The 144,179-nt window shown below is 37.6% G+C and overlaps 5 protein-coding genes and 1 long non-coding RNA gene across 8 annotated transcripts; 4 read left to right on the top strand and 2 right to left on the bottom strand.

The window, feature by feature from the left end:
* Nucleotides 1-45,764: 45,764 nt before the first annotated feature.
* On the bottom strand, nt 45,765-47,584 carry LOC110778471 (uncharacterized). The gene is made up of 3 exons (XM_021983022.2): nt 47,311-47,584; nt 46,295-47,029; nt 45,765-46,059 (listed from the first exon to the last, which is right to left on the bottom strand). Exons 2-3 carry the CDS (start codon nt 46,866-46,868, stop codon nt 46,025-46,027), a joined length of 609 nt encoding a protein of 202 aa, XP_021838714.1. The 5' UTR covers nt 46,869-47,029; nt 47,311-47,584; the 3' UTR covers nt 45,765-46,024.
* A 5,376-nt stretch (nt 47,585-52,960) lies between these two features.
* Nucleotides 52,961-64,586, top strand: LOC130463250 (uncharacterized). The gene is made up of 2 exons (XM_056832327.1): nt 52,961-53,160; nt 63,563-64,586. Exons 1-2 carry the CDS (start codon nt 53,104-53,106, stop codon nt 64,151-64,153), a joined length of 648 nt encoding a protein of 215 aa, XP_056688305.1. The 5' UTR covers nt 52,961-53,103; the 3' UTR covers nt 64,154-64,586.
* A 3,762-nt stretch (nt 64,587-68,348) lies between these two features.
* LOC130462795 (uncharacterized) lies at nt 68,349-70,103 on the bottom strand. Its single transcript, XR_008923591.1, has 2 exons — nt 69,244-70,103; nt 68,349-68,912 (listed from the first exon to the last, which is right to left on the bottom strand). It is a non-coding gene; the product is annotated as an uncharacterized lncRNA (long non-coding RNA).
* Nucleotides 70,104-79,269: 9,166 nt separating this feature from the next.
* Nucleotides 79,270-121,541, top strand: LOC130464089 (uncharacterized). 3 transcript variants are annotated; one of them, XM_056833490.1, is made up of 9 exons: nt 79,270-79,601; nt 101,139-101,715; nt 102,428-102,602; nt 119,526-119,826; nt 119,966-120,172; nt 120,262-120,390; nt 120,495-120,570; nt 120,734-120,829; nt 121,344-121,541. In XM_056833490.1, coding segments are annotated over exons 1-4 (771 nt in total). In that variant the 5' UTR covers nt 79,270-79,583; the 3' UTR covers nt 119,527-119,826; nt 119,966-120,172; nt 120,262-120,390; nt 120,495-120,570; nt 120,734-120,829; nt 121,344-121,541. The 3 variants fall into 3 exon arrangements, with proteins under 3 accessions (XP_056689468.1, XP_056689469.1, XP_056689467.1); XM_056833491.1 differs by lacking the exons at nt 119,526-119,826; nt 119,966-120,172; nt 120,262-120,390; ... (1 more) ...; nt 120,734-120,829; nt 121,344-121,541 and adding exons at nt 108,153-108,217; nt 109,624-109,682; nt 110,290-110,578; XM_056833489.1 differs by lacking the exons at nt 119,526-119,826; nt 119,966-120,172; nt 120,262-120,390; ... (1 more) ...; nt 120,734-120,829; nt 121,344-121,541 and adding exons at nt 109,624-109,682; nt 110,290-110,578.
* On the top strand, nt 119,568-132,727 carry LOC110791217 (uncharacterized). The gene is made up of 11 exons (XM_056832150.1): nt 119,568-119,674; nt 120,262-120,390; nt 120,495-120,570; nt 120,734-120,829; nt 121,344-121,394; nt 121,645-121,730; nt 124,268-124,449; nt 124,536-124,851; nt 125,148-125,317; nt 131,466-131,640; nt 132,536-132,727. Exons 1-10 carry the CDS (start codon nt 119,568-119,570, stop codon nt 131,615-131,617), a joined length of 1,365 nt encoding a protein of 454 aa, XP_056688128.1. The 3' UTR covers nt 131,618-131,640; nt 132,536-132,727.
* Nucleotides 132,728-135,841: 3,114 nt separating this feature from the next.
* LOC110791218 (uncharacterized) lies at nt 135,842-136,900 on the top strand. The gene has a single exon (XM_021995965.2). The coding sequence runs from the start codon at nt 135,842-135,844 to the stop codon at nt 136,898-136,900; it is 1,059 nt and encodes a 352-aa protein (XP_021851657.2).
* The last annotated feature ends 7,279 nt before the right edge of the window (nt 136,901-144,179 follow it).

The raw sequence follows: 144,179 nt of genomic DNA, 5'->3' as shown, positions 1-144,179 counted from the left end.
AACATACATTGAAGCATGCAAAGTCTAAACATTTATCATGAATAATAACTTGAAATTAAAGCAACCATGCAATTCAAACAAGTTATTAGCATTTTATTCGATTTTATTGTTCCGGCAGGTGTGAATAAAATGATTCCAAGACCCTAAAATCATTGAAGAACTAAGCACAGTTTGTCGACTTAATCCTAGAACATCTTAGGTAAGCAAAAGCCTTTTGCTAATAGTCTAGAAACTATTCTTGGTTGATAGGTACGTCTAAGAACTTATTAGGTAAACCTATCGATTTTGCCACGACATAAAAGGACTCCTTACTTATATCGTTGAGTTTCACCAAAACTAACATGTACTCACAATTATTTGTGTACCTTGCCCCTTTAGGACCAATAAGTAACACCTCGCTGAGCGAAAACTATTACTAGATTGATGTAAAGGATATCCAAGCAAGTGTATATTTTGGCATGGCACCTTTTAACTCAATTTTTAAGTTTGGAACTTAAGGCTCTTACTATGTTGGTTAGATTTTAAGTGAACTAAAATCCTTAATCATGCAACATAATCAAGCCACAATCTTATGCATAATTAAGACATATTTAAAGCAATAAATAACTTAAAACATGCATAAGATAAATGTGATCTAGTATGGCCCGACTTCATCTTGAAGCTTTAACTTCAAAGTCCGTCTTGAAAATCTCCGTGGGAGGCACCATTTTCTTCAAATAGGATAAGCTATAATTAAAACTAATTACAACTATTTGATGGTACGCATACCATATTTGAATTGAAAAACAACTTTGGTACTTTAGACCAATTACATTCAAATTAATGGTACGCAGACCATATTTTCTATCCTATTTGGGCCATACTAGTCACTTCATAACCTGCAAAACAGTACATATACAATATATACCATTCACCCATTCATTATCATGAATGGCCCACATAGCTGGTTAGTAAAACACATTATGCATCACGTAAACATTTGCAGCAATTAATCAAGGGCACCAATAATCTACCAATTATTCAGTCCTTATTAATTCTAATCAAGTTGTTTTAACCTTAAGGATTTGTAGACCTAATCAAGAGTTTATGACTAAAATACGCTCCCACTTAAACCAATAAATTCATATGCTTTACTAATTGTAAATATAAAAATGTATTTCTAGTCTAACCGGAAACATACAAATTTAATTAAAATTTAAAGCTCATATAAACTTATAATTGAATCCAAAAAGTTTAATTTAATTTCAGTCGTATTTAAATTAATTCATGATTTTAATTTTAGTAAAATAATTAGAATAAATAACATTTATTATAATTACAATATTCAAAATTAAAATCCAAGAAAATAATTTAAATTATTAATTTTAAAATTAATTAAAATTACGTGAACTGGAATTTTCAAATTAAACATTCAAAACGATCTTTAATCGTAACGCAAACACCCTACGCGTTGCACGCCCATGGGCCGCACGCACACAGCCATTGCTGGCCATGTGCGCGCAGCCCATGCGCTCGTCGCATAGCTGCTGCATCCCCATCGCAAGCCTCCGCACGCATTGGTGCTCGCTGCGCGCGCCAGCGCTCATCGCACGCGAGCTATCGCTCGCAGTGCGCGCGCGACATCGCTCGCTGGGCGCGCGACATCGCTCGCTGGGCGCGCGACATCGCTCGCTGTGCGCGCGACATCGCTCGCTGGGCGGGCGACATCGCTCGCTGTGCGCGCGAGTAATGCTGGGCGCAGCGCTCGTGGCATGCGCGAGGCTGCGCGCTCTTGTGCGAGGCAGCGCGCGTTGTGGCGCAGCTCGCTTGCTGCCCACACGCGACTGCCTTGGCTCGCCCTTCGCCCATGCCCATTCGTTCATTGCTCGTGGCACACGACACAAGGCAGGGCTGCTGCCTTGTGCTCGTGCACTACGCCCTTGCTCATTGCATTCGTGCCGCACGGGCGACGAGCTCCCTTGCTCGTCGTCGCATGCCCGCATTATACAACACCCCTTAAGGGTAACACGAAGCGTCCATTGCTTCGTGCGTGCAAGTTTTATGAACGAATCGCATAAAATTTAAAATTTATATTTAAAATTAATGACAAATTAATAAATAATATTAATTTCATAATTTTAGGGCGAAAAATCGAAAATTTATTATCCAATTGATTTCCGATTGTTATGGATTCAAGTCTAGGTCATAAAAATTTAAAATTTATCATAAATTTACAATTTTTATGGTGGTTTTTAATCATAGGTTTCTAATTAAATTACAATTAATTATGAAAATCAAATTAATTCTAAATTATTCTAATTTTCAACAAATTAATCATAATTACAAATTAGATTGCATAATTAACAAGACTAGGCATTCAAACTTGTTTAACATATGCAGTAGGTCAATAAAAAACTCAAGATTTATCAACAAGAATCGCAAATATTTAATTTAACATCTTAAATTTACGAAATTTTGCATTCGAAAAACTAAAACCTTCGAAAAGTCATAGTTAGGCTTCGAATTTGAGAATTCTGGGTTCGGCAAAATAATATTATTTTTGTCAAAATTTTAGAATGCCTTTTACATGCGGAATTGACACAAAAATCACTCAATTCGGATGAGTAACGAAGAAACTGCCGAAAAACTGCGTACGTATAATTAAATAAACGCAATTTGCAATTAATTAACAATTACGAAAATTAATCACCCCTTTTAATTCTTGCAAATTTGTAATATTTAACCATGTTCATGCAATTTAGATTATGAAAATAATAAGGGGCTCGTGATACCACTGTTAGGTTATGATACATATGACATTACATAGATCATGCGGAAACAACCATTAACCCAGGACAACATATTATTTACACATAATCATATAGCATAATTTAGATGCATACTCTTTGTTGCGTGCCCTCCCTAGCTGCGCCCGAACCGAACAAGAACAAGTCTTTAGGACTCCAAGTGTCGTCCCTCCGTAGATAGTCCACAGCACGTCCGGATCCGCCTTAAGATTGACCAACTAGAATCGCCCTTAAGGTACTATTATTTTCGGCACTTTATAGGCAAATGTGTGACTGAATTTTTCTCTCAAAAACTCACTTTGAATACTTTTAAACTTGTTATAAATTGTGAACCCAGGCCACATATTTATAGGGGTATGGAAAGGGAATTGGAATCCTATTCAGATACAAATTAATTAAACCTAGAATTCTACAAGAACTCTAATTTAATTAATTTATCAATTAGAATTAGGAATTTAATCATTAACCGAACTCTGCATGTTTTAGGAAACGTGCACGAACACAAACACTTGCACACACACGCACGGCAGCCACGATGGGCTCCCATGCGTGCGCGCGAGCAGCAGCCCACGCAGCGCCCGCGCGCGCTGCGCGCTGCGCGTGCTTGCGCGCGCTGTGCGTGCTGCGCGCGTTGTGCGCGCTGCGCAGCCTGCTGGGCCTGGCCTTGCGCTGGGCCTGGCGTGGCTGTTTGTGCGGCGCGCTTGGCTTGCTGGGCGATGGCCTGGCTTCGTGCTGGGCCTCGTCCGGCAGGCCTCGTCCGATGCTTATTCGTACGATGCGCTTCCGATTAATTTTTCCGATTCCGGAATTCATTTCCGATACGAACAATATTTAATATTTCCGATTCCAGAATTAATTTCCGTTTCGAACAAATATTTAATATTTCCGTTTCCGGAATTATTTTCCGATTCCGGTAATATTTCCGATTCTGACAATATTTCCGTTTCCGGCAATATTTCCGATTCTGGCAATATTTCCATTTCCGATAATATTTTCCGATACGTACCATGTTTCCGTTTCCGGCAACATCTACGACTTGGATAATATTTATATTTCCGATACGATCAATATTTCCGTTTCCGGCAATATCATCGTTTCCGGAGTATTCATTTCTTGCCTGTGACGATCTCAGCTCCCACTGAAACCAAGATCCGTCGATTCTGAATATTCATAGATAGAGTATTTAATGCCATTAAATACTTGATCCGTTTACGTACTATTTGTGTGACCCTACGGGTTCAGTCAAGAGTAAGCTGTGGATTAATATCATTAATTCCACTTGAACTGAAGCGGCCTCTAGCTAGGCATTCAGCTCACTTGATCTCACTGAATTATTAACTTGTTAATTAATACTGAACCGCATTTATTAGACTTAACATAGAATGCATACTTGGACCAAGGGCATTATTTCCTTCAGTAGTTTACTTGCTCTTTCTCCCACTTTTGAGAAAGGTTGCTTTGTCATTTTGCCAAGTAAACAAGATTCGCATTCATCAATCTTCTCTAAGTCGAATGATTCTAGAATTCCTTTCCGTTGAAGTAATTCCATGCGCTTTGTGTTTATATGGCCTAATCAACAATGCCACAGAAATGTGAGATTCGAATCACCAGTTTTAGCCTTTTTGGTATTTATGTTATAAATTTGTTTGCTCGTATCTAGCACATATAGACCGTTTTCTTGTTGTGCTGAACCATAAAACATTCCATTCAAAGCAAAAGAACAACTATTGTCTTTAAATTGAAAACTAAAACCTTTAGAATCCAAACTTGAAACGGAAATAATGTTTCTGGTGATACTAGGAACGTAGTAACAGTTTTCTAGTTCCAGAACAAAACCACTAGGCAAAGAAATAAAATAAGATCCTACGGCTAATGCAGCAATCCGTGCTCCATTTCTCACGCGTAGATCCATCTTGCCTTTATCAAGCTTTCTACTTCTCCTTAGTCCCTGCGAATTGGAACATAAGTGTGGGCCACAACCAGTATCTAATACCCAAGAAATAGAATTTGCAAGATTACAATGTATAACATACATACCTGAAGGAGAAGAAACGTTTCCGTCCTTCTTCTCTTCCTTTAGTTTGGGGCAATCTCGCTTGTAATGACCAATTTCATTACAATTGAAGCATTGCGATGTAGATGGAGAACAATCCTTCTTCATCTTCTTCTTGGATGGCGCCACTTGCCTTCCCGAAGTAGATGGAGATGCACCCTTGCTTTGGATCTTCCCTGGAACCTTTTTCTTGATTTTCTTACTCTTTACTTTTAGCGATGCTTTCTTATCACTTACAAAGTCCAATTCATACTGATGAAGCAAGTAAATTAGTTCATTAAGAGTATTCTCCCTTTTCTTGGAGAAATAGAGTAATTTGAATTTCTTATAACCAGGGTGAAGAGAATTCAAAAGTATTCCCACAGCTGTAGAATCTGGGAATGGATCACCAAGTAACTCAAGCCGGTTGAGAAGCCCAACCATTTTCTTTGTATGAGTTCTGATTGGAGTCCGTTCTGTCATTTCAAGATCAATGACCCTTTCCCTTGCTCTTTGTCTTTCGACGTCAAAGCAACAACCCAGTGGAGCATTAAGCTTTGGATCCTCAAATGAATTTACCAATTCAAAAACATTTTGGTCGACATGCTGACCACCATGTTGGAATCTACCATGACATATATCCCTAAGATGACTTAGGAGTGCCCATGGCTCGTATGCAACGAACCTTGCACTCCAATCCTTGGGGATAGAGCCAAGAATAAGATCCATGACTAGCGACATGTGGTTCGCCCACGCACAGTGCTTTTCTGGAGTCATATCCTTTGAGTAATAGCTGGGGATTGGATGGTCAACTACATATTCAATGTTGTTCCACTTGAGGACTTGCCGAAGCTTCCTCTCACAATCAAGAAAGTTTGATAGGTTCAATTTTACATCCAGAATTTCGGTTACTTTGAGTTGTGTTTTGATTGCGGCCATTTTGATTACTACAATCGAAAAGAATTTGCAATAAATAACCATTCATAAACTTTAATAACTTTGAAACAAAAGCAAGCATGCAATTATTAAAGCTATTAAACATTTCATTCATGCAAAAAGCAAAAACATGGTCCAAAAAGAATGAAACGATTCCAAGACCCCAAAAGTCCTAAATCCTTAAGCAGCTTTGGCATGTCTTAAGTAGTTTAAGATTTTTGGTAAGCAAAACCTATTGCTAGTAATCTCCAAATTACTCTTGGTTAATAAATTAATACCATAATTTATCCCATTGCCACAACATAATGCCATTGTTGTTTGAGTTGAAACCACAATCAACGTGCTCCTTTGGGATGCCTTACTACCTAAGTCAACTAAAATAGCAACTCGCTTTGGCGTAAACCTACTACCTTAGATCCTTAGATTTTTGTAAGTGCTTGATTTGGAAGGCAATTTTTAAACTCAATATTACTTTGGACCTAGTTGTTTCTATGTTGGTTCGATTATTTAGTGAACTTAATCTAATCGAGTCATACGAAACAACCTATTCATGCAAAGCATACAAACATTCATACATTCACGCATAATATATATATATATATATATATATATATATATATATATATATGTATATATATATATATATATATATATATATATATATATATATATTTATATATATATATATATATATATATATTAAATTGCATAAATAAATGGTGATCTAGTATGGCCCAAAACATCTTGTCTTGAAGCATCCAATCTTCATCACCTCCTTGTTAGCTTGGCATCGTCTTGAATCTTCGTTCAAATGCTAACTTAAAGTTCTAAACTTAGAAATACGTGAAAATAATAAATTACATCAAAATTTCCATGGTTCGCAAACTATATTTAAAACTTTACATTCAAAGATAGAACGGTACGCAGACCGTATTTAACTATCCTAAATGGCCATACTAGTCACTTGGAGTACCTGCATTACATAAAATATACATTCTAAGCATTCACCCATTCGTATGCTAAAACGAATGGCCCATATAAATATGCAAGTATTTACGTGAATTAATTAAAATTCACGTTCACATAAACGCGTCCTAAAAGATTAATCAATTTCAAATTATTAATCCTTAGACTTTATTCTAATTAAAATTGAATTTAATTAAAATAATGCGACCTACGGAAATAATTAAAAATAATTATTTCATTTTAATTTCATTTAGTGGCTCTCACTCAAACCAATCATTATTCCGTATAATTAATTATGAAATATTAAATTAAAACTCGCGGCACGGCCCAAGCAAATAAAATATTAAATTAAATATCCCGTTAGCCCAAATTAATGCAAATATGCGAAACCCAACGAAATAAACAATTTTCAACAAAAAAGGTCCAAGTGCATAGTTGGGTTAGGCTTGCGCCCAGCCCATTGCCCTTGTGTGTGGCCTAAGAGGCGCACGAGCAAGCTCGCACACCCCGCAGCCTGGTGCGCGCGCGTGCCCACAGCTCGTCGCTGCCCTGCGCGCTCGTCGTCGTGCCATCGCTGCGCTGGACGTCGCAGGCCTTGCGCCTTGCTTCGTCGCAGCACCCGCAAGCATTGCTTGCCCTTTCCTCGCCCAGCGCGCACGAGGCACGCAGCTCGCTTGCTGCTGCCCGTGTCGCTGCGGCTCGTCTCTCGTATAGCAGCCTGCATGGCTCGTCGAGCCATACGTCCACCACGCATCGTGTTCGTGCCTTTGGTTCGTGCCTACGGACCAACTCAATTAAAATAAATTTAATTTCACGAACTTGCATTAATATTATTTTTCAAAAAGTTACGATTTTTTTTCCGAAAAGCAACGATTTTTAACGATTTAATAAACTTTAACGACAATCCAATTTCGTAAAATATTAAATCAAAGGCTAACATTATTGAAATTTTTAAGAACGAACGAATCAACTTGAAAATTTTGAACTTTTTAAATAATAAAATCCAATTAAAACTTGAAATCGTTCTTTAACATTTAAATTTCAGATTTTAATAATTAGGTTTAAGTGCGATTAAAATTAACGAAATCATTCAAAATTTTAATCCAATAATTTTTAAAATTAGCCACTGACCCATGAAATTATATTCCCTTTCCAAATTAACCTAATTATTAAACCAAAATTATTTAAAAATCAATCAGGGTTCTAAAAATCGAAATTGTGTCAAAATTTTAAGCAATTCCGAGTAGTTTAGATTGACCTTTTAATTGAATTACTTTTCGACCCTTTTAATTTTTATTAAAAAATTAACAAAAACGCCCAAAAAACGACACTTCGAGGCCTGTATTTGCAATTCCGTTCTCATGAGTTGATCTTAGAAAATCGTTCTCCATCATTTTAGGGTTTTAAAAATCGAAAAAACGAATCTTTTTTATTTCGGAACAGCTTATTACGCAATTCATCCAATAATTCAAAATAATTCCGAAAATTCAACAAAAAATCCCAAATTTTTGACAGATGCAAAAACAAATAAATCATGCTAAAATATGCTTTGAATACATAAGGCTCGTGATACCACTGTAGGGGAATACAGTTAAACATAATAACATGTGCGAAAACAATCCCCAAAGCCAGGAAGCATGTATAAAGCACAGATTAAGCATACTTACGTTTGAAGCGTGTTTTCCACAAATTGTCAACGAACACGAACTTAGAACTCCACTTGTCGGTCCTCTACTTGGTTCACCGACACGATCAGGTCCGTCTTGATTATCGTAGCTTAGACAATCGATCAAGATACTTTGCTTTTGGGAAAAACTCACTTTGGAGGCACAGAGAGAATTATGGTTCTCTATGACTCTAGGGTTTGAGTATTACTGAATTGTGTGTGTTGGAAAAATACAATTAACCTATTGTATTAAATGATGTAACCGGCCAAGACTTAACAAGTCTTGACCGGCCACACACACGAGCACACGGACCACAGCCCGCCGCCCAGCAACACACACTGCAGGCTGAAGCCCACAGCGCGCGCGCGCCGAGCAGCTGGGCCATGGGCCTGCTCACTCTTCGCTTGCGTGTTGCTGCTGTTGCGTGCTGTTGCATGCTCGCGCCCAGTGGGCTGGCTTCTCGCCTTTTCTCGCGAGCTTGCTGGCTCGTTGGGCCTTGCACGCTTGCGTGCTTGGCTCGACGGGCCGGCAACTCCGATGCCCTTCGTATTGGCGATTAATATATTTCCGATATTATTTATCGTTTCGTATACAACGAATCACCGTCGTACGATACGATTTATTCGTGTCGCCCAGCTTACGAATATTCGCGATACGATATACGATTCCGATGCAAGGTCGTATCGTATAATACGTTTTCCAACTAATTCCTGAAAAGCTATTAAATGAATTTCCGATTCATTTAATCCGGTGATCTGTTACGTGTCATTGGTATGACCTTGTAGGTTCAGTCAAGAGTAAGTTGTGAGTTTAATATTCATTAGAACTCACTAATCGGAAGCATTGCTCCAGCTAGCTGTTCCGATTACTTGATCTCACTGAATTAATTGTTCGCATTTAATCTGAACCTTGGTATTAGACTTAATGCACCTTGGGTGAAGGACATATTTCCTTCACCCTTGTGGCGACTTTAGCACAATACCCAGACCTGTCCCCCGTATGTTGGAGGAGCCGTCAGTGTGAAGGGTCCATGTTGAGGGGAGTCCATCATCGGTTAGCATGTTGATTTCCTTGTCGACTGCATGTTGGATACTTGGGCTGAAGTCAGCTACAAAATCTGCTAGAGCCTGAGACTTGATGGCTGTGTGGGGTTCATACCTGATGTCGTAACAACCTAACTGTATTGCCCATTTGGACATCCTGCCAGATAACTCAGGTTTCCTCATGATTGACTTCATGGGATAATTAGTTCTAACAGTTATGGGATGACACTCAAAATAAGGGCGTAATTTAGTAGAAGCGATAATTAAGGCGAGTACAAGTTTTTCAAGATGGGAGTACCTTGTTTCGGCGCTAAGTAAGGACTTACTGACATAGTAGACGGGTAACTGTTTGCCGTCTTCTTCTCGTACCAGGACTGCGCTGATGGTCGACTCTGTGACTGCGAGGTATACTTGTAATTCTTCGTCATCTTTTGGTTTCGATAGCAGCGTAGGCTCCGACAAGTAATGTTTGAGTTGTTGCAACACAGCTTCGTGTTGGTCGGTCCAGTTGAACTTCTCGTTTTTCCTGAGGATGTCGTAAAATAGTTTGCATTTATCTGACGACCTGGAGATGAAACGGTTGAGAGCGGCCACTCTTCCTGCCAACTTCTACACGTCTTTTTGATTTCGCGGTGACTGTAGATTGATAATTGTACGGATCTGGTCGAGACTAACTTCGATGCCTCTTTGAGTGACCATGTAACCCAGGAATTTTCCAGAGGAGACTCCGAACGAGCACTTGGTGGGGTTGAGTTTCATGTTGTATTTTCGTAAGACGTCGAAGGCTTGCTGGAGGTGTGAGATGTGATCTGAAGCTTTTTTGGATTTTACCAGCATATCGTCGATGTAAACCTCCATAGTGTCTCCCAACTGTTTTCTGAACATCTTACTGACGAGACGATGATAGGTGGCGCCAGCATTCCTCAAGCCGAAGGGCATAACTTTTTAACAGTAAGTTCCACGTCCCGTGATGAAGGCGGTCTTCTCCTGATCGTCCGGGTGCATCAGAATCTGATTGTATCCACTGAATGCGTGCATAAAGGTGAGAATTTCGCTACAAGACTGAAAGTTTCATCACAATCAATGCCAACTTGTTGCCTTCAACATCACCTACAAGTTAGGCTTTGTACCGTTCAAAAGATCCATCAGATTTCTTCTTATGCCTGAAAATCCACATACTACGAATAGTATTAGCATCCAAGGGACGGGGCACCAACTCCCCCGTGTTATTTTCAACAAGAGCATTATATTCATCTAGCATGGCCATTTACCAATTTGGGTCATTTAGAGCTTTAATGGGATTTTTCGGAATAGGGGATATCTGAGGCATAGTAGTGGCACTAAGATTGAAGAGTTACTTAGCTTTGAAGATTCCATGTCTACTACGGGTGGCCATTTGAGGTGAAATAGTGGGTTGTTGAATGGGAGAGGAGGGAGGGGTTGCTGATTGTGTTAGGGCATGTGACCACCGCGGGATCGTGGCCTGGTGAGGGGAGCCGCGGCTGGGTTGGGGAGTGGGCTGCTGTAGCAGCGTGGATGCAGGGCCATTGGGAGTGGGCTGCATTGGGGGAGAGAGCTGATGGGCCTCGCTGGCAAGGGAGGGAGAGGAGTTGAGTTGGGTCGCAGGTAAGGTTGGAACATGACCCAAATTCTGCTCTTGGGAAGGAGTAGAAAAAGAGGGGTTTGGGTCGTATCAGCAGAACCATGTTGGGTGACATGGTGTAGAATATAAGGTGAGATACCTTGATTCAAAAAGCCATAAGTATGTGTTGGTGTATGAATTTTCCGGAAGGGAAATTCGGTTTCATCAAATGTCACATGCCGGGAAATGATGATCTTGTTTGATGAAATATCCAAACACTTATACCCTCTATGATTACCCGGGAACCCCAAAAATACACATGGTGTTGACCGTGCTAAGAGTTTATAGATTGTAGTGGTATGGAGATGGGGAAAACACAAACAACCAAAAACCCGTAAGTGATAAAGGGATGGTTCTCGACCATAAAGAAGACTCGTAGAGGAGTAGTAGTTTAAGACTTTGCTTGGTAGCACATTGTGAATATATGTGGCAAAAGAGAGAGCATGATCATGCCAATATGAGGGTGGCATGGATGAGTGTACTAGAATTGTCCTAACAATATTATTAATCAAACGAATGTTACGTTCGGATTTTCCATTTTGTGAGGACGTGTGTGGACAAGAGAAACGAAAAAGCATGCCATGGAGTTCACATTGCTTTAGGAAAGACCCGTTATCATATTCCCTCCCATTATCACATTGAAAAGTTTTAATTTCCCGTTCAAATTGTGTGCGAATAAGAGTTTTGAAAATTAATTTTTTTTGAAAAACTTGAGATTTGGCATGGAGAGGAATAGTCCACAAAAAATTCGTATAATCATCCAAAAATAAAACATAATATCTATGCGCATTATTGCTCAAAACTGGGGAGGTAAATAAGTCACTATGCACTATATCAAATGGTGCAATAGTAAAAGAGTTTGAAGGATAAAAGGGCAATAACATGTTTACCAAGCTGACAAGAATGACAAAATAAATGTAACACCCCGACAATTCCCATTTTCTAAAATACCCCTTTTTTAACATAACTGTAGGGAATTATCAAAGTATTATCGCCCGTGTGAAAACGTAACGGCTTATTCAGAATTTTGCAGCGGAAAACATAAAACTAACTTGTAGGTTCATAAATAATCTTATTACATATTAGGTCCAAAACCAATTAACTGAAATAAGGAAATACGAATAGTACGACAAATTTCAAATTTAAGTTAACAAACCAAATCACCTAATAAAGCAAATATAACTACAAGCTCTCTAATCCCGATCCCCAATGATGCATCATCTTCAAACCTGTAGATGGGCAACGCTTATTGATCCTTAGAGACTGCTCACCAAAGATGGGTCATCACAGGATCAATAAGGCATAGCCATGATCAACACACACAAACAAAGCACGTAATCAGCAAAGCTGAGTACTACATACTAAAACAATAATAATCCTAACATGATACTATTAAACGAACCCTAAAATGATACTATTAAACATAAGTAAGGGCAGACAAAACATGATAATTTGACGACCATACTTGACTAGACTAGGCTAGACTTATGACAATAATATTATTTTGGTTGAAATAGACAATGGACCGAGTTGTCCATCCAGAAGTCTTCACTAAGGAAGACGAGGTACGGGCGCGACTCCGTAACCTCAGTGACCTGCGATATCGAGGAACGTTTAAATAAAAATAGAACACGGTGATCAATCCGGTCCCAGAAAAGGCCATGGGCTACCACCATGAACCCCAACTCCTGTTTGTCCGTCACTTTAGACGTGCACAGTCTAAAGCTATTGCTACTCAGTTTCACTTTACATGATTTACAATTGAGATTTCGTTATGACTCAACAATCACATAAGACATACAATTCACATTTTTTCACAACTGTTTTTATCTTGGAATTACGTAAGTGATCATAAAAGCATCAATCAAGACTCATTCCAATTTATCCAACCTTTCCTTTAACTATGAGCAAACCCTGTATATGGGCATAAAGTTTCAACTTACTAAACAAGGTCCACCGCCCTCATAAAGTAGTGAAAAGATAGAAAGGGAACAACAACCAATCGATCCAAACCAATCATATAGAATAATCTAGTGTTCCCAACCAACATGTTTGTATCAATCATCCATACTAACATGTTACAGTTCTCATGGTGCAAAATAAGTTCAATAAGTTTGTCCAACAGTATTAAACATGCACATTCCATATAACCAAGTTCGTCCATAATATCAACATCACCAAGTTCAACAACAAATTCAACATGGTTTCAACAATTAGCACACATTCCAATCACGCAAGTATGTACGTACCTTGTGTAAACAAACTTATAGGCCACTTTAACAATTTCAAAAGTCGCCTAAAGAGAATTCTCCGCCTAAAACAACCAATAAATAATCTCAATCAATTTCTAATCATTGACAACCATAATAAAGCATTCTAAATGCATCCTAAGCATATTTAGAACTTTCCCCAATATCAAAACTTAAACATTTGATTTCCTAGAATCATAATTGTTGAATTAGTGATTGAAATTCGTTGAAAACTTTTGCAAACATCGTACTTTATATTTTCAGCAATATAAATTCATTTAAAAAAACGTCACCATGGTCAGTCTTCGTACCTAGTATCTCAACACAACCAATTCAATGATCCATACTCAACCTATCATGATTAATAATCATAAAAACCTTGAATTTTATACTTTAAACAACCAAAAACCAATATTTCAATGAAATTAGATAATCTGAAAATTAATAACTTTATTATAAAATTCATAAAATCTTGAATTTATAATTTAAATCACAAAACCCATAACTTTTATTCAAGAAAACATAATTCAAATTTATAAATCATGATTAAGCCCTAAATTAATTTTAATTAATCAAAACTGAAAATTAATTCGTTTTTAATGTCAACCAACATCTGAAAATCATGTTCAAACCATAAAAATTATAAATTTAATGTCAAGAACATAATTTAAATTAACAACTATAATTAATTAAAATAATTAGTTACTTAGGGTTTAAGAAATAACCAAGAACTAAAGGGGAGAGAGAAGGCTGGCCGGCGGACAGGTGGTGGCTCGCGGCAAGGTTGACCGGCGGACGGTGGTGCTGGGTCGCGGTGTTGCTGCGCAAAACGTGAGGGATTAAGGGAAGCACGAAAAAAAACCGAGGGGGAGGGAAGGACTGAAAACAGAGGAAGAAAGAAAGAGGATTACAAGAGGAGAGAGAGGGCTGAGATTACCGTGCGTGGTGGTCGGCGGCTGGGACGACGGCGTGGGAGCACACGGCTGAGAGAGGGACGGCTGGGAGTACGTGAGGTTGAAGGAAGGGGAGTCTGATCTTTTATTTTTTTTACGTGAATTAGGAAAAGGGAAGGGAGTATGGTTTTGGGGTTTTATTGGTTTGGGCTTTGCTCAATTGGGCCAGGAGTAGAATTTAGGTTGCTGAATCTGAAATGGTTAGGACTTGTTTTCTAATTTCAATAGAACGTGGTTTCGAAATTCGAGTTCGTTTTAAAGTAAAACTCGAAAATACATTTTGATTTCATAATCATTAAAAGTATTCGAAATGAAATAAAATAATTATATTTCAATTACATATTCGTTTCTAAAATCCGTAAATTATGTTTAAATATATATTAAATATGTTAAATATTCGTTAAAATATATAAATAAAATTACGGGGGATTACAATCTACCCCTCTTAAAAGAAGTTTCGTCCCGAAACTTGGCACGAAAATTCACATATCTTTCCAAACTTTTCAACTTATTCTTATTGTAGAAGTACTTTGTGCCACTCAACTGCACTCTTTTGCCAACTAAAAGTTACTTGTAATACTCAAGAACATATTTTCTTATGCGGAGAATCTATTTACTTGCATCAACATGTAAATGTTGTTTAAAATAAGCATAAACTGCATAAAAATACCATAAAAATAGGTAAAAGCGCGAATTTCTATCGCATTCTACCCCCTTTAAGAAAACGAGTTACGCCCTCGTAACTCACCTCAGAAAATAACTCTGGATACTTGATCTTCATTTCAGCTTCGGCTTCCCACGTTGCCTTTTCGTACTCGTGGTTCGACCAAAGCACTTTCACTATGCTGACGTCCTTATTGCGTGTACTACGCACTTTCCTATCAAGGATTTTCACAGGCCTTTCTTCGTATGTGAGGCTACTATCAATCTGGATTCTCTCAGGCTCTAAGATATGACGCTCATCAGGGATATAGCGCTTTAGTTGGGAAATGTGAAACACGTCGTGCATCTTTTCGAACTTGTAGACACCTACTTTTGTCCCCATTCCCGAAAGGGAAAGGTTCGATGATGAAAGCGTAAATCTACACTTGACAACGCATCTCCTATAAAATAACGAATCTCAATTCCCCTTTTCATTTCACCCGAAACCTGCTATTTTTGGAAACCTGCTAAAAATAGTAACTGCCGTAAAATGTAGCTTCTAAAAGTGGCAAGTCATAAAAGATAGAAACCTGTCAGAATTAGGTGTTGCACTCCAACATAAATCCTAAATGAGATAGAAAACTGCGAGAATCATATTCCTAATATGATTCGGAAATAAGAGTTACGTATTAATTAAAATCCTAACGAGCCTAGAGTTCGTAACGGGCCCAGACGCATTCCGTCATGAAATTGATACGCACTAAAAGACTCGATTAAGTCTCAAACACTACGGATTTCAGGAATCCGAATCTGACAAAAAAACGGCCCAAACAGCAATTTCAACGCCCAGCCCTGGGAGCTGAAATTGCATGGGTCCTATTTTCAACGCCCAGAGCTGGGCGCCGAAATCTTTGACGCCCAGAGCTGGGCTTTGAAAATACCTGGGACGTGTTTTTTCCTAATTCCTCGTGGATTAGAGTTCTACAATTCTATCTTTCCATGAACTCTTCCCTATAAATACAGCCCCAAATTCGACGTGAAACACACACACACAACACACAATTCATATTCTGAGTATTGACTCCAACCCTTAGCCTAAGCCTCACGCTGCGAAACTGTTCACGCGTTCTATCGCAATCGATCCATAAATCGAACAGAATGTATCCTGTCCCATAATTGAGATTCGTTAAAAAAAAGGAGAAATAGCAAAGTCAAAGTGGTTAGTTTTCTGAGAACCGTGACGCACCTCTCAAGGGTGCGTCGTAATGTGTCCCTTTTAAATGATTTAACTGCTTTCCTCGCCCTTTTCATGAACTGTTAAACTAAGTAAATCTGATTGTTCTATCACGCCTAACAAATATAATATTTTCGGGAAATCGGATTATCATGCTAGGTCCCTTAATACTACTTAAATCAGATAATCACGATCGATCTAGTATTATATGTTGCATATTGCTAAAATCAACTCAGATTAGTTTAATAGTTAACGCATGTCCCTTCAATTATTTATGCTGAGCTAGTAAGGATATCCTGTCTCTGGAGTTATCGACGAGCGAAGTACTCCTCTCGGTAGTTACAGTCCCCCGAACCCTCAATCTCTACCTTGCGGGTGTATGTTGAGAGATTCCCACACCAGGGATCACAAGGGAACCTACGGCCGTCGTGGTCAAACATAATTGCACTCCCTTTATGTCACGATAACCGGGTTTTGTCAGTTTTTCTCATTGTCGTTAAAAACTGAATGGCGACTCCTATATTACTAGTCAATTGGGTGTATACTCACAGGGAATCCAATTACACTTGATTGAATAAAAGAATCGTCACACCCACGAGGGACGAGGTCACGCATTAGCCTCGTGCTTTTTCGACCCCCCTCACAGTGGCGACTCTGCTGGGGATAGTGAAGGAAATACTCGTGCTTGTAGGTAATGAAAATAGCCGAAGGGTCAAACGATCCTACCCCGCGTTTATTTCCCCATCAAGTTGGGACGACCTGAAAATCAGCATATTAATGTGAACGGGCAGAACCGCATAACGAATCTCGGCTCCCTCGGGAGTTAGGACTAAGGATACCTTTTTCCGCCAATAGGGGGGTGCATACACCGCACATATTGCCCACTCGGTACTTGTGTAGGTAGTACACCTATCCCGAACCCAATCGCTCGCTCATTAGGTCCCTCTCGCCTGCATGCCCCCTTGGCTTGCACTTGCGGGTTGGCCTCTTGAGCGAAATTCGTCTGTTGAAGACACTACCTCGACCGGGGCATGTGTTGGATCTACGATAGAAGCGGTACCAAGCCAGGCGCAAATACCACCCATAGAAGCCTATCATAAACTACGTGACATATTTAATTTTCAAATCCATGTTTGTAATGTAGTTATGTGTAGCGAACTGTGTGACAATGTTATGATTGTGCGAACGAATAATGCTAGACAAATAATGCTAGAAAATCAACGACCTTAAAAATTGCCCAAACATTCATGAACCAATTGGCCAAAGAGTTATACCAAAATACGTGTTCCGCAAACCTGAACGATCGCCACAAAAATAAGCGACGCTCGGGATGGCCGTAACGAATCCCACAAACGCTGCACAACGCGTAAAGGACGTTATTAGGCAAGCACGCAAAATCGAAGACGCAGAAACAAAAGTCGACGAAAACTGAAAATGAGAACCAGCCAGGGACGCATTTTCAACGCCCCTGGCTGAGCGCCAGAATTTCTCACGCCCGACGCTGGGCGCTGAAGTTGCTGCTTGGCCTTTTGGTCAGGCACAGCAGCCTCGGTGCCCGCGCAAAAAAAAAAAAAAGAACACGTAGCAAAAAAAACTTTTCGTAAAAAAAAATTGCTGCGAGGGCGTATGAAAAGGCACTCGATTCTAAAAGCGACTTGTAAAAAAAATAACTCTTTGTGTCGTTGTTAGGCCTCCTATGACGACAATGCCCGGCACCAAAACCGAGCATGCTAATTAAACGACCTTGAATGTCACATGGGCAAAGTATTCAAAAAATAATGTTCAAATGGAGTCTTCAAGGAAAAATAATGTTCAATAAATCCGAGTCTAGACTAGGCTATGCCAAAGTACAATCTAAATCCTAAGTCTTAGTTGTCTTATCCATAGAATCGGTCCTAATGCTTGGTGTCGTTCTGCAAGTTAAAAGGTTAAACCATATTGAGTCTCCCTTCCTAACATTTAAATCAATAAGTACCCATATGTAATTGTCATCCCTTGCTAAGAGTCTACGGCCTCAATACTCTCTCTCACCGATAAAAATAATATATTATAGTATTTGCAAAATGGAAACGGTCACATTCTGGAAATCATTTCTCCATAGTCGCACAACCCCCAAAGTGAACCTAAGGTGTTGGCAAAGAAATAATTAATGGCCCCAAGGCTTATAATCACATTGGGTCACGACTATCATAGTCCTCTCGAGTCACTCGCTCCTTGAAATACTACTAAGTACGGACTAAAGGATTTTCCATGAATACAACATGACCAACCATGAAAATACCCAAATCGGCATACCATAAGGCTACCATCGGGGTAAAGCAATACACACTAAGAGAGAAGCCGCACTAATGATTCTAGTCTTGCAAAAATAAAAATTCGATCTCCCCAATTAACTACCTTGCCAACATTAAGCAAAATGGCGCATGACGAATAAACACCCAAGGGTTAAAATCTAAAGTGTCAACCAACAAAACTTATGGTCCAATTAGCCTAAGTCTGAGAGTCGCTTGGTCAAGTATTATAGGCTTACGCCATGTCATTATTTTGAGTCTAGGCCACCTCCTTGTATTCATACACGGGTTATAATCAGAAAGATTAATGAAAGTTTGAGTCTAAATCACAACTTCCAATTAAATCCCAGAAACTGGAATCTGAAAAGAAGCAAAAAATTATTTTCGATGTAATTCTTTCGTTAAAATTCAATAAGGTAAAAACAACATTTTGAATCTACGCTATTTGCACATTTTAAGAAACGACTAAATACGCTTGCAAAGTAAGACAATTTAAAGGTCCACCCTAGGCCTACTAAAATTAAAGGTCCACCCTAGGCCTATTAAAATTAAAGGTCCACTATAGGCCTACCAAACGAGGCTCACTCAGTCTCGCCTCGTGACTCAAAGACCACAACCATCTACCTTTTAGCCCAAATTGATTGAAGGATTTATGTTGGGGAGAAATCCCAAGCAAAAAGAAAAAAAGAGAAAGAGAAAAGGAAGAGCGAAAAGAGCCATGAAATACTTAGCCCGTACCTCCCAAAGTACAAAATCTGCCCAAGTAAACGAAGGAAAAGAATTGAGTCAACCAATCCAAATCATAAAATTCTACGATATCTACCCTTTCCAATCCTTATGCTCTTAGACGCCTTCGCTCTGGGGTCCCTGTTCAGCTCATTTAACCCATCCATGTTCTCATTGCCATAACCCAAGAAACCATTACCTCAACTCTTGTTTTTTAACTTGTTATTGTGAGGGGGTCGAAAAAGCACAAGGCTAATGCGTGACCTCGTCCCTCGTGGGTGTGACGATTCTTTTTATTCAATCAAGTGTAATTGGATTTCTTGTGAGTTTACACCCAATTGTCTAGTAATATAGGAGTCGCCATTCAGTTTTTAACGACAATGAGAAAAACTGACAAAACCCGGTTATCGTGACATAAAGGGAGTGCAATTATGTTTGACCACGACGGCCGTAGGTTCCCTTGTGATCCCTGGTGTGGGAATCTCTCAACATACACCCGCAAGGTAGAGATTGAGGGTTCGGGGGACTGTAACTACCGAGAGGAGTACTTCGCTCGTCGATAACTCCAGAGGCAGGATATCCTTACTAGCTCAACATAAATAATTGAAGGGTCATGCGTTAACTATTAAACTAATCTGAGTTGATTTTAGCAATATGCAACATATAATACTAGATCGATCGTGATTATCTGATTTAAGTAGTATTAAAGGACCTAGCATGATAATTCAATTTCCCAAAAATATTATATTTGTTAGGCGTGATAGAACAATCAGATTTAGTTAGTTTAACAGTTCATAAAAAGGGCGAGGAAAGCAATTAAATCATCGAGAAGGGGCACATTACGACGCACCCTTGAGAGGTGCGTCACGGTCCTTATAAAACTAACCACTTTGACATTGCTATTTCTCCTTTTTATTTAACGAATCTCAATTATGGGACAGGATACGTTCTGTTCGATTTATGGATCGATTGCGACAGAACGCGTGAACGATTTCGCAGCGTGAGGATTAGGCTAAGGGTTGGAGTCAATACTCAGAATATAATTGTGTGTTGTGTGTGTTCTTTTCACGTCGAACTTAGGGGTCTATTTATAGGAAAAAGTGGCGTAGAAAGATAGTTTTTCAGGAATTTGAATACGAAATGGATTAGGAAAAGAATCCATCCCAGGTATTTTCGGCGCCCAGCTCTGGGCGTCAAAGATTTCGGCGCCCAGTGTTGGGCGTTGAAAATAGGGTCTGGCAGAATGCTTTGTCAGATTGGACTCTAGAGTACGGAGTTCATTAAGAGACTTAATCCGAGTTATTTGGTGCGTATCAAGTTACGATGGAATGCGTCTGGCCCTTTACGAACTCTAGGTTCGTTATGAGTTTAATTAATACGTTAACTCTTTTATCGAACTGCGATAGGAATAGAATTCCTTTTACAATTTCTATCTCTTTTAGGATTTATGTTGGAGTGCAACACCTAATTCTGACAGGTTTCTATCTTTTTATTTTTACTACTTTTAGCAACTACCCTTTACGGCATTTACTATTTTTAGCAGGTTTCCATAAATAGCAGGTTTCGGGTGAAATGAAAAGGGGAATTGAGATTCGTTATTTTATAGGAGATGCGTTGTCAAGTGGAGATTTACGTTTTCATCATGGAACCTTCCCTTTCGGGAATGGGGACAAAAGTAGGTGTTTACAGTTAGCCCCCACTTTGATTGAGTCTTGAAATAAGACGATGGTCAAAGTATTAGACGGAGTGCGTCGCACCAGCCATGGTGACCTGTTTTGGCGAAGGTCTCACGAGCCCCCGAGTGATAACATTTGACTTAAGGGTCATCACTTGAAGTGTCGACATATCCCTCACGTGTCATTGGGATTTGTCAACGAATAGTATAGAAACTTCCTCACTTTGTCATTGGAAGGATCTAAAGGTGCGCAGAAACTCCCTCACTTTGTCATTGGGAGTAGCTACAGAGTTTTTCGAAATCAAAGCTGTAAAGTGTAATTGGGCCTGGCCAAGCCCAATCACGAGGTAAAATGTTTTTAAAAATTCTCATTTTCAAGGCTAGTTAAACGAGAAAACCCCCTTGTTTTTATAGGACGTAAAACGAAGGAAAATCCAGCACCCTGGTTTTTATAGGACGTAAAACGAAGGAAAATCCAGCACCCTTGTTTTCATAGGACGTAAAACGAAGGAAAATCCAGCAAAAATTATCGCTGCAGCGACTAAGGACCTGCGCGGTTTAATGGCGCAGACCCCGCCTGCTAAAGATGGCGAGCCTGTCCGCTAAGGGTGGACACCCCGTCCGATAGAAGTGGACGAATCTGTTTTTGAAATTTGAAAATAAGGACCTACGCGGTTTGTGGCGTAGACCCCGCCGGCTAAAGATGGCGAGCCTGTCCGCTAAGGGTGGACACCCCGTCCGATAGAAGTGGACGAATCTGTTTTTGAAATTTGAAAATAAGGACCTACGCGGTTTGTGGCGTAGACCCCGCCGACTAAAGATGGCGAGCCTGTCCGCTAAGGGTGGACACCCCGTCCGATAGAAGTGGACGAATCTGTTTTTGAAATTTGAAAATAAGGACCTACGCGGTTTGTGGCGTAGACCCCGCCGGCTACAGATGGCGAGCCTGTCCGCTAAGGGTGGACACCCCGTCCGATAGAAGTGGACGAATTTGTTTTTAAATTTGTTTGTGCTTTTTGAAAATAAGGACCTACGTGGTTTGTGACGTAGACCCCGCCGGCTGAAGAGGGCGAGCCTATTTTAAATTTGAAGACTTTATTTTTCAAAAACTAAGGACCTGCGCGGCTAGTGACGCAGACCCCGCCCGCTGAAGGTGGGCGAGCCCTGTCCGCTAAGGGTGGACGCCCCGCTCGCTGGAGGTGAGCGAACCTGAATTCGTCTTTTCGATTTGGGATTCGTGTGCCGCGATCTTGCCCGATTGCGGTGGGCAAGTCCCTATTTTATTTCTTTTCTTGTGATTTCTTTTGAGAATTTCTTTTCATTTATTCTTGCAGGAGCGAATTCTTTCGAGGGATGCTCGGATTTAGTTGCAACCTGAATGTGGGTTGACAACATGCTTAGACGGACCATTGTCTTGTGGTCATCATCCTTTATGGTTTTGAGTTAGTCCTTACGGCTCAATTTTTCCACTACCTGGGTCCTTGATTAGGGGACTATGTATAGGTATCAACGGCGACCTTTGTCTTGAGGTCGTAAACCGGTTTATTTTTTATTTTTTGAGACACCCAAACACGGGACTTCGTATAGCGTTGGGAATATTGTTTTTAACTTTGTATACTCTATATTTTCTTTCGAGCCCTCAAGAATTCGTGCTTGACGGTCATTTCTTGTTGAAGAGGTTCCTTGGGGATACGCATTTCGTAATGTCCTTGATCGTGCTTGGGATTACGCTCGTAAGTGCGAGCGATCTTTGTAGTGGCGTGCTACTTTTAACAAAGCCGTGAGGTGCGACTTTCGGCAATTTTAAAGTCGAATGAATATGGCAGGGCCCTATAGAAGTCAGAGCTATTTTTTTTTCGGTCTGTGATCATTTTCGGCGCCCAAGCCTGGGCGTTAAAGATTTCGGCGCCCAGCGCTGGGCGCTGAAAATAATTTCTGGCGAGGTTTCTTGATGACATAGTTGGCCTCTTGTTCATTCGCTTATTTCACTTGGAAGTTCTATGTATTCTCTCTTCTTTTGTTTTTTTCTTTGTTTTTAGAACGTGATGATTTTCTTGAGAAGCCGTAGCCGATTGGTGGACTACGGTGCTTGTTGCTTTGGGGCGATTATTTTAAGGAACTGTTGCTCTTAAGGCGTACAGTTATTGCGAAAGTTGGGCGAGTCTATATGGCCCGAGGAACATACCTTGAGGTGTAAGACTGTGATCGCTCTTATATTTTTTTGAACGTGTTCGTGAATGATGATATGTATGTGCGAACGAGCGTTCATAGAATGGCCGTTGTGTGCGGTCTATTAATCAGATTGCTTGAATTGTTTCATTTTTTTTTTTTTTGAGCAACGACTGATTTTGAATAGTTTGCTTAGAAGCTTGATAGGGTTCAGGCCCATTCATGAAGTGGGCTCAAACATCGTGCCCTTTCGATTGTTCAAACATTTGCTTCGAGAGTTTTTTTATTTTGCTATGGTTGTTTCGTAGCTTGGAGCTCCCAAGTATGCATGTTGGGATGCTTCCTTTTGGCGTACGATTTTTGTAGGTTCTTTCGAGAAAGATGCCTTGGGGTTCCGCTCGTGTAGGTGCGAGCTATCCCTTCCGTGGTAGGTAATATTTTGCTATCTTTAATCCTTAATGTAGAAGTCGTGTGGCTTGCATTTTGTATTTGGGCGATAAGTAGTCTTTACCTCTTTTACACGTGCTCTTGGTCGTGCCTACATTAGTGCAACATGCCTTACTCTTCTTTTAGACTTGTACCGTGGGACGGTTGAACTTATGGTGCGACGTAGGCTTGTGTGGCCTAACGGCGTGTCTTAGAACATTCTTCCAGGTGTTGGGATATCATTTGCATTGGAGTATTTCATCATGCCTTGTTCAGGTGCTTGAATAAGTGTAGCACCTTCTGCGTGGGTTTGCACGGCTTATTACTTCGTTCGATGCGAGGATTCATAGGTGTTTCTTTCTTGTTTTTATATCAGGGCAAGATTTAGCAAGCAGAGATATTCATCGCCCAGGCTGGGGCGTTAAAGATATCGGCGCCCAGCTCTGGGCGTTGAAAATGATTTATGGGCAGAACTTTGACAGTTTTTTTTTTGATTTTTTTTTTTCTTTCGCTTTTGCTTTGGAACGATGTAGACTGTGTAACGGGCGCTTTATAGGGCGAGCGTTATGTGCAGTGGTTTGATCGGAGTTTTGGTGACTCGCGATTTTCAGTTACCCTTGTTAGTGGGGTGACTTTATATATTCTAAGTAGTGCTTTGGAATTTGGGAGGGGTTGTAGCCATTCTAAGGTTCGTTTTGCACGATTAAAGCTTAGGATTGAGCCCCTATGACATATGTATAGCATTAGCGTCGAGAATTTGCGATAAAATCGTCATTTCGAGCATTTTTAGAGTGTTTTTCTCAAGCCTCCAATTGTAGCTACGGGATTGGCTTGGTGCTATAATGCTTTGCATACGTTTTTATGCATTCATGGTGACACGGATCATGAATAGTTTGAACCAGACTCGTTTAGTGCGGGGTATGTTCGAGTAGTGATTTGCTACTTCTCTTGTAAATGTCGTATTGTGTGACATTGCCATGGTCAAGGTAGTCACATGTTGAAGTGTGCCTTGACTAAAAGCTAGGTGCCTTTCTTTACCCATAATCATATTTAAAAATCTTTTTGACTCACTTGCAACGTTGAGATGGACGCACACTAATCTTAAACCAACGACACTTTATTTGTCCGAAGAAGTCTTTAAAAATCATTTGAAAATTATTTAAAATCCGAGTCCTACTGTGTACAATCCGAGGTGTCCTAAGTAGGTTGACTTATAGAAGGGTTCGTACAAGATTACATGAGTGAATCAAAATAGTGTTACGATTTTTAGAATGCTGTCTAAGGATTTGCTGGAAGCCAGGGTGCAGGCGTCAAGATATACTTGTGTCCGTTTGGCATGTGCTTTAGGCTTTTAGGGCCATCTTTTCCAGAATTGCGGGAATATAAACCGTTTTCAAATTGACTTGGATTTACTTGGTGTATGTCTGCACAAAAGGTCAAGGTATACTTAGTTCTTTCCCTAGCTCTTTCATTTCACTTTTTAGCCCCCAGTTGCTGTTATGTCTTCCCATTAATGATGCTTTCAGATTTCGATTTTAGATGCCCACGTCATATTCCTGAGTAGGGTGAGCCTTGGTTAAGTGCCAAGTCCTATTAACAATGTACCATTTTTTTAATTTTTTTTCAAAGGGGATTAGCAAGCATTTGAATTACCATGAACGGGTGCCCTGAGTTCAAAGGAACTATGGGGCGATGCCGTAGAACAATCCTCTTTATTGCAAGCTTACTGCCCTTACTACTTGTTGGCGATCATGACTGTGTCTAGTGGTGAAAAAGGTCTTTAAGCGAACGACTATGTCTAGTGGTGGAAGAAAGTCTTTAAGTGAGTTAGTTCGCTTTAGGGAGGGTGAAGTCGAGTACTTTAGAGGTCATGGACGCTTGCGCTAGCCCCCATTCAATTGAGGCAGAGCGATCTTTTGAGTCTTGGCTAAGTGCCTAGGAGTGTGAGTGCTCCTTCTGGCAAGGGTACGTGCCTTTATTATTTTTCGATGTGTGCTCATTAATTTTGGCATCTTGGTGACTTGGATTCTTCCTTTGACTTAAATTTTTCTTTCGACTTGGGTTGCAAGTAATTAAATTTCAATAAGGGACTTCTATTTTTATTCTTGTTATTCTATAGGCTTTAATATTTTTGCAAATTGGTTGGACCGAAACATGGATTGCCTACGTATCCGCCTTAAATAGATTTAATTTGGAATCAGGTCTTGCGTAGTTCTTAGCCTAGAAAATGGTTTCTTAGAATGCCGAATTCGATAAGTATGTTCTGAGATGGAAACATATTATTTGAAACGGTAGAATAAGTGAATATTTTTATTATTTTAATCTGTTGCTTTGCCGTAAGCCAAAATTTTGTTTTATATATTTTTTTTAAGTACATGTATTTTTTGATGGTACGTATATCTGAATACGTGTTGTACCCCTCCAAGTGTTCGTTATTTTTCCGTGCATGTGCGGATAAAATGACGAGCACTTCTGGGCAAAATTTGGCATCAAACTATGCAAGCAGAGAGATTCAGCGCCCAGGCTGAGGCGTTACAAATTTCGGCGCCCAGCTGTGGGCGCTGAAAATTATTTCTGGGCGGGTCTTTTTTGGTGCGCTAAATGCTTCTTTTCTTTTTAGACTAACTTTAGAGGCGCTTTGCAAAGTTTCTTTTTTATTATTCACATTTTTTATTTTTACGTTGAGCGTAGAATGTACTCTTCATTTGTCTCTTTTTTATTTGTGACTCAAGACGGCTTGAAAGATGGGTTGAATAAGATAGGATAAGTTGTATAGGTATTAGTCGAGCATGAGGATTACATCAACCAAGGCCAATGAATAGCATGGGGACGGTTCAAGGGTATATCAACAGGACGTATCCAAACAAGTTATATGGTCATTATGCTAATGGTGGTGTAAGAGCAGGTTTGGACTTTGGAAATGATGGGCATGACGCACGTGTCAATGGCCGTGCGTGGTTTGCGGTTGATAACAAGTTCAAAAACAAGAGTTGAGGTAATGGTTTCTTGGGTTATGGCAATGAGAACATGGATGGGCTAAATGAGCGGAACAGGGACCCCAGAGCGAAGGCATTTAAGAGCATAAGGATTGGAAAGGGTAGAAATCGTAGAATTTTATGATTTGGATTGGTTGACTCAATTCTTTTCCTTCGTTTACTTGCGTAGATTTCGCACTTTGGGAGGTACGGGCTAAGTATTTCATCGCTCTTTTCGCTCTCCCCCTTCTCTTTCTCTTTTTTCTTTTTGCTTGGGATTTCTCCCCAACATAAATCCTTCAATCAATTTTTTGTTTGGGCTAAAAGGTAGATGGTTGTGGTCTTTGAGTCACGAGGCGAGACTGAGTGAGCCTCGTTTGGTAGGCCTATAGTGGACCTTTAATTTTAGTAGGCCTAGGGTGGACCTTTAATTTTGTCTTACTTTGCAAGCGTATTTAGTCGTTTCTTAAAATGTGCAAATAGCGTAGATTCAAAATGTTATTTTTACCTTGTTGAAATTTAACGAAAGAATTACATCGAAAATAATTTTTGCTTCTTTTCAGACTCCGGTTTTACGGGATTTAATTGGAAGTTGTGATTTAGACTCGAACTTTCATTAATCTTTCTGATTATAACCCGGGTATGAATATAAGGAGGTGGCCTAGACTCAAAATGATGACGTGGCGTAAGCCTATAACACTTGACCAAGCGACTCTCAGACTTAGGCTAATTGGACCATAACTCTCGTTGGTTGACACTTTAGATTTTAACCCTTGGGTGTTCATTTGTCATTCGCCATTTTGCTTAATGTTGGCAAGGTAGTTAGTTGGGGAGATCGAATTTTTATTTTTGCAAGACTAGAATCATTAGTGCGGCTTCTCTCTCAGTGTGTATTGCTTTACCCCAATGGTAGCCTTATGGTATGCCGATTTGGGTATTTTCATGGTTGGTCATGTTGCATTCATGGAAAATCTTTTAGTCCGTACTTAGGAGTATTTAGAGGAGCGAGTGGCTCGAGAGGGCTATGATAGTTGTGACCCAATGTGATCTTGAGCCTTGAGGCCATTAATTTTTTTGCTAATGGTATTGACACCTTAGGTTCACTTTGGGGGTTGTGCGACTATGGGGGAATGATTTCCAGAATGTGACTGTTTCCATTTTGCAAATACTATAACATATTCTTTTTATTGGTGAGAGAGAGTATTAAGGCCGTAGACTCTCAGCAAGGGATGACAATTACATATGGGTGCTTATTGATTTAAATTTTAGGAAGGGAGACTCAATATGGTTTAACCTTTTAACTTGCGGAACGACACCAAGTATTAGGACCGATTCTATGGATAAGACAACTAAGACTTAGGATTTAGACTGTACTTGGCATAGCCTAGTCTAGACTCAGATTTATTTTTTTTATTCGAACATTATTTTTCCTTGAAGACTCTATTTGAACATTATTTTTTGAATACTTCGCCCATGTGACATTCAAGGTCATTTAATTAGCATGCTCGGTTTTGGTGCCGAGCATTGTCGTCGTAGGAGGCCTAACAACGACACAAAGAGTTATTTATTTTTTATTTTTTAGTCGATTTTAGATTCGAGTGCCTTTTCTTACGCCCTCGTAGCAATTTTTTTTTCACGAAAAGTTTTTTTTTTTTTTTTGCTACGTATGTTCTTCATGCGTGGGCACCGAGGCTGATGTGCCTGACCAAAAGGCCAGGCAGCAACTTCAGCGCCCAGCAGTGGGCGTGAGAAATTTCGGCGCCCAGCCAGGGGCGTTGAAAATGCGTCCCTTGCTGGTTCTGGTTTTCAGTTTTCGTCTACTTTTGTTTTTGCGACTTTAAATTTGCGTGCTTGCCTTATAACGTCCTTTACGCGTTGTGCAGCATTTGTGGGATTCGTTACGGCCATCCCGAGCGTCGCTTATTTTTGTGGCGATCGTTCGGGCTTGCGGAACACGTATTTTGGTATAACTCTTTGGCCAATTGGTTCATGAATGTTTGGGCAATTTTTTTTAAGGTCGTTGGTTTTCTAGCATAATTTGTCTAGCATTATTCGTACGCACAATCATAACATAGTCACACAGTTCGCTACACATAACTACATTACAAACATGGATTTGAAAATTAAATATGTCACGTAGTTTGTGATAGGCTTCTATAGGTAGTTATTTGCGCCTGGCTTGGTACCGCTTCTATCGTAGATCCAACACATGCCCCGGTCGAGGTAGTGTCTTCAACAGACGAATTTCGCTCAAGAGGCCAACCCGCAAGTGCAAGCCAAGGGGGCATGCAGGCGAGAGGGACCTAATGAGCGAGCGATTGGGTTCGGGATAGGTGTACTACCTGCACAAGTACCGAGTGGGCAACATGCGCGGCGTATGCACCCCCCTATTGGCGAAAAAAGGTATCCTTAGTCCCAACTCCCGAGGGAGCCGAGATTCGTTATGCTGTTCTGCCCGTTCACATTAATATGCTGATTTTCAGGTCGTCCCAACTTGATGGGGAAATAAACGCGGGGTAGGATCGTTTGACCCTTCGGCTATTTTGATTACCTACAAACACGAGTATTTCCTTCACTATCCCCAGTGGAGTCGCCACTGTGAGGGGGTCGAAAAAGCACAAGGCTAATGCGTGACCTCGTCCCTCGTGGGTGTGACGATTCTTTTTATTCAATCAAGTGTAATTGGATTTCCTGTGAGTTTACACCCAATTGGCTAGTAATATAGGAGTCGCCATTCAGTTTTTAACGACAATGAGAAAAACTGACAAAACCAGGTTATCGTGACATAAAGGGAGTGCAATTATGTTTGACCACGACGGCCGTAGGTTCCCTTGTGATCCCTGGTGTGGGGATCTCTCAACATACACCCGCAAGGTAGAGATTGAGGGTTCGGGGGACTGTAACTACCGAGAGGAGTACTTCGCTCGTCGATAACTCCATAGGCAGGATATCCTTACTAGCTCAACATAAATAATTGAAGGGACATGCGTTAACTATTAAACTAATCTGAGTTGATTTTAGCAATATGCAACATATAATACTAGATCGATCGTGATTATCTGATTTAAGTAGTATTAAGGGACCTAGCATGATAATTCAATTTCCCGAAAATATTATATTTGTTAGGCGTGATAGAACAATCGGATTTAGTTAGTTTAACAGTTCATAAAAAGGGCGAGGAAAGCAATTAAATCATCGAGAAGGGGCACATTACGACGCACCCTTGAGAGGTGCGTCATGGTTCTCAGAAAACTAACCACTTTGACTTTGCTATTTCTCCTTTTTATTTAACGAATCTCAATTATGGGACAGGATACGTTCTGTTCGATTTTTGGATCGATTGCGATAGAACGCGTGAACGATTTCGCAGCGTGAGGCTTAGGCTAAGGGTTGGAGTCAATACTCAGAATATAATTGTGTGTTGTGTGTGTTCTTTTCACGTCGAACTTAGGGGTCTATTTATAGGAAAAAGTGGCGTAGAAAGATAGTTTTTCAGGAATTTGAATACGAAATGGATTAGGAAAAGAATCCGTCCCAGGTATTTACGGCGCCCAGCTCTGGGCGTCAAAGATTTCGACGCCCAGGGCTGGTCGTTGAAAATAGGGTCTGGCAGAATTCTTTGTCAGATTGGACTCTAGAGTACGGAGTTCATTAAGAGACTTAATCCGAGTTATTTGGTGCGTATCAATTTACGACGGAATGCGTCTGGGCCCTTTAAGAACTCTAGGTTCGTTATGAGTTTAATTAATACGTTAACTCTTTTATCGAACTGCGATAGGAATAGAATTCCTTTTACAATTTCTATCTCTTTTAGGATTTATGTTGGAGTGCAACACCCAATTCTGACAGGTTTCTACCTTTTTATGCTTACGACTTTTAGCAACTACCCTTTACGGCAGTTACTATTTTTAGCAGGTTTCCATAAATAGCAGGTTTCGGGTGAAATGAAAAGGGGAATTGAGATTCGTTATTTTATAGGAGATGCGTTGTCAAGTGGAGATTTACGTTTTTATCATGGAACCTTCCCTTTTGGGAATGGGGACAAAAGTAGGTGTCTACAGTTATCAACCGCAAACCACGCACGGCCATTGACACGTGCGTCATGCCCATCATTTCCAAAGTCCAAACCTGCTCTTACACCACCATTAGCATAATGACCATATAACTTGTTTGGATACGTCATGTTGATATACCCTTGAGCCGTCCCTATGCTACTCATTGGCCTTGATTGATGTAAACCCGTGACACTAGCCTGAGGCCGTAAAATGTGAATCCTAGCAGATGTAATCCTTATGCTTGACCAATACCTATACAAATTACCCTATCTCATTCAACCCATCTTTCAAGCCGTCTTGAGTCACAAAAACAAAAAAAAAAAAGACAAATGAAAAGTACATTCTACGCTTAACGTAAAAAAAAATAATAATAAATAATAAAAAAGAAACTTTGCAAAGCGCCTCTAAAGTTAGTCTAAAAAGAAAAAGAAGCATTTAGCGCACCAAAAAAGATCCGCCTAGAAAACATTTTCAGCGCCCACCGCTGGGCGCCGAAATCTTTAGCGCCCCAGCCTGGGCGCTGAATCTCCCTGCTTGCTAAATTTTGTCCAGAAGTGCTCGTCATTTTATCCGCACATGCACGGAAAAATAACGAACACTTGGAGGGGTACAGCACGTATTCAGATATACGTACCACCAAAAAAAATATACATGTACTCAAAAAAATATAAAACAAATTTTTGGCTTACGGCAAAGCAACAGATTAAAATAATAATAAACTTCACTTACTCTACCGTTTCAAATAATATGTTTCCACCTCAGAACGTACTTGTTTAAAATCGGCATTCTAAAAAACCATTTTCTGACTAAGAACTACGCAAGACCTGATTCCAAATTAAATCTATTTAAGGCGGATACGTAGGCAATCCATGATTCGGTCCAACCAATTAGCAAAAATATGAAAGCCTATAGAAAAATAAGAATAAAAAATAGAAGTCCCTTATTGAAATTTAATTATTTGCAACCCAAGTCGAAAGAAAAAATTTAAAAGGAAGAATCCAAGTCACCAAGATGCCAAAAATAATGAGCACACATCGAAATAATAAGGGCACGCACCCTTGCCAGAAGGAGCACTCACACTCCTAGGCACTTAGCCAAGACTCAAAAAGATCGATTTGCCTCAATTGAATGGGGGCTAGCGCAAGCGTCCATGACCTCTAAAATACTCGACTTGACCCTCCCTAAAGCGAACTAACTCACTTAAAGACTTTCTTTCACCACTAGACATAGTCGTTCGCTTAAAGACCTTCTTTCACCACTAGACACAGTCATAATCGCCAACAAGTAATAAAGGCGGTAAGCTTGCAATAAAGAGGATTGTTCTACGGCATCGCCCCATCGTTCCTTCGAACTCAGGGCCCCCGTTCATGGTAATCCAAATGCTTGCGAATCCCCTTTGAAAACAAAAAAATCAGACATTGTCAATAGAACTTGGCACTTACCCAAGGCTCACTCTACTCAGACATATGACACGGGCATCTAAAATCGAAATCTAAAAGCATCATTAATGGGAAGACATAATAGCAATTGGGGGCTAAAAATTTGAAGTGAAAGAGCTAGGGAAATAACTAAGTATACCTTGACCTTTTGTACGCACATACACCAAGTGAATCTAAGTCAATTTGACAACCGTTTATATTCCCGCAATTCTGGAAAAGATGGCCCTAAGAGCCTAAAGCATGTGCCGCACGGGCACAAGTAAAATCTTGGCGCCAGCACCCTGGCTTCCAGCAAATCCTTAGACAGCATTCCAAAAATCGTAACAGTATTTTTGATTCACTCATGTAATCCTGTACGAACCTTTCTATAAATCAACTTGCCTAGGACACCTCGGGTTGTACACAGTAAGACTCGGATTTTAAATAATTTTCAAATAATTTTTTAAAGACTTCTTCGAACATAATAAAGTGTCGTTGGTTTAAGCTTAGTATGCGTCTATCTCAACGTTGCAAGTGAGTCAAAAAGATTTTTAATATGATTATGGGTAAAGAAAGGCACCTAGCTTTTGGTCAAGGCACACTTCGACATGTGACTACCTTGACCATGGAAATGTCGAACAATACGGCATTTACAAGAGAAGTAGCAGATCACTACTCGAACGTACCTCGCACTAAACGAGTCTGGTTCAAACTATTCATGATCCGTGTCACCATGAATGCATAAAAACGTATGCAAAGCATTATAGCACCAAGCCAATCCCGTAGCTACAATTGGGGGCTTGAGAAAAACACTCTAAAAATGCTCGAAATGACGATTTTACCACAAATTCTCTACGCTAATGATGTACATACGTCTTAGGGACACAATCCTAAGGTTTGATCGTGTAAAATGAACCTTAGAGTGGCTACAACCCCTCCCAAATTCTAAGCGCTACTTAGAATATATAAAGTCACCCCACTAACAAGGGTAACTGAAAATCGCGAGTCAACAAAACTCCGATCAAACTACTGCACATAACGCTCACCCTACAAGCGCCCGTTACACAGTCTACCTCGTTCCAAAGCAAAAGCGAAAGAAAAAATCAAGGATAAGAACTGTCAAAATATACCCAGAAATCATTTTCAACGCCCAGAGCTGGGCGCCGATATCTTTAGCGCCCCAGCCTGGGCGCTGAATCTTTCTGCTAGCCAAGTTTTGCCCATATATAAAAATAAGAAAGAAACACCTATGAATCCTCGCATCGAACGAAGTAATAAGCCGTGCACACCCACGCAGAAGGTGCTACACTTGTTCGAGCACCTGAACAAGGCGTGATGAAGTACTCCAATGCAAAAAATAATAATGATATCCCAACACCTGGAGAAATGTTCTAATACCTGTTGTTAGGCCACACAAGCCTACGTCGCACCATAAGTTCAACCATCCCACGGTACAAGTCTAAAAAAAGAGTAAGGCATATTGCACTAATGTAGGCACGACCAAGAGCACGTGTAAAAGAGGCAAAGACTACTTATCGCCCAAATTCAAAATATAAGCCACACAACTTCTACATTAAGGATTAAAAGGTAGCCAAATATTACTTACCACGAAAGGGATAGCTCGCACCTACACGAGCGGAACCCCAAGGCATCTTTCTCGAAAGAACCTACAAAAATCGTACGCCAAAAGGAAAGCATCCCAACATGCATACTTGGGGGCTCCAAGCTACGAAACAACCATAGCAAAATAAAAAAATCTCGAAGCAAATGTTTGAACAATCGAAAGGGCACGATGTTTGAGCCCACTTCATGAATGGGCCTGAACCCTATCAAGCTTCTAAGCAAACTATTCACAATCAGTCATTGCTCAAAAAAAAATGATTCAAACAAACTGATTAATGGACCGCACACAAACGGTCATTCAATGAACGCTCGTTCGCACATACATATCATCTTTCTAAATATCGAACATTTACGAACGCGTTCAAAAGAAAAAAAAAAGAAAACAAACGAACAAAAGGCCAACTGTGAAATCATTTTCAGCGCCCAGCGCTGGGCGCCGAAATCTTTAACGCCCAGGCATGGGCGCCGAAAATGATCCCAGACCCAAAAAGGCCCCTGACTTCTATAGGGCACTGCCATATTCATTCGACTTGAAAATTGCCGATTTCTTTACTGAAAGTCGCACCTCACGGCTTTGTTAAGAGTAGCACACCACTACAAAGATCGCTCGCACTTACGAGCACAATCCCAAACACGATCAAGGACATTACAAAATGCTTATCCGCAAGGAACCTCTTTGACAAGAACTGACCGTCAAGCAACAATGCTTGGGGGCTCGAAGGAAAATATATATTATGCAAAGTTAAAAAAATATTTCCGGACTAACGCTGTACGAAGTCTCGTGTTTGGATGTCTCAAAAAATAAAACGGGTTTACGACCTCAAGACAAAGGTCGCCGTTGATGCTTATACATAGTCCCCTAATCAAGGACCCAGGTAGTGGCAAAATTGAGCCGAAAAGACTAGCTCAAAACCATGAAAAGGTGATGACCACGAGACCACGGTCCATCTAAACACATTGTCAACCCACATTCAGGTTACAACTAATTCCGAGCATCCCTCGAAAGAATTCGCTCCTGCGAGAATGAATAAGAAAAGAAATTCTCAAAGAAATCACAAGAACAAATGAAATAGGGACTCGCCCACCTCAATCGGGCAAGATCGCGCCACGAACCGCGCGAGTTCCCTATCGAAAAAATGAATTCAGGGACGTCCACCCTCAGCGGACAGGGCTCGCCCACCCTCAGCGGGCGGGGTCTGCGTCACTAGCCGCGCAGGACCTCAGTTTTCGAAAAATAGAACAAATTCAAAATAGGCTCGCCATCTTCAGCCGGCGGGGTCTACGTCACAAACCACGTAGGTCCTTATTTTCAAAAAGCACAAACAAATTTCAAAGTAGATTCGTCCACTTCTATCGGATGGGGTGTCCACCCTTAGCGGACACGTTCGCCATCTTCAGCCGGCGGGGTCTACGTCACAAACCGCGTAGGTCCTTATTTTCAAATTTCAAAAACAGATTCGTCCACTTCTATCGGACGGGGTGTCCACCCTTAGCGGACAGGTTCGCCATCTTCAGCCGGCGGGGTCTACGTCACAAACCGCGTAGGTCCTTATTTTCAAATTTCAAAAACAGATTCGTCCACTTCTATCGGACGGGGTGTCCACCCTTAGCGGACAGGCTCGCCATCTTTAGCCGGCGGGGTCTGCGCCACTAACCGCGCAGGTCCTTAGTCACTGCAGCGATAACTTTTTTTGGTTTTCCCTTTTTCCAAAAATTAAAGGACTGGTTTTCCCTTTTTCCAAAAATTAAAGGATTGGTTTTCCGTTTTTCCAAAAAAGAGCGATGTGCTGGATTTTCCTTCGTTTTACGTCCAATAAAAACAAGGGGTTTTCTCGTTTAGCTAGCCCTGAAAATGAGAATCTTTAAAAACATTTTTACCTCGTGATTGGACTTGGCCAGGCCCAATTACACTTTATAGCTTTGATTTCGAAAACATCTGTAGCTACTCCCAATGACAAAGTGAGGGAGTTTCTACGCCTCTTTAGATACTTCCAATGACAAAGTGAGGGAGTATTCTATACTATCCGTTGACAAATCTCAATGACACGTGAGGAATATGTCGACATTTCAAGTGATGACCCTTAAGTCAAATGTTATCACTCGGGGGCTCGTGAGACCCTCGCAAAACAGGTCACATACACCATGGCTTGTGTGACGCACTCTGTCTAATACTTTGACCATCGTCTTACTCCAAGACTCAGTCAAAGTGGGGGCTAACTGTAGACACCTACTTTTGTCCCCGTTCCCGAAAGGGAAAGGTTCGATGATGAAAGCGTAAATCTCCACTTGACAACGCATCTCCTATAAAATAACGAATCTCAATTCCCCTTTTCATTTCACCCGAAACCTGCTATTTATGGAAACCTGCTAAAAATAGTAACTGCCGTAAAAGGTAGCTTCTAAAAGTGGCAAGTCATAAAAGATAGAAACCTGTCAGAATTAGGTGTTGCACTCCAACATAAATCCTAAATGAGATAGAAAACTGCGAGAATCCTATTCCTAATATGATTCGGAAATAAGAGTTACGTATTAATTAAAATCCTAACGAGCCTAGAGTTCGTAACGGGCCCAGATGCATTCCGTCATGAAATTGATACGCACTAAAAGACTCGATTAAGTCTCAAACACTACAGATTTCAGGAATCCGAATCTGACAAAAAAACGGCCCAAACAGCAATTTCAACGCCCAACCCTGGGCGCTGAATTTGCATGGGTCCTATTTTCAACGCCCAGAGCTGGGCGCCGAAATCTTTGACGCCCAGAGCTGGGCGCTGAAAATACCTGGGACGTGTTTTTTCCTAATTCCTCGTGGATTAGAGTTCTACAATTCTATCTTTCCACGAACTCTTCCCTATAAATACAGCCCCAAATTCGACGTGAAACACACACACACACAACACACAATTCATATTCTGAGTATTGACTCCAACCCTTAGCCTAAGCCTCACGCTGCGAAACTGTTCACGCGTTCTGTCGCAATCGATCCATCAATTGAACAGAATGTATCCTGTCCCATAATTGAGATTCGTTAAATAAAAAGGAGAAATAGCAAAGTCAAAGTGGTTAGTTTTCTGAGAACCGTGACGCACCTCTCAAGGGTGCGTCATAATGTGTCCCTTTTAAATGATTTAACTGCTTTCCTCGCCCTTTTTATGAACTGTTAAACTAAGTAAATCTGATTGTTCTATCACGCCTAACAAATATAATATTTTCGGGAAATCGGATTATCATGCTAGGTCCCTTAATACTACTTAAATCAGATAATCACGATCGATCTAGTATTATATGTTGCATATTGCTAAAATCAACTCAGATTAGTTTAATAGTTAACGCATGTCCCTTCAATTATTTATGCTGAGCTAGTAAGGATATCTTGCCTCTGGAGTTATCGACGAGCGAAGTACTCCTCTCGATAGTTACAGTCCCCCGAACCCTCAATCTCTACCTTGCGGGTGTATGTTGAGAGATCCCCACACCAGGGATCACAAGGGAACCTACGGCCGTCGTGGCCAAACATAATTGCACTCCCTTTATGTCACGATAACCGGGTTTTGTCAGTTTTTCTCATTGTCGTTAAAAACTGAATGGCGACTCCTATATTACTAGTCAATTGGGTGTATACTCACAGGAAATCCAATTACACTTGATTGAATAAAAGAATCGTCACACCCACGAGGGACGAGGTCACGCATTAGCCTCGTGCTTTTTCGACCCCCCTCACAGAACTCCATTGGCAAGGCTAACTTGTATGCTACTTTCCCTATTCGTTGCAGAATCTCATATGGTCCTACATACTTGGCACTTAGCTTGCCCTTCTTCCCAAATCTCATCACACCCTTGGTTGGTGATACTTTCAAGAACACTTTATCACCTACTGCAAATTCGTCATCTCTTCTTTTCAAATCAGCATAACTCTTTTGCCTATCCTGGGCAGCTTGAATTCTAGCCTGAATCATTTTTACATTCCTAACAGTCTCCTCAATGAATTATGTTCCCAAAAACTATATTTTCACTGAAATCATTCCAGCATGTGGGACTTCTACACTTTCTCCCATATAGTGCCTCAAAAGGTGCCATCTTAATGCTTGCATGGTAACTATTATTGTATGAAAATTCGATCAAGTCTAGATGGTCTTCCCAACTACCCTTAAAGTCAATTGCACAAGCTCTCAACATATCTTCCATAGCTTGGTTAGTTCTCTCAGTCTGACCATCGATTGCAGGGTGGAAAGCAGTGCTCATTTTCAAAGTTGTCCCAAGGTTCAACTGGACCTTCTGCCAAAATTTCGAGAGGAATCTTGAATCACGGTCTGAGATAATATCGGTTGGGACCCCATGCAACCTCACTACATGCTTAATGTAAGTCTTTGCGAGCTGTTTCTTTTTCCATGTCTCTTTAATCGGAATAAACACGGCTGATTTTGTTAGACGGTCCACAATAACCCCAAATGGTATCATTTCCGTTCTTTGATCTAGGCAAGGCAGTAACAAAATCCATAGAAATGGAATCCCACTTCCATCCAGGCACTTCTAAAGGTTGAACTTTCCCCATGGGTCTTTTGTGGTCTATTTTGACTTTCTGACAGGTTAGGCATCTAGACACAAACTCGGCAACTTCCCGTTTCATATTAGGCCACCAATAGATTTGCTTCAGGTCTTTGTACAACTTGTCACCCCCAGGGTGCACAGAATATGGAGTATTATGCCCCTCATCCATAAGACGTCTCTTGAGTTCTTCACACTTCTGTGGTACACACCATCTCCCGTTGAACCTCAAACTACCATCTTCATGAATCTTGAAATCTACTTCTTTCCCTTGACCCATCTTTTCTTTGATTTTCTCTAAGTACTCATCCCCAGCTTGACTTTCTCTAATCTCCTCGAATATAGACAACCCCAACGATAATGCACTCAGTTTTGCTTTGGTTTCCCCAGGATTTACTATTTCCAGGCTAAGTCTCTGCATGTCTCGACACAACTCTTCAGGCACTACCAAGACATTCATACTATGGCTAGATTTCCTACTCAATGCATCGGCAACTACATTTGCTTTCCCCTCATGGTACTGAATGTTCAAATCATAGTCCTTGATCAACTCTAACCATCTTCTTTGTCTCATGTTGAGATCTTTCTGGGTGAAAATGTATTTTAGGCTTTTGTGGTCTCTGAAGATCTTACATGTTGCCCCATAGAGGTAATGTCTCCAAATTTTCAAAGCGAAAACAATCGCAGCTAGCTCTAGATCGTGGGTAGGGTAATTATCCTCATATGGTTTCAATTGACGCGACGCATACGCAATCACCTTCCCATTTTGCTGTAATACACACCCCAACCCATTCTTCGACGCATCACTATATACCTCAAACCCTTCATTCCCATCAGGCAAGGTTAAAACAGGTGCTGAGGTTAAACGCTCTTTGAGAATTTGGGAGGCATCCTCACATTTTTCGCTCCACTCAAATTTTGATTCTTTCTTCATCAAGTTGGCCATGGGTCTTGCTATCTTTGAGAAATCTCTCACAAATCTCCTATAATACCCAGCTAGACCTAAGAAACTCCGAATATCAGACACATTCTTCGGAGTAGGCCACTCACTCACAGCTTGAATCTTGGCAGGATCCACAGAGACTCCTTCCTTTGACACATAATGCCCCAAAAATGCTACCTTTTCCAGACGGAACTCGCACTTAGAGAACTTTGCATACAACTGGTTCTTCCTAAGCGTCTCCAAGATAACCCTCAAATGCTCATCATGTTCCTTTTCATTCCTCGAATAGATCAGAATATCATCAATGAATACCACCACGAACTTATCTAGGAATTCATGGAAAATCCTATTCATTAAATCCATAAATATGGCGGGTGCATTGGTTAACCCAAAAGGCATTACTGTAAACTCATAATGGCCATAACGAGTCCTAAATGCAGTCTTAGGAATGTCTTTCTCAGCTACCCTCAATTGGTGATATCCCGAACGCAAATCAATCTTTGAGAATACACTTGCCCCATTCAACTGGTCAAAAAGGTCATCTATCCTAGGCAAAGGATATTTGTTTTTTATTGTTACGTTGTTCAACTCCCTATAATCAATACATAGCTGCATACTCCCATCTTTCTTTTTGACAAACAATACTGGAGCTCCCCACGGTGATGCACTAGGCCTAATGTACCCCTTGTCGAACAAGTCCTGCAATTGTGTCTTTAACTCACTCATTTCTGGGGGTGCCATCCTATAAGGTGCTTTGGATATAGGTGCGATTCCTGGATTTAACTCTATGGTAAAATCGAGGGCTCTAGCCGGTGGCATACCCGGAATCTCATCCGGAAATACATCTACGAATTCTCCTACGATTGGGACATCCTCTATCTTTACCCCAACTTCCTTACTCACATCTTGGACACTACAGAAAAATAGTTCACACCCTTTATTGACCAATTTCCTCACTTGCAATGCGGAGATCACCCCAAAGTTCCTAGACTTCCCAAAACGTCTATATGATATTGATTTCCCAGTAGGGTTCTTTAGGCTTACTTTATGAATCTCGCAATCTATCCTGGCCTTGTATAAGCTTAGCCAATCCATCCCCAGAATCACATCTAGGTCCCCCAAACTAAATTCTATCAAATTAGATGGAAAAGTGCAATCTTTTATCTTCAAGGGCAAGTTCTTAAATAATTTCGTACACCTTATGGTTGCACCAGTAGGCATACTAACAGGTAAATCAATTGCCTCAAAATCTACTAGCTTCAAACTTTTAACAATAGAGGACGAAATAAAAGAATAAGTTGCCCCTGAATCAAACAACGTTTTAACAGGTAAGGAGTGAACAGAGAAAGTACCCGAAACTACATCTGCAGAACGTTCAGCTTCATTTCTACTCATTACGAACAGCTTTCCAGGAGCCTTGTTGTTATTGTTGTTTCCATTGGCAGGTTTGTTTTGGTTTCCCTGGTTATTTGGTGCCCCAGCAGGCTTCGAACTTTGGTTCCCCGAATGGTTAAACCCTGGTTTCCCTTGGTTACTACTCCCACTACCATTCTGCTCTTTCTTCTGCTTTGTGAAGCACTCAAACTCCCTATGTCCCTTCTTATGACAATAGTTGCAAATTACCAATTCCCCCTTACAATCCTTCCCAGGGTGGTTGTTGTTGCACCTCCTGCAGTGGTACACTCTGTCAGTTTGGTTTCTGTTGTTATAGTTATTCCCCTGGTTGTTTCTTCCCTGGAAATTACCATTACCATTACCATTACCATTACCATTACCTTTTCCATTTCTATTCCTTTTGAAGTTCCCCTGACTTCCCCCAGCATTAAACTCTTTCCTTTTATCCCCAACAATAACATTCTTCTTGTCTCTCCTGGTCTGCAGGCCATAAATATGAGCAGCTCTCCCATACACAATGTCTAAGGACGTAAAGGTTTCCCCGCCTAATCCCAGTTGGATCTCATCGGTTAACCCTTGCTCAAACCTCTGAGCCTTTAGTTCCTCAGTAGCTACCACCTCAGGTGCAAACCTCGACAAAGCTATAAACTTACTGTAGTATTCAGCAATGGTCATATTCCCCATCCTAAGGTTAATAAACTCCTGTGCTTTCTGCTTCCTCATAAAAGGAGGATAAAACTTCCCCCTCAAGGCAACAATAAAAGAATCCCAATTGAATCCCTCTGCAGCACTTAGTCTAGTCCCATTTTCCCTCCACCAAAGGTCGGCCTCATCTTTCAGGTAGAGGACAGCTTGGCCTACTTTCATATGCTCAGGACAGTTTACCTCCCCAAATAGTTTCTCAAATTCCCTGATCCAGTTTTCAAGGAAGGTGGGGTCTGCCTGCCCCTTAAAGTATGGTGGCTTAACTTTCGCAAGCCTTTCAAACATGTCCCCTGCAGAATCGGGGCGCTCAGTTCTTTCCTGGGTTAGTTTTTCCGCCAAGAGGCGAATAGCAGCAGCCAGTTCACTATTATTGGCCATCCTAGAGCGCGACCTGAAATTAATATACTCTAATTCAGGTTCAAACTTTACTTATATTATCCTCTAGTAATGCAATATCACATCAACATTCAAAACTCACACAAAATGAACAATCATGCAGAACATTCAACCGAGAGATAAGGAATAACTTCAAACATCACGAATAATAAGGTAGAATAAAAGAATAAAACATTCCCCCTTGCGTGCCCGTAATAAACCTTGATCTTTTAGATAGTCAATAATCTAGCTTTTATTCCTCAGAAGAATGTCGATAACCATCCTAAATATTAACACACCTGTTCTCAAAATAAAGTAAAAAGGTTCTACGATATAAACATAAACTATGGTTGGGCGAATTTTCCAACATTTTTCTCACACACAACTAAATATGCAAGCAAAGCTAAAGGGAAACATCATCAGACTTGTCCTTTGATTCGCTATAACCTTCTAGGGTGAATAACTCATATTTAAGTTCATCATCATCATCCATATCAAAATAATAAGCTTCCTTTCTTGGCCTAGAGGATCTTCGTAGACCTTGAAGTTGATGATTAGCTTCCTCTGGCTCAGGCTCAGGTTCAGGTTCATGTTCAGGCTCGGGTTCAGGCTCAAACTCAAACGCAGGCTCAACCTCTAATTCATGCTCGAACTCAAACTCAAATTCATGTTCGAACTCAAACCTAAATTCATGCTCAAACTCAGGCTCCGAATCGCTTTCAGGTCTCAAAACAGCTTGATAAATATCGACCCTAGTTTGCCCTCTAGCACGATCAAATTTACGAAGGGCTTCATCATCACTATCAGGTTCTCCTGCTCTTAAAACTTGACGCAGAACAAGTTCATGGCTGGTGTAACTGTTAATGTCAGACTCGTAATCCATTTCATTTTCATCATCGCTTAGAACAATAGGGTTAGAATTGCTCCCTATTCTATTTCCTTGTATGCCAGACATGATTAATGATCTATAACAATTAAACATAGTTTCTATGTTAGTAATTAGTACTCTCGCTTACCGTATGATCCCACAATACACAACAAGTAAGAATATGTATCAATGGCAAAGCATAGGAAAGACACGACAGTTAGCAGGCAGAGAAAGTACAATCATGTTGACATAATGCAGACATAATGCTTCTATTCTATATGCCCTTTCCTATGCTACCCATCTCTCAAACTAATCATAATATATCAAACATTGAAGCATAAAAGAATAAGACAAGAATGATTTATAAGAGTTAATTTGATTAAACGAATAGTTATTTAGACGACAAATAATAATAAGGAAAATAATAAAAAAAAAAAAAAAAAAATTCCCGGTACTGTAGCAGCAGTAAATTTTCTTTTTTCTTCTTCTTTTTTTTTTTTAAATAATTACGAAAATATTAATTTAAATTTCAAAAAAAAAAAAGAAACGAAATACATTAAGTCACATAAACAAGAACGTATTTCAAAGCACGTAATTCAAGAGTTAATTTTAAAATAAATTCAAACATTTCTAACTAATAACTTTCAATTTATTCACTAGTTGTAGTTTACTTCAACGAAATTCTTTTTACGTAACTAATTAGTTAGTTAGGTGCCTAAAATTTAAAAGGTAGACACGAAATGTCAGTAAAACCTTTAGCTCAAAAATACCACTTTGTAACACCCCGACAATTCCCATTTTCTAAAATACCCCTTTTTAAACATAGCTGTAGGGAATTATCAAAGTATTATCGCCCGTGTGAAAACGTAACGGCTTATTCAGAATTTTGCAGTGGAAAACATAAAACTAACTTGTAGGTTCATAAATAATCTTATTACATATTAGGTCCAAAACCAATTAACTGAAATAAGGAAATACGAATAGTACGACAAATTTCATATTTAAGTTAACAAACCAAATCACCTAATAAAGCAAATATAACTACAAGCTCTCTAATCCCGATCCCCAATGATGCATCATCTTCAAACCTGTAGATGGGCAACGCTTATTGATCCTTAGAGACTGCTCACCAAAGATGGGTCATCACAGGATCAATAAGGCATAGCCATGATCAACACACACAAACAAAGCACGTAATCAGCAAAGCTGAGTACTACATACTAAAACAATAATAATCCTAACATGATACTATTAAACGAACCCTAACATGATACTATTAAACGAAACCTAACATGATACTATTAAACATAAGTAAGGGCAGACAAAACATGATAATTTGACGACCATACTTGACTAGACTAGGCTAGACTTATGACAATAATATTATTTTGGTTGAAATAGACAATGGACCGAGTTGTCCATCCAGAAGTCTTCACTAAGGAAGACGAGGTACGGGCGCGACTCCGTAACCTCAGTGACCTGCGATATCGAGGAACGTTTAAATAAAAATAGAACATGGTGATCAATCCGGTCCCAGAAAAGGCCATGGGCTACCACCATGAACCCCAACTCCTGTTTGTCCGTCACTTTAGACGTGCACAGTCTAAAGCTATTGCTACTCAGTTTCACTTTACATGATTTACAATTGAGATTTCGTTATGACTCAACAATCACATAAGACATACAATTCACATTTTTTCACAATTGTTTTTATCTTGGAATTAAGTAAGTGATCATAAAAGCATCAATCAAGACTCATTCCAATTTATCCAACCTTTCCTTTAACCATGAGCAACCCTGTATATGGGCATAAAGTTTCAACTTACTAAACAAGGTCCACCGCCCTCATAAAGTAGTGAAAAGATAGAAAGGGAACAACAACCAATCGATCCAAACCAATCATATAGAATAATCTAGTGTTCCCAACCAACATGTTTGTATCAATCATCCATACTAACATGTTACAGTTCTCATAGTGCAAAATAAGTTCAATAAGTTTGTCCAAGAGTATTAAACATGCACATTCCATATAACCAAGTTCGTCCATAATATCAACATCACCAAGTTCAACAACAAATTCAACATGGTTTCAACAATTAGCACACATTCCAAGCACGCAAGTATATACGTACCTTGTGTAAACAGACTGATAGGCCACTTTAACACTTTCAAAAGTCGCCTAAAGAGAATTCTCCGCCTAAAACAACCAATAAATAATCTCAATCAATTTCTAATCATTGACAACCATAATAAAGCATTCTAAATGCATCCTAAGCATATTTAGAACTTTCCCCAATATCAAAACTTAAACATTTGATTTCCTAGAATCATAATTGTTGAATTAGTGATTGAAATTCGTTGACAACTTTTGCAAACATCGTACTTTAAATTTTCAGCAATATAAATTCATTTAAAAAAACTTCACCATGGTCAATCTACGTACCTAGTATCTCAACACAACCAATTCAATGATCCATACTCAACCTATCATGATTAATAATCATAAAAACCTTGAATTTCATACTTTAAACAACCAAAAACCAATATTTCAATGTAATTAGATAATCTGAAAATTAATAACTTTATTATAAAATTCATAAAATCTTAAATTTATAATTTAAATCACAAAACCCATAACTTTTATGCAAGAAAACATAATTCAAATTTATAAATCATGATTAAGCCCTAAATTAATTTTAATTAATCAAAACTGAAAATTAATTCGTTTTTAATGTCAACCAACATCTGAAAATCATGTTCAAACCATAAAAATTATAAATTTAATATCAAGAACATAATTTAAATTAACAACTATAATTAATTAAAATAATTAGTTACTTAGGGTTTAAGAAATAACCAAGAACTAAAGGGGAGAGAGAAGGCTGGCCGGCGGACAGGTGGTGGCTCGCGGCAAGGTTGACCGGCGGACGGTGGTGCTGGGTCGCGGTGTTGCTGCGCAAAACGTGAGGGATTAAGGGAAGCACGAAAAAAACCGAGGGGGAGGGAAGGACCGAAAACAGAGGAAGAAAGAAAGAGGATTGCAAGAGGAGAGAGAGGGCTGAGATTACCGTGCGTGGTGGTCGGCGGCTGGGACGACGGCGTGGGAGCACACGGCTGAGAGAGGGACGGCTGGGAGTACGTGAGGTTGAAGGAAGAGGAGTCTGATCTTTTTTTTTTTTACGTGAATTAGGAAAAGGGAAGGGAGTATGGTTTTGGGGTTTGGTTTGGGCTTTGCCCAATTGGGCCAGGAGTAGAATTTAGGTTGCTGAATCTGAAATGGTTAGGACTTGTTTTCTAATTTCAATAGAACGTGGTTTCGAAATTCGAGTTCGTTTTAAAGTAAAACTCGAAAATACATTTTGATTTCATAATCATTAAAAGTATTCGAAATGAAATAAAATAATTATATTTCAATTACATATTCGTTTCTAAAATCCGTAAATTATGTTTAAATATATATTAAATATGTTAAATATTCGTTAAAATATATAAATAAAATTACGGGGGATTACAATAAAGTTCTACAAGTCTTATTACATTCAGTAGAATTATTCTTTCTAAGAATGTTGAAAATAGAATCCCCCGGGTGGCCTAGACGATCGTGTCATGTGGATGACGATATGGCAGCAAAAGTCGAAGGTGAAGTTGTAATGGCCGATTTGAGGGGGTATAGTCTCCAGTGCTATTACATCTCATTAGATGTGATCCCGTCCGTAGGTCCTTCACACAAAAACCAAGGGGTCAAACTCAACCGAAACTCCATTATCAATAGTAAATTTTCGTACCAAAACTAAATTTTTAATAAGTTTAGGTGCATGGAGAACATTTCGGAGAGATAAAGGGGGGTTAGGCGGGGAAAAGGAGACATGACCACAACCATTAATAGGAATTTTATAACCATTACCAACAGTGATATGATGATTTTTGCTCAATTTGAAATAAGATGACAGTGTACCTTGGTTGGATGTTATGTGAGAGGTGGCACTCGTATCCATGTACCAATTGTCGTTGGGAACATTGAGAGACATATTATGCATAGTCGCTTCGATGTCCGTAGGAGCACAACCATATCCATTGTTGTGATAAGAGGCAGCATAAGATTGGTGTGGTCCAGGCCCAAGAATTCCTTGGCCTGTAGCTGCTGGCCGGTCCATGTTTTTGGTGATTGGGTCTGGCCCATCCATTTGTGGTATAAGGGAATGGAGGAGAACATAAGTATGTGGGTGCCCAATGATGACACGACTGTTGTTGTGGTTGCCACCCGCTTGGCAGCGACTGCGGCTGGGCCTGACACCGCGACCACATCCGCCGCGGCCACCACTCTTTCCACCCCCGTGATGTTTGTTCTTGCCTCGTCCACGACCGCCACCTTTACCACCAGGATGAGAAGAACCCCTATTGTTGTTGTTGGATCCATGAGAGACCGTGGAGGGGCGATCATCAAATGGTTCTTGGTGATTGTTGGTAGCGATAAGGGCAGTGGTGGTGGCAGCGCGCTTGTCGTTGCTAGCTTCTTCAAGAACGAGCATGATCTGACCTTGGAGAAATCAAGAAGAGGATCAGAATGTTGAATGATGGAAGCAACACCCGCATATGACTATGTTATCCCAACCACCAGTTGAAGGACAAGTCGTTGGTTATTGACCGGAGCTCCAACATTCTTGAGTTGATCTGCAAGCATTTTTAATTTCTGACAATAAGAAAGAGAAGAAAAAAAAAAAAAAAAGAGGAAGGTTAGGGCACGGCTAGGGTATAGGCTGTGATACCATAAAGGAAGTATGATGTTTGATTTTATTCATTAGCATAAACGTGTATTTATACAAAGGATTGATAATGCTAAACTAAGTAAACTACCTAAATTATAGCCTAAATATATTACAAGAATATTACAAATTAAATATTACAAGAATATTGCAAGAATATATGCTTAACATAATTACATAATGAGAATCAATTTGCATATATTCTAACCGTTTTTTTTTTCATTTTTGTGTCAAGTTGTGAGTAACACTTAATTGAATGTTGCAGTCTTGTAGGTGGGAGCACCATCCTCATCCCGCACCTGCACAAAATGCACAAAAAACTTTTTCTAAAAAATCAAAAATAAAATAAAAATAAATATGCCGAAACAAGGAAAAATAACACAAAGCAAAAGAAAATACTTAAAATGTTGGTTTAATTGATTGATTCAAAATTCAGTATCTCTCCTTCTCTCTTCTTTTCTCTCCTTGGGATAGTATGTTTCATATAATTAGGAGCATATGTTTTAGTAAGTTAGTGGGTCTTAGGATTCTTAGGGATTTAGGATGTTAGTGGTTAGTTTTATTAGGCATGATTATTATTGATGTATTTTCCAGTTAATGAGATGAGCAAACAGTAGTACGTATTTTCTTAAGAATATTTTAATTTTTTGAGGGAAATATTTTCTTAAGCAATTCACTCTAGCTTGTTTCCATTTTATTTTTATTCAACGTGGCATCAAGTTAGATTCTCTTATTAACACAAAAAGGGGAGAGACTAAGAGAAAGGAACAGACAACGCAGTTTGTTTCTAAGGTGAGAACACATAAAAGCTATGTCAAAAAAGAAAGAAAAGAAGAAGAAAACATATCAAAAAAAAAGGGTGATGATAAAGGTCGCCAGTTGTGACAACATTTAGTTGTCGCAATCTTACGTGTCGGAATTTAATTGGTACACATAGGCGCCACGTAGGTTATGCATCATCATAGTATTTTTACTATCAATACAATATTTTTACTATGAAAATATGTAAATAAGGTATTCAAGATAAAGGAGGAAACAAATTAGAATATTAAGATTTTCCTACTTTTTTTTTAAACATGTATAATAGGTTTTTTTTTTTTTGAAATAAAATTAATTCATTAATAAAAAGTCATACGACATCTACAAAAGAAATCTGAATCTATCAAATACATAACAAATCGAATCAAATAAAACTCGTTTTCTGCAAAATTACGATCATCGCGCATCGAACATCTTGTATACCCTCTAACACATCGTTGTTTGATACAACCTTCAACGAGGGGGTCTTTTGATCTGTTGTAATTTTGATATTAAATTAAATCTGATTCAATTGACTGTAGATTTAGAACCGACATCTGCTGCGACACCGCACAAATCTTCATCGCTGAATCAATTTCTCCTGCGAAATTAAATAATATTCTCCCTCGTACACCAGAAATTTAGGATCCTCTAACCTAAGAAAATTCTCCCTAAAAGGAGAAGAAAAACCCTATCTTTCGAGGGAGAACAATTCCTCGCACAAGGAGGAAGTATTATTAAAACCCTAAAACTCAAACAAAATTAGAAAAAGAACAAACAAAATAAAAAGATCGGGGCTTTCCACCGATAAAATCGATGGAAGCCCCTTCAAAATTCACTAATGGAAGCTAGGGTTTGAGAGAGGGAGAGGAGGGAGAGAGAGATGTATAATAGGTTAATAAATTAAATATTTTAGTTTCCAATTTAAATCATGACACATAAGCATGTCATGTCATCATTGTGACACGGCTTAAAGGTCGCATGTTGCGACCTTTATCATTTTCGCAAAAAAAATACTGTGAGTACTAGTCAAAGGAAACAAAATAACGCGGGTTTCATTGAACTGTTTTGAGAAAGAAATCGTGAAACTTAATTGTTATTATTAATTTGCTCGATCATCACCTATTTTTCTTCCCAGTTGTAAGTATTATTTTTGGGTGATGATAAAGGTCACAAGTTGTGACAACTTTTAGTTGTCGTAATTTTACGTGTCGCAGTTTCATTGGCACATATAGGCGCCACGTACATAGGCTATGCGTCATCAGAATATTTTTATTACCAAATGCAATATGTAAATCAGGTTGTCGATATAAAGAAAGAAACAAATTAAAATATTAAGATTTTCTTACCTTTTTTTGTAACATGTATATTAGGTTATATAAGTTAAATATTTTAGTTTTCAATTAAATCAGGACACATAAGCATGCCATGCCATCATTGTGACACGGCTTAAAGATCGTATGTTGCGACCTTTATTATTTTCGTTATTTTTGTAGTGTTTTATGTCTTTTTATATATTCTTCGAATTAAGTTTTTTTAACGTAAAAGAGGAGATTATATTAACATAATTAGAGTTTGAGTACATCGTAGATAAAAATTACATCAACGTACAGATGGTGGTAAAAACCTCCTTTTGGACTCCAACAATCGATAATACGAAGTTAATACGAAGAGTAATAATAAACTTTATACTATTGATCGTTATACCATCGATAATATTTAGTTAATACGAAGTAATAATAAACTTTATTAGTTATTCATTCATCGTTATCGATTATTAAACCAAGTTATACATGTATACTATTGATCTAAAATTCTTAATATTATTAAAATTAGTTATCGTCTTTGTCCCCTAACTAAGTCATTAATATTATAGTTTAACCGTGCGGAAATATAATTTGGATCCTAATTGACCCGACGCGGATCACAATCCGCTACCATAACTCGATCTGATAAGAACCCGAACTGTCAGGAACCTGAACCCATTATAACCCGATTAAATCTATTTCGATCCGACCCATTTCAGTTCGCTACCCGATTAACTGGATCAGAGATGAATCCGACCTGATATTAGTCTGATACAATATGAATTGAACCTAAACCCATTATAATCCGGCTAATCCCATTAACAACCCGATCTGATCCGATCGACCCAGCCCGATTACAATCTAACCCATTTACAACCCGATCTGATATGAACTAGGGCATAAAATATCCGACCCAATCCGATCAGTTAAATTTCAAAGCCGATTTGATCCGACCCGTTAGCCAAATGATCATGTTCCAACACGATTCCTTTCAACCCAAATCCGATGAGTCCAACCTAAACCTATTCCTCCGATTTAACACCCTAGTTTCAAGTATAGAAGTAGCGATGATGTACAGTTGCCTTTTGAGACTTTTGCACTCAACATGTCTATATCCTTTATTGTACTTTGTTTTTACTACTTGATTCATTTTGATTTCAGGGCCCGTATAATTTGGAAGTCGCAGTTTTTGTGTCCAAGAACGATCATCTTTTTGGTTAAGTTAGAAATGTTTGGATTGTGCATGGGTAAAACCCAATCTTGAAAATAATGAACGAGTAATAATGTAATGACAATCAATTAATGTTTCTCATTTTGGTCAAAGAAGCCAAAGGTGTGATTACAACAACTAAGTAAACTGAAAGACAGAGAGGTCCTACTATGCTTGCTTTGCATAATTGCATGCCATTTATCAATGGGATTGAGATTTGTTAATCTCAGTGCCTCTGGTTGTCCCGTTGATAGCGTTACTCGAGATGGTATGCTGATTACTCAAGACCGTTACTCTATCTGGAATTAATTATCACGTTGATAGCGGCTCTGTTTGGTAACTTATTTCAGTTAGCTTAAATGATCAGCTAGTTGAAATTTAAGGTAGCTTAAATGAATATATGTGTTTGGTATCCATTTGAAATCATATTTCAGGAGCTGAAATGCTGAGAAAATGACTGAAATACAGACGCTACTAAAAGTAACGTCTGCAAATCAGGTGCTGAAATCCTATCGCAACATTAGTTTCATCGGTATTTTACTTCGCTTCTCAAGGCCATTAATCTGACATTTTGTTGGTATTAAAGCGCTAATATATGACACCTGTGTATATTTGACTATGATGTAGGTAGTAAATGGGAGCAAAATTTCTTGTATCACTGTATCATAGTGGGAAAATATATTTGTTAGGAAATGTAATTATTTAATATGAATGATCAATAATTATATAATTAATACTTCGTATGAGCAAGTATATAAGGAACAACTAGAAACTTAAATAAAAACATGTTAAAAGTAATGGTCTACTAAATTATAATGAAGAGTTACGAAAATAGGTAAAGTGTAAAATATATTATAATAATAAAATTTCAATACAATGCAAATAAATTGTATAATCATCGTATAATTTAAGTTAGCTAAACATTTACTTTTGCCAAACAGTTGTCGTAACCAGGTAGGTTATCAGTTCAGGTAACTTATCAGTTTCAGACATCATCTTATCAATTTCAGGTAACTTATCAGTTTCAGCTTTATTTCAGCTTGTGTTGCCAAACATAGCCAGCGTCTATCTAGAATTAATTGTCACGTTGATAGCGTAATTATTTGATGTTTAAATAACCAATTTCACTTCATATTACAAATGCCATATAAAAATTCTCCAAACAACCAAACCTATAACTTCAATCCAGGTTGCAAGCCTACGCTCAGGGGCGGAGTCAGGATTTTTTTTTTCGGGGTGTTTGCAGTGGCGTTTCCAGGATTTTTTAGTGTGTTGTGTCTGGTGATCTTCCACAACACACAATATATTAGTAAAAAAAAGTATCGTTTTAAAGTTAATAAATATTCATATTACAATAATTGAAATACGTACAAAATTATTCTCTACGGGTTTCATATGCGTGATGAAAAGAATAACTTAATTTAAGAGAGCTGATATTTAAATTCAAAACTCTACGAGACCGTCTGTTTCTAAAGACTGGACTCTTAGGATTATCTCCCATAGTTATTCAAAACTCTAAAAGACTAGTTGTATCTAAAGGATGGTCTCTGAGGATTATTCCGGACGCTGGTGTTTTTAAGTATAACCTAAGAGATCGATTTTTTATAATAACAGGTTTCTTATCCCTCAGCTATGTTTTTCCAACTTTCTTTGGAAGTCGGTAGACCCCCTTCCACCTACGTGACTCCGCCACTGCCTACGCTAACTAATAATCCGCCCTTGAACTTCAGCTTTTCATGATACTACAACTTTAATAAATACTCCCTCCGTCCATTAATACCCTCACCGGTTTGACCATTACGGAGTTTAAGACACTTGAATTGACTAAATAATTTAATGGGTGTTATTTGATAGTGGGGTATTTTTTTAATATAGTTAGTGGGAAATGTGTAAGAGGTGGTGAGTGGTGAATGGGGGTGTGAATTTTTAAATGATTTTTTTGTAGAGAGTAGGGGTGTATGTGGGTTGGTAGGTAAGGGTGCGTTCTATTCAACTTATTTGACCTCAACTTATCTGAATTTATCTGAACTTATATGAACTTATTGGAACTTATTGGAACTTATCTAAACTTATCTGAACTTATTGGAACTTATTGAAACTTTTAATAGTAGTAGTAGTAATAATAATAATAATAATAATAATAATAATAATAATAACAATAATAATAATAATAATAATAATAATTCTCTCCAGGGGTTGGGCGATTAGGGTCCGTATTATGGCCGAAATTGGGTGCGTTCTCATCAGGTGCACCCTTTTTTCGATCAGGGGTGATTCGGTGGTGCTGTGATTCGGTGGTGCTGCGCTTTCGGTGGTGTTACGGTGGTGTTTCGGTTGTGTTTCCGGTCAGGTGCAGCGTCATTCAACCAGGTTGTGTTCGTTTGGTAGGGCTGTTATTAGGGCGGTGTTGTGCTGTGGTGTTTCGCGTGCGTTAACAATCAGGTTGTGAGTCTTTGACAGGTTGTGCGGTAACAATCAGGTGGTGTTTCGGTGGTGGACGTGAGTCTTGTTGTTGCTTTGCTATTGCTATTGCTATTCAATCAGGTTGTTGCTCTTGTTGTTGCTGATTTGTGGCGTAGGAATCTCCGGCATTGTTCGTGGTGTTTTGGGAGGCAATTCTGGGCTTTCGGTGGTGTTTAGGGTGGTTGTGGTGTGTTGGTGTTGTTTTCTGTTGAAGTGCTTTGATATGGCGGCTTCCGTGGAGAAGTTTCATTGCCCTTTTGTGGGTCTTAGCGGGTGCCAGGTGAAGGAAATAATGCCCTTGGTCCAAGTATGCATTCTATGTTAAGTCTAATAAATGCGGTTCAGTATTAATTAACAAGTTAATAATTCAGTGAGATCAAGTGAGCTGAATGCCTAGCTAGAGGCCGCTTCAGTTCAAGTGGAATTAATGATATTAATCCACAGCTTACTCTTGACTGAACCCGTAGGGTCACACAAATAGTACGTAAACGGATCAAGTATTTAATGGCATTAAATACTCCATCTATGAATATTCGGAACCGACGGATCTTGGTTTCAGTGGGAGCTAAGATCGTCACAGGCAAGAAATGAATACTCCGGAAACGATGATATTGCCGGAAACGGAAATATGGATCGTATCGGAAATATGAATATTATCCAAGTCGTAGATGTTGCCGGAAACGGAAACATGGTACGTATCGGAAAATATTATTGGAAATGGAAATATTACCAGAATCGGAAATATTGCCGGAAACGGAAATATTGTCAGAATCGGAAATATTGCCGGAATCGGAAAATAATTCCGGAAACGGAAATATTAAATATTTGTTCGAAACGGAAATTAATTCCGGAATCGGAAATATTAAATATTGTTCGTATCGGAAATAGATTCCGGAAATGGAAATTTAATCGGAAGCGTATCGTACGAATTAGCATCGGACGAGGCCTGCCGGACGAAGGCCCAGCACGAAGCCAGGCCGTCGCCCAGCAAGCACGCACGCCACAAGCCCAGCGCGCGCCAAGGCCACGGATGCGTGGGCCTTGCTGCGTGGGCTGCAGCTCGCACGCATGGGCAGTCCTTGTGGCTGCCGTGTGTGTGTGAGTTTGTGCTCATGCGTGATTCCTGAATCTGCAAGAGTCAGTGTATGATTAAATGTCTATTCCTAATTGGATAAATTAATTAAATAGAATTCATGTAGGATTCTAATTCCAATTAATTCGCATCCTACTAGGATTACGATTCCTTTTCCATAACTCTATAAATAAAGGCCTAGGGGTCATAATTTATACACAAGTTTCAAAGTATTCAAAAGTGAGTTTTTTGAGAGAAAATTAAAACACATCTTGCTCATAAAAGTGCCGAATTTTCTAGTACCTTAAGGGCGATTCTAGTTGGTCAATCTTAAGGCGGATCCGGACGTGCTGTGGACTATCTACGGAGGGACGACATTTGGAGTCCTAAAAGACTTGTTCTTGTTCGGTTCGGGCGCAGCTAGGGAGGGCACGCAACAAAGAGTATGCATCTAATTATGCTATATGATTATGTGTAAATAATATGATTCCTGGGTTAATGGTTGTTTCCGCATGATTTATGTAAATGTCATATGTATCATAACCTAACAGTGGTATCACGAGCCCCTTATTATTTTCATAATCTAAATTGCATGAACATGGTTAAATATTACAAATTTGCAAGAATTAAAAGGGGTGATTAATTTTCGTAATTGTTAATTAATTGCAAATTGCGTTTATTTAATTATATGTACGCAGTTTTTCGGCAGTTTCTTCATTACTCATCCGAATTGAGTGATTTTTGTGTCAATTCCGCATGTAAAAGGCATTCTAAAAATTTTGACAAAAATAGTATTTTTCTGCCGAACCCAGAATTCTCAAATTCGAAGCCTAACTATGACTTTTCGAAGGTTTTAGTTTTTCGGATGCAAAATTTCGTAAATTTAAGATGTTAAATTAAATATTTGCGATTCCTGTTGATAAATCTTGAATTTTTGATTGACCTACTGCATATGTTTAACAAGTTTGAATGCCTAGTCTTGTTAATTATGCAATCTAATTTGTAATTATGATTAATTTGTTGAAAATTAGAATAATTTAGAATTAATTTGATTTTCATAATTAATTGTAATTTAATTAGAAACCTATGATTAAAAACCACCATAAAAATTGTAAATTTACGATAAATTTTAAATTTTTATGACCTAGACTTGAATCCATAACAATCGGAAATCAATTGGATAATAAATTTTCGATTTTTCGCCCTAAAATTATGAAATTGATAATATTTATTAATTTGTCATTAATTTTAAATATAAATTTTAAATTTTCTTGCGATTCGTTCAAATAACTTGCACGCACGAAGCAATGGACGCTTCGTGTTACCCTTAAGGGGTGTTGTATAATGCGGGCATGCGACGACGAGCAAGGGAGCTCGTCGCCCGTGCGGCACGAATGCAATGAGCAAGGGCGTAGTGCACGAGCGCAAGGCAGCAGCCCTGCCTTGTGTCGTGTGCCACGAGCAATGAACGTATGGGCATGGGCGAGGGGCGAGCCAAGGCAGTCGCGTGTGGGCAGCAAGCGAGCTGCGCCACAACGCGCGCTGCCTCGCACAAGTGCGCGCAGCCTCGCGCGCAGCGAGCGCAAGCTCGCGTGCCACGAGCGCTGCGCACAGCATCACTCGCGCGCACAGCGCGCGATGTCGCCCGCCCAGCGAGCGATGTCGCGCACCAGCGAGCGATGGCTCGCGCGCGCGCAGCGAGCGATCTCGCGCGCCAGCGAGCGATCTCGCGCCCCAGCGAGCGATGGCTCGCGCGCGCAGCGAGCGAGCTTGCGCGCCCAGCGAGCGATCTCGCGCGCCAGCGAGCGATGTCGCGCGCGCGCGCTGCGAGCGATAGCTCGCGTGCGATGGGCGCTGTGCGGAGGCTTGCGATAGGACAGCAGCAGCTATGCGACGAGCGCATGGGCTGCGCGCACATGGCCAGCAATGGCTGTGTGCGTACGGCCCATGGGCGTGCAACGCGTAGGGTGTTTGCGTTACGATTAGATCGTTTTGAATGTTTAATTTGAAAATTTCAGTTCACGTAATTTTAATTAATTTTAAAATTAATAATTTGAATTAATTTCTTGGATTTTAATTTTGAATATTATAATTATAATAAATGGAATTTATTCTAATTATTTTACTAAAATTAAAATCATGAATTAATTTAAATGCGACTGAAATTAAATTAAATTTTTGGATTCAATCATAAATTTATATGAGCTTTAAATTTTAATTAAATTTGTATGTTTCCGGTTAGACTAGAAATACAATTTTATGTTTAAAATTAGTAAAGCATATGAATTTATTGGTTTGAGTGGGAGCGCTTTTTAGTCATAAACTCTTGATTGGGTCTACAAATCCTTAAGGTTAAAACAACTCGATTAGAATTAATAAGGACTGAATAATTGGTAGATTATTGGTGACCTTGATTAATTGCTGCAAATGTTTACGTGATGCATAATGTGTTTTACTAACCAGCTATGTGGGCCATTCATGATAATGAATGGGTGAATGGTATATATTGTATATGTACTGTTTTGCAGGTTATGAAGTGACTAGTATGGCCCAAATAGGATAGAAAATATGGTCTGCGTACCATTAATTTGAATGTAATTGGTCTAAAGTACCAAAGTTATTTTTCAATTCAAATATGGTCTGCGAACCATCAAATAGTTGTAATTAGTTATAGCTTATCCTATTTGAAGAAAATGGTGCCTCCCACGGAGATTTTCAAGACGGACTTTGAAGTCAAAGCTTCAAGATGAAGTCGGGCCATACTAGATCACAAATATCTTATGCATGTTTTAAGTTATTTATTGCTTTAAATATGTCTTAAAATGCATGAGATCAAAAGCTTGATTATGTTGCATGATTAAGGATTTTAGTTCACTTAAAATCTAACCAACATAGTAAGAGCCTTAAGTTCCAAACTTAAAAATTGAGTTAAAAGGTGCCATGCCAAAATATACACTTGCTTGGATATCCTTTACATCAATCTAGTAATAGTTTTCGCTCAGCGAGGTGTTACTTATTGGTCCTAAAGGGGCAAGGTACACAAATAATTGTGAGTACATGTTAGTTTTGGTGAAACTCAACGATATAAGTAAGGAGTCCTTTTATGTCGTGACAAATTCGATAGGTTTACCTAATAAGTTCTTAGACGTACCTATCAACCAAGAATAGTTTCTAGACTATTAGCAAAAGGCTTTTGCTTACCTAAGATGTTCTAGGATTAAGTCGACAAACTGTGCTTAGTTCTTCAATGATTTTAGGATCTTGGAATCATTTTATTCACACCTGCCGGAACACATAACTTGAATAAAATGCTTAATAAACATTGAATTATGCATGTATGCTAGAATTTAAGTTTATTAAGAGAAACTGTGAATGGTTATTTATTTGTTTATTCTTTTCAATTGTAGTTTTAATATGGCAAACAACAATCAAAACATCATCATGGGTTCTGAGCTTATGGTCAAGCTGAACCTGACAAATTTTCTTGAATGGGAAGCTAAGCTAGTTGAAATAGTCAAACTCAATGGACTTGAGTATGTACTATCACATCCCATGCCAAGCTACTATGCCAGAGACATGACCCCTGAGAGATTTTACGCCTGGGATGCGGATCTCAAAAAGGTTATGAGTCTCATGCTGAACAATATCCCTGATGATTGGGCTAGAAGGTTTGTAGCCTATGAACCTTTTACGCTCATCAAGAATCTGAGGGATATCTGTCGTGGAAGTACGGAGGACAGGGACCTGAACGTCCATGAGTTGATTGAATCAATGTCTGGGCTAAAGGTTAGTTCTCCCAACAGGTGTTATAGGATGGAGGTCCAAGAAACACATGTTCAGCTCCTTCGCACTAAACAGAGGGTAGGCGTCCCACTGAGGTTCCATGTGGATCTTATGTGTTCATATTTTGATCGCCTAAGTCTACTAGGAACACCAATAAGCGAAAGGATGGCAGTCTCTGTCTTGCTCAATTCACTACACAGTGGGTTTGGTCGCTTCAAGCAACAATACCTAAGTGAACCAAGAGAAGAAACAGTTGCAGAATTTATTCACCTTGTCAGAAAGGCTGAAATAGTACTGGACTGTGAAGCCAAAGATTTACTCAAGGCTAGAAAGAGACCATTCAAGAAAGGTGGAAAGTCCAAGGGCAATGCTAAATCAAAGCAGGACAAGTCCACATCAAGCTGTCTTTATTGTGATGGAATAGGCCATTACAAAAGAGAATGTCCAAAGCTAAAGGAAGATCAGAAGAACGGAACAGTCGTTCCATCTTCAGGTATTTTCGTTATAGACTGTATACTTGCTAATTCAACTTCTTGGGTATTAGATACAGGTTGTGGCTCACACTTATGTTCCAATCCACAGGGACTAAGAAGAAGTAGAAAGTTAAGCAAGGGAGAAGTCGACCTACGAGTGGGAAATGGAGCACGGATTGCTGCATTAGCTGTAGGAACTTACTATTTGTCGTTGCCCTCCGGGCTAGTTTTGGAACTGGAAGAATGTTTCCATGTTCCAAGTCTTACTAAAAACATCATTTCAGTTTCTTGCTTAGATGCTAAGGGATTTTCCTTTATAATAAAAGACAATAGTTGTTCGTTTTATTTTAAAGAGATGTTTTATGGATCTGCTAGATTAGTCAATGGACTTTATTTATTAGATCACGACAAACAAGTATATAACATAAATACCAAAAAGGCCAAAAAGGATGATTCAGATCTCACCTATCTGTGGCATTGTCGATTAGGCCATATAAACTTGAAACGCTTAGAAAGACTTCAAAGGGAAGGAATTCTAGAACCATTTGACTTAGAGGATTATGGTAAATGCGAATCATGTTTACTTGGCAAAATGACAAAGCAACCTTTCTCTAAAGTTGGAGAAAGAGCAAATGAACTATTGGGTTTAATCCATACAGATGTATGTGGACCAATGAGTACAAATGCTAGAGGTGGTTTCAGCTACTTTATCACTTTCACTGATGACTTCAGTAGGTATGGTTATGTCTACCTAATGAAGCATAAGTCTGAATCCTTTGACAAATTCAAGGAATTTCAGAGTGAAGTAGAGAATCAATTAGGCAAGAAGATCAAGGCACTGCGGTCTGATAGAGGCGGTGAATATCTGAGCTATGAATTTGATGACCATCTGAAAGAATGTGGAATTCTATCAGAATTGACTCCTCCTGGAACACCACAATGGAACGGTGTGTCAGAACGGAGGAACAGAACCTTGCTAGACATGGTCAGGTCAATGATGGGTCAGGCCGAACTTCCATTAGAATTTGGGGGACATGCACTAAATACAGCTGCACTCACTATAAATAGAGCTCCGTCTAAAGCTGTCGAAAAGACTCCATACGAATTATGGTTTGGAAAGCCTCCAAATGTGTCTTTTCTTAAGATTTGGGGATGTGAAGTATACGTCAAACGATTAATTTCAGACAAACTTCATCCAAAATCTGACAAATGTATCCTTGTGGGCTATCCAAAGGAAACAAAGGGGTATTACTTCTACAATACATCTGAGAACAAAGTGTTTGTTGCTCGAGATGGTGTCTTTTTGGAGAAGGATCACATTTCCAAAATGACAAGTGGGAGAAAAGTAGACCTCGAAGAAATTCGAGTCGAACAACAAACTCTAGAGAATGCTCAAGATGACATTCAAGATGAAACTCAGAGATCTTTAGAAGAATCTGGTGAGAATCATGGTCAATCTAGAAATGTTACCCCGCGTAGATCGCAAAGATATAGATCTCAACCGGAAAGGTACTTAGGTATTTTGACGAACGAGAGCTATGACGTTCTATTACTTGAAAGTGATGAACCTGCGACTTACAAGCAAGCTATGACGAGCCCTAGCTCCAAGCAATGGCAAGAAGCCATGCAATCTGAATTAGACTCCATGTCTGAAAACCAAGTATGGGATTTGGTCGATTTGCCAGATGGCTACCAAGCCATTGGAAGCAAATGGGTTTTCAAACTGAAAAAGGACAAGGATGGGAAACTTGAAGTTTTCAAAGCTAGATTGGTTGCAAAAGGTTACAGGCAAGTCCACGGTGTGGATTACGATGAAACCTTTTCACCAGTTGCAATGCTAAAGTCTATTCGAATAATGTTAGCAATCGCTGCATATTACGATTACGAAATATGGCAGATGGATGTCAAAACTGCTTTCTTAAACGGCGTTTTAACAGAAACTGTGTTTATGACACAGCCTGAAGGTTTTGAGGATCCAAAGAATGCTAAAAAGGTATGCAAGCTAAAGAAGTCAATCTACGGATTGAAGCAGGCATCCAGGAGCTGGAATATACGTTTTGATGAAGCAGTCAGTGACTTTGGTTTCATCAAGAACGCGGACGAATCTTGTGTATACAAGAAGGTCAGTGGGAGCAAAATTGCTTTCCTAGTATTATATGTCGACGACATATTGCTTATCGGAAATGACATTCCTATGTTGAACTCTGTCAAGATTTGGCTTGGGAAATGTTTTTCGATGAAGGATCTAGGAGAAGCACAGTACATATTGGGCATCAAGATTTACAGAGATAGATCTAAAAAGATGATTGGACTTAGTCAAAGCACTTATATCAATAAGGTGCTTGATAGGTTCAAGATGGCAGACTCCAAGCGAGGCTACCTACCCATGTCTCATGGAATGACTCTAAGCAAGACTCAGTGCTCAAAAACACTTGATGAGCGTAGACGAATGAGTGGGATTCCATATGCATCGTTGATTGGTTCAATAATGTATGCTATGATATGTACACGCCCGGATGTTGCGTACGCACTCAGTGCTACGAGCAGATACCAGTCAGACCCAGGAGAGGCGCATTGGACTGCTGCCAAGAACATTCTGAAGTACCTGAAAAGGCACAAAGATGACTTCCTGGTCTATGGTGGAGATGATGAATTAATTGTTAAAGGCTATACGGACGCAAGTTTCCAAACCGACAAAGATGATTTCAGATCACAGTCTGGGTTTGTCTTCTGCCTCAACGGAGGAGCAGTAAGCTGGAAAAGTGCTAAGCAAAGCACCATTGCGGACTCTACAACTGAAGCGGAGTACATTGCTGCACATGAAGCAGCAAAGGAAGCTATATGGCTAAGGAAGTTCATAGGAGAACTTGGTGTAGTCCCCTCCATTAAAGGACCAATAGCCCTGTATTGTGATAATAACGGAGCTATTGCACAGGCAAAAGAGCCTAGACACCACCAGAGAGTCAAGCATGTACTTCGTAGATTTCACCTTCTACGAGAGTTCGTTGAAAGAAAAGAAGTCGAGATAAGCAAAATTGGAACTGATGACAACATATCAGATCCATTAACTAAACCTCTGCCGCAAGCGAAGCACAACTCGCACACTGCAGCTATGGGAATCAAGCATATTGGAGAATGGCTTTGATGTCTCTGTTTAATGTTTTAAAGTTTTAGAGTTTAAATCTTTGTAAAACATTATTGGTTAATCATTCACAATAAATGAAAGGAATTCATTTTTCCATTTAATTCGTGGTTTATTAAATGATGAGTCCCTTCAACTTGACGATATATTCAAGATAGACTGTCAGGACCAGTCCTGTGACTAAGAAATGTCTATCAAGTGAACTTGAATGTCAAAGGTTGAAAATGGTCCCTAATCGGAGTTTTCTATAAAATTGGACGCATAGAAAACGTTAGACGATTAGAATGCAAGATGACTAGTAGTTCTGTTTCTTGAACTATGTGGACATGGCAATGTCATAATCATTTGCATAGATACTTACTTTGGGAAGACTAGTATCGGACAAGACCTATGAAACTTTACTGTAAGAGATGAAAGTCTGTCATAAGTAAATTTCATTAAATTATTAGACACTAAATCCTCAATACCTGAGTGATTTGAGATTACTTGTTTGAGAACTGGTTGCTTTGACGTTGACCAACCGTCGCACCGTAAAAGGAGGCTATAAAGGCAACGCTCAGGTAATCACCTATCAAACGAAGTCTAATCTCAAGATCGCAAGATTGGGATTGTCCTCCCATAAATCGGGATGAGATGCTTAAAAGTTGTACAAGGCCACTCGGAGAGCTAGAAACTGTGAAATGCATGGCCGTGCTCGGATGAATCATAGGCTATGATTATCTGTTTATTTGATCAGTTGAACTCTGAAACCGAGGAACACCTCTGGACATAATAAGGATGACAACTCTTACCTTATGTTCAAGAGCAAGCATCGAGCGACAAAGGAATTAGGAAATGCACACTTGTCCCTAAGGACAAGTGGGAGACTGAAGGAAATAATGCCCTTGGTCCAAGTATGCATTCTATGTTAAGTCTAATAAATGCGGTTCAGTATTAATTAACAAGTTAATAATTCAGTGAGATCAAGTGAGCTGAATGCCTAGCTAGAGGCCGCTTCAGTTCAAGTGGAATTAATGATATTAATCCACAGCTTACTCTTGACTGAACCCGTAGGGTCACACAAATAGTACGTAAACGGATCAAGTATTTAATGGCATTAAATACTCCATCTATGAATATTCGGAACCGACGGATCTTGGTTTCAGTGGGAGCTAAGATCGTCACAGGCAAGAAATGAATACTCCGGAAACGATGATATTGCCGGAAACGGAAATATGGATCGTATCGGAAATATGAATATTATCCAAGTCGTAGATGTTGCCGGAAACGGAAACATGGTACGTATCGGAAAATATTATTGGAAATGGAAATATTACCAGAATCGGAAATATTGCCGGAAACGGAAATATTGTCAGAATCGGAAATATTGCCGGAATCGGAAAATAATTCCGGAAACGGAAATATTAAATATTTGTTCGAAACGGAAATTAATTCCGGAATCGGAAATATTAAATATTGTTCGTATCGGAAATAGATTCCGGAAATGGAAATTTAATCGGAAGCGTATCGTACGAATTAGCATCGGACGAGGCCTGCCGGACGAAGGCCCAGCACGAAGCCAGGCCGTCGCCCAGCAAGCACGCACGCCACAAGCCCAGCGCGCGCCAAGGCCACGGATGCGTGGGCCTTGCTGCGTGGGCTGCAGCTCGCACGCATGGGCAGTCCTTGTGGCTGCCGTGTGTGTGTGAGTTTGTGCTCATGCGTGATTCCTGAATCTGCAAGAGTCAGTGTATGATTAAATGTCTATTCCTAATTGGATAAATTAATTAAATAGAATTCATGTAGGATTCTAATTCCAATTAATTCGCATCCTACTAGGATTACGATTCCTTTTCCATAACTCTATAAATAAAGGCCTAGGGGTCATAATTTATACACAAGTTTCAAAGTATTCAAAAGTGAGTTTTTTGAGAGAAAATTAAAACACATCTTGCTCATAAAAGTGCCGAATTTTCTAGTACCTTAAGGGCGATTCTAGTTGGTCAATCTTAAGGCGGATCCGGACGTGCTGTGGACTATTTACGGAGGGACGACATTTGGAGTCCTAAAAGACTTGTTCTTGTTCGGTTCGGGCGCAGCTAGGGAGGGCACGCAACAAAGAGTATGCATCTAATTATGCTATATGATTATGTGTAAATAATATGATTCCTGGGTTAATGGTTGTTTCCGCATGATTTATGTAAATGTCATATGTATCATAACCTAACACCAGGATGGGGGTGGGTGTGGTTTGGTGAGGAGTTCACTGCTCACTCACGTACGTGATCGTCATTGTTTCTCTGGTGTGCGGGATGTAACACGTCATTTCCTTACTACCAATTTGGAGGTTTTTACTTCGGCTGAGGTGAACTTTCGTCGTTTGGGAATTTGGCTGTGTGGGGATTGTTTCAAGACACATACTCATCGTACTAGGTGTCGTCATGGCAGTGGTTCTAGTACTGTTTTTGTGGACCCACCCGATTCTGGGGATGGAATTATTCGTTTTATTCTCTACGGTATTCAAAAACCGCAAGCTCCTACTTCCGAGCTGTCTACTTCTGATGGGCCTCGAGAACATCATTTTTCCTTTGATGTTGCTCTTCTAGACACTTTATGGTCTAAGCGGTTGCGTTTTGTGAAATCCATCCCTCCCAAATGTCGTTTGGGTTTTTCACGAGTTCTAAAAGGGGCGCTTGATAAGGTGATTTGCAGACCAGATGACATCGCTTGTTGGGTTCAGTTGCTCGTGTTACCTCTTTGTGTCCTCAAGACTTTTTCTCCGCGAAGTAATCGTGAGTGTTCCTCCGGTGTTAGGCGTCGATGACAGGAAGAGGGTATCACCTCTGCTATTCGTTCTTGGAGTGTGCCTGGTGGTTCTGAGCAACTTGTCATAGACACATTGGCTAGCGTGTCTCCCCCTCTATTGGATGTTGACGAGTACCATGATTTGGCGGAGCGTAATATTAAGCAATGCAAGAGAAAGATTTCTGACGGTCACTACACTGCTGCCGTTAGAGTTCTTTCGTCCTCAGGTCTTGCCCCTTACAATGATGCTACTCTTGCAGATTTGCAAGCAAAGCACCCTTCCGTTCCGGTCCCTAACTTACCGGATATCCCTGTTGATCATCACCTTACTGCTTCCTCCGCTGTTGTGTTGGAGCAGATTAGGGGCTTTCCGCGTGGTACTTCGTGTGGTAGAGATGGCTTGCGTGCTCAACATCTTTTGGATTGCTTGGGTGGTGCTGCTGTAGCTGTTTCTGATGAGTTGGTCGATGCTATCACTCAGGTAATTAATCTCTTTCTTGCTGGAAAGTGTCCTGCTGAGCTTGGAGGATATATTGCTAGTGTTCCTCTTACGCCACTTGTTAAGCCTAGTGGTGGTATTCGCCCTATTGCTGTGGGCACTATTTGGAGGCGCCTTGTTTCTAAGGTCGGGGTTGCTTTGATTGGTCCGCGTTTAGGACACTACTTAGGAGGGCTTCAGTTTGGGGTTGGGGTTCCAGCAGGTGGTGAGGCCATTCTCCATGCTGTCAATCGTTTGCTTGAGGTTCGTGGGGCCGATGTTGGCCTCTCTATGTTATTGGTGGATTTTCAGAATGCGTTCAATTTAGTTGATCGATCGGCTTTGTTGCGTGAGGTTCGGCTTCATTGTCCTGCTCTTTCGCGTTGGGTTGAATTCTGCTACTCTTCTCCAGAGCGGCTATATTATGGGGAGCATACGCTGTGGTCTTGTCAAGGTGTGCAGCAAGGGGATCCTCTTGGCCCTTTGCTTTTTTCTATGGTTCTACATCCTCTAGGGTGTCGAATCAGAGACTCTTTTGATCTTTCTCTTCAGGCTTGGTACTTGGACGATGGCACTATCGTTGGTGACATTTTGGTGGTTGGAAAGGTCTTGGAGTTGATTTTGGAGGAGGGTCCTCATTTAGGTCTCCATGTTAATGTTGAGAAGACAGAGGTTTTCTGGCCTTCGGAAGACCCACGCAGTCTTCTAGCGGGTGTCTTTCCTACGGATATTGCTCGTCCTGCGCTTGGTGTTAAGGTGCTTGGTGGTCCAGTCAGTACGGATTCCTCTTTTTGTAAGGAGTTGGTTTCGCAACGTGTGTCAAAGACTGTTGTGTTGATGGATGCTGTAGCTAAGCTTAATGATCCCCAGTGTGAGTTGTTGCTTCTTCGTGCGTGTACTGAAGTTTCTAAACTCTACTTTGCTATGCGCACATGTCCGCCTCATCTCTTTGAAGCGGCCCAATTATTTTTTGATGTGGCTCTTCGGGCTTCTTTAGAGCGTATCGTGACTGCTTCGGGTCCTGGGTTTGGTGACTGGCAATGGCGTCTTGCCACCTTGCCTTATTCTTATGGAGGATTGTGTGTTTATTCAGCTGGTGATGTTCGGCATTATGCTTTTCTTGCATCCCGTTTGCAGTCTTCTGGTTTGCAGGATTCGCTTCTTCGGCTTTCAGGTGTTGACAGTCTGGGGCCAGCCTTTGATGATGCTCTTGGTCTTTTCAATAGGACCGTGGAGACCGACCTTATGAGTAGCCCTAGTGAGATCGCTGCCCCCACACTCATGAAGAAATTGGCAGACATATATTTCACGAAAGTTACTGCTGATGCGGAATCCGCCTACTCCTTATCTTCACGTCATGTTGCCCTATGGAAATCACAGCAGGGGGATCACTCCTCAGCTTGGTTGCGGGCAGTCCCCATCTCGGGTTTAGGCCAGACTATGAACGGTAAGACTTATCGTTCGGTTCTTTGCTATCGGTTGGGTATCCCGTTGTTCTCTGATTCGACGCCGTGTTCTGTATGCTCTCGGGTTTTCGATGGGGACATTTATGGGGATCATGCCGTGTCTTGTGCTGGGATTGTGGGTATTAAACATCGACATAATGTTGTTTGATACCCTTTTGGATATTTGTTATCGGTCGGGGATTTCTGCTTGCAAGGAGGTTGATGTTGGGCTGACTAGTGAGAGTGATGGAGCTCTTCGTCCTGCAGATATATTGCTTTATTCATGGGATGGCGGTCTAGATGTATGTGTTGACTTGACTGGGTCTTCCCCTATGACGCAATCTGGGTTGTCAGACTTCGTTCCGGGTCGGGTTGTGGCGGTTGCAGCGCAGCGGAAGCAGGATAAGTATGCGGCACGATGTAGGGCTTTGGGTTACGGTTTCTTTCCTTTTTCCTTCTCTTCTTTTGAGGAATTAGAGAAAGGGGCCGTTTCGTTGCTGAAGCGGGTCCAGTCGTACTCCAGGGCTCAAGACATTGGGGCACGGGCAACTGCCCACATTTTCAGCAGGATCGGGTTCGCCATAGCTAGAGGAGTGGGGGCCCAGATTGTATCTCGGCTCCCCTCCAACTTCCTGTAGTTCACTTGATCTTTGTAGCTTGTTAAGCTTGTAACGTTTTGGTGTTTTCCTATAATAATAATAATAATAATAATAATTAAATTAATAAATTAAAATAATAATAATTATTATAATAATAATAATAATAATAAATAAAATAATAAAAATAAATAAAAATAAAAATAATAATAATGATTATTATTAATAACAATAAAAAATTTATTAAAAAATAATAATAATAAATAATAATAATAATAATAATAATAATAATAATAATAAAAATAATAAATAATAATAATATATATAACAATTAGTTAATAATATATATATAAAAAAATGTTTTCAGATTTTTACGGGTACGGGTTGAAACGGGTTCGGATGTTAACGTGTTCGGGTTTTAATGGGTACGGGTTGAAACAGGTTCGGATTTTAACGGGTTTAGGATTTAATGTGTATGAGTTGAAACGGGTTCGGGTTGTAACAGATCCTGAATTAAACGAGAACGGGTTCAAACGGTTTCGGGTATTAACGGGTACGGGTTTAAACGGGAACGAGTTGAAAAGGGGTTGGGTTGAAACGGATTTGAGAATCATATTGATCATCTTCATGTCAGATCGGGTAAATCGGGTTTGAATGTAATGGGTCAATTTTCTCCGAATTTGTGTTCTTATCAGTTCGGGTTAATATCGTGTCGGGTTATTTATAATCATAATAGTAATATATCACTAATAATAATAATAATAATAATAATAATAATAATACTAAGAAGAAGAAGAATAATAATAATATAAAAATAATTATTTAATTATTTAATTATTTAATAATTATTTTTATTATTATTTATTTATTTATTATTATTTTTATTTATTATTAAATATTATTATCATTTATTATTATTATTATTATTATTATTACTATTATTATTATTATTATTGTTATTGTTATTATTGAATCTTATTGGAACTTATCTGAACTTATCTGAGCTTATCGGAACTTCTTGGAACTTATTGAAATTTATTGGAACTTATTGAAACTTATCTTAACTTATCTGAACTTATCTGAACTTATTGGAACTGAAACTTACTTTTTTAAGGTGAACAGAACGCACCCTAAGTGTAAGAAATAATATAGTATTGGTAAAAAATTTCCATTTATAAAAGCGGTGCAAATATTAGGGGACGGCCCGAAAAGAAAAGCAGTGCGAGTATTAAGGCCGGGACGGAGGGAGTATATGTGCTACAGTAATGCACTGTCTTGTGACACATTTAGCTTAGTGAAACAAATACGACTAATTCTCCCTCCATTTTTTTTTTTTTTTTTTATGTACCCACTTTTCAAAATAGGTGTTTTCTTTTTTACAATTTTCTTTTACCATCTTACGATTCTTACTCATTTTCCCATATTTATTACACTTTCCCATTATCTCTCTCATATATTACGTACCCACTGTTAAAGTTATAACTAGTCTTGTGGCCCGTGCCATGCACGGGCTGTGCTTAGGGCATGGAAATTACGTACAACATGTGCATGACTACGCGCTATTCATATGACTCATATTATCAACAACCTGTTCGAAAAATTGCATATACTCAGTAGACATTGCTGAGTAATACAGAGTATAGAGAAATATACTATCACATGGTAGGTTAGCACAAGTAGGGATTCAAATAAAAGTGATGCCATAGTAGAGAATTCATATAATTCCAGCATACTCAGTAAAATCCATAAATTCGGTAACATCATAATACAATAATTTCCTTATTTTTCAAATTCTTTTCTATGTATAACCTGTTTAGAAATCGGTTGATCAATTGGTTCACAAAGCTTTGAAAAACAAAATAATTTAAAACATCAATAAAACCAAAGTTCATGAAGAATAGCAACATCACGCTTATGAACCATTCCGGTAGTCGTCGCCACAACCGATTGAAAACCACCTCATACGACGGAGATTCGTGCCGCATATCAATCAAATCATTGTCGACCTTCCGCGGAACATGGAAATTACCACACCAAAATTCTAAAGATGGGTGAAATGATCCTCATTTCCCATTATCATAAGAACTACTGATGTTGTACAATACGGGTGTGGCAATATCTCTTCTCCCCTCCCAAATTTATCAAATTTATCTTTGACATCTTGTATGGCTATATATATTCTCTTTAACTTTCCACTTCGATTGTCAAATGCCTAGCATGAGAATGCTACAAGACACACTAATAGATTGCATTTTGCAACTGCATAAGAATAAAGAGAAGACGCTTATTCAGCTCTTTGTTTACATATATAATCAGTATTTACCATCAGCAAATTTTGACGGTTTTTGTAATATACATTTAGATAATATTAATGATTACTTCATACTATTTAAATACAAAGAACACTAACAACACATCGGCCAACAACAATGAAAAGTTATATAATCATACTTCAAACTTTGATATGACTGGAAAATTGACGATGACATCTAAAGCATCACTTTACCTAATTATAATATGACATCGCAAAAGTACAGTTACTTCACAATCATACATTTTGTGAAAAGATTAAATTAATTAAATAGCTTACTCAAGCTAGCTTAGGGAAGATCGCATTTGGCTGCTTAACAGGTGGGAGATATATGTCTTCAGACTGTTAATCCAAGAACATGAAACTCTTCACTGTTACAATGAACAACTAATGAAGCAAAGGATGCAAATAATTATAAAACAATGAGAGAAACCTTCAATATTTGGGATTCATCGCAAAAATGCAAAATTCAATCAAACTCTAAGTCTTGAAATTTCAGTAATATCAAATGCAAAATCCAAATAATAGATAATACTCACAAGATTAATAGTAGAGGATGCAGTTTCAGATTTTCAAACCAAAATGCCGCATCAATATATTCGGATCAATTCCATGAAAACAAAAGAGTATCAAGATAATAGCAACCAAGATTAATGTAAAGAAGATACAATTAGAAGATAACTTATTATACTCATACTCATACTATTTCTATTTCATCTCTGAAAGGGCTATTTATATATTTAGTTTAAAAAAACAACTTATTATACTCACACCATTCTATTTCATCTCTTTCATTAAGCATTAAATTAAAAGGCTATAAATCTATAATTGAATGGTTGAAGACGGTTAATAGAATATGAAAGGGGTGAATTAAGCATTAAATTAAATTGAGCAAGGTATTAAACTTGAAGGCTCCCCATTTTCATTGAACGGTAGAATATGAAAGGGGGGAAATTAAGCATTGAATTTAAAGGTTATTGCACAACAAATCAATTGGGAGACGGTAAGCAGATGGTCATTTGTTTTGCTCACGAAAAATTCAGCGTGACATGTGTAAAAGCTATAGATTTTTAATTTTTTAAAGGAGGAAGAGGAGGGTGACACTTGTCATTTCTGGTTTTCTTTTTTAAATACTAGGTATAGATATGTGAGGAATATTATTTGATTGTCTTATATTATTCGTGCTCATACAATTCTATTTATTTTACAAACTAGATATTTTACACTTCGTAGGTTCCATAAGTCATATAGACTTCTATCTCATATCTATTCTATAAGGGAACTCCTGATATCATTATCGTAAATGAAATTTTGGTGTACTCATGGTTGTTAAACTATCGATTCGGATCTTATGATTCTACGACTATATGATCAAAAAAACACGGCACCGGCCGATCCATATCTTATGTAGAATCTTAATGTGTGTAGGATCTTATGATCCTTCCATGATAAAAAAAATTGAGTGGTAGGATCTTAATACGATCAGATCCTACGTACAATATTTCAAGATAATAAATTAATAAAAAATGTATTACAAAATAGTTCATAATCACATATCATTATAAATATTATACTTCTACCAATAAACTAGTTATAAAAAATGAAGTCTCATTTTTACTAAAAAAAATTAAAAAAATCCATATAATTTTATCAATTAAGACTTGAAGTTGATTATAACTAAAATCTTAATTTCAAAACCTTGCGCATATCTTATTAATTTCACTTGAATCTACACAAGTATTTATTATTAAAATTACTTGACTACATTTTACATTGCATTTGAATAATATAGACATTATTTTTATTATTTAGTAGGATCCTAAGCTACGTTCCTATGATCCAATTCTAGTGATCCGATCCTACCCCTTTCATACATCCAAGGTAGGATTCCGATCCTGACAACCTTAGGCGTACCCTTATAGAATAGTCTAAAGCTCCCTTGTACCAATAAAATAAAAGGGCATAAAAAGAAATCAACCAACCAAATTTAATAATGCTTAAAAATTATATTGTAAAATCCCGTCGTCAAAAAAAATGTTCATTGTAAAATAAAATATAGGCATAAAAAATTCAGTCAATCAGATTTAATCACATCAACAAATTAAAAGTCAAAACAAAAAAGGAAATTTACAATCATATACTTAAACGCAGCAAAAAAAATATACTCCTTATTAATCACATGATTTATTTTTTCTTGTCCAATACTTTATTATGACACGTTTCAATATTGTCACAAATAAATCATAATGTAATTTATTTATTTTTCAAAATTCATTTAAACAAGTGTGTTTTATATAAATTCAATCCCTAATTATATGACGTCTATTTTTTCTATAGAAAAACTTTCGAATATTTTTTTCTACATAACATACTTTTTTAATATATATATTTGCACGCATCACGTGCTTGTTGTAAATCTCTCTAACTTGGTGATCAAAAAAAATGTCAAAGGTCAAGTACTATACAATTATACATCACATATAAGACTAATATTCAAAATATTAGTCGATCATGGAAGGTAAGCCGTAAGTGTACCCTTGGAAGACATAACTAAGCCCATACAACTAGAGCTTTCTTTGAAGGATTTTTTCCTCCGATAAAACGTTTTCTGTTTTTCTAATCGGCGTTTCTAAAAATGTTTCATGTTTCTATTTTAAGTGATAAGATACATGCAATTTCTTAATACACGTGTTTTCCATCAAACAAAAATCGTTTTAAGGAATAGAGGAAAGGCTTTGTTTGCATGTCGTTTCAGACGTCTTAAATGATAAGGTGCTAAAATTTTAATTCACCTTAAATTTGAGCGGTTTGTCGAGCACCTTAAATACAATATGAGGTCTTGAAATTGACTTGAATTGAGACGTTAATCAAAGTAACATCTCAATTTAAGGTCCTTAAAATTTTATGTATTTTGCCATTAATTTTTTATTTAAAACAATTATTTTATAAATTTCAGCTGGTTAAATCATTAATTCTACCAAACAACTGATCTAATCAGGTACTCACTCTGTCCCATAATACTTGCACCGTTTTAACTAGACACGCTTGTTAAAGCACAACTTTGACCACCAATATCTTTAACTACATATTATAAAACTTATAAAAACTATTAATATTTTAAAAATATATATTAAGATGAAGCAAACAATATATTATAGGAAAAATTGATTCTAAAAATACAACCTTTAAGCGATCTGCTTAAAAAGGGATGACTTTCCGTTTGACTAAGAATAACACAACCTTTTAGACCTGTCTTCTTTTAAAGGGCTCCCCTCATAAATGACTTGCTACAATAGGTAATATGAAAACCAACCTAACAAATTAAACATTTTTTCTTTATATAATTAACAAGAAGATTAAAAAATATTGTAGCATATTACCTATTTTAGCAAGTTATTATAGAGGGTTCATATATTAGAAATAAAATAAGATCAAAGTGAATTATGTGAATAGTGTAAAAAGTCAAAACAGTGCGAGTATTAAGGGACAGAGGGAGTAATTTATTAGTTTCAGTACCTTATTAGTTTCTACTACAACATTTCCATTTTTAGCTCTATTTCAATTATTTTTGCCAAACATAGCTTAAGAGCAATATTAAGGGGTTCTTATCTTAAGACTTTTCTAATATGTCATGTCAGCTTTCCATTAATATTTAATAAATTAAATTTTACTAAGACTTCTTCAGACTCATCCAAATTTAGCTATTCACCCCCTCAAGCTCATTTAAAACATCTCATATAATATAACATAAAGTATATCTTAATTTTATTTATTTATTTAACTCACATGTTGAGTCTTAGTTTTCAAGACTCGATTTAAAATTTTGTTAAGACTAACTGTTATAAATGAAGGACCTTTTAGGCTTGAATGTTGATTTGTATGACAATTTGATGTTTGAATAATGAAAAGAAATAATTAAAGAAATTAAAAACACACACAAAGATTTAAGGTGGTTCACTCTTCAATGAGCTACATCCACCATGGGGGAGGGTTTGGAGTTTGTATTACTCTTCAATGGAGAAAGGATTACAAAGAGAAATTCTCAAAGGTGAAGAAGAGAGAATTCTTAGATCTAGGGTTTCAACCTCACTTGTGTTTCTCTCTCTTAATTCTGAAAATCTCATTACATTTGGTATTTATAGTGTTAGACATCAAACCAATCTAAGGGACAAGAAAAGGCCACGTCGATTGTACCGTGCGGAGAAGAAAACAGATTACCCGCAGATTTCGGTCGAACCTTCAAAGGGTTCGGCCGAACCAAGGTCAGGTTCGGCCGAACTTATCCAAAAAGTTCGGACGAACCTCCAAAAACATAGTTCCTGATTCTCTTCAGGTTCGGCCGAACATTCTAAGAGTTCGGCCGAACTTACCCAAAGTTCGGGCGAACCTCTAAAATCACAGCTACTGACTTCAGGTTCGGCCGAACCACCTAATAGTTCGGCCGAACTTCCAGCAGGTTCGGCCGAACCTCCAGCAGGTTCGGCCGAACTTCCCATGCTGCATGACAGCTTCTCGTAAAACAGTCATAACTCCCTCATTTCTCATCCAAAATGAGCTTATGACCAGGCGTTGGAAAGTTATTGAGCCAAGATTTCACCTCCAACTTGATTCAACTCAATCTAATGTGTAGATCATGAGATATGTCCATTTGAATTCAGACCTTTCACTATAACACCCTAACATCCTTCAAGGAAGATTCGAGGCACACATAACAATTCTCCACCTTGACTTGAGTCCTCCACACTTCCTCATAATGTAATACCAAACTATACTCCAAACACACTCCCAACAAGCCCTTATGGGCTTACATCGACCATGGAGAAAGACCAACTAAGTCCACACACAAAGTGAACTTAGTTGTCGGCAAAGGCTTTGTCAACATGTCGGCGGGATTCTTCTCGATACCAATCTTCTTCAAGAGAAATTCTTTCTTAGCTATCACATCTCGAACGAAGTTGTACTTGATGTCAATGTGCTTGGTTCTCTTGTAGAATGTGTTTTGATTCTTAGCCAAATGTATGGCATTTTGACTATCACAAAACACGGACACTAAGCTTGAACATGGACTAAACTCTCCCACTAGACCCTTGAGCCACTTTGCTTCTTTGAATGCTTCGGTAATGGCCATAAACTCGGCCTCCGTAGTTGAAAGAGCTACAACATCTTGTAGCGTTGATTGCCAACTCACGGCCGTACCACCCAAAGTAAAGACATAGCCGGAAGTAGATTTCCGGTCATCCAAATCACCTCCATAATTCGAATCACAAAAGCCCTCAAGCCCGTTTGCATTTCTACCAAACTCAAGGCAAACGTTTGAGGTACCCTTCAAGTACCTCAACAACCACTTCGCGGCTTCCCAATGGACCTTTCCCGGTCTTGACATATACCGACTAACCATACTCACCGCATGCGCTATATCCGGTCTTGAACACACGATGGCATACATCACACTTCCAACCGCACTAGTGTATGGAATGTGAGTCATGGAATTTTCTTCTTCCTTGGATTGAGGACTAAGCTCCTTTGAGAGCTTAAAGTGAGAACTCAATGGAGTGGAAACCGGTTTTGCATGCACCATGGAGAAGCGCTCAAGCACCTTCTCAATGTATCTCTTTTGACTAAGATACAAAACACCCGCATTCCTATCACGAATAATCTCCATACCAAGAATCTTTTTGGCTTCACCAAGATCTTTCATATCAAACTCACTTGCCAACAACTTTTTCAAGTTGTGAATCTCAATCATATTCTTGCAAGCCACCAACATATCATCTACATATAAGAGCAAGTAGATGAAGGAACCACTCACAAGTTCTTTGTAATAGACACAACTATCATAAGAGCTCCTTGTGAAATCATGTGCCAACATGAACGAATCAAAACGTTTATACCATTGCCTTGGAGATTGCTTCAAGCCATACAAGGACTTTAAAAGATGACACACATGATTTTCCTTCCCTTTCTCCTCAAAACCTTCCGGTTGCTTCATGTAGATCTCCTCCTCCAAATCCCCATGGAGGAATGCGGTCTTCACATCAAGTTGGTGTAGCTCCAAGTCTTCCATAGCTACCAAGGCAAGCAACACCCTTATGGATGAGTGTTTCACAACCGGAGAAAATACTTCATGAAAGTCAACACCTTCAATTTGTGTGAAACCTCTTGCAACAACTCTTGCCTTGTAGACGGGACCACCCGATTCCGGTGTACCTTCCTTCTTCTTGTACACCCACTTGCACCCAACAATTCTTTTTTCTTTCGGTGCAATGCATAAGCTCCAAGTATTGTTCTTGTGCAAGGACTCCATTTCTTGCTCCATGGCCATCAACCACTTGCCGGCATCATTTAGAGACATTGCTTCCTTGAATGAACAAGGATCATCATTATCGGTCTCCACTTGACTTGCAACGGAATGAGCATATTGGACATAATCACACTCCTCAATGTATCTACTTGGAGGCTTGATTGGTCTCTTTGCTCTTTCTTCGGCAATGGATTTCTTTTGAGCTTGTGGTGTTGCTTCACGAGGTCTCCTTGATGAGGGACCATCATCATGTGAATGCTCATCTAGCTCCACCTCCTCCTCGGTATCATGGTGTGAACCTACATCATTGCAAATAGAAAGCTCCTCAAGAGGTGACTTGAAGTCAAGAGCCGAATGAGGAGAGCGATTCACCAAGTAACAAGCCGTTGCAACGGCTTCCGCCCAAAAAGATTTCCCCAAACTTGCTTGTGAGAGCATACATCTAGCCCTCTCTAAGAGAGTTCTATTCATTCGCTCCGCAACCCCATTTTGTTGAGGTCTTCCAGCACAAGTTCGATGCCGCACAATGACATGCTTGAGACAATACTTCAAGAACTTCTTCTCTACAAACTCTAGACCATTATCGGTCCTCAAGGTTTTGATCTTTTTCTCGGTCTTCTTTTCAATCATGGTCTTCCAATCAAGGAACACATCAAAGACATCATCTTTATGCTTTTTAAAGAACACCCAAACCTTCCTAGAGAAGTTATCAATTATAGTGAGCAAATAATTACAACCTCCAATTGAAGGAACTCTAGAGGGACCCCATAAATCCGAATGGATGTATTCAAGTATCCCTTTGGTGTTGTGTACCGCGGGTTTGAAGCTAACCCTCTTGTGTTTACCAAACACACAATGCTCACAAAAGCCAAGGCTTCCAAGCTTCAAGCTTCCAAAACAACCTAGCTTGCTAAGCTCCGACATACCATGCTCCCCCATATGGCCAAGTCTCAAATGCCATAATTTGGTTTCACTATCACTCATAGTACCCGTGGAAACATTTGCCGAGCCTACCATGGTGGATCCTTGGAATGAGTACAAGCTACCCACTTTGGCACCCTTCTTCAACATAAGAGCACCTTTCACAACCTTCATTACTCCACCTTCCGCTATGCACTTACAACCGTTAGTGTCAAGAGTGCCAAGAGAGATCAAATTCTTCTTTAGCTCCGGAACATGACGAACTTTAATTAAGGTTCTCACAATACCATCAAACATTTTGATGGCTACCGTCCCAATTCCAATCACCTTGCAGGTTGCATTGTTTTCCATGGTGACATTACCTCCATTATACTCCTCATAGGAGCTAAAGAGATCCTTGTTGGGGGTCATATGAAACGAGCAACCCGAATCCAAAATCCATTCATCCTTACCCTTGATTCTTCCATGAGTGGCAACCAATGCACCACTATCACTATCGGCATCTACATAGCTAGCCTCGACGGTAGCATGAGGTTCTTTTCCCTTTCCGGACTTACCATCACCTCCCGATTGTTTCTTTTGCCACTTCCAACATTCCGACTTAATGTGGCCTCTAATGTGACAATAATTGCAAGACTTGTTACGGTTAGGATTTGATTTCTTTGACCACCGACCCCTATTCTTTCCCCTGTTACCACCACTACTAGTAGAAGTCTTCTCATGATTTCTACCCCTCACAAACAAGCCATCATTGGAATTATTTGATGATTTAGGAATTAATTGATTATCAATTAAGTCCCTTTGGGTCAAAGCATCTCTAACATCATCAATACTCAAATCATCTCTACCATACAAGATAGTTTCACGAAAATGTTTATAGGATGGTGGTAATGAACATAACAAGTAAATTGCAAGATCCTCATCATCTAAAACAACATCAATATTTTGAAGATCTATAACAATCGAAAAGAACTCATCTAAATGAGACTTAAGAGAATTACCTTCCTCAAGCCAAAGATCATAGAGTCTACTCTTGAGTAGTAGACGATTGGTGACACTTTTAGCCATATAAAGAGCCTCCAACTTCGACCATAGATCATTCGCGGTTTCCTCCTTGGCAACTTCCCTCAATACTTCATTCGAGAGGCAAAGTTGTATAGCCGACAAAGCCTTCAAATCAATCTCCTCCCACTTCTCTTCCGTAATGGTAGTGGGTTTCTTATCCTTCCCTTCAAGAGCCTTGTGCACACCATTTTGTATCAAAATAGCTTTCATTTTCAATTGCCAAAGGCCACAGTTATTTGACCTATCAAACTTCTCAATATCCAACTTCATTGTCGACATGAGTATTCAATACTCCCCAAGAAATCAAACAAACAACCCAAACACAACCTTAGCTCTTGATACCAATTGTTATAAATGAAGGGCCTTTTAGGCTTGAATGTTGATTTGTATGACAATTTGATGTTTGAATAATGAGAAGAAATAATTAAAGAAATTAAAAACACACACAAAGATTTAAGGTGGTTCACTCTTCAATGAGCTACATCCACCATGGGGGAGGGTTTGGAGCTTGTATTACTCTTCAATGGAGAAAGGATTACAAAGAGGAATTCTCAAAGGTGAAGAAGAGAGAATTCTTAGATCTAGGGTTTCAACCTCATTTGCGTTTCACTCTTTTAATTCTGAAAATCTCATTACATTTGGTATTTATAGTGTTAGACATCAAACCAATCTAAGGGACAAGAAAAGGCCACGTCGATTGTACCGTGCGGAGAAGAAAACAGATTACCCGCAGAGTTCGTCCGAACCTTCAAAGGGTTCGGCCGAACCAAGGTCAGGTTCGGCCGAACTTACCAAAAAGTTCGGACGAACCTCCAAAAACATAGTTCCTGATTCTCTTCAGGTCCGGCCGAACATTCTAAGAGTTCGGCCGAACTTACCCAAAGTTCGGGCGAACCTCCAAAATCACAGCTACTGACTTCAGGTTCGGCCGAACCACCTAAAAGTTCGGCCGAACTTCCAGCAGGTTCGGCCGAACTTCCCCTGCTGCATGACAGCTTCTCGTAAAACAGTCATAACTCCCTCATTTCTCATCCAAAATGAGCTTATGACCAGGCGTTGGAAAGCTATTGAGCCAAGCTTTCACCTCCAACTTGAATCAACTCAATCTAATGAGTAGATCATGAGATATGTCCATTTGAAGTCAGACCTTCCACTATAACACCCTAACATCCTTTAAGGAAGATTCGAGGCACACATAACACTAACCCATAAAATTATATGTATGATCTTAAGAATATGAGAGCCAGATAAACTTCAAATCTTAAGTCTTAACTTAAAACAACTTGCATGTAGTGAAGCCGCGTACGTTGAAAATAAATACTCCGCAAGCCCCAGTTGGACCATATGAATTGATTATATTTTTCCTTTAAAAAACTAGAACTTTTTTAAGTAAATTATTTATTATATATAAAAAAAAAACCATGCCAAAAGAAAAATAGACGTTATAAAATCATTAGTGGCTTTTCTTGGTTTTTATTAGGCAAATTTGTCAAAAACTACCTTATAAAATATGATTTTTGCGAAAAACTACCTTATAAAAAAAATGTTGTAATAAACTACCTTATAAAAAATTTATGTTGTAAGATACTACCTTTTCCCGAATTATGAACGTTTGATCGAAATTTCGGGATTGACTTTACCATATATATGTCACGTGCCATTTAATTACGTCTTTCCCGTTAGATGTCGCGTAATATGCACCTAGTAAAGTCAACGTCGTAATTTTAAATTAATGCTCATAATATGGCCAAAGGTAGTATCTTACAACATAAAAATTTTATAAGGTAGTTTATTACAACATTTTTTTTATAAGGTAGTTTTTCGCAAAAATCATATTTTATAAGGTAGTTTTTGACAAATTTGCCTTTTTATAACGTCTAATGATTTTATAACGTCTATTTTTCTTTTGGCATGGTTTTTTTTTTATATATAATAAATAATTTACTTAAAAAAGTTCTAGTTTTTTAAAGGAAAAATATAATCAATTCATATGGTCCAACTGGGGCAAAGCCATGAAATCTCTAAAATTAACAGACTCCAACCTTTTCATCCGATTCGGTGGATTAGATCAAATAAGAGTAGTGAAGTTTAAGGGTATTCATTCTCCCCTTGTCAAAGAACAAGATTGGGAGTTTGTTGAAAATGTAGGAATTGAAAACAAAAAATATCAATCATTAGAAATATTTGGTCATGTTATCCAAAGTGAAGAGCTCAAGAAATTAATTTTAGATCTTAAACAATCACGTTTGTTGGTCAATCGTGAAGGTCATCAACAACTACTTCAACATCCAATTTCAATAAGATCCAGTATTTTCGACTCAATGATCTTTTTATGTGGTCAGCCTACCAGGTAATTCCTCCGTAGTTTTTAAGGAATTATGATTATTACTTGTTGCCGCATATTTTTAGGTACATCTCCCATTTTAGTAACTTTTACAACTATACTGGAGAGCCTACCAGGTAATGAAACTAACCAACAAGTTTACCAGTTTATGGTTGCCTTTTACCCCAAACCAATTATTTTATACTCCCTCCGTCCCTTTTTTATTGCCTCATAGAGCATACTGCACTTTATTAAAATTTAAGGCATGAGACAAACTTAATGGAACGTCCCTAAAAGAAAAATGGGCAATAAAAAAAGGCACGGAGGAAGTAATCTATATTTACAAAACTAACATACCCTGTTATCGGCCTTTAAATGATTTTGATAAATTTGTCCACTTCTTACCCTCCCAAACATCTACGGAGTAGTTTTTTTTGGTAAAATGTAAATTTATATTCCCCGAATCAAGACTATACACTAATACAAAAATGAGCTAAGAAACCATACTATTTAAATAGGCCTAAGAGACCAGAAAATGTATGATTTATATCTTGGTGATCTCTTAACATAAGAAACCATGCTTTTGATATGGTTAATTAGATAGAAAACGAGGTGTTTCGTATTCCGGTTTTTTATTATTCTTATTATTATTATTATTATTATTATTTTTCTTTTGGGTACAAATGATGTATTTCGGATATTGAAGGATAAGCCTCCTCAATTGAACTGACTTTGTAAACCTTTAATTTTTACCCGAAACATCATACGTAGTACTCTGTATTTGTAAAACTAACAGATCCCAGTGATCAGCCTTTAAATTGTTTTGACAAATGCATTCATTTACCCTCTCACAAACATCTTCCTAGAAACACGTGCCGAAGAAATTTTACTTTATTTGGTAAAAAATGTACTACGTAATATATATTCACCAAATCAGGGCTACAATCAACCCCCATAGACCGCGGGTGAGCAAGTTTTCCGTCAATGGAGTCCACCTCACACGATTTCTAGTGGTCTAATTCACTGCATAGTTGTTTTAAATAAAAACACTTATAAGGTAATTTTTTTGAAAAAGTGTATCATATTAGTGAATTTCCAACAAATTTACTTCTGCGCCAGCTACAAACTCACCGGTCACCAAGGCGGCTCACATCAACCCTGATAACAACTGTTTCTTTCGCTTCCGCAATGATGTTTCAGTTTCTTTTTTCACGTTTCCTAATGCACATTTTATATGACACAATATTAAAATTTATAAAATTATGATATTACTAGTGGTTGGAAGCGAGTTGTGCGTGCGGTATGCGACAAAACACGTTAAATTGAGTGAAATCAGGCTTAAGCACTACGACCCGACCTGACACGAGTGTACGTGGGCTTGGGTAGTGCATGTGCCACATTTTTTAAAATTTTGAGCATGGCCGACACGATACGTAACAAATGTTGTCAAACCCATTCAGTCCCCAATTAGGCACGTGAGCTCGGCACGAAACACGGTCTGGGCCGGCCACAACCATTTTTTTATTTATATATTGTATATATATACTTCGTATATAATATTATAATGTGGTAAAGTAGGTTTGAAGTCATACTCTATTGGTGGGGATAGTCCAACATGAAAAGGAAACTATGTTACACACAAAGTTGTTGAAAGCTTACCCTAAGTAATACTCCGTATAAATTATTTGGGCGATTCAATCATTCTTTACAGAAATCTGGCAGTATAATTATATAACTACCCAAACCATAGTCCTATATTCAATCGAAGTGCAATTAACTCCAATTATTTAAAACATATAAATTCAATTCTTATATAATACAGAGTTGTATGATGTACCAATTAATGAACTACAGATAGAATTGGAGGAGGTTGTTAGGTAAATAATTATGATATTAACTATTTGGCTGATTCTTCCATAACACTCAACATATATAAAAAAAAAAAAAAAAGAATAATGGAGGACAAGGAACGATGCTTTTTGGTCCCAAAGAGTACATATGGTTGAGCACACTGTAAAGAAGGTACAAAACATAGTGAAAGATAAAGTATATAGTGTTTTTCCTAAGAAGGTGAGTATTAAAGATAGTGACTGGTTTAGAAATTTGTAATTCCTTGGCTTTTTCTTTTGAGTTGCTAGATAGTGTAGTTGTGTCCTTTCTTCTAGTGGAGGAGTCCATCCTAGATGGTTTGCTCCCTAGAAGTTAGGCTTAGTTTGTATAGCTTTTGATGAGAGTTTCAATATATCTTACTTATTAGAAAAAAGAATAAAAGATAAAGTTGAATGGTATTACTGTTCATAGGGGTTAAGGATTAAAGTATTAATTGAGAAGAATCAAACAAAAAGCCCTATATGAATATGTTTTTACTTATATATTGGAAAGATTTTTAAAGATGCTCTTCAACTATTAATAATGTCGAAACCTGAACTAGAACATTATTATGGAACAAAGGGAGTACTCGCTAAAGAAAAAACAGTTCCTTAATTACTGGCCTACTATTTTAAAGCCCGCTCTCTTATCTTTTATACAAACTTTCTTGCCTATAATTTGTATAATTATGTGCTTTACAATTAACTTTATGCTATCAACAATATTGGAAATACCGGTAATGGCATGAAGATTTTGGTTGCAATTATTATTCCGGATTTATTTGGCCGGGAGGAATTTGATGGAAAACAAAAGAAATGATAAGAAAAGTAACATTTCATATGTTTGGTTTTAAATAATTATATTACATGGAAAGTGGAAGGAAAATAAAAATGTTTTTTTTAGCCACCCAAGTAGACATGTCTTTAAAAACACCAAAGTAAAAGTTACACCAAGTAGAAATGTAAATGTTTGAAAAACATCAAAGTGAATTAGAGTGTTTATAATACACCAAACAAAAAAGAAGGTATTTAAAAACCACTTAAATAATTTTTTAATTAAAATCTAAAAATTTAAATATAAAAATAGGTTTTTTTTATAATAAACAAAGGTACTCGTTAATTTTTTTAGAAAAAAAAGGTTTTATTTTCTAAGAACAAAATGTTCACTCAATGAACAATAAGCAATAATCATTCACACCCGACGAGTCAATACGTTAATATTTTTATTTATTTATAAGGAAACGAAGTTGGCAGACTACCTAGCACACATTTTCGGATGACCCACCCTTTCAGATAAAATACAATGACTCTGTGATAAAGAAATGAAATTGTAAAGAACATATGTACGAACTACACTCTAACCTCAGCTCAAACTACCCAATCTCGGTTCCAAGAAAAACTTGGTGAATAGACTACACAATGGTAAATGATTAGCCGAGTGATGTAAATCCTTCAATCTCACCGAGAAACCATAGCTCGAAGCCTGACCCACTGATTACCTAAACTAAACAAAAAAAAGCTATTCTAAAAAACAAAAGAAAATAAAGAAGCACTTACAAAGTACATCAGTTACAAGAAAATGTGAGAAACAAAAAAAGTTTCAACATGTAAATCCAAATTAAATAGTATCAGAATTACATATAAACAACTACGTAAAAAAGCACACCGCCATATTTGGCAAGAAACACTGCCGACTAAGAAGAGAACTGGTAACTTGATCAAATCAATACTTCTTATATTCCACAAAGTATTTTAAAACAAATTGCAATTGACAATATAATGTCAAAGATTAAAAAGTACAATGTTTATCGTTCACAATATTCATTATTTCCACCTTTGACTTGCTATCATCATCCATGATTTAGGGCATTCTAACTTCATCTTGAACTGCACTACGTCATGTGTACCCATTTGCTTCACGTGAATTTTACAAATTTAATTTTGTTTATTTTAAAAACTATTTTTTTATTTAAAAATTTAGATTTTAATTAGAATATGAATTAAGTGTTTTTTAATCCCTTCATTTTTGTTTGGTGTGTTATAAATACCCTAATTCACTTTGGTGTTTTTTAAAGCTTTCTATTTCTACTTTGATGTTCAATACATACTAACTTTTACTTTTGTGCCTTTTGGAGACTTATATATCTACTTTTTTTTTTTTGAATATAGACTTATATATCTACTTTGGTGGCTTAAGATAACTTTTTTGGAAGGAAAGACCATTTAGTAAAAGTTTCACTTTCCTTTCCTCCCAAAATTGAAGGAATTTGGAAGGAAAGAGAAAACTAAAATCTACCAAAAAAAAATTCGTTGTATTTTAATTTTTTTAATTTTTTTTAACTTTCACTTCCGGTCTCTTAACCTTCCTTTATTAATATTGTACCAAACATGAGATTCCTAATTTTCTATCATTTTTTTTACGTCAAACCAATCATGGGAAAATATTGTTTATTTTCTTTCGTTTCTCTTCCCTTACCTTTCTTTCCCTTCTTTGTACAGAGTACGTAATACAAACAGGGTATAAACAGTGAAGGTACTACGTACTCTGTACAAAGATTGGAAATTTTAAGATCGATAATAAAATTTCCAATCTTTACAAAATCACAATCTATATAATATACTCTATCCGTCCCAGATTAGTTGTTACACTTTCCTTTTCGTCCGTCCCAGATTAGTTGTTACACTTCTAAATAAGGAATGACCCCACAATTATTATATTGTCTCTCTCTTCCCACTAATTTTTTTTGTCCCCACCCCATCTCTCATTCAATTAAAAAAATACTCCACTAACTCCTATTACATCCACTTTTTCAATAAAATAACAATTGATAACCAAACAACCACTTATCACCTACAACTTTGTGCAAAGGTAAGTGTAACGACTATTTTGGGACGGAGGGTGTACTAAAAGAGAGGAAATCAATGTGGTGATGACAAATGTCACTCATTGTTTGACCTCTTTTTTAATATAAATAATTAAGTTAAAAAAATTAAAGTAACCAATATTTCAAAATCCAATAGTATCACGTAATATATGTTAAACTTACTGTATTTTATGGTAACAAAAACTAATATGGAAATATACATAAAGAATTAAAAGATTCATCATTATTTTTACTAGCAATAATTTTACTAACTTATATAGAGGATTTCCTATATATGTATACATAATAAAATTCAAACATAATCTAATTCAAACCTACATCGCATTGTAGACACCTACTTTTGTCCCCATTCCCGAAAGGGAAGGTTCGATGATGAGAACATAAATCTCCACTTGACAACGCATCTCCTATAAAATAACGAATCTCAATCACCCTTTTCATTTCACCCGAAACTTGCTATTTATAGAGACCTGCTATTTATGGAAACCTGCTAAAAATAGTAACTACCGTAATGGGTAGTTGTTAAAAGTGGCAAGTCATAAAAGATAGAAACCTGTCAGAATTAGGTGTTGCACTCCAACATAAATCCTAAATGAGATAGAAATTACAAGAGGAATCCTATTCCCAATATGATTCGAAAATAAGAGTTACGTATTAATTAAAATCCTAACGAGCCTAGAGCTCGTAACGTGCCCAGACGCATTCCGTCATAAAGTTAATACGCGCTAAAAGACTCTAATAAGTCTCAAACACTCCAGATTCTAAGAGTCCAAATCTGACAAAGAAAACGGCCCAGACCCTATTTTCAACTTCCGGCTCTGGGCGCCGAAATCTTCGGCGCCCAGCCCTGGGCGCTGAAATTACCTGGGACGTGTTCTTTCCTAATTCTTCATGGATTAGAGTTCTAAAATTCTATCTTTCCACGAACTCTTTTCTATAAATATAGCCCCAAATTCGACGTGAAAAATACACAATTCATATTCTGAGTATTGACTCCAACCCCTAAGCCTAAGCCTCACGCTGCGAAATTGATCCCGCGTTCTCTCGCAATCGATCCAAAAATCGAACATAACGTATCCTGTCCCTTGTAGCTGAAGAATTAAGCCCGTAACTTGAGATTCGTTAAATAAAAGGAGAAATAGCAAAGTCAAAGTGGTTAGTTTTCTGAGAACCGTGACGCACCTCTCAAGGGTGCGTCGTAATGTGTCCGTTTTCCATGATTTAATCGCTTTCCTCGCCCTTTTATAAACTGTTAAACTAATTAAATCTGATTGCCCTACCACGCCTAATAAAGATAATATCTTGGGAAATTGAACTATCATGCTAGGTCCCTTAAAGAAATCTAAGTCAGATAATCGCGATCGATCTAGTATTATGTGTTGCATATTGTTAAAATCAACTCAGATTAGTTTAATAGTTAACGCATGTCCCTTCAATTATTTATGCTATAAGCTAGTAAGGATATCCTGCCTCTGGAGTTATCGACGAGCGAGTACTCCTCTCGGTAATTACAGTCCCCCGAACCCTCAATCTCTACCCTGCGGGTGTACGTTGAGAGATCCCCACACCAGGGATCACAAGGGAACCTATGGCCGTCGTGGTCAAATATAATTGCACTCCCTTTATGTCACGATAACTGGGTTTTGTCAGTTTTTCTCATTGTCGTTAAAAACTGAATGGCGACTCCTATATTACTAGTCAATTGGGTGTAAACTCACGGGAAATCCAATTACACTTGATTTGACAAAAAGAAACGTCACACCCACCAGGGACGAGGTCACACATTAGCCTCGTGCTTTTTCGACCCCCTCACAGTGGCGACTCAACTAGGGGTAGTGAAGGAAATACTCGTGCTTGTAGGTAACCAAAATAGCCGAAGGGTGAAACGATCCTACCCCCAAGTTTATTTCCCCATCAAGTTGGGACGACCTGAAAATCAGCATATTAATGTGAACGAGCAGAACCGCATAACGAATCTTGGCTCCCTCAGGGAGTTTGGACTAAGGATACCCATCGCCAACCGGGGGGTGCATACGCTTCGAATGTTGTCCACTCGACACTTTCGCTAGTAATACACCCGTCCCAAACCCAATCGCTCGCCCATTAGGTCCCTCTCATTGGTGTATGCCCCCTTGGCTTACATCGTGATTGGCCTCTTGGGCGAAATTCGTGTGTTGAAGGCACTACCTCGATCGGGGCATGTGTTGGATCTGCGATAGAAGCGGTACCAAGCCAGGCGCAAATACTACCCATAGAAGTCTATCATAAACTACATGACATATTATTATTGCCTCATGATGTAATGTTAGTTATGTGTAGCGAAATATGTGATTGTGTGTGACAAACAAAGTTAGAAAACCAACGACCTTAAAAATTGCCCAAACATTCATAAACCAATTGGCCAAAGAGTTATACCAAAATACATGTTCCACAAACCCGAACGATCGCCACAAAAATAAGCGACACTCGGGTTGGCCCGTAACGAATCCCACAAACGCCGCACAACGCGTAAATGACGTTATTAGGCAAGCACGCAAAATCAAAGTCGCATAAACAAAAAGTAGACGCAAACAGAAAACGAGAACCAGCCAGGGACGCATTTTCAACGCCCCTGGCTGGGCGCCAAAATTTCTAACGCCCTACGCTGGGCGCTGAAGTTGCTGCCTGGCCTTTTGGTCAGGCGCAGCAGCCTCGGTGCCGGCGCATGAAGAAAATACGTAGCTAAAAAACTTTTCGTGAAAAAAATTGCTACGAGGGCGTATGAAAAAGCACTCGATTCTAAAAGCGACTTATAAAAAATAAATAACTCTTTGCGTCGTTGTTAGGCCTCCTACGACGACAATGCTCGGCATCAAAACCGAACATGCTAATAACTATGAATGTCACACGGGCAAGTGTTTCGAAAATCCAAAGAATGACCAAAAGAAAAAAACCAAAAAGTGTACCAATAAAAGAAAGAGCGAAAAAACCAATAGAGGGAGTCAAAAGTCTAGACTAAGTAATGCTTGAAACTTTGGGGCCTAAACTTTAGCTTATCTCATGCATAGGACTGGTCCTGCCACTTGGTGCCGATCTGGAAATCAAAGGTTAGTGCGTCTCGAAGATACATCACCAACACCAGGTTTAGTGACTCCAAGCTCCGTCCGTCATCCCTCATTTCAAGGATCTCCGTTTCCCCAACCTAGATTCGCACCCTCAAACATGTCCATCGAAGAATTGCGAGACCGGATGGTCCAAATGACCCAACTTATGAGCCAACTGAAAATGGAAAACGAAGCCTTAGCGGCTGCGCAAGCCAAAAATGACCTCGATAACGAGAAGAGGATTGAAAAAATGGTCCTACAGCAAACCATCGGAAGCAAGTACTTCTCCCTCGATCCTGAACCTTTTCCTGGCAAACTACCAGAAAAGTTTAGTTCATCTGACTTACCAAAGTTTAAAGCCACGGATAATCCCCGTGATCATCTATTGAGCTTTGTGAATGCCATGAACTTGAAAGGCGTGGACAAGTCCATGTATTTACCTGCCTTTCCTTTGTCCTTGGAACCTGTGCCGCTCAAATGGTACTACCACCAGGACCCTAAGCTCTTCCCCACTTGGGAAGACTTTGTCAACGTCTTCATCAAGCAATACTCGTCGAACATGGATTTTCAAGTCACCATGCGCGAGCTGGAAGTTCTCTTCCAAAAGAAAAATGAAGGTTTCACAACCTACTTTGCTAGATGGAGGGACCAGGCGGCCCAACTAATCAATAGGCCTCCCGAAACAGAATTGGTCCAAAAATTCATTGACAACCTAGACCCGGCTTACAGACAACACCTTAGGTACCTGGGACTTGACACTTTCAAAAGAGTTTATGATGTGGGAATAAATATCGAGGATGACCTCGCAAAAAAAATACAAAGTAAGCCCGCATACAAAAGCAACGCCTACAACAGGGGCAACACATCCCAAGCCCAAGAAGTTCATGCCGTAGAAGAGACTCCCGCCCGAAGAATCCCTGGAAGATGGGTCCGAGATCGAAAGTTTGCCCCACTCGGGTCAACTTTGGTACAAGCCTTTGAAAGACTAACCAATCAAGGAAAGTTGAGGCCTATAGGCCCCACCCGTGACCCTCCTGTCAAGAGCAAATATTGGGTCGAAGGTACTTACTGCAAATTCCATCAAGGAAATGGGCATGCCACTGAAAACTGCTGGAATCTAAAAAACACGATCCAGGACATGATAGAGGATGAAGTGATACCTCTCCCTAACGTTGGCAAACCCAACAACAACAAGAGCCCACTCGGCTCTTGTCACATCTCTCTCGACCAACCAAAAAATGAGAACTTTGACCCTACGGTGTACATTACACCCCAAGGAGCACCACTCGTTGTGGTCCCTATGGATCGAATCGAGAGAGAAGTGTGCGGTGTGTGGGATGATGATGCTGAAGATATCTACCTATCTCAAGTATCGGGCCAGGACCTCTTTACTGAAACTTGGCCCGGGTATGCTCTCATTGACACCACCCCTTAGGAACCCGAAGTCGACAATCTCACCCGATCCGGAAGGATATACCAACCGGATATTCGCCCACCTCCCATGGACGATATCCCAGTCAGACAAACTCCTGAGAATGGACGGCACACCACCGTCGCAGAAGTCATTGAAAATCCTCTCTTGAAGCAACTAAAAAGAACTAAGGCCGAGATTACCATCTGGGATCTCATGTGTACTTCGAAGGAGCATCGCGAAAAACTTATTCGCTCACTTGACCTCATCTAAGTGCCTACGGATATCACACCTGACTCATTGGTTAACCACGTCACGAGAGATGCTGGAGAAAAGGCCATAATTTTTACTGCCAAAGACCTGCCCAAAGAGGGGGGTGCCCACAATAAAGCCCTCTATCTAGTGGTTGGATGCAAGGGACAAAACATCCCCCTAGAGCTCGTAGATAATGGTTTAGCAGTTAACGTTTGCCCATTGTGAACCGCCCATTGCTTGGGGCTAGGAAACGATGACTTCCAAACCTCCACGCAAGGAGTACGAGCTTATGATAACTCTCGAAGGCCTGTGTTGGGAAAGATCAACCTTACAATACAAACCGGGCCTGTGGCACGCACCACGGAGTTTCAAATAATCGACATCAAGCCCACTTTCAACCTCCTCTTGGGGCGACCTTGGCTCCATGACTTAGGAGGTGTGGCTTCTACCCTGCACCAAATGGTTAAACTTAACCATAACGGAGTGATTCTCGAAATACGCGCCCCTCCTCTCGACATCAGTTGTACTATGGTTGGAACGGCCGAAACTGCAGACGACCTCTATGGGTTTCAAATGGATGAAGCAATCCAGTTCATCGAAGACTATGATCCAGCATTCCTAGACCCGCACGCATCCCGAGTCATCCCTAGAATGCTGTTAGCTCAAGGTTATTTCCCAGGAACCCCATTGGGCATAAGGAAGAAGAAATGCACGTTCCATCCTTTACCCAACAAATCTACTCCCTTTGGCCTAGGCTATGAACCAACGGAGGAAGATATTGCTGACCGCTTGTCTGGGCTACGCCTTAACAAGGCCAAACAAACCACCCTCCTTCCCCCGTATCAAATAACCCTTAACGGAATGTTCGTTCGGGAAGGAGAAGAACACCCATGCTGTGATTTTCCTGAACCCTTCGTTCAGGATGGCTTGCTAAAACCCGGATTTGAAATTCTCCATGACTGCCACACCTTGGATGAGGCACCCCACCTCACCAAGACCAAAACAGCTGAAATATTGGACAACCAGGCTCTATGGACATTGTTCAACGAATCGAGGCCTATGGAGGACGAGACTGTGATGACTACCCTAGCTTTACAAGATGAAGGTTTCGATCCAACCCAGTTAATCTCTCCTGCGTCAACACTAGAAGAGGCCGAGAACGGATGGGTGAAGACATGTCAGTGGGTCAACACAAAAGGAATAGAATTCAAGATGAGTACCGGTGAAGGACCAAAGTTTTACGAGACTAAACCCAAGGCTTGAGCCATATAGAGCACCTTAGTAAAAAGCGCCTAGTAGTTCTTTAGATTGATAGAAAAAAAATAAAGGCTTTAGATGGTCCTAAGACCCCTTAGAATATAGGTTAATTTTATTTCAGTGTGTTTTCCTTACTTTCCAAATTAATAAAGGCGTAAGATTTCTCCTAAAAAACTTTTATTCTAACACTAAATAAGCACCAAACGTACTTGCAAATACAAAAACAAAAGGGCCGCCCACTCTAGGCCCAAATAACAAGGCCCACTCGGTCTTGAAATCGTGACATCGAAACTCATCAAAAAAAATCCCAAAGAAAGCCATACTATCATATTGCCACAACATAAGGGTCTAACCCATGCAACCCAAAGAAATCAAAAAGGAAATCAAATTCAAAATGTTGCTCAAAATAAAATACATCCATAAAATAGAACACCATCATTCCCAGCCCACGCCTCAGGCCACTCAAAAGCCTACACAAAGATCTTCATATCTTCCACACACTAACCCCATTCTCAAAACCGTTTCGAGTCACGAATAGAAAAAATTAATCCAGACAAAAATGCATCTCACGCTAACAATCAAAAAAGCCTCCGGAATAGCCTCAAAATTGATTTTAATACGAGTAAAAAGCAAAGCACAAAACAAAGAGAAAAGAAATAAATGCAAGAACATGAGAAGCAAAGCGTCAAAAACGACCGCCCAGAAATCATTTTCAGCGCCCAGGGCTGGGCGCCGAAATCTTTGACGCCCCAGCCTAGGCGTTGAAACTCTCTGCCTGCCTAAACTTTTCAGAAGTGCTCGTCATTTTATCCGCACATAACGAAAAAATAACGAACACTTGGGGGGTACAACACATATTCAAACATGCGTACCGAAAAAATAGCCGTACAAAAAACATGGAATTTCATTTTTGTGTACAGATACGCGGCTTACGGCAAAAAAAAAAAAAAAACAGCAGACTAAAATAATGATAATACTTCACTCATTTTACCAATTAAATAATATGTTTCCACCTCAGGGCATATCTATTAAAATTCGACATCCTAGAATTTATTCTAGCCAGAACTAGGCGCGACCTGATTCTAAGTTAAAAAATATTTAACAAAGATACGTAGGCAATCCTATTTATGGATTCGGTCCAATCAAGTAAAAAACATATATACATTGTGCAAAAGTGTTAGACATATATATAAAAATAAAAATAAATAAAAAAAAGGGAGAAGCAAAAAAGAAAGTAAAAATAAAATACGCCTTTATAGAAAAATGATAAGAACGAAAAACAAAAGTGCTAAGAAGGAAAAAACAAACACAGCTGAAATAAATAAAGGGCACCTACACCCTAGCAAGAACTACACTACTCTAGTTCTTCCGGATCATCAAATAAAGTCTTGTAGAGGGCAATGTTCGCAGGGTCCACCCCCACAGTTTTCTGCGCTGCCCCTATATCAATCTCCATAAGAACCGGCTCCTGGACACTAACTTCCAAAGATGCCAAGGCTTCAGAAACATTCTCAGTTTGAACAACTATAGCCCGCTCAGCCTCAAGGGCACAGACAATGGTGGGGGAAGGATTATCGACATCAACTGGATTAGTCACTGTTTCTACTGGCGGCTGAGCCTTCCTAACCCATACATTGTTCCGGCGACGATCTCCGCGAGAGCTTGCATTTCTTTTAGCAACGGCAGGCCCCTTCATGTTAGGCATCTTCTTAGGCCTAGAACTGGAACGGGGAGGAACTTCCTTTCGCTTTCGATCAGGACGAGCTTTCACAGTCTTAATACCATGGGTGCGAGGATTGGCAGAATCATGGCCCTCATATCTAACCCGAATACGAGGTATTAAAAGCTCAGCCGGCTCCCCATTTCGAGCCTCGGTCCTCACAGATTTATCATCGGAACTCATCAACAACTTGTAGTTTTCAGAAAGACCCACAAAGCCATTTGTAGCCACGGCCCAACGCGGGAGACCATCATAATACTTAGTCCATGTTTGAACCCGTGCTTGTGAAAAGGCCGCTACTTTAGGTGGTACCGTATCAGAAAAGGGGATAGTCTGCCTTAAGCCGTATTGACGCATGACTCGGTAGGGAAAGATATAAATGGGCCGAGATAGCCCCAACAAAGAAACATAAACCGACACATCGGAACCCCCCGTCATAGTAGTCAAACCCCACCACGGTACCACCCACTTAATAGAACAGATACCATGAATAAAAAAGGAAGCCCACTCGGCCTCGTCCTGGCCTCGGTGCAAATACTTTCGGTTACCCAAGGCTATAGGGCAATAATGTTTAGGATCGACATGAGTTTCTAAAAGCCTAAGTCGTTCCATGAGCCAAATCTGCAAAAAAACAGGTATGATCAAATAAAAAAAATAAGAAAAACGGGACCTGGGGCGCAGTTTCAACGCCTAGGACCAGGCGCCGAAAATTCTAACGCCCAGCCCTAGGCGCTGAAACTCAGCTCCAGGCAGAACGAGTATAAAATATGCAAAAAAAAAACATATATGTGCGCAAAGAAAAGATCGATTACCTGCAGCAATAGGGGGCTCCCCTTAAAATATTCAGATTTAGCATTCTTCTTCAACTCATCCGCACTCAGCAAGGTCTCGGCGACAACCAACGACATAATAGAATAGCAACTTTCCAACTGGTTAATCAAGGGGATCAACCTTATGTCACCGAACTCACCGTTGTTATTCGACAGCAAATAATGATTCAACAAACAAAATCCAAGGGCTCGAATGTTCAATTTCTGTTCGGTCATATTTTTACTAGGCCTAAAGTGATGTTTTACAAGCTTTGCCAAATTAACCTCATCACCTACAACAAACTCAGCAAGCATGTTAGCGTCTAGTCCTAGGAAAGCCCCCATGGTTGTTTTACCCTCTTCAATAGTGCCAGGGGTGGCAGGAGTAGCATTAGTAGGATAACCAAGGATCGCAGCAAATTCATCTGGCAAAGGACATATTTCGTTGCCCCAAAAGACAAAAACATGATGATCGGAATCCCAAAAGCTCAGGGCTGCATACAGAAAGTTATAATCAATATTGATTTGTTGTAAGCCTAAAAGTGCCTCTAAGTGGTATTCTTTCAACAAAGCCTTTTCTGTAGGAGTAAGGGCTCTTAGCCAACGCCTAACAGCTCGTTGGAGTGAGAAGGGAGGAATCGACATGACAAAAGCAAGGAGGAATTGAAAAGCTAAGCAACTACAAGAGAGAAGAAAATTGAGAGTGATGGAAAAGAGGGACGTATCTAGCCCCTATATATAGCTGAAGACATCAAGTGACATCCTGATCCCATTCGGAAACGCGTTAAGAAATCCGAAAACCAAAAATCGCCAGGAAAAGACTTTCAGCGCCCACGGCTGGGCGCCGAATTGATTAACGCCTGGCCTTGGGAGCTAAAAATGCAGCCCAAGGCCCGGATCTCACAAAACGCGGAACAGGAAAGGACTTAAAACCGTGTCGGTAGACACGAGGCCTTATTGCAATCAAGATCAAGCCCAAAAGCACCTTTAGCACCCAAATAGTAAAAATGAATCTTAAGACTTGGTCGAAACTTAGACTCGTCTCAAGGAATATATATGTACACTTTTCAAAACGAATATAAGCAAAATAAATATCAAGGTCATTCTTCGAAACACCAAAAAATGTTGTTAAGTCGTTGGTTTCTCAAAATGAAAAATGTTTGTTTGTCAAAAGGTTAATCTGGGCCAAGCTAAGCTTGATATTATTGAAGAATAAACTTCGTCGCCTGGAAAACGAAGTCACACTCTACGACTTCGCCAAAATAACATACCACTATAAAGGTCGCTCGCACATACGAGCACGACCCCAAACATGATTAAAGGATGTTATAAAATACGTACCTCTCTTGGCAAGAGATGACCATCAAGCCCGAATGCTTGGAGGCTCGAAAAAATATACTCCAACAAAGAGTGTGCGAAGTCAAAATCATATTCCCGGACTACGCCATACACAGTCCCATGTTTGGATAATCTGAAAAGAAAAAAAAAACGGATTCCGACCTCAGAGTAAAGGTCGTCGTTGATACTTATACATGGTCCTCTGATCAAAGACCAAGCGGTGGCAAAAATCGAGCCGTAAAGACTAGCTCGAAACCACAAAAGAAGACAACCACAAGACAAAGGTCCGTCTAAGCCCGTTGTCAACCCACATTCAGGTTACAACTAAATCCCAGCATCCCTCGAAAGAATTCGCTCTTGCAAGAATGAATAAAAGAAATTCTCAAAAGAAATCACGATGAACAAAAAAATAGGGACTTTCCCACCTCAATCGGGCAAGATCGCGCCACAAACCGCGCAAGTTCCAAATCAAAAAAACGAATTCAGGGACGTCCACCCTCAGCGGACAGGGTCGCCCACCCTCAGCAGGCGGGGTCTGCGTCACTAACCGCGCAGGTCCTCAGTTTTCGAAAAATAGAATCTTCAAAAAACAAAAATGAAACAGGCTCGCCATCTTCAGCCGGAGGGGTCTACGTCACAAACTGCGTAGGTCCTTATTTTCAAAAAAGTACAAACAAATTTCAAAATAGATTCGTCCACTTCTATCGGACGGGGTGTCCACCCTTAGCGGACAGGTTCGCCATCTTCAGCCGGTGGGGTCTACGTCACAAATCGCGTAGGTCCTTATTTTCAAATTTCAAAACAGATTCGTCCACTTCTATCGGACGGGGTGTCCACCCTTAGCGGACAGGCTCGCCATCTTTAGCCAGCGGGGTCTGCGCCACTAACCGCGCAGGTCCTTAGTCGCTGCAGCGATAACTTTTTCTAGTTTTCCTTTTTTCAAAAAATTAAAGGATTGGTTTTCCGTTTTTCCAAAAAAGAACGATGTGCTGGATTTTCCTTCGTTTTACGTCCCATAAAAACAATGGGGTTTTCTCGTTTAGCTAACCCTGAATCTTTAAAAACATTTTTACCTCGTGATTGGGCTTGGCCAGGCCCAATTACACTTTATAGCTTTGATTTCGAAGACATCTGTAGCTACTCCCAATGACAAAGTGAGGGAGTTTCTACGCATCTTTAGATACTTCCAATGACAAAGTGAGGGAGTTTCTATACTATCCGTTGATAAATCCCAATGACACGTGAGGATATGTCGACACTTCAAGTGATGACCCTTAAGTCAAATGTTATCACTCGGAGGCTCGTGAGACCCTCGCAAAACAGGTCACCATGGCTTGTGTGACGCACTCCGTCTAATACTTTGACCATCGTCTTACTCCAAGACTCACTCAAAGTGGGGGCTAAGTGTAGACACCTACTTTTGTCCCCATTCCCGAAAGGGAAGGTTTGATGATGAGAACATAAATCTCCACTTGGCAACGCATCTCCTATAAAATAACGAACCTCAATCACCCTTTTCATTTCACCCGAAACCTGCTATTTATAGAGACCTGTTATTTATGGAAACCTGCTAAAAATAGTAACTGCCGTAATGGGTAGTTGTTAAAAGTGGCAAGTCATAAAAGATAGAAACCTGTCAGAATTAGGTGTTGCACTCCAACATAAATCCTAAATGAGATAGAAATTACAAGAGGAATCCTATTCCCAATATGATTCGAAAATAAGAGTTACGTATTAATTAAAATCCTAACGAGCCTAGAATTCGTAACGGGCCCAGACGTATTCCGTCATAAAGTTAATACGCGCTAAAAGACTCGAATAAGTCTCAAACACTCCGGATTCTAAGAGTCCAAATCTGACAAAGAAAACGGCCCAGACCCTATTTTCAACGCCCGGCTCTGGGCGCCGAAATCTTCGGCGCCCAGCCCTGGGCGCTGAAATTACCTGGGACGTGTTCTTTCCTAATTCTTCGTGGATTAGAGCTCTAAAATTCTATCTTTCCACGAACTCTTTTCTATAAATATAGCCCCAAATTCGACGTGAAAAACACACAATTCATATTCTGAGTATTGACTCCAACCCCTAAGCCTAAGCCTCACGCTGCGAAATTGATCCCGCGTTCTATCGCAATCGATCCAAAAATCGAACAGAACGTATCATGTCCCTTGTAGCTGAAGAATTAAGCCCGTAACTTGAGATTCGTTAAATAAAAGGAGAAATAGCAAAGTCAAAGTGGTTAGTTTTCTGAGAACCGTGACGCACCTCTCAAGGGTGCGTCGTAATGTGTCCCTTTTCCATGATTTAATCGCTTTCCTCGCCCTTTTATAAACTGTTAAACTAATTAAATCTGATTGCCCTACCACGCCTAATAAAGATAATATCTTGGGAAATTGAACTATCATGCTAGGTCCCTTAAAGCAATCTAAGTCAGATAATCGCTATCGATCTAGTATTATGTGTTGCATATTGTTAAAATCAACTCAGATTAGTTTAATAGTTAACGCATGTCCCTTCAATTATTTATGTTGAGCTAGTAAGGATATCCTGCCTCTGGAGTTATCGACGAGCGAGTACTCCTCTCGGTAGTTACAGTCCCCCGAACCCTCCATCTCTACCCTGCGGGTGTACGTTGAGAGATTCCACACCAGGGATCACAAGGGAACCTATGGTCGTCGTGGTCAAACATAATTGCACTCCCTTTATGTCACGATAACCGGGTTTTGTCAGTTTTTCTCATTGTCGTTAAAAACTGAATGGTGACTCCTATATTACTAGTCAATTGAGTGTAAACTCACAGGAAATCCAATTACACTTGATTTGACAAAAAGAAACGTCACACCCACGAGGGACGAGGTCACGCATTCGCCTCGTGCTTTTTCGACCCCCTCACACGCATATGTCAGGTTAAGTATTTGAAATTTACACGGTTTATAACAACCAATATATACCATAGAAATTAGTCACTTCTAACAATAACTATCGTATAATCTATTTAGCTTATGCACTAACCCTGAGTTTACCATTTATATGTTTGGCCTAAACTTTTAACCGGCATTTGACTGTTATTCTAGGTTTAACATACTCCCTCCGTTCCATAATGTTCCTCACTTTTCCATTTTGCGCGGTCTCCAATGCACTACTTTGACCGTTAATAATTATAATTTCGTATTAATAAAATTTATAAAAAAATTGAAATTTAGAAAATTTATATTGAAACGAATCCAATGGTATCCCACAAGTTAACATTTATATTCTTAATCATACTAATAATTACGGTCAAAGTTTTTAAACTTTGACCATATAAATAGTAAACATGAGGAACATTATGGAACAGAGGGAGTACATAGTACTTCGTATATAAAATAAATTGTCAGTTAACAAATATAACTGATTCTCACCAGTTAACAATAAATTTGAGATATTTATACACACATTTAACATTAAGATATAATGTTCAAAACCTTATATTTGACACACTTCTCGAAAATATTAAGTTTTAATAGGTGTAATATATAGATTAGTGCATACAGGAGTGAAATTTAAACATCTTAACTATAATCATGAAGTTTTTTTTTTAAAGTGGTAAATGTTAAAGATAAGATTTTGAACGCTCAATAAATTATACATTTGTCAAGACTCTAGGTGTAAATCTGGCAAGCTTCCTACAATAAAATAATTAAGATACTTCATAAAAACTTTACGTAAAACCTTCAAATTACGTATATAATAATGGATTATAACATGAAACTAGATTATATATATCCCGTGCACACATAGATATTCTAAATTATTATATGACCAGCCATATTGTTTACCCCGTATAAAATATTTCTCCCCTAAAGCTAATGTATAATTAATAAATCTTGAACGTACATATTGATTGAATCATCTAATATGAAATTTTCCTACCACGTTTACATATTTCATATGCTTAATATGCAAATTTGATCTAAATAATGAGTAAATATATTTTTCATTATTGATATATACCAATTTGACTAAAATATTTCCAAAATAATTTTGAACAAATTATTATTATGGGATATCTATTATTGTCCTATTATGTTATCCAATACTTTCTCCATCTATAAACCATTTATAGAAAATGATAGAAGAAAAAAAAAATTTAGGAAAAAGGGTTTTGGCGGGGATTTTTTTACCAGGAAGTGACATGTGTCATTCATGATGTCTGTTTTAGTAAAAAATAATAGATACATTTATATTGATAGCCATAAATATTTTAATTTAAATATACTACTAAGTACTAATTTAACATGCTTTGAATATACTCAATACATCAAGATAATTGACTAAAAGAATTATACCGAATATACTCCAATATCACAATATTCACAACCATATGATAATTATTTGTCTAAAACATAAATAAAAGTATTTTAACATCTTTTAGCATATCCTAAATTAATTAACTTAAATTTACTAATGACTAATTGTTTGTATTATAAACTTGTTATTTAAAATTTTATCATATATTGAATGCGGATATAATGAATATTTATATTTTCTTTAATTATACGAAGTACTCCCTCCGTTCCTAAATAAGTGTCACATTTCCTTTTTTGGCGTTCCCTTATAAGTGTCACATTTCTATTTTTGAACATATACTTTTCCCACTTTTTCATACACTTTTCACACTTTTCCATACATTTTTCCCACTTTTCTATAAATCATGATTACTTTTACTTACACATTCTACACTTTTCCACTTTTCAATCCCCACATCCACTTTTATTTGTACTTTATTCAATTAAACAATTATCTACTTAATCCTTTCCCCAAAATAAACATTCCCAATCCTTAACTCTTACACACTTTATAATTTTATTAATTACCGTGCCGGAGCCCAAATGTGACACTTATTTAGGAACGGAGGGAGTAGTATTTAACAAGGTTGTATAAAACAAGCTAAAGATAAATTGTTTAATTACTTTGTATCTTATCTATCTCGAATTTTTAGTTTTCTCCTTATCATTTCATTTTGTAGTTCTGGAATCTTTTAAATGGGAAACAATTTCATTAATTTTTTCGTTTAATTTTTATATTATTTGTTTCTTTGCCTTTGATCATTTGGTGGGTAATACATTTTTACATTGTAAAATATAATTTTACGGAGTATAGAAAATTTTATAATAGTTGTACTATAAATTTAATTTTTATAATACTATCAACTGTTTAAAAATTTGTGTCGTATATATAACAAATACGGATATGTATAAAAACGTTAACTCTTGATTTAACATATTTAACAAGGTTGTCTGGAACATATTTTAGGCTCCATGTTAACTAAAAAAATGAGGCCCCTGGCCATATACTTTTTTATGACGGGCTAGCCTATACTTTATTTTTAATTCAAAAATATTTTTTTCACGTTCTCATTATAGTAATATTTTTACACGAATCACAAATAATAATTTATTACCTCATACAGAATATTATTGAAGTATCAAGGGCATGTTGATTGAAACATTTGACTAATATATCGTAATCAACTATTTCTAAAACCATAAGTTTCCTTATTGTGTTTGCAACAACAAAAATATTTTTATATGTTAATGTAAGAGATTGAAATATCATTTACTCCGTAACGTATATATAAAACTTCGTGCCAAATTAACATTTTGATATATAGACCGCGCATCGCACTTTATGATGGGGCGAATTTGGATTTTAGATAAGGATTACGACGAAGATAAACGTGGATGATTGACTAATATTGACTAATAAATATAGGTTCGATGCTGGTGATCGAGAGGGTATAAGGATAACATGTACTCATTTTGGCGATGGGGCGAGTTTAAATTTCTTGTACTTAGAACACTCGCCCAATTAATCTTAATTATGATTGTCGCTTTTAAATATTTTATCAATATTATTATAGTTGATACAATTAATTTTAATAATAAAGTTATGTCATCATATTCAAAAGTTAGGTAAAGACAGTGTCTTATTTATCAAATCTAGGGATGTCAGGTTGTCAGTGGGGCTGATTTTTTGTGAGATCCCCCGGGCATCCTCTCCTAGTGGGCGGGAATGAAGGAAAGTTTGGTAGGTGATGGTGTTAAAAATGTATCCTCCGCGGGTAACGGAGCGAGAATGGAGTTTAGACTGGACCCGCGTGCATCACTTATATTTCATCTAATTGATTATGAACATATCAACAATTTTTTTGCTACTAATTTACATATTATAATGCTTATTTATTTACTCGATTAATCGAATCAGGCAACTGAATTATCAAAGACGCCAGAACATAAGTTTACCGTTCAAACCTCTTTTACCAAAAAAAATAAAATAAAATTGAATCTATGGGTGGGTGATGGAGCGTGGTTGAATTTTATTTCGTACCGGCCTCTTGAGACGGGGATTGGAGGGGTGGGTACGCGTGAAGAAGTGATCAAAATGATGAGGTAATTAAATGAGGCGAGTGTTAAGTGGATATGACTACCGAAAAGAAGGATGAATGAGATAACTTAATGTTTGACAAGGGGTTGTGAATGGGGATGAAAATAATTTTGTCCATGTACCATTGTTTGTTTTAATTTTTTTTTTAATAAATAAGTATCTGTCATTGTTTTAATTAGGAGAATATCTATAAGCACTATTTTAATGATATTGTGTACCAAATTTTAATATAAATTTATATTTAGATTATAAATCGTGCATCACACGGGTACTATAATAGTTCAAATCTAAAAATGTCATTTTTCTTCTTCTAACTTTTGGTGTAGAAATGCATATAAATTCTATTAAATTATTATTTTGTCCGTCAATTTATGATATGCTTGATTTAATATTAAGCATTGGAGGGTGGTGTTTTATTCATCTTCGCTCTATTTGTCGGGCATTATAGGTAAATATTTGGGGATTTTCCTTAGCCGACTCATACGGATATTTTTTATTCTGATATTTTCCAACAGGTGAAGCCTTTGTACACATTGAGCTGGAACCGCCACAATATTCAAACAAGCCAGGTCATGATAGATAACAATATTAGTAAACTTGAAAAAAACTACGAGACAAAGATACGAAGTTTACGAGTTGAGAATAAGAAGAAGCTACAAGATTTGCAAGATGAGAATGACAAAAGGTTGCATAGTTTGCAAGAAGAGAATGAGAAGCTACAGGGTTTGCGAGGTGTGAATGAGAATGAGAAAAAGTTGCAGGATTTGCTACATAAGAATGAGGAAAAGCTACAGGATTTCCGAGTTGAGAATAAGAAGCTGCAGAGTTTGCGAGAAGAGAACAGGGAAAAAATACAGGGTTTGACAGATGAGAATAACAAGTTGCAAGCTTTGCGAGATGAGAATGAAAATAAGCTGCAAGGTTTGCGAGAAGATAATATGAGACTTCAGACTTTGCGAGTTGAAGCAGAGAAGAAACTGCAAGGTGCGCTAGTGGAGAAAGATATGCTACAACGTAAACTAGATAATGGTCAAACTTCACCGTCACTCCCACCCCCACCACCAGGTCCACCACCGCCACCCCCACAGAAAGGTATATTCTCTTGTTCTATGAAAGTATTAGATTATTTTCATATTTACCACCTTTAAAGTTTCACATTTGTATTAATCGCCTTAATTTTATGAAAAGTTTCGTATTCACCACTTTTTAACGAATTTCATACAAATTTTCATCCATGTGAGCTCTACATAACCAACTTCTTTAATTTTTCTCCTCTTTCTTTATGTTTTAAATTGAAGAAGTTAGTTAAACAAGATTCACACGTGCCAAAATTTTGATACAAGTCGTTAGGAGGTAGTGAATTTAAAACAATTCATAAAATTAAGTTGATAAATATAAATAACATTTTATAAGATAGTAAACACAAAAACATGAAACTTCAAAAGTAGCCTATAATTATCAAAATATCCTAAGTATATATTATCCCCTTTGGCTCGTACCAGAATTTCATAAACCCAATAACCCTTAAATGTGTTAACTATGAAAAGGGTTACTAATTTACTGCCCACTGAAATATTATGATGACACCATTTAATTTTCAACTAGTTTTTAGGTCCGGATGATGCCCCGGATTCCTACATTAATAACATTAATATTATTCTTATTTGAAAATGTTATTTATCAATTCTTTTTTATTACATATATTCATTAGTATTCTTTATACAATAATAGCATATAATGTGTTGTGGCTCAATGGTTAACAACTTATTTATTGGCCAATTAATTAAGATGCCGGTTGTTGCAGGGCGGTACTCGTTCAGAACGGAAGAATACGAAAATATACTTAGATATTGCCGACCTTCAAAGCCTGATCAGTTTATTTTCGAAATTCAATCATTAACAAATTTGAAAAAATCGATTAAAGATGCTGAATGCCACGAATTTGAATCCCCGGAATTTAACGTTGGTGGCCATAAGTGGTATGTTGCGCTTCTCTTTTTAATCCCTTTTTATTTTAGTTTTCTTTCTGAAAAATAAAGTCTAACCATTATTCCAAAATGAAAGTAGTATTCACTACAAGAAAACGGGTAATTGCCGTCTACCTAAAACGATCAGTAAAATTCCTAAAACAGTTGGCATACAATTTACCGACCGTTAACGATCGGCAAATGGTGGGCGATGTACGCAGGGACGGTATTTGGACAAATATCGACTTCAGGTAAAGTTTACCGTTGGAGAAAAAGAATAAAAGCAGTCTGTAAAGTTTACCGGACAGAAAGACATAAACGACTTAGGAAGTTACCGAACTCTTAAGCAGTTGGTAATTTACCCATTGTTGAGCAGTCAGTAATTTTACCAACCACGTAATCGGTAGGTAATTAGGAAAAGCGGGTGGATAACTTTAAGTAAAAAACATTGAAACTTTAACCGCTAACATGTTTCAATTTCAGTATGCATATGCACATTATTTTGAATTTCAAATCAACCAAATATTATAATCAAACACAAAAGTGAAACTTGCGTATCATTAAAATTAAATCAATTTGCATCGGAATTTTTTAACAAAAACCTACATCTAAAAATCTCATAATAACTGAAAATTCTAAAAAAAAAACCTCCTAAATTTCCAGATCTGAAATTGTATTCTTTCTTTGTTGAATATTTGAGACATGGTCTTGATTGAGTTCTTCACATTAAAGATCACTTGAGTTTTTCTCCTACAACCACACATAAACACATCACATTACTATAAAAAGATCTTGAGATGTGAAAAGAATAAATGAATAATCATAATGTATTGACTGAATTCGATCAAAAACCAAATTTGAACAAAAAAAACATAGAAAATGAAAGGAAAATTTGTCAAATTAAAATAACATTTTATAACTCGACTTTTGCGAGAAACAAACATTTAAACTTTTTTTTTTGTGAAGACCTTAAAATAAAAAAAATAAAAAATGTAAGAGACGACCATAACTCATTTTCTGGCGCTGATTCACATTTTCGGCCATTATATTGACTCGCCGGTTTTGCTAAGTTCACCTCTTTTCCCTCCAAAAATTTTCCTCTAAAAAGCCAAAAGGAGCAAAAATAACCCCCCAAAAAAATCATTGACTTTCCTTCTTCTCTTTGTTCTTCTTCCCCCAAAATCAATTTCCTCTCTTCCTGCTCAAAGAAATTCGCAGAAATTGTTGGTCCATGGTTGATTTTTTCTCAATTCAATCATTCTCGACTATCTACATCTACAATTGGGTAAGTTTGATTAATTAATTTTGTGAAACTTTAATGTAGGAAAGTTAAGGGTTTTTTCCCCAAATGTATGAATTGAATCGATTTTGGGTGGAAAATTGGGTGAAGAAGGGCAGAGTTTGATTAGTAGTTCCCATAATAATAGTAGCAGCAAGAGTCGGAGCAAGAGCCAAGAACCTAACCACAAAATCAATAACACTAAGTTGGTCCTCTCTTAACGTACCCCAGCCCCACCTTCGCTCGAATGTCCAACACCTTTTCCTATCAACTGAGCTTCCATCATGGGAGTCTTCCCCTTTGCTTCGCGTGCTCCAATGCTCTCGTCTTCCGCTTCCAGGGTTAATGCCTCCGCTCTCTGCTTTTCGTCATCTTAATTCTAACTTCGAATAAACTATAAAAGGAATAATGATGGGAGAGGAAATTGCAAGAGAGGGATGGATAGATAATTATTAAGAGAGTTGGAATAATGGTGGATGTTGGAGGGAAATGAGTGCAAATAGGAAAAAATTATAACATGTGCCCTGCACATGGCGAGTCAAAGGACGGAATTGTGAAGTCAATGTCATAAAATGGATTTGGGTTGTCTTTCGCAATTATTTTTTACTTTTAGCTCTTTTTTCGCAATTTTTTTTAAAAAGGTTTTTTTCGCAAAATTCGGGTTATAAAAGGTTATTTTTTGCAAATTTGCCTAAATAAAATACCTAGTAGAAGAAATAGACCTTATTTGGCAATAATCCTAGCAATGAAATCCTCGTACTTAATTCTGCCATCACGTCCAAGCTCAATCTCACGAATCTACTTATCAAACTCAGCAGCCTCAAGATTCTCATCAATACTAGTAAGAATATGCCTGAGATCAAAAATATCAACAAGTTCGAATTTTGTACCTTGACTCTTCAAATTTGCTTGTTTTTTTACATCAAAACTATGATTTAACTATTTACCAAATTCAAGAAAAAAAACAAACAAAGTAATGCGCATATGGTGCACGGGCCTTCACCAAAAGCATGGTGCACTTGGATCAAAATTAAAAAACATAATAACAAAACGAAAAAACCATAAAAGAACATAATAATCTGAACATAAAGAACATAATCAAGAAACGAAAAGAACATTGCACATATTGCAATAATATTAAAAAAAACACTATAAATAAAGAACAAAAGACACAAAATGAAAGATCATTGAAGATATACCATATTCTCTCCTGATAAACAAATAAAAGAACAATTTTTTTTTCAAAAAAGAACATCATGTAAAAAAATGCAAAAGAACAATAAAAAGATCAACTATCGATAACATTATAAAAAAGTTAATAATTTAAAAATAATAAAAAAAACTTATTTAAAAAAGGAACATAAGTAACAGTTTTCTTTCTGCTTATAAAACAAAAAGAAGAAAATGATAAAAAATTAAAATAAATTTAAAAATTAAAAGAAAAACAACAAACTTAAAAGAAAAAGAACAAAACACTTGAAAAAAGTAACTAATATTAAAAAATAACAAAACATGATTTTCTCTCTCCTTATAAAACAAAAGAACAAAACGAAAAATGAACAAAAAACCGCAAAACAGAGAAGTTATTTTTAAAATGCAAATTCAACGTTTTTCTCCCTCGTTATAAAACAAAAGAAACATATTAAAAAAAGGAGAAAAGAATAAAAAAAAAAAACAAAAAAAACAACAACAACAAACTTAAAAGAAAAAAGAACAAAACACTTGAAAAATAAAGTAACTAAGGCTCTGTTCTGTTCGACTTATTTTGACTTATTTCAGGAAAAATAAGTTTAGATAAGTTCAGTTAAGTTTAGATAAGTTCAGATTATATAATTAGTTCTGCAAAAATAAGTTTTTTTTTCCAGACATTCTCACACACAAATAAGTTTACTTCAGACAAAATAAGTTTTTTTCAGATAAAATAAGTCAGATAAGTTCAGTTAAGTTTAGAGTTCAAATAACATAAGTTTAGTCATAATAAGTCCAATAGAACAGACCCTAGTACTAAAAAAGAACAAACCACAATTTAGTTGGACGTAAAACCATATATATGCTCTTTTGCATCATGTGTTCTAATTAAGAAAAGAAGTTGAAACGACGTTAATTTAATTTTGTTGGACTTAAAATCGGGTCTGTGTTGTTTTTAAAACTGTATACTCATTTAAAGAAAGAAGATTTAAGGGCGTAAATGATGTTAGACATAAACCAGAACGATGTTATTTAAAAAGGTAATTTTTTCTTTTAATTAAAATTGTGTTCTAATTTATTTATTTAATTTTTAAATTTACTAATGATTTTAGACTTAAAATCAGATCTTTGTTCGTTTTAAACTATAATTTATTCTTTTAAAAAAAATACGATAATTGTGTTAAGAGTTAAAATGAGATATGTGTTCTTCTTAAACGTTGTGTTTGTTCTATTAGTATAATTTATTCTTTTAATTTGAATGTATGTTCTAATTTAATTAAAAAACTTTAATTATGTTAGACTTAAAGAGAGATTTATGTTCATTTAAAACGTATATTTATTCTTTTTAAACGCTAATATATACTCCCTCTGTCCCAGATTAGTTGTTACACTTACCTTTGCACACAGTTTTAGGTGATAAGTGGTTGTTTGGTTATCAATTGTTATTTTATTGAAAAAGTAGACGTGATAGTAGTTAGTGGGGTATTTTTTTAATTGAATGAGAGAGGGTGTGGGGATAAAAAACAATTTAGTGGGAAGAGAGAGACAATATAATAATTGTGGGGTCATTCCTATTTTAAAAGTTTAACAACTAATCTGGGACGGACGAAAAAGAAAAGTGTAACAACTAATCTGGGACGGAGGGAGTATGTTAATATTTTAGTTACACATGGATTTATTAAAAAACAATATTATAATAATAATAATTATTGTTATTATTACATGTATAAAAAAGAACTCTCTATAGATTTAAAAAGACATTCTATGAACAAATTACGTAGAGTGAGACAACAAAAATCAAGTTATGAAAAAGAATATTACAACTTGAAAAGAACATGTTACACTACTACAGAAATATCATTTAACAGCGTTATTTTCACTACTACAAAAATGTCCAAAGAGATCTCTAAAAACAGATCCCTTAGAGTAGTTAACGGGTCTCTTTGATTAAAAGGACCTCATATAACAAATAACAGGTCTCTTATATTAACATAGACCCACTTACTAGACAATGAAAGATAAAAAAGAGACCCGTTGACATTGATGAGAGGTCTTTGGTGTCGGGGGGGTCCACTGAGGGAAAAAGAAGAGACCCGTTATCTCTGTAACGGGTCTGTTCCTAATTCAATTAAAATTAATACGCAAGACAGAACTTGGAATCAAAACCCCTAAATCTTCCTTCCTTCCTTGTACCAGCGAAAACCAAGCCCCCTCCCCCATTTTTAGATCTAATCAAATTCGCAATGAATTCTATCATTCCCAAATTCGCATCCCTTTTCCCTCAATCAAAAACCCACAAATATATCTTTCTACAGCTCACCAATTTCTTCAGCACATCGGAGTTGAATAACAAACCCTAATTTCCGAAATTTGAATTTCTGTTTTTGAGCTTCAATTGTTTCAAATGCCAATGTCGTCATTGAAAGATGTATCAGCGTTGGAGGTTTTGTATGGGGAGTCAAGTCGAATAGCTCAAATAAAAGCTAACAGAACAAGGGATGAATCGCAAGCTAAAAGAAAAGTTTAAGAAATTTTTGGTAACGAATCTGTAAATCTGTTTATCTCTCTTTACATTTTCAGTTGTTTTGGTGATTTGGTGTTTTACTTTTAATTGAATTTCGTTTTTTGGATTTGGTGTTGTACTTTTAGTTAAATGTTTGAGTAATTGCAAAGTTTTTCTGTGAAAATTACCCTGCACTTTGGAAATATTTCTTCCACAAATTTGTATGATTTCTGTGAATTTTTTGAATATTAGATTTTTCTAACAAATTTGGTACTACAGGTCTTGTTTCTCTTCCTCTAAATCATTTGAAAACTGTAAATTATTATGCAGGGGGGTTGAGGTTTTATCATGAGTCTTGAAAATTAAATCTTACCCTTGATTTATTTCGTGAATGATATTGATATTATAGATGTTCTTTAGAAGGTGCTTTGATTATCTGAATAGATATGATAGGTTGTGATTGTAACTTTTGACATATCAAGTTGACATGACACTAGTCTATCTTCACTAACCATCTAAACTGGTTGTCTGTAGAAATTAACTCTAGCTTATTTAAGTTGTTAACTTGATTTTCTAATTTCCTGATGATTAGAGTGCTTGGTTGCTCGACCTGGATAGATGATGTTGGGTTTTCCTATGGTCATTGCAGATTGTGCCGTAAGCAAAACTTCTGCTAACATTCTCAACTTTGAGCCTTTTTTAAACTTGGTAAACTTAGTAACATATTGTCATATTGTTGTATGTCTTAAATTCTGGTATATATGGCGGAACTTACTCGGAAAGATCTTCGAGGAGGGCAAATTCGACGTCGTAACTAATGTATAGTCTATAAGCAACTTCTTGTGCATATATTGTCTTGTGAACTTGAGATAAGACATTTTAATTAAGATAATCATGGGCAGAACTAGGCTATTGAGTCCTTTTTTTTTTGTCGAACATGTTGCTCCAAAAAGAGGGATCTACCTACATCTCACAAATATTCATCATATTTGATATCAAGCACTGTGTGGTTGTTGAGAACTAAGTAGAGTGAACCTTTTATTTCTCGCTTAATTTCTTTCATGTGCAAAGTAGTTTTGCTGATTCTTTGGAACCTCAAGTCTTTGTTTCTTGCCTTTCATAATTCTGTCAAAATTTAATTTGACCAGATAACATATTGTTTTATTTTGAGGCATCGACGGTTGGTATTTTGTCTATGCAGGTTTCCGTTTAGGTAAGAGTAAAGTTCTTATTTGAATAGCTTAACAAAGATAAATAAGGATCTATCCTTCAAAAATTGAGTTTAACACCATCATAGGATAAAAAAAGTGTATGTTTGAATTTCTGTTGTGAGAGTCTTGCATATAAAACAACCCCTTCCACGAGATATTAGGTTAGTTGAAGTAAATGTTTATCTTTTAGGTCTATCACTATGAGAATTCAGCTCAGGATACCTGGTTGTGTCACTATGCATGGTAAGCGGTTGATTCGCTGAGCTTGTGTAGTCTTAGATCCGTGTAACAGAAGTACTTCTAGTCCTTATTCGTTTGCCTTTTTTGACTGGACCATTGTTTCTCCTAGTGATGTTGTGGGTTGCGTGGGTTGCTTGGGTTGAAAGATGATGTTGCCTTTAGTTCTCAGATCTAGAAAGTAAACCAATTAGAGAAGTTTCACTAGATTTTTTTTTGGTGGGGGAGGTGGTGGCTTTGTAACTGGAGTGTGATCAACATAACTCTAAACCATGAATCAGGAAGTGAGCATCTGTTGTATATTAGAGGTCCTCTAAGAAGTTATGATTGTCAAGGCGTAGAAAGTGTATGAGTTGATCCGTAGTCAAATTACAATTTATGTGCATCCTTGAGAAATATTTTAAAATTAGGTTAAACACCCTGGTTGGATGACCAAATTGTCAGAAGACTTGGATCAGGTGCAATGTGAAAGGGGGCACATAGTAGGAGTTTGATTAAATGCCATTTCTGGTTATTATTGGACCATGCAAGACAATACCTATATTCCTGATTACTAATATGTTCTGTCGTGGAATTCATTTGTTTAATAACAACTATAAACTTTTGTTTTTGCAGAGTCCATGCGAGCATGCCTACTGTCTTGATTGCGCGAGGAGTGATTCTATTTGCTATCTGTAAGTGCTTATAGCTTTTGAAATTCTGGCTGGGATTTTTCCTTTTAGATATATGGCGTATCCCATAAATGTTAGTTACTACTGAATGATGTTCCATAGTTTATGAAAGCAGTTCAATACGTCCAAACGGGGCTTGTAGTTTTCAATTAACCTTTGGTATGATGTTGATGAACTGTCCTAAGCCCTTAATCGTAAGATTGAGTGAAATTGGTTACATAAAGCATGGGCAACAATTACCTTATAGGCTTATAGCTATCTTAAGTCTTGATGCGGATACCATCCCCATATAGTATGTTAATATTTATTTTATGCTAATGCCAGTTACGAATGTGAAGAGTTGATGCATTCTTCAACTCTTTAGCGGCTTATACAGTAGGTGGTAATAAATGGTAGTAATGCTAATATATTTATGTCATTCACTAAATCACGAAAATAGTTCTACAATCTCGTGCTTATCAGCTTGTCTTGTTCTGCTTTTTTAACTGGAGTTTCTTCATGTTGTTCTTCACAACTTTGGCTTGTGAATTAGTGATCTTATGCTTTATGTTTATGACTTGTAAAGTTGTGATCCTTGGACTCTCTCTCACTTGCTTTAGTTGTCTTGTAGTTATTTCTTCGAGCTCCCGGTGCCTACTCCGCAAACTAATATTGATGAATTCAAGGGCGTGATTGTGGATTAGATACGAATGTTGGAGCATGTTACGTTAGAATCATGCTTTGGGTGATCTTTCAAAAAGCATAAAGACACAACTTAGGAAAAATATAGGTGGTAGTATGAAATGGCTTAATGCCATTTAATGTTCCAGCAAAACTTAATTGCATATGTATTTAGTTCTAAATTTTTGTTGTTAAGCATTGTATATGATACTAAATATTATGATAATTTTGTTTTTGACGTTTTTCTTTTGGTGTTTATGCTACAGTTTTTTTTTTATTTAAAATATAGCTGAAAAGAGACCCGTCATCTATAATAATAGGTCTCTCCTTTTTCATAATAAAAAAATGTTAAAATGTCAAAGAGACCCCCTGTCTTCAATATTGGGTCTGAATTTTTTAACAAAGAGACCCCATTTCTTTAACAATGGGTCTCCTCTATTTATCAAAGAGACCTCATTTCTCTAATGGTGGGTCTCTTCCGCTATTAAATTATTTTTTGAGTCACTAGGAAAACAGACCCCCTTTCTCTAATAAAGAGTCTTTTCTTTCTTAATAAGAGATCCCCTCTAATGAGGGGGTCTCTTTATCAAAGAGACCTGTGAGATAGAGACCTGTCCAGAGAAGGTCTCTTTGGCATATTTGAAAGGGTCTCTTTGCCAATTTTTGTAGTAGTGTTTAACAGCGCTTTTGACCTTTACGCTGTCAAAGACGTCGAATATAGTATATGATAGCGCGTATTCTTGAAGCGCTGTCATAAGTACCTAATACTACAGTGCTTACCCACTGTACGCTGTCATAAACATATAATACTACAGCGCCTCCAACAAAAACGCTATCAAATAATATACGAAAAAATTATTAAAAATTAAACAGCTCAAAAAAAAAGGAAAGAACCGCCTAGAGTTTTCTCTTCCCTCGCTTCACGTTGCTCTGCTAAACCCTTCTACTGTCAAAACTCTCAAATCACAATCCATCACCACCGGAGCGGCGAGAACGGCGGCACGCAGGCGATTTGCCTTCTCACGGAGAAACCCACGGCGGCGCTCTTCCGAAGAATTTTTCGAGAGTGAATAATCGTGATTCAAGGTATACTCTATATAATTAAGGAATTTTGCTAATTTATGTTTAAGATTGTTCTTAATTTTGCGTTTTATGTGTGCGGTTATAGGTAATTAACTATCTTAATTTGATTTTTGTGGGTAATACGATTTCAATCCAATTACAATGGGTTTAATTATGTGTTTTGGGGGGTTTTGATCCTCTAAATTTGTATATGTAGGTTGTGAGTATTATGTGATTTCATTATTGCGTTTCTAAATTATTCAGATTTCTGTTATATTGATCTTAGGGTTTTATACGATTTTTATTGTTGATACTTAAAGAGCGTCTAGGAATTATTTTGCAGATAAGAAATTAACATTATAATTAGGACAATAGTTCCGGGTTGCAGCGAAATCACAATGATAAACCCTCCGGGTTTCTTTCTTGTTTACCTGATCCTGCCAGTGCGCAATTGAGGGAGAATTCAGGGACTAAAACTTGATGAGAAGTTTACAATAGCAACCATGATGCCTCAGCTAAGGGAGAAGAGAGAAACTGTGCATATTGTCCTTTGGGGGTTTGTTTGGTTTGGGGGGGGGGGGTTTACTATGTGGTTATAGCCTTATAGGACTTATAATGTGTTATTCCATCAGATGACAGTCACAGGGATTATGAAAAAAAAACCCTGTTTTTTCCTGAATTGCAAATGTAAAAAAAGCAGTGCATAAATTTTATTTTTGTTGATGATCGGAAAGGTTGGATTTTATGAGGGTTTTTGAGATGTCGGGATTAGGATGATGATTATAGGATATTCTAAAATATAATTGCATTTCCACATGTGTTGTGTGTTTGGAACGTTAGAATTTGTAAAAATTATTCCAGAAAAATGTGGATTACTTGAAACTTTTGATGCTGATAAATGATAAAGCTGTTGTAAGTAGATATTTTATTTTTTATGCATTTATTAGGATTTTCCGACAATATTCTTCATTTGAATATTTTATTGTTGAGAGTTGTAGAAGTTTCAAAGAAAGTTGAATGAATGATGCCTCAGCTAAGGGAGAAGAGAGAAACTGTGCATATTGTCCTTTGGGGGTTCTTTTGGTTGGGGGGGGGGGGATTTTTACTATGTGGTTATAGCCTTATAGGACTTATAATGTGTTATTCCATCAGATGACAGTTTCTGGCATGGCCTTATAGTTTTACTGTGTTTGAATTATATTCTAGATTCAACTACTTTAGAAAAGGGATGTACTTTAACAATGTTTATATTCTAATATACCTAAATTGAAGAAATAATACATACCTAAATAACAATGGATGAGATACATGATGACCATAAATAAAGTAGTGAATGAAAAGAAATGAGGGTATACATTATTAGTAAGAAACACATGATATCTACTTTTGTGAAGAAACACATGATTCCATTTTATCATTTGCTAGATGCCCGCAAAGTGTTAGTTCCGGGTTTTTGTCAATTATATCTTGAATCTTGCGACTCTATAAGGTGTTCATTTTTTTGGACCTATAAGGTATTCATTAGTTATAAGATTAAACACTATTTTTCCAGTGTATTAGATATAACTCAAACTACACGTAAACAAAGCTACTGAATCAACCCAATTACAATGGGAAGCTAGGGTTAAACAAGCAAGCTTAGTTGCAAATAATGTCAAAAAATCCAGCTAGATATGACTAGTTCAACATAGTACTAAAGCTGCAACAAAAAAACCAGATGAAATTAACACATACATTCCCAACTTTCGTCCAAAAACAGAAGTGACAAATTAAATAAATTAGTTAATACCTTTTTGAGCTCAAGACTTAAAAATATAGCCTTCAATTTCTGCATCTGAAAATTAAGAAGCAATAAAAAATACAAAAAATAAGCTAATAAATCTTATTGATAACGTACTTAACTTTAAACAAAAATAGAAAAAGAAAATGCACTATAAACCCTAAAAAATAAGGAAACCCAGGAAAAATTATAAGAAAATCTCAGTAGTTTACATTTAATTACTATATTCGAATTCAAATTTCGAAATGCATCATCGCCTCATCGGGAAATACACAAATACATCAGATCTGATCCCATAAAAACAAATTCAGGAATTTTTTTTTTAAAAAAAGAACCCTAATATATATACCAAATTAGAGAACAATTAGGTCTTTAGGATAAGAAATGTAGTCCAGACAAACTTTTTTAAGAAAAAATAGGCCGAACATAATAGAGCCCGTGTGAATTTTGATAATTTTTTTCACAAATGACGGTTTCACTTTTTATTAGAATTACACTTTTTATTTTTTATTTTTATTGATATCGATCCTAACCTTTCAAACTAAAATGGAATAATGGTATCTCCCTCCGGCATGCTACACTCTTAGTAGGAAAGAGAAAAAGGTGCTTTGCGAGTCGTTACATGGAATTAAGATTCCTGAGGGATATTCATCTAACATTAAAAATCTTGTCTCCATGAAAGACCTAAAGTTGATAGGTATGAAATCTCATGACTATCACATTCTCATGGAGCATCTGTTACCAGTAGCTATTCGCTCCATTTTACCGGATCATGTTCGAGATGCTATCACCAAACTTTGCATTTTCTTCAGTGAGATATGTAGCAAAGAGATTGACCCTTCGAAGTTGACTAGCTTGCAAAGTGGCATTATTGTTACTTTATGTCAACTGGAGATGTATTTTCCGCCTTCCTTTTTTGACATAATGGTCCATTTAACTGTCCATTTGGTTAGAGAAATCCAACTTTGTGGACCTGCTTATTTAAGGTACATGTACCCTGTTGAGAGATACATGAAGATTTTGAAGGATTATGTTATGAATGGAAGTCGACCAGAAGGTTGCATTGCTGAGCGCTACATACTTGAAGAGGCCATTGAACATTGTAGTCACTATCTTTCTTCTCTTGAAGCTGTAGGGATTCCAAAGTCTAGACATTCAGGAGGGGTGGAAGGGAAAGGGATTATGGGATCCAAAGTGTTAACTACATCTCATGAAATGTTGAATCAGGCACACTTGTATGTTTTACACAATAGTCCTGAGGTTGATTCATACGTGGTGAAACACATGGATATCTTGAGGAGCAACTATCGAGGTAAGTCTGAGAAATGGATCATCGATAAACATAATTCCACCTTCATTGAATGGTTGGAAGTTCAAGTTGCGGATGAGCTAGCTAAGTCACCATCGAACATTTCTGATAGATTGAAATGGTTGTCTCGAGGTCCTCTTAGGGATGTATTATCATATTCTGGCTATCAAATTAATGGTTATACCTTTTGCACAAAGGATAGAGACAATGAGATTACAAATCAAAATAGCGGGGTGACTATTGTAGCACAAGCTATGCATATCTCCAGTGCAAAAGACAAAAATCCAATATATGCATAAATGTCTTATTATGGGGTGATTTACCATATATGGGAACTGGGTTATAGTGCTTTTAGACTTCCTATATTTTGTTGTAGATGGGTTGATAACAATAGTGGTGTTCGATTCGAGAAAAGACATGGGTTTACACTTGTTGACCTTAACAAAACCGGTAGTAAAGATGATCTATTCATATTGGCAAGTCAGGCAAAGCAAATTTTTTATGCTACTGACCCGGCTAATAATAGATGGTCTTTTGTTTTATCAACAAATAAACGACATCCCTTTCAGAATAATGAAATAGATGATATGGAGGATGCTTCTTTCTTGTGCCCGTTAGGCCCTCTCAATACTGAAGCCAATGATCATGCCATCGAAAATGAGTTCTATATACGCGATGATCATACAGAGGGGATATGGGTAGATAATTCAGAACCATCTTCTACAACCAAACAAAAGAAAAGAAAACTTTGAGATGGTAACTATACAGAACTTTAATATTCATTTTCTGTTTAAGTATCCAAAAATAGTTTGATATATAGCATATATTCTGCCTGTCTTTTAAAATTTTATGAAACATAATGTTTTGTATAGTTTCTGAACTTTTTTCCCGTTATGTCATATCTATTTTGGTTGAATGATTCAATTTTTTGCAATAACCTTTTTTGTGTACTAATATTAAATGTCACTTGTTTTTCTCAGGTCAATGGTTTCTTCACAGCACAATAGCAATGAATTTGTTCCTCAGCCAAGGAAAGGAAAAGAAGAGAAAGGTCGTGGAGCCACTAGAATGAGTAAAGTTATTCGAGCAAGGAATAAGGGGGTCAGATTTCAGGTTAATTGGAATGTCAATGGTTTACCAATTGGTATCGATAGCGAAGCTATGATGAGTTATTGGGGAACTAGCATTCGCACCAATGTCCCAATCACTATTAACACATGGGATAAAGTTCCTCAACGTTTGCTAGATTCTCTATTTGAAGATGTTGCGGTAATAATATTTCTTTTGACTGTTGTCAAATTATATTACTTATTTGATGATGATTAATGTTGGTTTCTACCTCTTAGTTAACATATAAGATCGACCCAAGTAGAAAAATATGGATGTTGAAGAAAGCTAACACTGCTTGGAGGAACTTCAAATCTGATCTATCACGAAATTGGATCTGGACACCGAACATGGAAATTCGTACAGCCCCACCAGATAAATACAATTTCATCAAGCCAAATGACTGGAAGGACTTTCTTAAAAGTCGACTTACAGAAGCCTGGAAGGTATTTATACTTTATATACCCGATTTTTCATACTGCCTATCTTACAGTGTTCTGACTGCTTTTTTTAGTGATTCTTTCTGACTGCTTACTGACCTGAGAATTAGATATATGTCGATGATGTTTCATTACATTGTGCATTCTGATCTGCTGTATTGTGATCTGTTGTATTCTGCATTCTGATCTCATGTTTAGGAGTGTGATTTAGTCACTGCTTAGCATTGTACAATAACGAACACCACCACCTTAAAACAAACTGAACCAGTTTTGACATAGTGGAGTTCCAGCAACAAAAAACATTTAGCTTCCAATTCATGCTGCTCCTTCCAAGTAATCGAGTTAATTTCTGGTTTTAGCCAGTTATTTAGATCATGTTCGATAATCAGGTAGCGGTTCCTTAAAGCTCTTGATTTGCCTTTACCATATTACTTGTATTCCTGTAAAGGCAGAGCAAAAGCTCCTCCCCCACCCCAAACCCCCCCTCCCCCCTCTCTCCCTACCACAATCCCAAATTCTAGGAAACCTAGAGATGAAAAAGTGATGTGGGGTTGATTAAAACTAGCTCTTTGTCTGATCTGCATAAAAAGCTTCTGGCGGCCTACTTTTTGGCTGGTCTGCAGCATACCATATTATAATGAACTCATTAAGAATAAATTAGGTCACTAAAAGGATCATTTGGCAGGATAGTCTGCCACTATACGCGGTTATTTAACAGCCTAGTCTCTAATTTTCTGCATAAACAAAGATAAGATTCTTCAGAGCATCAAAGACTAGCTAATTACTTCCATCATTTGTGTACTAGTAGTTGTAGCAATTCTGTCCATGATTGTAGCCAGAACATCCTTGGATTCCTTGAGCAGCTAATACTCCTGTTGAGCTTCTCTCTTTTTCGCGCCACAGCGGGTGACTCCCCCAGTAACCTCTCAATTCCGCCACCACGAGCAGGATCACCCATTAGCTCACTGATAACCTCGCTTTCGAGCTCCTCGTCCACCAGATTATGAATACTCAGTAGCAAATGCAGTGCCATAAAGTCCACTAATCTTCCTAGCACGATCTTCCAATAAGCAGTCGCCCTCATCTTCAACTCAAAGGCTGGTTGCAAAATATCTTTGAACTTTCTCAAATGCCCAATTTCCACTACCCCAATGCCTTCAATACACATATCCTTCTTCGTCGGATCATCAACAGTTTTAGTGAATGTTGATAGATTAGCCATTAGCTTGTTGCAGACAGCCATATACTCGGGGTTGCAATTAAGAAATGAACGGCTTAACTTGGTGAAGGTTGGATACTTAACGATGAAGTTCTCCTATATGTGATTTCAGTGATATTTGTATGCAGAGCAGCCTTAGTAGTGAATTATATATGTTGATGCGGTAATGTTACGTCTACAACAGATATTTCCGTGTGAAATTTAAGCGTATGTTACCTAACTGCTTTACCTAAAATGCCAATTTGAAAACCCATTTCTTAGACATCCTAAATCTTAGTGTAGTGACACAGTATAGACACATATTCATACTTGTAAAAAAGTAAAGTTTACTCTGTTTTTTTTTTAATTGTTTATCAGAAGAAGAGTGATGCCGCGAAAAATTCTGCAGCGGGACTTTTATATCATCAAAAGCGTGCTCGTAGAGGATATGCTCGATTTGAGCAAGATGTGGTAAATGCATTTTGAGTATGTCTATGTTGTAAAATGATAATAAAATGTATCCTATAAGGTCACAATTTTATTTGTCTTTTCACAGATCAAAGAGATGGCTAAGAAACGCATCTATGTGTCATCAATTGGCCGATGTCAACTGTGGAAATTAATAAGAACCGACAAAAAAGGGAATGTTCATGAAGGGGCTAAAGAAGTTGCTAAGCGCATTGTATGAGTTTGATAGAATGTGATTTGATTTTTAATATCATCATATGTTTAGTAATTTAATAAAAAAAATTTATAACTTTGTTTATTATGCATGCTTGTATTGTAGGATTACTTTATGCGTCAAGCTGAAAAAGGTGAGGTTGAAGACACCGGTCGTGATGATGTATTATCTAAGGCTTTGGAGGAGAAACGGTATGGTGGTCGTGTGACAGGGGTTGGAGTAGGAGTGACAAATAGAGATTACTTTGGAGTGATGGCCACTAGAAAAGAGTATATGGATCAAGTAACGAAATTGTGCTCACGGGTTAAATTCTTGGAGAATGAAATGAAGGATTTGAAGAGTGAAAGGCCTAAGGGAAAAAAGAATGGTTTGTTAGAGGAGGAAGAGGAGGAGGAGGAGGAGGAGGAGGAAGAGGAGGAGGAAGAAAAGGAAGATGAAATGGAAGTTGAGGAGGAGGAGAATGTTGAAGATTTGAGTTTGGATCATATTGGGGACAAAACAATAAAACATGATATTTCTATTCTTCCCGAGGTAAATATATTAAACTTAATATTTCTTTTAAATCAATTATTTGCACACGATGCCAAAACTTTAAAAAATTATATTAGCATTGGAATATTCTCTGTTCTACTAACTAGTTTAGTTACTAAGCACATTCAAAGAATTGCTCTGGTCTTAATCAGATGCCTTAATAAGCATTCCAGAACTTAGATTCACGCGATTATGACATAAGTAACTTGATGGAATGGAAGCCATTAGATTAGGTTATAAGTGCTAGAGTTCCCTTGTTTTTCACAATTGTTTACTGTTTCTGTTGTTGACTGAAGCTCAGGAAATAACTCCAGACCTGCATTGCTGTCATTTTCTGTTCAAGTATCCAAAACTAAGTTCCTACTCAGGTGAATATTAAAGTTTAATGAGAGACGAGAGTAGGTAATGATTGAAACACCAAGAAAATGGGTTACTTTCAGATTTTTAGCTTGGATTCACGTGATTATGACATAAGTAACTTGATGGAATGATTGAAACACTACTTATGGGTTACTTTCATAAATTTTAATGAGAGACGAGAGTAGGTAATGATTGAAACACTATAGGAAGACGAAGGTTGCTGCTATGAAGAGGAGTTAATTCTAAAATGCCTTGGCTAATTCTGCTAATTCTGCTAATCAGCTATGGGAGACTGAACTAAAAAGTTGCTGCTATAAATGCCTTGTGTTTCTCTTCTACTTAAGCCACAATGTTATATGAGATTGTCTGTTGATTCTTGTAGGGTATAACTCCTTGCAAATTAGCATTGTCGAATCCCTGTTATCGAGTGGTTGCTACAGGGAATGTGCATAACTTCAAAACTGGCACAGTGATGCATCATCAACCAATACCACCAGGATATGCACGAATTGGTATCAACTATGCTATGGAGATGGAAACTCTTTTGCCCATGCGGCTTGAAGGAGAAGCTGAAACCATCAAAGAAGCAATAGGAGCCCTTGTTTTCTGGCCTATAGAACTTATTGTTCTAGATACGGCGGTAAAATTTATTGTTATACTTGCATTATTTATGGTTTTTAACATTGTTTATACATGACGATTTTGTATTACTTATAGACGGAAATTTCTTCAAAAGATAATGACAAACAAGTTGGATCTATGAAAACACCAACATCATCAACAGGAGAATCTCACAAGGCAGACGAAGGTTGTGATGATATTGTAAATGTGGAAACTCTTCCGGAATGCCTTTATATGTTTCATATGTGTGTTTTGAAGATGGAACGTAGCGAACAAATTAAAATTCCTATTGATATTGGAGTAACAACTCAAAGGACATCTTTCTTGGTAGGAAAGAAATCTTCCGTTTCCTTGCAGGGGAACAACTTGAACTGTCCCATATATTGACATTTATGTCGTAAGTATATATTTCTTTTTTTCCCTTCCTTTAAATTAACTTTACCATTTTAAGTTGAACTTAGAGAATTGTTACATCTCTTTTTTTACGATCCTGACGTCAACATGGCTAAAACAATTTTTTTAATGAAAATTTACAGGTGTTTATATGATAAGTGTTGTATAATTGGATCCTCTTCTTTGTTTGGTTTTTTATGCCCATCCGGGATATCCCTTGTGACTGAATTTTAAAAAGGAGAGTCTAAGAAGGTAAAAGAGTGCAAAAGAAACCGAACACAATATATTGTGGACACACTAAAAGAAACGGCGGCTAAAGGAAAAGTCTTCATTGCTCCATATAATGCTGCGTATAATATCTTTCACTCACTTCTGTTTATATGTTTACCTATTGGAAATATTCTTCTTATTACTTAAAATTTGATATGATGTTATGTAGGTTTCATTGGGTACTATGCGTCATTGATCCTTACAATAACACGGTATATTACTTGGATTCTTTACGTACTCTTGAATTTACAGGAAACGAAAAAGGCATCATTGGGGATTTACATGAAATCGTTAACACGTAAGTAAATATAATTAACTATTATTGCTTGAATTTAATTAAATTTTATACGATAATTAATTAATGGTCTTGTGACTCTTGTTTTAATTTTTGTTTCTCTTTAGAGCACTTTTCCAATTCCGTAGTGAAAGAGAGATTGCCACAAAGTTGAAGATGAACACCAAATGGCTAAAAATAGAAGTAAGTATTTTCATATTAATCTTTTTTATAAGCAAGAGGAAGAGACTATATTGGTCAATGTCCACCTTCTAGGAAGGGTTGCCTCAAACTTCAAGAATCAACAAAAATACTAAAATGTATAGTATATAGTACTGATTAGCTTGGTATTTTTACTTTTTTGTAGTGTCCTTGCCAAGAAAATTACATTGATTGTGGATATTATGTGATGAGATACATGAAGGAGATAATCTCACACAGGCGACTTCAAATTCCTGAAGTTGTAAGTCTTCTAATCTTAATCTATGGATAAATGTTAATTATTTCTTAGCATGTTCCTGTGATCTGTAAATTCTGCGTAGTTAACTTAATAGGATAGTAAACAATTAAAATGCTACTAGTAGTTACTGTTTTCAGGGGCAAGTATATCCATGCTGGTTACTGTTAAATGCTACTAGTAGTTTACTAAAACTCTCAGCTACAATGATTCGTCAAATATACAGCTGGCAAAGGATGATCCAATTCATAGAACTTATTGTTTCTCGTGCAAGAGAAATTGGGTTTCAAACACAATTTATGACTCGACTATGAAATTAACCTAATCTGAACAGTTTGAAACGACTAAACCAGTTAATATGCAAGCTTATGCCCCGGAATAAACCTGATAAAACTGCGTTGTGTTAATATCTGGATAATATGTTTAGTTGTACAGATGTTGAAGATTAAACACTATTTTGTTTTGACCATTCTTCCCACCTTGAAGAAATGCGAATATCTTATACTTTGTTGTTTCGCAGTATTTTTCAGATTGCCAGTTTTCAAGTTACAATACAGAGCAGATTGACGAAGTAAGAACTCATTGGGTCCGTTATGTTGTTCAACAAATGTATAGAAGATAGATTACTGAAGGAATTAAAAAACATACAACTTTATTAATTAATGTGTTTTGCGTAGTTTAATGTTCGTGGGATTATTTTAGAACATACATATTTATGTAATCAGTTATATTATAGTGATAATTGTAAAAAAAAATTTATTGGAGGTTTGGAATTAATACTTAACTGTTTACTGTAATTATTCATATGTATTATTGTACAGGTCAACGATATATATTGTACAGGTCAACGAAATATATTGTACAGGCCAATGGAATACTGTAATTATTCATATGTATTATTGTACAGGTCAACGAAATATATTGTATAGGTCAACGAAATATATTGTACAGGCCAACGAAATATACTTTTTTTAAAAAAACAAAAAAAATAACTTTAACAGCGCTTCTAAGACATCCGCTATTATATATTAATTTAAATATGCCGGGAAAATCTTCAACAGCATACCTTTAACAGCGCTTATAATGTGCTGTAAAAGAATCATTTGAATTTTCCTACATATACATTTTACAGCGCTTGTAGCAAGCGCTGTTAAATGGCCTTTTATATTTTAACAGCGGTGCTTGTAACAGCGCTTGTAGGTGCGCTGTTAAACGCTAAAACAAGCGCTGTTAAACGCTAAAACAAGCGCTGTTAAATTGATTTTCTGTAGTAGTGTTATATGAAAGAACAAGGAAGTGTACCTTAAACACTCGATCAAAACTCATAAGCAACATGAATATCTTAAAAACTTCAAAAACTGATCTCAATCAGAAAAATCCTCGAAAAATATGATGTACTCTAGCTTGCGATCATCTTGATATTGATCATATTTTTTTCGAAAACTGCATAAATTCAACTAGAATTTTGCTTAATTCACTCATTTACAATTAAGGAGAAACAATCCAAAAGGAAGTTTACAGAGAGAAGAAGGAGAAAATATATATTTTTACTCTTGCACTAACTATCTCACGCTTTCTCTCTCAAAAATTTCCTCTTCTGTTGAGAGAACATAAATCCTATCCTCTTTCTCTCTCTAAAATGTATTTCTAAAATTCAAAAATAACTAATGCCGGAAAATGAAAAATGATAAAATAAGAATTAGAATGAAAGAAAAACAAAGATGGAGAATTGAAAAGTTCTTAAAGAGTGCATAATGAGAACTGACACATGTTTTTTATTTTGTTCTTTAACGTAGTATTATAAAAAGAACAATTGGAAAGAATAAAAGAACAAATCAAGTACACAACAACATATGATTATGAATCATCATTAACATCTTTCTGTTCTGAATTATCAAACACATTATTCATAATATCCGAAAAATGATAAATTAACATATAAAAGACTGGGACGGTCGAAAAAGAAAAAGTGTAACAACTAATCTGGAACAAACAAAAAAGGAAAGTGTAACAAGTAATCTGGGACGGAGAGAGTAATAAGAAAAAGAACACAACCAATAGAACAAAAGATAAATAGAAAATAATACGAAAAAGAAAACAATAAAATAAAAGAACAAATTATGAAATGCAAATGGTTATTTTTCTACTATAATGAAATTGTTCATTTAGTAAGATCAAACATATGTTCTTTAAGTACGTTAAACTATTCTTTTCTGTAAAAAAAAATGTAATTACATAATCAAAATCTTAATTCAAAAGCAACGTGTTATTACATGATCAAATCTTTTAAAATCATAAAACCATAAAAACACGATTACTATAAAATCAAATTCATCAAAATAATCAAAAACATAACAAACACGATTATTACAAAATCAAATCATAAAAAACATGCAAGTTTTATTACGAAATTGAAAAATTACCTTCCAAAATTTGATTATCAACTGCAAATTTCAAATTTGAAGAAGAAGAAGAATTAGTTGAATTTGATGTTGAAGCAGAAAAATCAACGATTATTTACGAATTTTCCATTATTTTATCTCTATAAAAATCTATTTAGGAAACATATTTCACCCTCTCTCTCTCTCATCTTCACAGTTTGAATTCAAAAACATAAAATCTAGAAGAACATAAACTCGCAAAAAGAAGTGGAAAGAACATAGAATAAAAAAAACCCCCGAAAAACAGTGCTGTAAAGAACAGAGTCTTTAATGTTCTTTTGTTCAAGGTGATTATTCCTTTGTTCAAGGAAATTGTTCTATTTTTCTTGGGATTTAATGAAACACGCGCGTTTTATGTATTTCTTATGTTGTTTTCTCCCAGTGCACGGTGCTCATCGTGCACACGCCTGCACCATCCAATTGCGCAAACCAAGAGAATTAAAAAGGGGAGAGAAAAAAAATAAATCGAAAAGAAAGAACCATATGACATAAAAATATTAATTGAGAAATCTGAATAGGAGAAAGAATTAGAGGGCAAGAGCTAGAAAGGATCGAGAATTGAGTGAAAGAGAGAAGGGGCAAGTGAGACAAACTCATAAGAAGTGGGAGAGAGAGAGAGAGTGCGGCGGCGGTGGGTCGTTAGGGTTAGGAGCATTTTGTCACTTAAAAAAAGTTATTGAAATGCGGTTGGTAAATTTTGTACGGAGTAATTTTTTTTATTTGGAAATGGTCGGGTTGTTACCGTCTGCTTAGCTGTCGTTATTGTTTACAGAATAGATGTTAAAATACCGACTACTTTATAGTGGTCGGTAATTTTATTCTATACCGACTACTTTTATAATGGTCGGTAAATTCAGTTTAATTGTCTAATTTTTGTATTGTCGGTAAAATCATACCCTAATAACGCATTTTTTCGTAGTGATTCCACCTTTAATTGCGATTTCTTTTAAGAGTTGTCTCAATCATATATTGTTGTTTTGAAATGACTTGTTGTCACGTAAAGGACGTTGTCTATTTATCTCAACGGCATCCCTAGCGAGCAGAGTACCGGCGAACAGACTGGTGAATACATTTCTTTGTATTTGAAGAAGCAACGTGATCCATCGAGTCGAGTTGAGGGTTTGAAATTGCTAGTGCGATTTTTCATTTATAGTTACAAGTACAAGGAATACTTGACCATTCAAGGTATCGGATTGGTAATAGATCGAGTTATAATACTTTAATTTGTTTTGTTTTAATTGTTAACATGAATGGATTAATGACAAATGCAGAATTACCAATCAAAGAGTTTGACGATCAATTAAATATGGAAGCGGGAATCCAACAAGCGCTAAAGATAACAGACTTTGAAAATATTATCAATGGATTTGTATATGGTGGAAAGTGCAGATTCGGGATCGAATTGTTTAACATGCAAAGTCATCCACACACTTTTACGTTAACCCAGGTGAAGAAGTTATACCGTGGTAGGGGTATTTGTAAATTCAACGACTTTTCAACACTCCCAAAGAACTCGGCTTCGTTTTCAAAAGATGAGTTCAAAATTGAAATCACTTCCGTCAAAAATAGTACCGTCAACTATATCTGGTATGAAAAGTTTTCATACTCCGTTCTATTGAATTATTTTAACTGAATTTAATTGAACTTGTCTGAATTTAACCAAACACATTTTATTTAGAAAACAATTATTTTGTGTAAAATAAATTTATTTGTATGTGAAAATTTCTGAAAATAACTTATTTTTTATGTAATAAGTAAAAAAAAGTTGAACAAAACAGAGTCCAAATACTTTGTATATATTAAGAGTCAAATTGATCTAATTGAATCGTAATTCATTTTTTTTATTGCGTTAGTTTGTTGATGACAATCAATATTATATGCAGGAAGGTGCAAATCTATCCAACTGGAACAGATGAGGATGAAGACACAAATGCATCCGTATTTTTAGAATTGGCAAATACAGATAAAGTTTCTAATGGAAGACATGTCTTTGTTGATTTTGAGCTCCGCTTGAAATGTCACGACAACTCTACCAAATATCACACACAGCGACGTAAGTACTCGTGTATATACCTCTGTTTTAAAAAGATTTTTGTACTTTCCGTTTAATATGCTTTATAATTTTCCTTCTATTGTGTTTTATACTCCTTCCCGAAATATTCAAAACGGTTTGAGCGGTACAGAGTTTAATGTATTATAATTGACTTATTATTTGAGTAGATGGTAGTTGGTAGTGGGGCATTTTTTTTAATATAGATAGTGGGATGTGTAATTGGATAGAGAAGTAGGTAGATCCTTTGGCAAGCAGTAGCGGATCCAGAAATTCGAGATAGCGGGGTCACTATTTAAAAATTGATGAAACTTTCACTAAAATTATGTATTTTTAAAAAAATAAACTTGAAATTTTAACTATAAAAAAGGGAAAAAAATAAATTCAAGTGGGGTCAAGGACCCCCCTAAGATTACCGTGGCTCCACCACTGTTGGCCAGTGAAAAATTAATATAATATTAATAAAAGTTGCAAGTAATCCGGGACGACCTTATAAGGAAAGCGTTTCGAGTAATCGGGGGAGTATTATTTTGGACACAGAAAAATTTATTATCTTATCCCTCAACATGTTTACAATTTTCCATCCAATCACCAAAATTTTTACATATTTCTCTTACTTTATTCATATTTTATTATATCCACCCACCTTTTTATACACTCCTTTACATGTTTTTTCCCTTAATATTTGTGTAAATAGTAATTGTAAATATCATTATTATAAAGTGTATCGTTATTCAACTCGCGCATATATTAAAATCGCCCGTATTTTTAACGTGGAGTACGTATGGTGTTACACTTATAAAAATTAACCCCCTCCCTTCATTTTTCACCCCAACTTTCACCTTTCCCTCCTCCAACCAAACCAACTCTGACGATCTACCATCACCATTACTATGGTCCCACCATCACCATTGGTCCATTGCCCCACCATGATTATCATAATAAGCTTCTACCCCACCATTAACTCCAGAAGCCACCATGCCTGATGTCCCGCGTTAAAGAAAAATCACCATCACCATTAAAAATTATCAGACTTTGGGCGGGCCACATGGCGGTGGTACACAAATCTTGCGCCGGCCACACAGCGGTCCCGTACAAGATCTGCGATACCTCTTTGTCGCGTAATAAAGTTTGTGCACCTTAGCCGAGTGGCCCGCACAAAATGTGTGCGTGAGATGTTCGAATTCGGATTTTTTTTTAAAATCGTTAATATTACGGAGAAGCATAAGGGAGAGTGATAGTTCAGTAGGAACACTTGACAAGAGGGGGGTGAATTGTTTCTTGGGAACTTGGGTAAGTTTCTTGCGGAATTTAAACAATAAAGAGACTGAGAATAATGAGCGAAGAAAGATATAAAATGGAGGAACCTTCTTGACCCTAATCAAGAAGAACTTCACTACTCTTTTGTATTAATGCAATAACTCTATTACAAATACACTCTTTAACCCGAGTTCCTCTCGAACACGAGTTCCCCACAGCAATCCCCTTTGATTACTGTGCTCCTCTTTCTCTCTCTGACTTAACTCTAAGTCGCTCTGTTTCTCTTTGACTTAACTCTAAGTCGCTCTGTTTCTCTTTGACTTAACTCTAAGTCAATTAAGGATCACTCAACCCTTAAACCCAAAATACAATTTGATATAAAAATTTGTGGAAAAATTAAATAAAATGAGTAAATAAAAATTTGTAACAGAAGATAACCATGATCCTCCTAAATTAGTGGAACTTTGTGAATTACGTATCTCATATTACTGACTAATTAAATACACATTTTTAATTCGAAATTTTTAGTTGTTCCTCAACGATGGTAAACTTCAGTTATGCTTTACGCACATGTATTTATAATGGTATACAGTAGTAATGCATAAATCTAAAAGAGTCATACCTCATGAGGATCTGTCAGCTCCTTATCTTATTTTGATCATCCCGAGTTCCATTCTCATTTTCTCATGCTTCTCTCTGCTTAAAGGTTTAGTCATAATATCTGCAATTTGATTCTCGGTTTGACAAAAGTCCAACTTGATTAAACCTTTTTCAACATTATCCTTAAGAAAGTGATGCCTAATATGAATATGCTTAACCCGGGAATGATGTACCGGATCCTTAGAAATGCAGATTGCACTAGTGTTATCACAATAAATAGGAACACAATCATATATGATCCCGAAATCCCTTAACTGTTGCTTTATCCACAGTATTTGAGAGCAACATGCGGCAGCTGCTACATATTCAGCTTCTGCTGTGGATAAGGCAACGGTATTCTGTTTCTTGGAACCCCAAGAAACCATGCAAGATCCTAGGAATTGAACCATACCTGATGTGCTCTTTCGGTTTACTAAATCACCTGCATAATCTGCATCTGCATATCCTTTTAAATCGAAAGTTCCACTTCTTGGATAAAACAGACATAGATCGTCTGTTCCTTTGAGGTATCTGAATATCCTCTTCACTGCAGTCATGTGGGACTCCTTTGGGTTTGATTGAAATCTTGCACATAACCCAACACTGAATGATATGTCTGGTCTGCTTGCAGTTAGGTATAGCAGAGATCCAATCATTCCCCTGTACGTCGTTTGATTCACACTTTTTCCTGTGGGATCCTCATCTAGTCTTGTGGCTGTTCCCATAGGAGTGTGATTTGTTTTCACTGAATTTAGCTCGTACTTTTTGAGGAGTTCCTTCACATATTTTTGAATCAGTTTTCAAAAGAGTGTCCCTTGAGTTCCTTATTGCTTTGAGCTTTATTACGTACTAGAGTTTCTATCAATAATTCCACTAACTTATTTTTAGACAGAGATTGAAGAGTTAAGGAACTTACTTCTCTTGATGGATCTTGGGTTGTTCCATCAATCTTTGCCATAAGACAAAGGTTAGCTGTTTCTTCATTTGGTTGATCCTCATCTTCTTCCGAGTCAGTAGCATCTCCCCAAGCCGCGATCATAGCCTTCTTGAAGTTGGGTTTGGCAAAGGTTGATTTGTTGAATCTTTCCTTGGACAGATCCTTTCCCTTGCCTTTCCCTCTTTCATTTTCCCACTGAGGACAGTCTTTGATTAGATGGTCTGATTCTCCGCACTTGAAACATCCTTGGTCAGGCTTGGAACCGCTTGGTTTTCTCATTGAGTTCCTTCCTCTTAGATTTCCAGGTTTAGAGTTCCTGTAAAATCTTTTCATTCTTCTGACCAACATGGCAGCTTCTTCTTCATCAGGATCCGAGTCCTCCTGTTCCTCAGCCTTAAGAGCAAGGCCTCGATTCTTGGAATTCTCAGGAACAGCTGCTCCTAGATGTAGTTCGTGCGTCATCAAGGATCCCGCCAATTGTTCAATGTTGAATTTGGTGAAATCCTTTGTTTCGAACAATGCCGTGACCTTGGTTCTCCATCTATCATCCTGTGGCATGCTCCTTAGGATCTTCCTAACCTGTTCATCAGAGGGAATATTTCTTCCAAGAGAAACTAGTTCATTAGTGATATTAGTGAAACGAGTAATCATTTCCTGTATTGTTTCTCTTGGTTGCATTTCAAAACGTTCATACTTAGACATTAATAAATCAATTTTTGAACGTTTGACCTCATTAGTTCCTTCATGAGTTATTTGAAGGAGATCCCAGATTTGCTTTGCGCTCTTGCACCCCATAACTCTGTTATGTTCATGAGGTCCAAGGCCGCAATGCAAGATTTTCACAGCCATTGCATTGATTTCGAATTTCTCAAAATCTTCCTTAGTAAAATCAGACATGGGTTTAGGAACTACCTCATTTTGAGCATTTGTCATTGTTACCTCGAAATCGCCGACTTCTATGACTCGCCAGACTTGATAATTCTCTGCCTTGATGTAGATCTCCATCCTGTTCTTCCAGTAGGTGTAGAATTTTCCGTTGAACATTGGAGGTCTTTGAGTGGAATAACCTTCCTCGAGTTTCTCGTAAGCGTTCATACTTTCCAGGAACTTTTTCTCAACAGGGTTTCCTGTATTTTTGTGAGATCCTGCTCTGATACCAACTGATATTTCAGTAGGAACACTTGACAAGAGGGGGGGTGAATTGTTTCTTGGGAACTTGGGTAAGTTTCTTGCGGAATTTAAACAATAAAGAGACTGAGAATAATGAGCGAAGAAAGATATAAAATGGAGGAACCTTCTTGACCCTAATCAAGAAGAACCTCACTACTCTTTTGTATTAATGCAATAACTCTATTACAAATACACTCTTTAACCCGAGTTCCTCTCGAACACGAGTTCCCCACAGCAATCCCCTTTGATTACTGTGCTCCTCTTTCTCTCTCTGACTTAACTCTAAGTCGCTCCTTTTCTCTTTGACTTAACTCTAAGTCGCTCTGTTTCTCTTTGACTTAACTCTAAGTCAATTAAGGATCACTTAACCCTTAAACCCAAAATACAATTTGATATAAAACTCTAGTACGTAATAAAGCTTATAATAATAAGGAACTCAAGGAACACTCTATTTTGCCAACTGACTCTTTTAAAACGTTTAAGCTCTTTAAGATAGATTTTGTAGAAATCAGTTGTGTTTTGAAAAGCCAAAACTCTTCTCCTTTTATAGGAGAGTTTTACTTAGGGTTGGGTACCCATGTTCTCCTCAACTACCCACTAACAGTTACTGCTCAGTAACATGGGCATAGTTGGAGAGAAACAAGGGAGACCAAATCAAAACACTAAATGTACGTTAAACAGAAATACGTGGGGAGAGTTTCAAGGAACATGGAAAATCTTTTACTTGAGAAACAAGGATAATAAATCAGAATCCTATGTTTCATTTATTAATTAAATTCATTTTATTTATTAAAAAGATTTTCCAAGTTAAAACTCTTTTATAATTACAGTTAACATATTTCATTTAAAACGTACCAAAATACTTAGGTTCCTTTCGTTCCAAATTACGTATAAACAATATTAAATACTTACATAAATCCTAAACATAAACTCATATGTTGTAGTCTTCATGTTGCACCTTTAGAAGCTTCACTCGAAGACTTCCCAATTTGTTCCTTCTCTGGAACATCGAGGATCCACATAATATATGAGGATCTCGCCTTAGGAACTCGCCTAAGGATCTCGCCTTGCTTAATGATTATTTCTTCAATGTAGTGTCTGACATGGATCAATTACTTGCTTATATTCCACGTTGCTTAGTTTATCCAACTCAGGATCTCCTTAACTTAGCATTATCCCTCTAAGGATCTCGGAACCTATTATGCAACATATCTTAACCAATTGTCAGGAGTTTGCTTTGTCATCATCAAAACTTTAGGATCAACAAAGAGGTAAGGGAGAAAGAACAGAGAAAGGATGATGAGGGTATGAGGGAGGGGAGGGGAGGGGAGGGGTGGGGTGGCCGACCGGTGGGTTTGTAGACGAGGGCCTTTTGTGGTACTTTTACGGCCGTCTTACTTTTACTTATAATATTATTATTCTTATTATTTTTTTTATTATTAATTTTTTTATTATTTTTTTTATTATTAATATTATTATTAGTAAGAGGGAATGGTGATTGTTGAAAATTGTAGGAAATAATGGAGTATGAAGGGAATGAGAAGAGGATGATGGGGAAGGGGTGAGTTTTTTCTAGAGGGCATCCAAAATATGTGGACGTTTTCAGAAAAATGAGTGTGTCGTTTAACAACACCTCATTATAAAAAGAGGTACTCTCTTTGTTGCTTTTTGTTCTTTATTTTTTTTCTTTTTGGGTGTCTCAAAATGTTCTTTACATTTCCTTTTATATTATCACATAAATATTTTGATATTTTATCAAAATTTATGTCCAATGATTATTTTAACCAATTAAATTAATTGGGTCATTTAATCTTTCACACTTTTCAATTGGACATTAAATTTTTCGCATTTTCCAAATATCAGAATTTTGATAAAAGTGAAAACATTATAAATAAACATAATTTACCTTATTTAAATGAAAAAAAGTTAGAGAAATCTCAATGCACATTAATTAATCGTTAATAAACATGTAAAAAACCTAACGTAAAGAACAAAAAGAAACTGAGAAAAATAGTATACTTTTATGTAGAAATATAAAGGGAAACACTGCGCCTTTATGCCAAATCGGCAAATCCTTAGACTAGATCGAGTTTCCCTAAGCTAAGATCGTTAACACTGGCTAATTAAATTTGATGGTACGTGCAGGAGTTGCGTGGTTTACGCAATCAGATTACACTCACGGTTTTGATGAGTTCATTCCCGTCCATGAGCTCAAAAATGGTGGCAAATACAACAAAGATGATTCCATTACTATTGAAGTGTTTTTTAATAAGATGTTTAGGATGGAAGTCCTATGACACTATCAACCACATTTCACAAGGTTAGTATTTACATATTACTAATTGGGCCAGCCTATGTACTTTAGATCACTTCTTTTTATTAAACAATCGGTTGTACCAAATTTTTTATTTTTCCCGCTCAATTACTCATTTAATAAACTTCTTATCTCGAATAACTAAAAAAAAATAAATACTCTCTCAGTCTAGTTTTACTTGTTCATTTGATCATTTTTGTAAGAGCTTTTTAGATGAAATGCAACAAGTAAAACGAGACCGAGGGAGTAACATTGAATTTACCGTACATGAGCGGACTAGATGTTACTCCTATCTACTACGTATCAAACAATAAGTTGTGCTCCGTACGGCCGTACCTAGCTAGGTAAAAGTGTAAAACCAACTAGATATTTTCTGAACATGCAACTAGATATTCTGGGGAGACAAAATCAACTAAATAATCAAGAACAATGTAGTTGTTCTTTGATTGTAGAAAATGAATAATACTTACAATTGTAAGAAGTGAGATTCCTAATTTATACAACAAGCTAGAATCAACTAATTTGTGTAATCAGCAATAATCTACCCCATATGTCACAACTTGCGGTTCTAATTTGTGTAATCATCAATAAACTACTTCATATGTTACAACTTACAACTGTAAGTATATGAACAGTTCATAATTCCAAACGTTACAACTTAAAGTGAACATATGGAGTATACTAATGACATGCAATACTCTATTTTTAATCTTAACTGGACAATCAGCTAGGCATATGATCAAGTTGGTGTTGTGATTGATTCTTAAATCTTGTTGGATCGTTGAATCCATTACTATTTTGTGTTGGTTCAAGTATATTCGTGTTATTTTACTCCATATTTATTTTTCAACCTTATGTCATATTTAAGTATTTTCAACACGTTAGCTTTTTGCATTTTCAGCTCGATCAACCGTCAAAGGTTGATACTCATACCGTGAAGATGATGTGATTTCCGAGATCCATTTCTGTATGAACCAAAAAAATTATATTCTGTATGTTTGAAATTTTTTATCTTTTGAAAAACGTTATTGTTTCCCTTTTGTCGAATAAATTTCTATGTAACTTTTGATGTTATATCTAGTCTTCCAGCCATTCAGCGATCTATAATTCACTGATTTTTAAGTTGACCTGTTCCACAATAAATTTATTGTGAATCATGCTTAAAAAAAAATCAACAACTTAATTCTAATTTATTTTGACGTGTTTATTATAATTATTATGAAAAAGATATCAATTTTTTTTGTAAGCAAGTAAGAATAATATTAATCCCCAACACAATTATTACAACCTAATCAACTCAACAAGAGGTGAACCAACTAGGTTGGAACCCCCCCTCCAAACAAGAGTTGACAGCAAAAACATACTAAAACACAGCTCATAAAGCCATGAACCACAAATGATCTTTCATACTGACTGTCCTAGGCATTACAACCATTACTCTACTTCTTACACTACAAGAAATTGTACTATTAACGACGGGAAATCTCGTCGCTAAAGGTTAATAATTGTTGATTAACGACGGGATTTTCCGTCGCGAACCCGTCATAAAAGGGGGCCGTCGTAAACCGTCGTAAAAGACATTTGCGACGGTTGTTCCCGTCTTTATTGAGTTGTTATCCCCGTCGCAAAAGCCATTTTACATTAACCCAAGTGAAGAAGTTATACCGTGGCAAGGGTATTTGTACATTTATATTCAACGACTTTTCAACACTCCCACAGAATTCGCCTTCATTTTCTAAAGATGAGTTCAAAATTGAAATCACTTCCGTAAAAAATAGGACCGTCAACTATACCTGGTATAACACCTATTTCTTCGTAACCTGATTTAAAATGATCTTTATATTTTTCGTTTTAATCCATTTTTTACGTTGTACTCCCTCCGTCCCAGATTATTGTTACACTTTCCTTTTTCGCCCGTCCCAGATTAGTTGTTACATTTCTAAATTAGGAATGACCCCACAATTATTATTATATTATATCTCTTTTCCTACTAAATTGTTTTTGTCCCCACACCCTTTTTCATTCAATTAAAAAATATACCCCCACTAACTCCTATCACATCTACTTTTTCAATAAAATAACAATTGATAACCAAACAACCACTTATCACCTAAAACTTTGTGCAAAGGTAAGTGTAACAACTATTCTGGGACGGAGGAAGTACTTATACTCTAGGAATGACCCCACAATTATTATTATATTGTATCTCTTTTCCTACTAAATTGTTGTTGTCCCCACACCCTTTTTCATTCAATCAAAAAAATACCCCCACTAACTCCTATCACATCTACTTTTTCAATAAAATAACAATTGATAACCAAACAACCACTTATCACCTAAAACTTTGTGCAAAGGTAAGTGTAACGATTATTCTGGGACGGAGGGAGTACTTATACTCTCTTCGTATTTTGGAAAGAGATACACTTTCCTTAAATGGTCGTATTTTAAAAAGAGATACATTTTTCTATTTTGACATGTATTGGTCCCAAGTTCCAAATATATTAATATTTCTCTATTTCTTGTGGTTCTCACACTTACTCACATCATATTTTTACTACCCACTACCCTACTTTCTTCTTATTTTAATAAATTCAACATCTCTTAAAACTACGTGCCGGTCAAAGTGTATCTCTTTTTAAAATACGGAGGAAGTACGACTTTTAGACATGAAAATTTAATATATAAATAATAGCCTTAGGAATTAGCCTTCCGAGCTCTTGCGAGGGTTCGAAGAGGAGACCTCCTCCTTCGACGCCATGGCAAACACACGCAAGCAAGCTAAGAAACACAACAATGGTGGAAGCAAGTCTAAGAATAAGACGACGACGGTCCCACTGAAGGTGCGACCCAATCCCAAGCTTGATACTGGTGCTGCAATGGCGGATTCCGATGACATCTCTGAGCACTAAACAAACCCAGAAAATCAATTTGATGATTTCAATCAGATTTTGACCCCAAAAGCAAGCCTGAGAGATTTGCAACAACAATCACAGATCAAAGGTGACTTTAATGCGTGGCTGAGTGGATTACACAGTGGTAAGGATGTTCGTACCCATTTTCGATCACATTCAAATATTGGCGGGAATAACCATACTCTGTTAGATTCTTTGAATGACTGTGCTAATGAGATTGAACACAATGAGGTGCATAATAATGACAATGATGATAATACTGATTCTAATAATCAACCCCCAATTGTCCCAATTGTTCAAATTGATTTTGATGACATTAAAGATGAAATTGCTTATTGGGAGTCAGCTGTGATATGCTATGTGATTGGTGCTAATCCACCCCAGAATGTGATGGAGGGATATGTGAGAAGAATCGGGGGAAATATGGAGTAGATAAAGTTTCACAGGTGGGGAAGGGAATCTATATGGTTCGATTCACAACAATGGAGAATTGCTCCAAAGTTTTGCAGGGAGGATTTCAATTTTTTGATTCTAAACCATTAGTAGTGAAACCTTGGTCTGCTGATGTTAATTTTTGCAAGGAACCAATCAAGAAACTGCCCATTTGGATACAAATACATGGGTTGGATGTTAAGTACTGGGGAGAGAAGAGTTTAGGCAAGATTGTGGGTCAACTAGGATCATTGATCAAAGTGGACCAAGCCACAAAAAATAGGGGCAAACTGATGTTTGCTAGGGTCTTGATTGAAGTTCAAGTTGATCAAGACTTCCCTACTGTGATTCACTTCAGGAATGAAATAGGAATCATGATCAGTCAGTCAGTCAGTTATGATTGGTTCCCTACCACTTGTTCTGTGTGTAAGGGAATGGGCCATACCCATGAACATTGCAATAAGAAACAACCTGGTCTTGTAAGGAGAGTTTGGGTGAAAAAACAAATCCAACCTAGTGTTGTCCATGATCCACCTCCTGTTTTGCCAGGGGATGGGTTTGTTCAAGCTACCAAGTTCAGCAAGACCATCAGCAAACAACTTAAAACAGTGGTGATTACTAACTCTTTCCAAACACTGTCAGAATCTGGAACTGCAGATGATCATGAAGAGAGGGAGATACAGGTTAACAATGGGAGTCCATTAGACAGGGGGTGACATCCCCTATGTCTAATGGATAGAGTTCTCTGTTGGAATGTCAGGGGGTTAAACACACACTCTAAACAAATTAGAGTGAGACAATTGATTCAATCTCACAACATCAAGTTGTTTAGCCTTCTGGAAACAAGGGTGAAAGCACCAAAAATGGGTAACCTGTATCTCACACTGTGTCCTAACTGGTATTTCACCACCAACTTAAGCTGTCATTACAATGGTAGAATTGTTCTAGCCTGGGATCCAGATGTTTTTCAAATAGACATCATCCATATGGGAAGTCAACTGATTCACACATGTGTTACCCCAAGAAGCTCTGACAAGGGCTTCTTCTGCACCTCCATCTATGGCTTCAATACTCCTTCTGAGAGAGAGTCCCTGTGGGCCTCTTTGACTTCTTTCTCTAACCTAAACCATCAAGCATGGTTAATAATGGGGGACTTTAACTCCATCATGGAAATGGAAGACAGAATTGGGGCACCTGTGAGACTTGCTGATATCAAGCCAATGAGGAACTGTATGGCCACCTACAACCTCACTCAGGTCAAAACAATAGGTAGACAGTTTACATGGAACAACAAACAAGAAGGGGAGAATAGAGTCTTCTCTAGAATTGATAGAGTGTTATCCAACACTGCTTGGGATGACATGTTCCCTACTGCTGAAGCTATGTATTTGCCAGAAGGTACTTTTGACCATTGTCCAATGATTTTGAGCACCTTATTCACTTGTCAGTCAAAGAAACCTTTCAGGTTTTATAACATGTGGACTTCTTCTCCTGATTTCCTCCCCATAATAGAGAAGCATTGGCAAAAATATGTCTATGGATGTCACATGTTCAGGATAATCCAAAAGCTTAAATGGATAAAACAGGACCTCAGGGACCACAACAAATCTGGTTATAGTAATATTGAAGCAACCAAGATTCAGCTGCAACATCAGCTTGCTGACATTCAAAACAAGTTACACACAGATCCTACATATGCTATGCTAGCTACAGAAGAAAAAGAAATTGCTGCTGCTTACAGAACTGCAAAAGAGACTCACCTCTCTTTCCTTCACCAAACTTCTAAAGCTCATTGGCTTGAACAAGGAGATGAAAATAGCAGAGCCTTCTACCAGAGTATTAGGCAAAGAAGAAAACACAATACCATTCATTCTATTCAAACCTCTACTGGAGAGTGGGTGAACTCAGTTGAGGGTGTTTAGAAGGCCTTTCTAGAGTTCTACAAAGATTTATTTATGACAAAACAAGATTCCAGAACCCCCATCAAAAAGGAAATTATGGACAAAGGTCCAAGGCTTACTGAGGAACATGTCAACCAACTGCACTGCGACTTCACACTGAAAGATATCAAAAGGGTGTTGGATGCCATTCCAAGTACTAAAGCTCCTGGTTTGGATGGTTTCAATAACCATTTTTTCAAATGTACCTGGGATATTATCAAAGATGACATGCATGGTTCTATCAATGATTTTTTTCACACTGGGAAAATGCTAAAAGAGATTAATGTCACCTCCATCACCCTAGTTCCACAGGTTAGTGTGCCTTCTTCTGTTGGTGATTTCAGACCAATAGCATGCTGTTCAGTGCTCTACAAGTGCATTTCTAAGCTACTGTGTGAAAAACTAGGTAGTGTTCTGCCTGATATCATCTCTCACAACCAAGGTGCATTTGTGTCAGGGAGATCCATCCTACATAATGTGCTTGTGTGCCAAGATATAGTCAAGATTTACAGGAAAAGTCAACTGCAAGCCAACTGTCTTATGAAATTGGACCTTAAAAAGGCCTATGATACTGTTGAATGGGATTTTGTTGAAGAGATCCTACTTGATCTTGGTTTCCCTAGACACTTCATCAATCTCATCATGACTTGTTTAACCACTACCCAATATTCTATTCTCCTTAATGGCTCACCTACTGGTCTGATTCACCCTAGAAGATGACTAAGGCAAGGGGACCCTCTATCCCCTTGCTCTTCACTCTCTGTATGGAGTACTTCTCTAGAGCTATGCAAGCAGTTGGAGATCACCCCTCTTTCAGATTTCATTCTAGATGTAGGTATCTGAAGCTTAATCACTTATGCTTTGTAGATGACCTTCTCATGTTCTGCAAGGGAGAGAAGGAAACTGTACAATTCATGCTGAATGAGTTTAATGCTTTCTCTACCACCACTGGCCTCATAGTTAACCCTCATAAATCTTCTCTTTACTGTTGTGGAATTCCAGAACACCAACTCCCCTCTTTTGCTCACATGACTGGATTCAGGATTGGAACTCTCCCTTTCAAGTACTTATGAGTACCAGTGAGCCCGTTGAAGCTAAAAGCTAGTGATTGTGATTCACTTATTGACAAGATGACTGCTAAAATCAAAACCTGGAGCTCCAGACATCTCTCTTTTGCTGGTAGAGCCCTTTTGGTTAATACTGTCCTTATGAGTGTGACTGTGTATTGGGCTCAGATGTTTCTGTTCCCAAAAGCTGTCCTGAAAAGAATTAATGCTATATGCAGGTCTTTCCTGTGGTTTGGGAATTATGATGACAGCAGACATGGTCCTGTGGCTTGGGACAAGTTTTGTCTCCCAAAAGCAGAAGGTGGTTTGGGTTTTAGAAACCTTATGTTATGGAATCAAGCAGCAGTGGGAAAGTTGGCTTGGGCTGTCTCTAAAAAACAAGATAATTTGTGGGTGAGGTGGATCCATGCTGTTTATGTTAGGTTATGATACATATGACAATACATAAATCATGCGGAAAAACCATAAAGCCAGGAAAGCATATTATTTACACATAATCATTTAGCATAGTATAGATGCATACACTTTGTAGCGTGCCTTCCCTAGCTGCGCCCGAACCGAACAAGAACAAGTCTTTAGGACTCCAAATGTCGTCCCTCCGTAGATAGTCCACAGTACGTCCGGATCCGCCTCAAGTTAGACCAACTAGAATCGCCCTTATGGTTACTAGGAAATTCGGTTAAGTGTTTGCAAGTGTTTGGCTTATTTTTCTTTCAAAACGTACCCTTAAAATACTTCAATCCCGTGTCCATAAATTATGACCCTAGGCCCTTATTTATAGAGGTTTGGAAAGGAAATTGGAATCCTAGTAGGATACGATTTAATTAAACTTAGAATCCTACAAGGACTCTAATTAATTAAATAATCCTCATAGGAATAGGAATTTAATCACACACCAAATCCTAATAGATTTAGGAATTGTGCATGGACACAAGCACACACACGCACGGAGCCACGAGGGCGCCCGCACGCGTGCCTCGGCCCACGCAGCCCACGCTGGGCAGTCTTGCCTTGGCGCGCTGGGCCTGCCTTGCGGTGGGCCTGGCGCTGCCTTGGGCTGGGCGTGCGCGCGTCCTTGCTTGCTGGGCGATGGCCTGGCTTCGTGCTGGGCCTTCGTCCGGCAGGCCTCGTCCGATGCTTATTTGTACGATACGCTTCCGATTAAATTCCCGGTTCCGGAATTCATTTCCGATACGAACAATATTTAATATTTCCGATTCCGGAATTAATTCTCGTTTCGAACAAATATTTAATATTTCCGTTTCCGGTAATATTTTCCGATTCCGATAATATTTCCGATTCTGACAATATTTCCGTTTCCGGCAATATTTCCGATTCCGGCAATATTTCCATTTCCGATAATATATTCCGATACGTACCATGTTTCCGTTTCCGGCTACATCTACGACTTGGATAATATTTATATTTCCGATACGATCCATATTTCCGTTTCCGGCAATATCATCGTTTCCGGAGTATTCATTTTTTGCTTGTGACGATCTCAGCTCCCACTGAAACCAAGATCCGTCGATTCCGAATATCCATAGATAGACTATTTAATGCCATTAAATACTTGATCCGTTTACGTACTATTTGTGTGACCCTACGGGTTCAGTCAAGAGTAAGCTGTGGATTAATATCATTAATTCCACTTGAACTGAAGCGGCCTCTAGCTAGGCATTCAGCTCACTTGATCTCACTGAATTATTAACTTGTTAATTAATACTGAACCGCATTTATTAGACTTAACATTGAATGCATACTTGGACCAAGGGCATTATTTCCTTCAGTCTCCCACTTGTCCTTAGGGACAAGTGTGCATTTCCTAATTCCTTTGTCGCTCGGTTTCAGAGTTCAACTGATCAAATAAGCAGATAATCATAGCCTATGATTCATCTGAGCACGGCCATGCATTTCACAATTTCTAGCTCTCCGAGTGGCCTTGTACAACTTTTAAGCATCTCATCCCGATTTATGGGAGGACAATCCCAATCTTGCGATCTTGAGATTAGACTTCGTTTGATAGGTGATTACCTGAGCGTTGCCTTTATAGCCTCCTTTTACGGTGCGACGGTTGGTCAACGTCAAAGCAACCAGTTCTCAAACAAGTAATCTCAAATCACTCAGGTATTGAGGATTTAGTGTCTAATAATTTTAATGAAATTTACTTATGACAAATTTTCATCTCTTACAGTAAAGTTTCATAGGTCTGTCCGATACTAGTCTTCCCTAAGTAAGTATCTATGCAAATGATTATGACATTGCCATGTCCACATAGTTCAAGAAACAGAACTACTAGTCATCTTGCATTCTAGTCGTCTAACGTTTTCTATGCGTCCAATTTTATAGAAAACTCCGACCATGGACCATTTTCAACTTTTGACATTCAAGTTCACTTGATAGACATTTCTTAGTCACAGGACTGGTCCTGACAGTCCATCTTGAATATATCGTCAAATTGAAGGGACTCATCATTTAATACTAAACCAAGATTAAATGGAATATGAAAATACATTTCATATATGATAAATGTGCAACCCCAATGTTTTACAACCATGGGCCTCAAACCCATCTTTAAAACAGTTCATGGAATTTCAAAGCTATGCTTGATTTCCAGTGCTACAATGTGAGTGTTGCTTCTCACTTGTTGCATAGGTTTAGTTATCATGCTTTGCCAATCTTAATATCCCTTTCATCGAATGTTTTTCGAGATAAGATGATAAGATCTTTTGAGTTTGTTTATTATGTGATCTAGTCTTTCTTACTACAATAGTGGTTCTACGCATTTTGCAATGAAGAACCATTAAGTGAATAGTCATGTGATCTACCCAAGTTCAGTGAAGAACTCATTAATATAAACAACTCTGTTTTATTGCTTCTTAGGCAATAAGTACTTTTACTTCAACTGTTTAGGTTGCTAGTGATGCTTTGTTTGGATTTACTTATCCAAGCAGTTCATAGATATGCGGAAGACTTTCCAACTATATCTTAGAACATAGAAATTAATATTTAATTTCCCACGCAACAACTCATGGTCTCCAATCCATGTTGCCATTTCAAAACACGATGCTCTATAGCTCGTCCTTATTAATGGTTAACTCCAAGGGAATCTTGCTTGATCCTTTGCCAGTGTTTATGCGTGTAGCATCAATATTTAGCATATCTTTATTTCCTTGAATCAAGAACTATTCCTATGTACCTTTTCAAATACCATAAGTATTCTTGATCTCAATCTAGTTGATCTTCACTTGGATCAATAGAGATTGGTATATGTTCGTTATGCCTAAAGCCATACGATACATTTTTGGCGATCCTCATATTGTATCATACATGATAAATTCTTTTGCAGAATAATTCCCAATTGAATTCTATTCATGTAACTTTAGCTCATTCAATTTCAGTAGATACTGAATCCAGCTAAATTCTTTGACATATAATATAGGTTTAAGAATCTCATTTAGACTCTTTGATGTTTAACTTAGTAATTGCTTATACATAGTTCAAACATCCTTTACTTAGATTTATTCACATGGGTCGTATATATCCAATGGAGTATTTCGTGTTTGATTTAGTAAATGCCATTACCTAATCCAAAACAATAATATAAGATCTTTGTAAATAGATCTTAATACCCAGTATGTACTAAGTTTCGCCTTGGTCCGTCATTGATGAATAATTTCAAATCTAAGTCATTAGCATTTGAATGTTATAGGGGGATATGTGTGTGATACACATAGGACCAATTAAGTTTTTATGTACTCCCACTAAACTTCTTATATATCTATAAGAATCATGTACATTTTATGAAACTAAAATACTTATTAGCTTCACTAAAATATAATTCCAATTCCCAATTGCTTGCTTAAATCTGTACTTAGATTTCATAAGCTAGCATTTATTTCAAGCATTATTTGGATCCACAAAATCTATGACATGCCATGTACATAGTTTCTTCCAACATTTGACTGAGAAATACGTTTTGTCATCCAATTGCCATATGTACCAATATGCAATCATTGCTTGAATTATAGACTTGAGCATTACGATTATGCATGAGGTTTCAACATAATCCATGCCATGAATTTGCTTGTAACCTTTTAGCAACTAATCTAGTTTTGTGTGTGAACACAATTCCATGTTTGATGGTTTTTATCCTTAAAACAAACTTGCAACCAATAGGTGTGAAACTATTCTTGCAAATCAACGAAATTTCAATTTTTTTGTCATCAAAACATTGAGTATGTTTTATGGCCTCTAACCATTTAAAACATTTGAGTCTATATATGGCCTCTAACCATTTTAGGGAATCTGGGTTTCGTCAAAGCTTTCTTACAGGTCACAAACTCATTAATAGTTTGACTGCAAGGTGTAGGTTTCTTCACTATCTAATAGAAGAATCTCATAGTTTCATTGACCTGAACTCTATGCCTACCCGGGTATAGAACATCAAACAATAGAATATCAACAGGCACTTTGAGAGTCCTTTGAATATTCTGTTCTCCTTGAAGCACTTGTAAAGTCTTCTAAGAGATGTCTATTCTTTAAAGCCACTTCTAAAATCCTTAAAGAATACGTGTTCATATTTTCTAAAGAACTTCGAAAAGCCTCCTGAATGTCCGTTTATGTTTTTTGTTTGCCTCGAAGACTTTCGAGGTCTATTTTCTCCCACTTGTCATTTTGGAAACGAATCTCCAAAAGGACATTATTTCGAGCAAACAAACATTATGTTCTCAAAATTCGTGGTAGAAACAATACCCTTGTGTCTCATTTGAATAAATCACAATGAAACATATATCTAGACATGGGCCTTAGTTTGTTGAATAACAAACACTAAGCTCCCATTGAGTTTAGCAACTCTTTAGATATACAATTATGAAAAGATATTCTTGAAATTACTTTTCAATAGCTTTGACGAATTTGGTTTAGTTTGGTGGTAGTTGAGCATTTTGTTTCAGAATTTATAGGAAAATTCTTTATGATCCATCATTGATCGAATCAAGTACTAATCGACTTCGATCATTCCAACTTAGATATACCATATCTTATGGAACTAGATTGTGAAATTGCAACACACAATCATTGATGATCATTTTGGTCTTAAAGTAATCATCATCATGATCTAACCTAGATCTTTATGATTTCTTGCCAAGTGGATTTTATACTTCTGAATCTTTGAACTAGCCAAACAGATTCAACTTATATCACATTGAGTAAATAAACCAATATGCATTCAAAACTATGTAAAATAATAAAGCGATAAAATCTTTCTTTAGCTTTGAACTCTATTGTCTAGGCGTTCTAACAATAGTTCATATCTTTTGTTACTTTCAACAAGTAAGACTAGTCGTCTTAAATTGATCTAGAAATCAATGAACTTTCAAAAGTCCATCAAAATAGAGATTTTGAATGTTAACTTGTTGATATGGTCTAAGCAACAATGCCAAAGATTAGTGGAACTCAAATCAAGGGGTTGATTTGAACCTAGTAAAGTTCTTTAAAGAGTTGTTTGTTTTAATCAAGCATATTGACTCAACCTGTAATTGACCATTTCATTCAAATAAACAAACAAACATTGTTTTTGTTTTTCTTGAATGTGAGTCTTTCTGTGTTTGAAAACAGAAATTTAGGTATGTTGATTATGGAAAAAAATAGCCATTAAGTTCCAGCCTTTGAAAGGACTTAAAACAAACTAGATGACCTACAACTAATGTAGCATTGCCATGCTTCATATCCCATTTGTAGGTCATTAGTGTATCCTAGCTTCCATTGTTTGAGTTATTACCGAAATAAGAACCTCAAGCGGTATATGATACCAAGGAAGTTTGATTGCTAGGTCACTTCTCTTTAAATATTAACTTTTAGGTAGAAACGGAATTGTAAATTCCTTTCACTTGTTCCTTGTTTTCCTATTTCTTGTACCCTTTCTTATAGTCTTAAGAATTGACTTCTCTAGTGTTGACTTTTATACTTTGTTTAGACATGTCCAATGTCACTCCAACAAAGTTCTTACCATTTATGTTGAATATTTTATTTCAACTAGATGATCTTACCAGAAGCTTCTAAAGTTCTCTAAGCATCGATCTATTCGAATGTCTAGGGACTAGACTCATTCGAGAATTAAATGGACAAAGATATTAGGTTGTTAACCATTGGTAAAGCTGAGCGTTTAAACTCAATGCTTTATGATCTCAAAA

The sequence above is a fragment of the Spinacia oleracea genome, chromosome 6 (genome assembly GCF_020520425.1).
Source record: "Spinacia oleracea cultivar Varoflay chromosome 6, BTI_SOV_V1, whole genome shotgun sequence".
Lineage (NCBI taxonomy): Eukaryota > Viridiplantae > Streptophyta > Magnoliopsida > Caryophyllales > Amaranthaceae > Spinacia > Spinacia oleracea.
This window is presented reverse-complemented; position numbering and strand designations above follow the sequence as displayed.

What these genes read in the sequence shown, in the direction of transcription:
- LOC110778471 (XM_021983022.2), bottom strand. Translation starts at nt 46,868, where the DNA reads ATGCTCGTTCTTGAAGAAGCTAGCAACGACAAGCGCGCTGCCACCACC. An exon ending in TCACATAACATCCAACCAAG is followed by an intron (nt 46,060 to 46,294) that starts GTACACTGTCAT and finishes TTTTGTGTGAAG; the next exon opens with GACCTACGGACGGGATCACA.
- LOC130463250 (XM_056832327.1), top strand. Translation starts at nt 53,104, where the DNA reads ATGGCGGCTTCCGTGGAGAAGTTTCATTGCCCTTTTGTGGGTCTTAGC. An exon ending in TGGGTCTTAGCGGGTGCCAG is followed by an intron (nt 53,161 to 63,562) that starts GTGAAGGAAATA and finishes ACCTAACACCAG; the next exon opens with GATGGGGGTGGGTGTGGTTT.
- LOC130464089 (XM_056833490.1), top strand. An exon ending in ACCGCCACCCCCACAGAAAG is followed by an intron (nt 101,716 to 102,427) that starts GTATATTCTCTT and finishes CGGTTGTTGCAG; the next exon opens with GGCGGTACTCGTTCAGAACG.
- LOC110791217 (XM_056832150.1), top strand. Translation starts at nt 119,568, where the DNA reads ATGAAAACACCAACATCATCAACAGGAGAATCTCACAAGGCAGACGAA. An exon ending in TTACATGAAATCGTTAACAC is followed by an intron (nt 120,391 to 120,494) that starts GTAAGTAAATAT and finishes GTTTCTCTTTAG; the next exon opens with AGCACTTTTCCAATTCCGTA. An exon ending in CAAATATCACACACAGCGAC is followed by an intron (nt 125,318 to 131,465) that starts GTAAGTACTCGT and finishes TGGTACGTGCAG; the next exon opens with GAGTTGCGTGGTTTACGCAA.
- LOC110791218 (XM_021995965.2), top strand. Translation starts at nt 135,842, where the DNA reads ATGGGTAACCTGTATCTCACACTGTGTCCTAACTGGTATTTCACCACC.